Raw genomic sequence first — 144,179 nt, 5'->3', positions numbered from 1 at the left:
AGACAACTCACAGACCCTTTAATTTATTAAGTCATATATTTTTTTCATTACACAAATTGTAAATATTGAGATTTTTCTACCTAGAAATGCAAAAATATTGAGTTTTTTTACCTAGAAAAGCAAAAGTTTATTCAGTACCTGAAGCAAAAGGGTTAACATTGCAGACTCTGGTTATTAGAAAAGGTGTTGCAGGTTCCATTGCTATTAATTTCAAGGGGGATTGAACTCAAGGTAAGTGCTCAATTTTCATGGAACAGAAGAAGGGCCATGTTAGTCATTTAAGATAATAACATAAGATGGGGATAATTATTATCGGGGTATTTTTGGGGCCACATTAGACGAAAGTGAAAAAGACCACATAATGTTAAAATACACGTCTCCATTTCTTAGTGTGGGGGAGCAGAATCAGGGCCTTGTGGCACTTTGAAGATATGATAAAAAAAAAATAAAAAAAAAAATACCAAGATGTATAGTTTTGAGTGGTCTAACATTCTGCAGTATTTTATTTAAATTTGTTTTTAATTTCTTTTGTCATTAAAATGGAGGCAGGGGGCTGGTACAGATATCTAATATAATTATAAAAAGCATTTTAAAATACTGCAATTAATTAAAATAACATCTCTAAGCTGAATTAGGTGATATGTATGCATGATATGACATCAAGCAAACAATGACATAATTCTCAAATGCCAGACAAGGAACGTACCCAGCTCCCCATGTTTACATGAGCGTAAAGTTAATGGCTATGAGCTTCCTGTCTGATCAAACTCTGCTTTTTTTTTTACACTTTTTAAAGCATGGCAACACCAGTGGCCAACTGTACCAATATGTTGGTCGGGCTAGCTGTGCATGGGGTGTGAGGATAATCTACATGAGTTAGTGAGAAATCACTGTTGCATAAAGACATAGCAAAAACATCAGAAAAGGCTTCTGACAAGAAGGAGGTCTCAGCCAATCTCTCCTGATTGGCTGAGACCTCCTTCTCTCAGACTTCTCATTCTCTCATTCATTGAGGCTGCCCTGGAGCCGGGACTTAATGTTCCATTGCGGGACTGTCCTGGGCAATCAGACACATGTGGTCTCCCTAATGGAGGCCTCATGCACAAATGGACATATATGCTTCACCACTGCCACCTGATTCAGACCACATATCAATTTATTACTGTTACCTGTTTAAGGATGAACAAGATTGCCTCCAAAGCCTGTGATCCTTCGATGTATATCTGGCCTTGATACCTCCTATCTTTCTCGTCCTTCTTCTCCTCTAAACTCCCAAAGCATATTTGCTCACCCCATGGTGACTATACCTAAATCTGCAGTGGAATTAGAAATGCCAGCATAGGTGACAACAGAGGACTTGAAAAGACACAAGTTAAAATCATATAAAAAAGACAGTGAGCTAGAAAATTACCAAACTTGAAAAAGCTGCTAAAAACCCCAAAGGTGTCCACCTAGAAAATCCCTCACAAAAATAGAGGTCAGCACCAAATTAAACTATATTTATATCAATTTCTAGAACAATTATGATTACCTTGTCATTCAAAGATGTGGGTAATTTGTCACAGTGCAGTTGTTATCTGTATATTGTGTTAGACAATATTTTCTAATGTATAGAAGAAAGTATGTTTGGCTTCCTAAAAAAACATTATAGAGCTAGACATACTAAGTGGTCTCCATGTTGATGGAAGTTACATAGAAATATAACTTTCCAAGTGATCTCTGCGTTGGCTAAATATTTGGTTAGTACATTCATGTTGTTGTCATTGTATATCAGTTTGGAATGAGAGGCATTATGTTTAATGTGTGTTTACCTCTGAAACATGAACCTGCATTAGAAACTGATGCTAACAGGAATCAGGTTTTTCTTTTCGTAATAGCCTTGGCATTTTTTGTACACTGTATGTACCAAATGGAGTCTGTTTCCTAGCAACTACCTCAGCAAAAATTTTAAACTCTACTCTCTCAATTAAAAGAAAACAGATAAATGATAAGAATAGCAAAAATAACCCTCAATATTTGTACATCAAGGTTTGTCTGAAACTGAGATATCGTACATTAATGTTCTTGCACATTTAGACCTCTTTAAACATTTTAACAGAGCAGCTATCCTGATGTTAAAGTGATAAAGTACACTATATGGGCAAAATAGGACACCTGACCATTACACCAACAGGGACTTTTATGATATTGCATTCTAAACACATCGGCATTAATATAAGGTTGGCCCCCCTTTGCAGCTATAACGGTTCCCACTCTCCTGGGAAGGCTTTCCACATGATTTTGGGGTGTTTCTGTGGGAATATGTGCCCATTTATCTAGTAGAGCATTTGTGAGGTCAGACACTGATGGTGGACAAAAAGGACCGGCTTGCAACCTCCGTTCCAGTTTATCCCAAAGTTGGTCGTTGAGGTCAGTCACGTCCAGTCAAGTTTTTCCACATCAAACTCAATCAACCATGTCTTTATGGACCTTGCTTTGTGTACTGGGGAGCAGTCATGTTGAAATAGAAAAGGGTCTTCCTCAAACTGTTCCCACCTAAATTCAATAATTAAGAGGTATGTCCCAATACTTTTGTCCATATAGTGTATATGATTGCTGGAAATTATTTAATCCCAGCATAGTAATGAATACATCCCAAATACCCAGGTTTAGAAGAGGCAGTTCCTCTCCTCGTTGAGGCTAAAATCCCTCTGTTGTTTTTTCCACCCATGATGCCCTTTCAAGAAACTAAAGTTTTCTGAGTGTATCACAGTGTCCTAGAAGCTTGTGCATAGAAACAACATAAATGTGTTTATAAATTAAATTGTGTACATAATACATATTTTACTTAATTATATAAATACCCAACAATAGGACAAAAAGTCACTTAAAATCATTTGTTCTGTTTGTCTCAGATTCAATGTTTAGTTCTACCTTATTTGTAATTCAGTAGGCAGGGTTTAGCGTTAGGACCCACCGAATATTGGAGTACTTTGGCATAGTGGTGGGCTAAGCATACTATGGCCACATGATGTGACGGACTCTCCAATTGTTATCACATAGTCCTAGGCTAGTTCCTGTATTCATGTTTGTCTGTCTCTTATGTGCCTTTGCCCTCTATTCCCTGAATCATCTGAGGATTTCGGTTCCTCTCTCCCCTCCCCATGTCCCAGTTAAGATGTCCTATCCTTGCTTAAAGGAGAAGCGTCTGAGGATTTCGGCTCCTCACTCCATCCCCTGTGTTCCTTGCCTTGTTCCCTGTCCTTTGTTGTGCCCTGTATTGTCTTGTCTGGCTGTGTTCCTTGCTTTGTCCCCCTTGATTGCTATGTTTCTGCTATTACTCTGCTTAGCTTCCCTACTCCCAGCCTGCAGCATCCTGCACATTCGTCTGTAGAGCTATATCTCATGCCTGCTCCAGGGTGCCTGCAGGATATCGCTTTGTTTTGTTCAGGACAACATCCGTTGCTATGTCAGGGCCCTGGTGTGTGGCCGCTCAATCCTAGATGCCCACCCGGGAGAGTGCGGTCGCCCTGCACCAGGCCCTGTCCAACTCCGCTACTGCACAATAACTCCTGAACACCATCTTTGGGCACTCTGGGTCATTACAGTCATCTGTATAGACCCAGTCCCTGACAAAAACCGATACAATAGATAAAATAACCCAGATATATTACACTATAAAGGAAATATGGTATAGTGAAATATAAGGTATGGGGAAAGGGGAGAGGTAGTGCTGTAGATAGATATGGGGGTGCAGGTCACTGAATTTTCTCTGGGCAAGGGAGTAGCATGTGACCATTAAGACTAACTGGTGCTGGCCCCACCCCAGCCCACTCATTGTTTGTCCCTCCCATGAGCACAGTTAACCTACCCCTATCAATACCATACCCCCAGACAAGAGAGACCTCTGGGTAACCTACCTTGGTAAGTTCCCAGGTATACATATGAGTCCGGAGAGAACTGTATTATAAATATACTGCAAACGGTACACAGGAACACAGGTTCAATCGATTTGTTCTAATATATACCTCCAAAATGAAGAAGTCTCAGGCTGTGTATCTTTTTGAATGCCAGAGGTGATCAGAACATCATTTGCCAACGCAACAGAAAATGATCTCGCTTGGTTCAGGTGGAAATATCACCAGCTGCATCTGAACCTTTATCTCCACAAATTCCCTCTAACCATGATAAATTAGTTCAAATTCACAGACTCAACCAAAGAGAAAATCACACCAACATCAATAATTTGCTGATCCCCCCCCCCCTAAATTCTCCATTTCTGATGAGTGAAGAAGACTAGAGAAACCTTTTGCCCTTGAGACTTTAATATTATTTGTTAACATTTTTTATGATGCCAAATGGTCTGTGTTAGGATGGGTGTCGTTTCTTTAGCTGCAGAACCATATGGCAGAGCAAGTAATAAATAAAGTATTGTGATAGTTAATGAACCTAATTGCTGGCAATGGCTTTAATACCGGGGATGTGCTGCTGAGAATTTAGCACCGCATTAAACATGCGACAGAACTCCTCTGACTTCTGAGGCTTAATTTAAGTTCTATATTGCAAAGTAGAGAAAATAATTCTCAACCCTCCTGCTGGAGCAGCAACCTGCTGGTAGACTGTGATTATACGGAATTACTAAAATCTCAATCAATTTTATACACACTATTAACACTTGCTGTGCTGCCAATATTTTTTATTGCGTTGTACTGGTTATTGCTTGGATAATGTCATTAAAGTACTACAGAGTTATTTGTCAAAGTGCATATCCGAGGTGTTGAAGAAAAACAACACCAGGCTGACCCAAAATCTCTCTCTCCTCTTTGTGTGTGTGTGTATGTATGTATATATGTGTGTGTGTGTATATATATATATATATATATCCATGAAGAAAATAGACGCACTCGCAGGACTTCATATTAAAAAATGTTTATTCATTTTGTTCATATCTAAATATATATAGTATGTATTCATATATATAGTGGGTATATGATATATTTAGTATGTATTTTATATATATATATATATATATATATATATATATGTACACATACACATATTATATATATATATATTGGTTTTATGGGTAGCTTCAGTATGGTATTCTTGCAGGATTCAAGCATATGTTGTCTGTGTATAATAAGGCTAGTGCCGTGGCTCTTGTTGCCCTAACCAAGAGGATTTTGCCCCCACCCAAAAGAAGACAATTTTGTTTTAATATCTATGCAATTAAGTAAGTTTAAACAGGGTAGTTAATGTAGGGAGGTTCCTGGGCCAAGTGTCATTATGCAACATTATCACTGGTCAAGTAGTAATAGTTCATCAAATATGTCAGTTTTATGTACAAATGTGGACCATTAAACTCGGGGTTTAGTAAATTAACCCCTGACGGATGCCTCCCTGCCAAGTATTTTATCAGCAGACTGATACTAATTTAAGTTGCATGCAAAACTATTACTACATATACTACAGAATTTATCTTTTTTTTAAAAAACTGAATAAACTATTTCCTAACCACTTTGATGTAGATCATATTTTGTGATTTTATAAGACTCTGGCAAACATCGTTGTGTTTTGCTTAACTGTAAACTAACATTAGCTCATAGAAGATTTTATATTTACTACCCAAAAAAATTAACGCTTAGAAATAAATTAAAAAGTGTAAAAGGGATCTTTAACCAAAAACAAACAAAAATATTATTATATTTATTATTTGTCTCATTAAAAATAATATAACAGTTGGTCATTATGGGGTTAAATTGATTTGTTCCTTAGAAGATATATTTGGTATCACTGTGCAGCCCGGCGTGTTCATTTTCAGGCTGGTACATGGTTGGAGGATATAATTATAGGTGCCCGCTTTTGCATTTGTGATAACCAGCCATTTGGGCAGTCCCATTGGGAAATCATTGCTTCTACAAACTCATTTCTAGCACATCCATATTCTCTCGTCTGGCTGAGCTCTTGTCCATCTGTTTCAATGGCCCCATGCCCGCTCAGCAAGTCATTCACATCATTGCCCTGGGGCATCAATGCCACTTAACAATGGCTGTAGATAGCCAGCCTCATTTGCACTGCTAATGCCATGCCGTTTCCAAGAGGCAGGCCTGTCCGTGCCAAAACAGGCAGCTGGCACCGTGTGTTCTTTTCCTATGGAAACAACCATTCAACAGCCATAAACCTGCTCCCTATTTGTCGTCTGATTCCTTAATGAGCGTTTTACTCATGAAAAAGTACCTTACCAAGATGGATGGTTCCCCACTGTGACTATAATAGCTGTTCCAGTAAATATTTTTTAAGGGAAAGCTTCCAGGCTTACGACGGGGTGACTGGGTGCCTCAGCAAAATGGCTTTTGGCACCAACATCCATGCTGCAAATTGTGTTTGAACTAAAGACACTTAAAGGCACACATCCTTAAAGGGACAGTGTCACATATGGCCAGGGGGACAAAAGACAAATGCACGCTGAGAACACTGGTTGTAAAGATGATTATTTAAATTTTTATTTGCATATATTTAAATTTTTAAATAGTCGACTTTGAATAATGCAGAAGGGGAGAGGATTTTGCATGTGTTTTTAGATGTACTCACTCAAACATACTCCTATAGGTTATTTTCTTTATTTTTCTTTTAGAGGTTTCCTCGTTTATCATGAATACTTAAGAGTGACAAGAAGCGTGATATTCATTAAACTTTTTCAGAATCTCATTATTCCAAGATGTAACATTGGAAGTTTGCTACCAAGTTATATATATTGAATGGTGAGGTACGCTTGTTTTATTGATTTACAGAAATAAGGTAGAAACCTACAGTTGTTATAATTATTATTATAAGCACAAAATTCATAACAATGAGCTCCAAGCAAACACTTAACTTTACCAATACCTGGCTACCACAGGTATGGGGCAACCCTTTGAGATGTAAGGGGGGCGCTTCCCACCATTGTCACCGGCACCCAAACTTGAACCAAGCTCTCCCAGCAGCCACATGAAGCAGGAGGGGGAGAGCTTCTGGGCATTATAGTATTAATAAAGTTAATTTACTCATTTAACCCCCCCCCCCTTTAAAGCTTGTTGTATCACCATACTGACAAAAAAATACATCCCACATGCAAATTGGATAAGAATTGCCCAGCTTTCATACTATCATATAAAGTATGTAAACTGCATTGTCTTCTAGAACAGTTTTTATTTACAAAACACTGTAAACACACCGTGGGAACTTATTGTGAAAATACTCACCTCTACATAAATTCTGGGGTCCCTACTCAGTGGTAGAATAAAAATACTGTATGACCCCTTAAAGTTCCTGAAGTCCTTCAAATTACAAAAGTCCTGGAAGCCCAAAAACAGACTTTGTAATGTCCCAGAATGCCTATAAACAAACAAAAAAGTTAGTGTTGAAATGTTGTGGCTAAAAGAACACTCAGGTCATATCATTTTAGTGCATATGATACTGTAGCTGAATGTTCTCTTTAAATGATTTTCTCCTCCTTGCAAATCCATTGAGATTCTGTAACCCCCCCCCCCACACATGCATTTGCCTCTTCCCTTGCCCCCAGCCTTTTATCTTGCAGGAGCCAAACAGACCCTTCAAATGCCCCAACCTCACCACCTTCCACAGGCAGGTTCAGAATTCCAGGCGACAAAGTCAAATCGAGACAGAATCTGAACAATCAACAGGCTTGCTCTGTGGTCTTGGAACCCTTGTGGTGTGAACCCCTACAACCTGAGCACTTGTGACAAAAACTTAATTTAGGGCTTTAGTTGCACTGCCCTTCATTAAACTGCCAACGCACCCCTTTCTTAAGCTTTCGGGGGATCCTATTTCTCCAAAGCATTAGGTTTGGAAGGAACCATCACCCACAGCCACAACAATATATCCTTGTGGTCTCACTACATTCCCTAACTGCCGCAAAATGCCTAAACTGTTCATTTTATCACCATGCACGTCTGGGGATTTGAATGAGCAAAAGAGATTTGGTCTAGGGGCCTTGCTCTGCGGAGCCTTATGTTGCACCTCCTTCTCAGGCACCCTATATGCTGGAGGGGGCATAAGTTATCAGAACTATTGATCACCCTGGAATGGAGGGCAACAGCCGCCAGTTGTGTATTCGGTACATTTTCTGGAGCCATAGCCAACACCAAGGCCACATAAATTTCCGGTAAATCCAACCGTAAAGCCATTGGGATAAGAGCAGGAAGAGGCCAATGATGAAGGTAAAAAAGAACAGTTAAGCAGGAGATTCTAGAAGGAAGCCAATGTTGTATTGATGAAGCTGCTTGTGACTGCTTACAGGGGAGGGTATTGCGGCTAATAGGAGTGCCATCAACACACATTCCTTATTGGGGCTATATGACACCAGATTTTCCATTTAATTAATGTAAGCTTTCTGGGTTTGTAGGCCAGTGCTGAGAAACATGATAAGGCTTTGTAAATAAAAAACAAAATGGACACCTGGTGTCAAAAACCCTGGACTGGAATCAAAAAGAGCTTGTCAACCCATAACCAAACTCAACATCAAAATATCAGCTAAGCTCTAAGGTCTCTATTACTTTTATATATATCTCTAGACTGTAAGCTTGTTTGAGCAGGGCCCTCCTCACCTGTTGTCTCTACATCCTACTTGTTATGTCTTGTCTACCCATTGTACAGCGCTATGGAATTTGATGGCGCTATATAAAACAATACATAATAATATGGAGTGAAGGCTATAGAATGTCTTTTTGATCTCTCTCTCTCTCTCTATATATATATATATATATATATTATTCACCGTGGGAAATGTTGGTCACACTGGGTAGAGCATAAGGTGAAGGTACAATTAGAGTTCAGGTTATTCTAAGGAAGCTGTTATTGCTGTGTGTAGTGGAGGGCTGTTAATTTATGCCCCTTGAGATGGTGTAGATTAGGGTAGGAAGGAGGCTGATGATGATGTGCCAGTTGAGGGCAAAGAAGGCTGACAATTCTGTATGTGGTGGGGGGAGGGACTGGAACTGCCAAAAAGTAGCATGTGCAGCTGGGGAGCAGAAGAAGAGATCAGAGTGAGAGGTGAAGGAGAGACAGACAAAAGGAAGTAAAGAGATGTAAAGCAGCATGTAGAAAAGAAAAAGAGGCATACGAAAGAGGTGTGGTGAAGAGGCAATAGAAAGGGAAGAGAATGGTGGAGGGAGAATAGAGAGGGGGCAGAGAAAGTGGGGGGGGCAAGAGAGGGAAAGAGATGGAGAGAGAAAAAGGTCAAGAGAAAAAAAAGAGCTAGTGAGGGAAGCAAGAAGGGGAGTAGGAAAAGGGGAGGGACAGAAAGAGTGGGAGAGAGAGAAGAAAGAGAGGGAGAGGAGAGTGGTGAGAAAAAAGCAGAGCAGGAGAAAGAAGAAAGAGGAAGACAGAGAACAAAAAAGTCATTTTCATGATGAGCATATACACCGATAGTAAATAGTAAATAGTATGAGCCAGGAAAAGCAGTGTAACAAAAGGATTTTGCAATGACATGCTTAGTGTAACATGACTTGCTGACAGTGTGACACTGACTGTAACTGTGACACTGACTCGTGCCGCACTGGATGCAGAAGGCCTACCTATGACATCGCTACCAGACATTAAACGTTTTACTCAAGATATACCATATGCATCAACTGTTTGTGAAAAACAGCGTTCATCCCTTTTTATAGGCATAAACAGGTTAAATTTTATCCACAGGGCTCAGCCTAAAACTAAAACAGTTTGCTTTTCTTTCTGTAGGCAGGTGTGAATAATCGCTTACATTATCCTTCCTACTTCTCAGGGAAATATTTCCTACTGCAGAGTAAATCACTACACAGAAACACTACCTTACTTTTAAAACTCAAGGCAATTATTAAGTGCTGTGCTGAAATATGGGCCTTTGGATTTTTTTTTAGATATTTCCTAGGAGATTAATTCTAGGGGATGTTTCTTTGGCTTTTTGTTACAAATCTTCAATAAATCCTAACCCCTTTATTTCCATAAGAAGTGATGCTTTTAAACAACATATTGATGGCTAGATTTTTTAAAAAAAGAGCTAAAATATCAGAAAATATATCACTAACAACAGAATCATGGAACATCATTTTTCATAAAGCCTATTCCTGAATGTTCTATTAAAGTCCAGTAAGGCAGAGAGAAGCGTTTAGTAGCCCCGTTCAGTAGATCTGCACCTGAATGTCAATGCCAAAACGCTGTAGATTTTTTGCGGTAGGGGACATCATGGTCTATTTGAGTTTTGTGTTTGCATGACCTGAATCTTTTATCCTGCTGGCAATTTGTTCACTTGCTTAACATCCTAAATGTGTGGTGGGCGCATTTAACAAGTAGGAGAAGGCAAAAGTTATTTAAAGCAAATTGCCTGCTTGTACATGTTGAGGAGCACCTGAACCTCATTAATTAGACAGACTCAGCTGGTCCTGAACGGTGGAGACTCTTGCATCACAGATAGCTTTGGACGGCACTAAATATATTCTTAAACATATACAGCTCAACGAAATTAGAAACAATTAACAGTCATTTTGGGAGATTTATATAATTTCACCATTACCTAGTTTAAACAAACTTTAGGAATTTATCAGCAACACAGAAGACATGGAACCGGAGAAGACAAGCATGTTCCACAACTTACACATACATTTGCATATCATAAAATAAGACTGAGGCTTGAGTGGCAATCCTTTTTATTCTGCTTACCGGTAATTGTTATAAAGCGAAGTGCTCAGACTAAGCACCATAGTGGTCCCTTTAGCAAAGAAGCAGGGACATCTATTCTACCAAACCATGGGTGCTTCATGCTATTTATATTGGCTTTCGTAGCAGGTAAAGAAAATCTGAATTGTCACCTATAACTGAGATAAAAGCACCAGTCAGAACCCTGAAATAGAAGTAAAATAAGTCAGAGTAGAATAAGAACCAGCTGAGATATTGAGTCAGCTCCAGGTTGTGTGATCCTGAGAATCTTTAATTCCATCGTGAGTCCCTAAAACTGCTGAAAGGTTGCGTCTCCACTGGAGCCACTAAATACTCTACTTTTCAGAACTAGATAAATGTGTCAAATTATAAGTTTGGCACTGACAGGTTCTGCCTTAGTTCTATCTAAATAAATAGTGGAAACTTAAGGTGTGCTTTACAGACCATGAGATGGGGCACAACATCAAGAATTGCTTCATCTGAGCAAAATAAAGATGTTACTCATTTAAAATGGGACCAAACTTGACTTTCAAGACCCCACTGATATTGAGGATATTTCTTTCACCCAAAGCAAATATGTTTCAGAGTATTTGCATATCAGTTGATTGAATAATACATTATCACATTAGGCAAAGCAGAGGACAGTAGATCCGAGTTGGGAGGAATATTGAGTTTGCATTACTAAAAGATAACACTATTCATCACTACCTTAATTAGGGGAGACTGCTTCTGGGACTTTTCCTTCATGGGGAAAAAAGGTACGTTATTTCATTATTTCAATATTTTAAAATGTGTCAGAACTAACTTATAGCAAGTACCTCCAGACCAGCCTTTTTTTATATATAATTCTAAAACTTGGGAGTTATACTGGTAGGTCAGCAAACTATTAAAATGTCACTATTCAGAAATATTCCTTCATGTCCACCATAACTAAATGATCTTTAGTAAGAAACCAGACTTGTGGAGTTATGGCTTTAAACCAGTATTGAAAGTATTAGTGAAAAAATAACAGAAAGTGTAATGCATAACGCATACAATCCAGCTTTTCATGTGCAATTCCCAAGACTTGGAACCCATGTTAAAAATTGATCCTTTCATGAACTGGCTACTAAAATATTAAAAAAATACTCTCATTTTTACACACATTGTAATGTCGACTGGTGCTAACATTTTCATACCTACCAAAGAAACAGAATGTTTGGTGCATGAATATTGAAAAAAAGAGTTTACCTTTATAATTATGAGAATTGTTAAGTTAACTGCACCTCAGTTTGGAATTAATGGACCAGACATTTACAATTTGTTGGCTGACCATTATAATGAATTTATTTGGTTTATTATTTAAAAAAAGATGATTTTGTAGGTTTTACAAAAAAAGATACATTCATACCAAGCACACATTTTGAGCTCCTAGAAAATAAGAACATCAGAAGTAGAAGGAGGACTTTGGTCCAATGAATGCAATGTTTTATATGCTTTTATAAAGTCCAAACTGTCATGCAATACACTAGTGGTTATGTCCTATTTGTGTGATGCGGCAGAATGTGATGGTGCTATAGAAATCAATCAATAAATAATAATAATGACATCAGAAAAAGCTATCGAAAAAGCTTATATTCCTCTGTGAAATGCACCACTAAATAAATTGGTTAATTACACAAATAAGAAACTCAAAATCAGTTAATGTGCCCTCAAGGACTTAACAGAAAGCCGAAAAACGAATGCTGAAAGCTGGATTCCGCTACTTCAGCTTGATCTAGAGTTACTATAAATGCATGCATTGCAGAGCTCTTTTACTCATTAGACTTGGTGTTCTTCAAATAGCGCTTCATGTCAAAATAAAAGTGAAGAAAATAATATATTTGAAGAGCTATTGCTGTAAAGCTCACACCCTAACTACTAGGGTAATAACTTGACAACGTTTTATGTATGTAATGGAGGAAGAAAATGTGATAAACTTACATTAGAGGACTAGAGATAAATAGATGGGTAAATAGAGAATTGTAGATAGAGAACTAGAGATAGATAGAAAACTAGAGATAGATGGAGAACTAGAGATAGATAGACAGACCGACATATAGATGGAGAACTAGAGATAGATGGAGAACTAGAGATAGGTAGACAGACCGACATATAGATGGAGAACTAGAGATAGATGAAGAACTAGAGAAAGATAAAATAGATATAGATTAAGGATGAGAGATAAACAACCATAGATAGATAGATAGACAGATCGATCTTGCAAATATATAGTACGTTTAAACTACTAAATCTCCAATTCCTCAGTCTCTGGAGGCCTTTCAATAAATTGTTTAATATTCCTCAGGCACAGATGACTCTTCCAAAGGCAGAATTTACAGGCGTAACATGCTTCAAGGAGGACAGAAAAGCAAAACCCCTTTCGACGAACGAATCATCCTGATTGAAAGGCACAGAGAGGATTAAATGCTGTGTATAAATACACTTTACTATCACAGTAGGCTGTGCGCTAAGAGGAAGCGGCTGGAATATTTTTTTCTTTATGGTGATGCAGATCAAGTGAAAAGACAGAGAATAAATAAAAAGGAAAGATAATTATTTGATGGAGTTCGTTTCGGATGTGCCCCAGCAGGGAAGGGACTGGATGCTTAGTACTGCAGACTGCCAAAGCATTAAAAGAAGCTGTAAATTGTCACAAGAGAAAATTGAAGCCAGGAGATTGAAGAGATGCAGGCACTAGTCATGTTATTTCCATTTGACTACGCATTTTACTGATGTTTTTACATACTAAAGAAATCACTGCTGTGTGAAATGTAACGGTATTTTACAACGATATCCAAATTCTTTCTTTATGTGGTGACTGTATTGGTTCTGTGTAAAATAACTGGCCTATTTGTGAAGGTGTATAAACTACTGTAGGTTACAAAATCTAAAAAAGTCATAAATATGACAAAAAGCCAAGACAAAACTAGATTGGTGTTTGAGAGTCAAATGTTGGCTTCCTATGTTTCATGTTCATTGTGATTCCTGTGTACACCACCTCAACGAATTTCCTTCAAATCATTCCACTTATCGTCCACCTTCAAGTTTCTGTTTTGGTTTTAGACATGCACATGGATAATGCTAATTTGACCCAAGAACATATGGCCTTATAATGCTAGTGATACTTTTTTATGAGACTAACATAAAGTAAGATGTAAAGTAACATGAAATTTCAGAACCTCAGGGATCCATTTTTCACAGACACTCAGTCAGCTTATGTTTCACTTTCACACCCAATGTTTTAATAACATGGAAGTGTGTACTACCTGTGGCGTATTCCTAGTCGGCCTAGGGCGGCACTTTCAAGAGAGCAGTGGATCGCCCATCTGCCGCATAACTGGGGCAGATTGCCCTATTTGAGCTATTTGTTTACCTCATGTGTTGCTGCTCAAGGGGCCTTTTGGCGAGATCAGAGCTCTCTGTAACCAGCCCATGTACATTATGGAGTACTATGTCTAGCCAGCACAGCCTCTATAGCGAACTCACTTTGTGCCATGAATCCCTAAAATACAGCAAGCTTGGATATGACATCATATTCTGTCTGTCAGCACAAAGGACAGCAGAAATAAGTAGTGGGTGGAGGCTAGGACACTGCCCTCGGCAGCATCCACTGCCCTCGGCTGCATCCAGCCAAAATATGCCACTGGTTACTTACTAATACTTATGAGTTGCTGATGCACATTACTTGTATGAAAGCAAGCATTTTATAGGTTTGGCACAGTATTCCCCATTAACGAGTACCTCTATTTTGTTTTCGGAGGCTAAAGAAACAGGATTGTTACAAAGTAGGTATTGAAAACATATGTCATTCTTCACCATAAATTGTATAATTGTTGACCCAAAAAGAGTATCACAAACTTCTAAAAATTCTTTATACCGGCGGTGTAGTAATGGTAATAGTAATATATATGTACTTGCAGTTCCAGGTAAGTCCACAGGGGGATGTCTGGGATAAGATAAGGTACAAGTTATTTCAGGCCTTGATTAGCTATTGGAAGACCAATGCACTTTGGGTCTCACAGTTACATCATCCCCAATTGTGCAGCTGATCCACTGCAATAGTGTGCATACATCTGATGTATACACGTGGATGCATTGATACAGAGACTGGCCGCATGCAGATGATTTAATGGCCACTGGACTTAAAATACCTGGCCAGATTACTAGTCATCCCCAGTCTGTTCTTGGAATGAATGCTTTCTGACCTGCCATATTCCCGTCCCCTGGCCTAATAAATCTCATGGGCTCACTAAAGCGGGTCCTGCAGGTGCATGGCACCCATGTGTCTAGCGGGGTTGCATTACGTGACGTTGTGTTAGTAGGGCAACGTAGAGGGCAGCGAAGAGAGCACTCCATGTAAGGTAAGGGGGAGTATGTGTTGGTGTTTGGTGTTGCAGAGTGTGTGTATATGTATTTGTAAGTGTATAGTGTTAGTGAGTTTATGTGCATATGTATAAGTGTATGGTATTAGTATGTGAGAATATGGTGTTTGTGTGTTAATCTATGACATTAGAATATATTGTGTTAGCGTGTGTGTGATATCCATTAGCATAAGACTGTGTGTTTATGGTGTTGCTGCATATGTATGTGAGCATTCAGTGTTAGTGTGTGTGTATGTTACTATATGGTATATGTGTTATTGTATGGTGTTAGCATGAGCATCAGCATTTGGTGTTTAAGTAAGTGTATGTTAGTGTATGGTGTTGTGTCAGGGAATAATGTGAGAAAATGAGTGTGTGTATATGTAAGTGCATGGTGCTTGGGTGAGCATTTTTGTGTTAGTTCTAAGACCACTTAAGAAATACTGCGTTAAGCATGGGCGCACACCTAATAAATCTACCATACTAGGTTAAACCTATATTGACATGAATCATACCCATTCTTAATAAATTAATCCTGATATGCTTAACAATAATTACTGATTTTAGATTCCTGAAGCCTGTATTACAGATCAATATGTTTGTCAGTGTACTCGGAGTGAGTGATTTGGGAGTGCATTTGGGTTCTGCACCTATATTTATATTCTAAGTGCTGTGTTAAATAAGACTGTCTAACAGTTTGTAGCAACAAAGAATAAACCACAGATCTCGTGTAAAGTAAAACTGTGTGACATGTTTGTTTTGTGCAATGAAAGTCGCAATATAAGCACATCATATGCTTTTACAAAAAGTAGCAATCATCGTATCAATTATATAAGACATAAAAGATGTCATGTTTTAAGCGCCGGTGACTGAGTTCTTTGAGAAGAGTAGCCAGATTTTAGCATGGTCTATAATTTTAGCATGGAATATTTGAAAGGTTGGTGATAAACAGATTAAGTGATACCCAAGGACAATCTGCAATGCATTTCCTCAAAATGAATCTGTTTTATCAGCAACCTTTCAAATATTCCTAATATCGATATATTATAATATAATATCATAATTTTATGAACTAATTTTGGTCCAGTGGTAGTGGAGGTGGGATAAGACACTGTATGGAGATTATAGTAAACTTTTATGTTTATATATAATTACCATTGCTTTTGGACTAATTACCTTTTAGGTAAAGACGTACTCTCCTCATGAAATTGTGCATTGGGTTTCTTTCTTTTTCCTTCGGTTCCTTCTTGGTTTTTTTATTTGTCTTTGTTTTTCCCCTTTACAACTACTGGATAGCGTACCTGGTTAAAGTAAGTCCCGGGAGTCTAACGTTCTGTTTTCTGAGAATTCCATGTAGGAATCCTAGACTACATTAACATATAAAGCACATTCAATCCGGTCTTTATGTGCTGTAGCCACTTGTGTATTTCCTTATTCTTTCCACTTTGGTCATTTTCTTTCCTGACTGTATTGATACTATTAATATTCCGTAAATATTTTGACAGTAAAATTTTATTTAATTCCACAAAATAATAGATAGATAAATATTGTATGTGTATAGCTCTCACCATAGCCAACATCCAAAAAAAACCCCCATACTTTTAGTATCCTGTTTTTTTAATGCATTTCCATTTGTTTCAAACAAAATAAATAGAACTCTTTTCAACCAGGACAATCTACAAAACAGGTTTTTTATCCCTTGATCAGTAAGAATTTTGCTTGTGATCAATTAAAATTTGCCACCAGTGTTCAGGCAGTGATATTCTAAAAATCTGGTCTGTTGGTGGTTCTTTATAAAGCTTTCTATAATGCCCTTCTATAATTCCTCCTTTTCCCCATATAACCAGTTTTAATAGCTCCCCTTATTGTTCTGAATAATTGTTCTTTATATAAACAGCTCTGTATAAAAGCTCCATTTATCTGCTCCCATCACTGTTAATAGCCTACACTGCTGCTCCTTAAGTTAAAAATTCCCTATATTGTTATTTCTATGGCTGAACTGAACTTTTCTTTATATCTCCCCTGCTGCTCCATATAACCATTGCCTATTACACTCCATTCTCTTTAAAATAAATGATATATAACCATTAAATCAATATTCATATCACATATGCCAAAATGGATTTACATAGAAATAAAGCATTCATTTTGCTATTGCACCAAATAAGCAACAGGAATTATTTTAGATTTTTCTAAATGTCTCAGAACCTTAAATATCCACTTTCTTATAACTTAATGAAAGGAACTGGATATCAGCAGGTGCTCTTTAACCTTTCACCTTCTGGAATAACCAAACAAAAGTAATATAATGATACTTATAACGCATGTCATTCAGCTCAAAGAGTTTGACTAGTACAATGGGTCTTTTTAGACTTTTTGGCTAGAGCTTTGTAAGGATGTGTACTTTGAATTCAGTTTTTTCTTACAACTTCTTTCCAATATTGATTTTCCTGTCCTATTTTTTTTAAACATGTTTATACCTCACTAACTGTCATTGGCTCAGTTCAGCCTAACAGGTCTGCAGCATTAGCATCCTCATGAGACCAGACGGTATATTTAGGGAAACAAAAACAGTTCACAAAAAAAGAAAAGTTCAGGAAGATTCCCAATGTGATACTTTAGAACTTTTTAGAGTGAACCTTGATACACAACCAGGGGCGTAACTAGAAAACACAGGGCCCTGGTGTGAAAACTGCCCCTGGACCTTCCAACTTCACCAAGCAACATGTCCCACAGTGCCACATTTGCCCCCAAACAGCTTGTGAGTGACACACTTGCCCCAAGCAGCTTGCCTGTGCCACCTATGCTCCCACTTGCCTGGGCCCCCCCAACAGCTTATCTGTGCCATCATTGTCCCAAACAGTTTGTCTGTGCTTCTTTGCCTCTTGCTGCCCCTCCAGGATACACTCTGGCACACACATGAAAACACACCTTCACAAATTTACAAATGCTAACACACATACACATGCACCTAATCATACTCACTAACACGCATACACATTCATTCTAACATACACTCCCTCTCACACCACTCATGGTAACACACTCCATTTCACACTACTTACACATCTATGCTCTCACACATTTACACATATACATCTATGCTCACACACATACACATTCATGCTCTAACACACTTAAACATACACATTCATGTTCCCACACACTTACACATTCGTGCACACAAATACTTATCCATAGACATCCATGCTTACAAACACTTATACATAGACATCCATGCTCACATACATTTATACATTCATATTTATGCTCATATACATACAAATACATATCACCAGTTTGACATGTTGGTGGCGTTCCATTTGCACTTCCTGTGCCCTCTAGTGTTGCTTTTTGCTTAATTTGCCTTTTGTGTTTTACAGCATTGTCACAGGCTTCACTTTCTCTGTTAACATTATAGTGTATCACAATCAAATGATGAGGCAACCATTATTATTATTATTATTATTGAAATTGCTCTTGTTAGGTTCTTCAACGACATATCATATTTTTAAATTCTTCACCAGTTCCCCATTCATGGCTCCATGCTGTAGGTAGAGTGGAAGTGCATATTTATTTTAAATATAGCTTTGTCCTTCTAAATACTTATATATTAATTCTTATTATCTTCTTATATTGCCACAGTCAAGTGGCAGACTTTTTCAACAATTACCATGATATTTTTTATGATGAAAAGTTTGTCAATAGTAGTACTTATGTAGGGAGGGACATTTTTGGCATCCTTAAAAAGTGTTGCTCAGCAGATCAACAGTTGATTATTTTTGTTTTAATGGCAGAATTTAAAAACTGTATATTACATTTGGCCAGCACTGAGAAGCTCTGGAGCAGAGGAAATTAGAGTGTACCTCAAAATCATTATTAAGGGCAAAGGTCATCAGTGACCTACTCACTCTGAACATGATAGTGATGAGGGCAAGGAGCAGCTTTATCATTTTTGTCAATTTCTACAATGTGTTGGACATCCATCATTTGTCTTACTGCCTTGTTTTGTAGCCAGAATTAATAACAATGTATCAAAAGGTCAGTTTTGTTTAATAACAGTGATATTTAGTGACAGAAAATCAAGATATATAAAGGGCCAACCAGATTGAAAACTCCACCAGAGACAAACCAATGGTTGGTGTTAGAATATAGACTTGGCGACTTAGTAGCTCTTTTAGACTCCCACTGATCCATGACCCCCCACCTTAAAATGGAGACGTAGACTTGTGATGATAATTCTGTTAAATATACTGAATGGACTGAATTTCTTAATACATTCACACAGGGTTCTCTTTAAAACTTAAATCCAAACTAGTTTTCTAGAATGCATCCCTGGTTCTGTGTACTACAACTCCTTTGTAAGCCGTCTTACAGTGTTGCTGTGTGATACTTTTAATTGATGCACAAATAGGTTCTCTATGATTAACCTTTTTATAAAAAATTCACCTCATAACCAGTCATTGGTTTTATTTTGATTATATACCTGCAGAGGGAGCTATTGATTTCATGGAAATATTGATATTGTTTATTTAATCAATTGAAAATGATTGCAGGATCTTTAGAGCAACATTTAGTATAGAGAATGCTTTTAGCAATAGTAATTAAACTTGAGGCAGCATTTGCCTCCTTTGTGTTTCTGCTAAAGCAGCTCTCAATCAGGAATTCCTTCTTTAGTTTCCAACAGTTTTAGAGACACATCTATGTATTAAAGATTCACCGGATCAAATGTACAAATTCCCAGTACCCATGTAACAACTCCATACACCTCTGCATGGTACAGATAACATAGATAATGTAAATAATGCTGAAGTTTTAAAGAATAATATAGTAATGCGTTGACCATCCCCTTTAGTTTGATAAGAGTTATGATCCTTATGAGTTTAGGCCATTTATCATATAATGATGTGATATAAAAAGTGGTAACAGAGGGCAGTAGACAGCCAAATGTTACTTGTGGAAGGGTGGCAGTGTTTTGTATGTTGAGTTGCACATTGAGTTCATGCCCAACCAGGCTGGCCCTCGTTATAAACAGGGAAACTAGAAGCCTACTGAGGACACGCAGTTGGTCAGAGACACCGTCTTCCCGTCTTCCTTATCCTTATAAGTGTATAGGAAGGAGTGACAGAGACAGCTGGTCCCTGGTGAACCCTATGGCCAGCCCTGCCCAACATCACACTGCGTGCCAGTCCATGAAGCTTTGTCGTTGCTTGTAGTAGCATAAACTAATTACCTAAGACAACTCCTGCATATTGTAAACATACACTAGTATGTAGGATACCGCAGTCACATATTGTCCTGCACTGTGTCATTTTACAACACTCCTGTTGTCATATTAATGTCTGACATTTTACTGGTCCACGATTACATCCAACTCATCAATGGTTTAATAATAACAAATTAGTAGCCTAATGTCATGGAATTAGAGTTGAAAAGAACTCTAATTTAATAGCAATTGTGCACAAATTCCAAAAGCCTCAAGAGATACTATTTGTGGCAGAACTGACACAAGGTCACTTCAAGACTGTTCCGAGCTGTTGATGTGTCACATATGGTTATAATGACAATTATCCTGCATGAGCCAGGTCATGGACAGGTTAAAGGGTTAACTATATAGCCACAAGGCACTTTAAAACATGAAGAAGAAAAAACTTGTTCTCCCACCCAGTGTAGAACATCTGTTTATATACTGCTTAATACTCATTGGAGTCATTGAAAAATAAATAGCCTGTAACTTTGTTATGGGAAGTGGTGGACAGAATGAAAAACGTACATGCTTTATGGGTTGTTCTTGAAGTCTCCTTTCTGTCTTACCTGTGTTTGTAGTTGAGGTGAATATAAGAGACGTCTATGGAACCATCATCGGTAAATAGATTTCCTTCCTGACCTTTGCTCACCTAGAAGTTGACAATAGATAAGAAGCACTTAGCCCACCCAGTCTGACCAGTTTATTTCCTGGCTTGGCTATTCAATATTCAGATAATCTACTTATAGAAGGGTAGCTTCAAGACACCAACAGAATGCTTTTCAATCTTCTAACAGTACAAAACATTTGCTATAGACGTACGCAAAACAAGGAATGTCATTTATCAAGTTCACGTATTAGTTAAAATGATCTATATTTCATTTATTGAACAAGAATTGGTGACCTCTTCTAAACAGAAGTAATTCACATTAAGGAATTAATGAATTATTAGAAAAAAAATAGTCCATAAACTAGTTTTCTTACTGTTTGAAGATTGGGCCTAGGCTGATAATTGTTCGATAACATCAATAAACATCTTGCGTAATTTACAGTTTACCTTGGCAGTATTCTTTGGTAACTTTAATCCTACTGAGTTCAAAGTCCTGCATCTCTGAAAAATCTGTAGGACCTATTGACAATTCCACTTCAACAACATATAGCCAACACAATAACGTAGAACGTGTTTTTTGTTGCTATGACTGCATGGTTTCAACCTATCAGTATCCTGTTTTTGTGTCACATGACCGGGCTGTAATTAAAGATTACCCAAAAATATGAATTGGAAAATGTATATATTAATAAAGAGAATTACTTTGTGATTTAAATGATATAATGCACTAATATGGATTAGATTTCCTCTGCCCAGTTGACAAACTATGCTATCTTTGTGATAGATGGAACGTATATGCTGTACCATCCATGAACTGATGTGTTTTTTGATTACTGTATGCTGATGCATGCTTATCTTTGTAATATGTGTGAACAAATAAAGAGAAATATAAAAAAATCAATAACCCGGTCAAATTGTCTAGTTAAAAAACCAATGGCGTAAACATTTCCATAGCTAATGTGCTCTCAAGTTTAAATTGCTCGCCTCTTTTATAGAAAAAGAAAAAGTTGCCCTTGCAATAAAGTAGTGTCGCAGCTTGCAGACTCCTTGACATGCCATCATAATTTTACACGTACACACAGGCATGCGCTGCCTTTTCATGAGTGGGTGCACTTCTTTGATAAATGTACTCAAACATCTGTACATAAAACCTTTATGCGCACTAATATCTTATATCTCAGGCAGTTCCAAACGCCAAGGTCATCAAATATTTATACAGCATTCACTGGCTTCATTGTCATACGACATTTAGGGTAATTACATGGCAAAAAAGAGATGTTTATGCTACATCATTTCTCGCTTTTAGCCACATGAATATGAATACCACAAACACCAGCAGGACAACACAAATGACTTTCATAACACAAATCAACCATAATACCAATGTCCTAATAGACTATAAAAGATATAATATATAATATTAATGAAAACAGGAATTCACTCTGTAATGAGTAAGGATATCTATCTATCTATCTATCTATCTATCTATATACATTACTAAACTTCCAGCAAATTAGATTTCGAAATACACCCCAATTTAAGGAAAATGTTCGTATTTTGCTCTGCAAGTTACAGATATGATAACTATATATTCAAAATGTTTATGATTTCTGGGGGGGGGGCACCACATATCCTTCTGCAATCAAACTTGAAATTGTAATCAAAATGTTGCATCAGAACAATGTTCTCCTCCTTTCACCAATACATGGCGTTAAACTCCACTTAAGTAAAGATGGTTATTAAATCAACAGAGCTGTGGCTGCCATTGGGCCCGGAGTAGCTGCAACTTTTTAGCTGGTAAAAAGAGAACGCTCTGCATACGTAAACCAACAAAGCCATCAAAGTAGACCTGCGAGCTTCTCAAATGCCTGCAAACATACCTTTGAAACAAAAAAAGTATAATGTAATGAAAAAACTGGTGCTATACAAATAGTTGATGCAATAACTTGCAATGGGTTAAAAATAAATGCTGCTGTACACAGATCAGTATATACATGAACAAAGGAAACAATTGGTGAAGATTAAACAGTCCCTAACATAAAAGTTGAATATTTCTGAAACTCTTGCACACCTTGAAAATAAATATACATATAAATACAAAAATATATTTTGTTTCTGAATGCAAATTTACCAAGACATAAAAATCTAATTGGTGATGCGCATACTTCAACCAAAAGCTTATTTATTAAAAGGCTTTTCTGTTTCTTTAAATAAGTTAATGTAAATTTTAACGGTATTAACGGTACACAAAAGCTGCAACATTTAAAACTGGCTTCTGTTTATAAATCGCTGAATGAAATAATATTTACAGTAAAAGTTAAGGTGTAGCAATATGTATAATTTGTAGGAAAGATGAGCAAGAACGGATATGATAGAAATATTTAAATAATTAAATTGGTTACAATGGGTCGGAAGAATCAGCACATTTTAAGGGCATTTCCCCTTAAATTAGCTCCCCCACCATTTTTAGGTTCCCATAGTATTTTTATGTAGTACACTTAACTTATGTAATCTTAAAGTAAAATGCCAACAATGTATGTGTAAATAATTGTAGTAGAAGTTTGAAAATAGTAACAATTAGCGAGCCCCAAAAATGATACCTTTTTATATTTCCGTCTGTCCATACATTTTATGCACAATATATACACATAGGAGCAAATCAAATGTAAAATGAAACAAAGGTACATTTGCCTGTATCAAAAGACATGCTGAGTTTGACCTTTGTCACAGAGGAAATCCTGCCCTTTGACCCTAAGGTGAAATCCTAAGGGGGGGGGGCATTAGCCAAGAAAGGGTAGTGGGACTACAATGATGGCCTGTACTTCATTCTGGGGTAAAAAAATGAAAGCCAGGAGTTACTGTGCCTGCTGAGAAGCATTGTGTAAGTAAACACAACCAACGCATCTGTTAGAAGGAACTAAAATGCATGTAGGTTGGTAGCCAAGTTGCTGTTATTGTTCGGTTCCTTTGAAACTGTCTGCCATTACTTCAAAATCGGTACTTAAAAGAAATCTTTAGAATAAAGGATATAGCAATTAAATCTGTTGTTCCGTCCCGTTTGCCTGCTCTCAGATCTACCTAAAATGTTATTTACTATTAAATATAAAATGATATTATCTCCTTAGACATGTGTCTCCACCACTACTGCTTGAAGGCTTATTTTGGTCTCCACCAACCTTTTTGAACAAAAGCTTTGTCTACTACCCTTCAGTCTTTCAAGCATTGTACATTTTGTTTTCTGAGTTCAAGAAATGGATATTCATTACGAGTTATGTTATATTAGGATGTTTCATACTGTATTCTGTAATTGAGAATAAAATGTAAACTGAACAGGAATGGCTAAAAAAAACAACATTGTGTTATTTGGGTGCATGAAGAATGGTGGAATGTCTGTTGAATGAGACAGAAACACCATTGCACACCCTAAATATAAACTCTAAGGCAATTGCCAAGGGATGCTTGATGAAAAGACTAGCTTATTATATCTGCGGAATTTAAATCCAATAATTCCACTTTTCCCTATGAAAGATTTACCCCACAGGTACATCTGCCCAGCGTAAGAGATAAGTTACAGAGAGCAGGGGCTGATCTGAGTCCCAATATGGGTTTGGATTCGATGATCCATCTAAATCTAAGTATGAAGATCACTTGCTAATATCATCCCCGCAATTAAGCTATTCAAATACACAAACAATCTATATTAAGATTTACGTAAAGGGGCAATATATTAATAATTTCATGTTTTCAAGATTGTGGGGGAATCTTCTTATCACCATGGCCATGAGCACCTACTCATACTCACCTGATCTGCTGCTCCACTTGCATACGTGCCCAATGGCCAGTCCAGGGCTGTCTGTGGAGTTGTTTGTTCACGTCTGGCGCACGTACTCAAGTAACATAAAATATTTTACTGAATACAGACAATAATAATTAACAAATCAAAAGAATCAAAGAATTTACTAGGAACATTTCTTTTTTAATGGAAGTGTATACTATATTACTGTATTGTATATGGAATGCAGATGTACAGTATATGTAATTAAATGCTTGCCCGGGATATTTTAATTAATTTAATACAGTAAATGCTTTTATCTAAACCTGATAACAGTACACTATAACACAATACACCAAATAATTTGTATTACTACAACCCTAACACATCTGCTATACCGTAAAACCTCACAATGGACATAAAATAAGATTTCATACCTTGGTGCCTCGGACCTTCATAGTGTAATCGGGCTGGTAACCAAGATTGGTTCAGTTAAGCAGCGTTCCAACAGGTAGCCCGATTGCCTAACAGGGGGATTTGCTACCAGTTTTGCAGCAGAAGGCATGTCAACCCATGGACCTCCCAGCCTAGGCCTAGTTGACCTTGGCCATCAGCTGCACACATTACTGAAGGGACATTTGTTTACCAACAGATTAAGAAAGTTAGTGAATGTAGTGAGATTTGCAATTTTCCTTAATTAACCAAATTAAACTTGGTTAGCTGTCACTTGGTTAACTGTATCACTTCTACATGGGGTATGTTTTGCCAGAACGTTTATTGTTCAACCAAGGCAGATGTCTAGATGACACCAACAGCAGGTGAAATATGGGTGAACACTATACACTTATTACAGTACAGTATCGGTTTTGTGTAATACATTCTACAAACTCCACAATATACTATAATCAGTGATAGTCTTCTAATTTGCCAAAAATTGCCATTTTTCTCTCTTGACTTTCCATTGATGTTAAAGTTTATGCTCTTCTTAATGTATAGAGCTTTTTTGTTCGTGTCGTGATGTACTAAAGACACATCAAGGACATGACTCCCAGCAATGACTAGCACCCCTATCCTTACATACATCTATTATTATTAATATTATTATTATTATTAGGAATTGTTTTATATAGCGCCATCTAATTCCGTAGCGCTGTACAATGGGTAGACAGGACGTAACAAGTAGTATGTAACATAACAATTTCACTTGCAGGACTCGATAGATGATATTACCAGAATTAGGATAATGATAGAATACCAGTCCCTCATGGTAGTTTATTGGAGGATAACTATTCTATCACAAGGAATAAACACATCTCTGGTGATACTGAGTCGTGTTACACTTGTGACTGGGTTACTGCATTTCCATAATCCAATTATCAGCACTTCCTTTACTGATTCTGCATGCCAGGAAGTGACATCATACCTTGGTGCTCAATAGTATGAGCAACGTTCACTTATGCTGTAATGACATTTCAATTGTATGACTGTATATGATTGTACTTATTGTATACTGTAAAGCACTAAATACATCTGTTAGTGCTTTATAAATAGAAATATACTTAAACATACATAAACTTTACCTGAGCGAGGATTTCTGAATCTTGTTATGTTTGCAAAGACATTTGCATGAGATAGACCCCTAGGAGGACGGTGCCTGCTCATACAAAGTTAGACTGAAACTCGAGGGTCTGTTCATGATCTTCCATAAATTATTAGAGGAAGGCAGCAAAATGCTTGGAGGACATTTTAATATATGCCTCAGAGGCACCTAACCCTGCCACAAGCCTGTTCATGGACGCTTTTCCTGCTCAGTCACTGCAACTTCCTCTTAACCCAGAAGCCACCACCATGCGCCTACCATTACGACGATGGTGTGCTGCTGGACCATTTGCCCCAAGTTTAGAGGATGTCACTCAGGTCCAGACAAGTTGTTTGATGTGTCTAAATCAGTTACATCTCATAAACTGTACGATTTGGATTTCATACACTGAAAGTTCTCCGCTATTTTTTGTTTGGTGAGTGAAGGAACGCACTCTTGCGGTATAATAATGGTTGCTCAACTGAGACACCAATTTACAAAGTCCTGAGCTACTCCTTAGCTTTGCTATAGTGGTGATCAATAGACTTTATACTGTTTCCCGCGGGAGTGTTTAACTCTGTAATTGCTGTTACAAAGAACTTGGAAGTAATAAAATGCAAAGAAGAACCAGATTTTTTGATTGATTACTGGACTTGCATTAATTCACTTTTGTGAATATATTGTTATAGTATTCGGTGTTTACGCCGCGGCTTGAGGACTGCTTGTGTCGCTATATAGATGCAGTATCTTTCAGATCACCGCTGTAGATTATCCGATTTAAATTTGTCCCAGGTAATAGAACAGATTACAGTAACTCAATGGTCTCCTCACCCCTCCTTCCCTTTCCTTGAGTTAGCTAGTTTAATTAGTTTTTAGGGAATTCTTTTGTCTCAAGCTGATAACAGCACTCTGTAATCAACAAAGCCTTTTTCTAACACTTAGGGTGTTGTGAAATGCGATACAGTATTGTACAGTACAGCACACTAAACAATGCACACGTTTACACTGTAATAACCCCCGGGCTGAGAAAATGGAAAAAAGAAATCATGTAGGACTTGATAATGAGTTAAGGTACATATTATAGGTACAGCGGTAATATTTATATGATAGTGTCCTTTGCCCCCTCCTCACTGACTCATTGTAAGATCTTCTATTTATTTTTATTGTGTTCTTTATCATTAAAGCTTTTTGAACATTATTATTATTACTTTTATTATTATTATATTTTATTTATATAGCACCAACAATTTACACAGGGCTTCTTACAATTATTATTACCTTTTATTTATTAAGCGCCAACAAATTCCGCAGCGCTGTACAATTTAATTGGGGCAGTTAGCAGACATAAAAAAATATACATTGATACATACAGACACATCAAGAGATGAGAACCCTGCCCGGGAGCTGCCATCTTTCCTCATGGTACTTTTACACATGGTCCCTTTCAGGGCCCTGCTTGTGAGCTTACAATCTAAATACAATATATATATATATATTCAAAGGGTATTACGAAACTGGAATTGACAGACTAAGACAAACCAATAATTAGGTAAAGATGGTCCTGCTTGCAAGCTTACAATCTAGAGGGTGAGTTTAATTCATTTGTACTGGATGTAATCTATATGGGGTTATCCACACACTTTAATGCAGTAGTAAGGGTATGACATACTGTACTACTGACATAGATTTAATAAGGATTCCACATCTTGCATAGCTTTGTGTTATAGGATTGGGATGAAGCAGGTAGCTAACTGTAAGATTGTGTCGGTATATATCGTACGTAAAGAATACAAAATAATACAAAATAAAAGCATTCATGCAAGTAAATCTTAGGAAATGGATAGTGTTACAATAATCTGGTATTTACAAATAAGATTAAACAATGGTGAAATATATAAAGTACAAATAAAACGTGAATTCAGTAGGAACATTTATTCTATTGATGGCACATACAGTTTGACAAATAACAATTTCAAGTAAACAACAGAAAAAATCGTAAATGAATGAATGAGATGTTATGTTTAATGTTAATAAAGATAATCATATAACAATATATACTGTATAAAACAACTCCAAAACACCAAAACCCATAACCTTACCAGTGCTGTTGTACAGTAGAAACCAAAGCATTTCAGGTATTGTATGGTGTAAGGCATGGCGGCAAGGGGTAATTTGTCAGGGTGGTTGTTGTAGCGAGGGGGGGGGGGGTGCCTTTTTAAATCCAGTATCAACCTAGAGGCTCACCTTGTCACAGCCCGTCATGTTAATACCCAGGGTGTCCTCCATGCTACAAAAACAAAAAAGTACTTATCTTGCTTCAGGGCTTCCCTTGTTTAAGAACTACCCTACCTTAAATAAATACATTGGTATAATGAGTATACTGTATGTACTGGCATACCTGGCACTTAGAAGCATTTATTTAATACAACAGTGAAGGAATTCAATTTACTTTTGTAAATTTAAGTGTCATGTGCTTGTGTTTGGTGTTTCTTTCAGTGTTCAATGAAAATGTACCATGTTCTGCGTAAAAGTGATACCATTTAGTATCATAAATTAGTGATAATACTGTTCCAGTTAAGGATTCTAGCCCTTTTCTGATGAAATCTATGTCCTTACTAGAATCAACCCCAAAATGACAGGTTTGAAGTTACTCAGCACAACTCACCACCCTGTGGCCTCTGCAAGTATTGATGGTTATTCTTTCTTTTGATTTTCCTGTTATAACACAATACTGTCATTAAGCATGAAAGGATTTGAAGCACGTCCGCTTTAGGGGTGATTAGATGGACAGTAAGTACCACTGTATCTATAAATCACATCCATTGCCTCATCCTGACCCTTAGCCTTGAGCTCTCCAAAGTCACAATTCAGTGCTAAAGGAAAAGGGATCCGATCACTGTTTTGTACTCAAGTAAATAAGTAGACTGACCCTGTAGGCAGGATTAGGTAAAACGTGGGACACTTCTGAGTAGGGATACAAGATAGTGCAGTGTTTTTAAGTGCAGTGCATTCTTGGCTGAGCTAAGTTCACCCTTATGTGTTTGTAAGGTTCTAATTACACAATACATCCTAGTGGCCATATGTGGTATTTCAAGTAAAAAAACACAACAGGGCTTCTAGTAGTAGCACTAAAACTTTACAACAGATTGAAAGAGATCCTAAATATCATTATAACATACTGGGGAAACATAACAGATGTCTCACGCATTACGCAAGAGGCTTCCTTACTCATCAGCTCCAGAATTCAGAGGAAAGAATTCTTGAGGAAAGAATTTGGTTTTACGCTATATACGATATTCCTTTTTTGGGGTTATTTTTGTTATTGAAGGCTAAAATAATATAAGCACATCACCAATGTAAGTGCAGTCTACTCTCCATTGGACCATTTTTGTCACTACTGTAATTTCACTAATGTCCTTATCATGTTACCATTAGAAATGTTTGCCCTCTTGCATACAGCCAGAATCAGATTCACTGTACAGTTTGTTTTATTTATTTGCAGGCTGATTTGCATAGCATTGGCAGTGCATTAGTAACTCATTAGCGGTGTGTTAACTCATTAACAGCACTTATTCACAACACTGTCAATGGGAGGATTCTTTGTCAGTAGGAAAGAAAACCCTTTCACTGCTAGAATGAACACAAGAAACTCATCATTGACTTTCCAGAAATCTCACTGATTTAAATCTGTTTTATACCTAGCCAACCAAGCTCCCCTTGCAGGATAAACTCACTGAGGTGAGTCCTTCATAATGTAACTGATATTGGTCGATCGACATGGCAACTGTTTTGGAATTTACTTGCAATCTCCTATTTTAGTAAATACGTCACATTCTATCATCAGACAGATGAGCCACATGTGGCTACGGCCCTAGACATCACAATGCCCAGTTGCTACTCTTGTTAACGCCGCTGCCTCTTGTCATGTTAATCCTGAAATGACTAAAATGTAGGCCTCTACTTGTTGGCCAAAAACATTGTCCTCCACCATCTACAGTGGATATAAAAAGTCTACACACCCCTGTTAAAATGCCAGGTTCTTGTGATTTTAAAGAATGAGATAACTCATGTCAGAACTTTTTCCACCTTTCTATGTTTCTATGAGATGAACTGCAACTCCCCTTGAAAGTCAGGTTTCTGGTCTGGGAAGATTTTATTGACGCAAATTGCATTCAAATTAAAGACACAATCTAGATATTGTGGTTGGCTATACAGCTGGATACCAGGCCCTCAGAGACCTCTTTATTCTGAAGTTGTGGTATTTGGTACCCTACGCTACCCAGTCTATGCTCCCCGCATGCAACACATGGAGGAGAGCTCCGGGGGAGCCAGCCTGGGAAGTTCCCAAGTATCTGTACAACATACATTCGTACTTCCACCATAACATGTGCCATTGAGTGACCACATCATTAATTTTATCTAGGACACCTATACGTTTCACGTGTTGTAAAATGCTTCCCTGCAGCGTGTGGGATATTGTATGTCTAATCAAATGCTTCTGTGAGGTTTTACATTCCACATACTAGAGAGTAACAGGTAACGTGCTGGTAAGCAACAAGTGTAATGTATATTTGTCCTGTAAAAAATGTTTTTTGTGGTTACCTTACACGACACAAGTCTGCTTCAACAGGTCAGGAGAAAACATTCTAATGCTATAAAACAAGTATTTTCCCTTTTCTGCAGACAGTAGCAATAAGGTTATAGTGCATGGCTCCCTTAAAATCATTCATTTGTGCATCTTTTTATAAGTATCTACGGGTTAAAGAAGCCAACTGGACGCACTGGTTTTGGTTTCGGAAGCAGTTATTCTTGGGATTAACCGAGGACTTTTATAATTAAAATTGATCTAGTTATAAATGTGATTTGGGGTGATGCCAAGTTACTTCATGACCTTTTGATGTAATGTATATAATTGGTTAAGCCATTTAAATGAAAGGCAATTATTTTATTTGAACATTTAATTTACGTACTTACATTAGTATGGCTTCAAGGGCTGAAGAACGCTGTCATTCATTTATATTCACCAAAAAGTATGAGCTCTTTCAGGAAAGAAAGAAGGACAGAAGAATTTGGTTCCTAAAGCAGGACGCTCGGGAGGTACCTACTAGTTAGTAATCCAAGCCAATGCCCCCTCAGTGTATTTACTGACATAGTAGACACATGTTAAATATAACATTTGTGTAGGTAAATGGACACATTTCACCATGCCTGCTGTAAGCTATTAAAGGATTTGTTTTTCATAGACCCGCCAAAAACACCACATAGGTGCATGCTTTCACAATGATTGTAATTAGTAACCCATTGTTAAATGCCCTTTGCTGAGGCACAATGCATTTCCACTCCCACTGGCCAAACAAATCAAAGCAAAAGCAGAAGCCATTATAAAAGGAGACTCCTCGACGGCTGTAACTTTACACACCTCTATGGCTGCCCCTTTTCGAGGATTGCAGAACACCTTCCTTTTTTTTTTTTAAATGTTTCAAAGAAATAGGAAGTACCGACCTTCCTTCATACCTTGTGAAGTGTCTCCGAAGTAAGAGAGTAGGTGTGATACAATGTTTTTACAGTCTGATAATTGTTTGTTTTGAGCAATATTAAAGGAAGATAATAGTAAGATTCGCAAGAGATGCTCTAGATCGCAACTGTAAGGATGAAAACATCCATACCCATATTAAAAGGGCACTTCTAAGTGCATATTAAAGGGACGCTATCACAAGCTTGTTATCCTACATTGAGAGATAAATAATGCCTAGGTTAGTGGAGCATATGTGAGCTGCTGCAGGACTTTTGCCCCAAACATCATAGGAAACAAAGCCATAAAATGAGATGTGTGACGGGCATTGGTCACTTTATCAGTCGCATTTTTGTTTTCGTGAGTCCCGTTAAAAGATAACTGCTATATTCTCCCAATTCCTCACTGACCTACCCCTGGCAGCTTCCATTACACTGAATAAACCAAGTTTGTGCTGGGGGTCTGAATACACATACCCACAACTGGGACCAATCTGAGATCTCTTTGAACATCTCCTTTGGTTTATAGGTCCAACACCCAACTCAGTGTCACCCTTTCCATCACCTATGTTCTTATGTTAGTGGGTATGGTTAGTAGCTAGGGCCAGGGCTTTACTGAGTATTTTTATGTTAGGTTGTGGTCCATTGATACCTACTTATGTACCTGAGTAATGGAAAAATGGATTTTATTTACACAATTTATTAACACATTCATTGTTAACAGTTATCTACACATTACTGCACCATTTATTACTGTATAACACTGTAATATGATCATATCCATAAAACATGTAACCCTTGAAAAAGTAGGGGAACAGGGGGAAAAAATGGAGACAGGCAAATTTGGATCTCAAAGAGAAAGATGTACAATTATTAAGGAGTCGGTAGGCTAGATGTTTGCCCATATTGCTTCTAATATCTTCCAAGATAAGTGAGGAAAAATAAAATGCCACAAAAAAAACCTAGCTCTAAGAAAAAGTTGTATTACGGTCCCATATTTAACGCAGTGATAAAAAAATATTTATGCATGAAATAAGGTGCACAATATTATATTACATCAGAGTAATATAACCTATATATATATAATAAATATATAATAAAGAGATTGCTGTCTCAATTTGTATTGATTTTGGCCGTTTATCTTCAAAGGGGGCCCTTCGATCAGTGGGGGCCCTAAGCAGCTGCTTAATCTTCTTATATTCTAATGCCACCTCTGACTGCAAGACAATGAAAGAAATCACAATGCTGTACGCTGTCTTGAATGATGTTAGCATTTCAAGTGCTGTTATTTCCAACCATTTGCTGTTATTGCACTCAAGATAGCATTTGAGCAAAATAGTATTTTAGTAGAATGTATTCAAGGATAAATTAAGACTACAAGTAGGTACATAGCCCATAATTAACATTTTGTTTACGTGACATGCTCAGGGCTTTCTTCATTAACAAATCTATCTTATTTCTTTTTTGGGGGAGGAAGAAATTGAATTGCTGGCCAAGCTCCCATACTATACACTGTCTTCCAAGCTCCAATGAGTTAAATATCCCCTGCTTGCTATGAAAGAGTAGGATTATACAGTTCAGCCCAAGCACTCTGGTTTGGTAAATGAACTCTGACCTCCTCGAATGAATAAACAAAGAGGACCAAACAACAAGAGCTCATGATGGAAGATAAACCGTGCATGATTCCACCTTTTAATGATAGATTTCAGTAGTCTTTCAACTTAAAGATCTAGTGTTTAATAACCTGGCTGAGAGCGTAGGAGATAATATCTAGCTATACTAAGGTGAACATATAGGAAGGATGACACCTATTTTTTTCATAAGGTCTAGGGAAGCAACTGTTGGATTAAGAACACCTGATTTATAATTTCATTTGTATGTTTAGAACACATTTAGTTTTGCTATAAGTATAGGATCCAAAGGTGGTGTAGTTTTCATTTATGAAGTGAATGGCATTACCTTGGTAATTATAAGACGGTGTAGAGAATGGGTCAGAGATTGTTGGTAAATTTGGTAAAAAATCCCAAAGTGAGTTATTTTGGCATTGATCTAGTAGCATGGCCAAAGTTCCCATAAGGGGGCCCACGGAACAACCAACAAAAACATATACTGCATGGCTTATTGTTAACAAGGATGATCGCATCTGCTCAAATCATCTTCATGAGATATGTATACTATTTTAAACCACTATTGTCACATACCCTACTTGTATAACCACCCAAAATGCAACAACATACTTAAATACTAATGTTTTGTTTTAGAATTCTGCCTTAAATTTAATGCTACCTAAATAATGCACAAATGAATCCCCCAAAAGTCCATTATCTTAAAAAAAACACAAATCGACAAGTCTTTTCAATTGGGTTTAAGGCTGCAAAATGCTGTGTATTTGGTAAACATGTGAATATCAGGGCAATTCCAATGGTCAAGAAATACAAACAGCTTAGTTCAAAGACTACAGGGACATGGGATATGACTAATATTGTACCTTCTCTCTCTAAGTCACGGGAGATAAACTCCCTTTTGTGTGTGGGATTTAGAGCTGGAATGTTAGGCAGACCCTTCTGAGACCTGAGTCACAATGGCCTCTTAGAGTGCGGGATAGCTTAAGGCTATAAGCCACTAATTAGCTATATTGTTTTACAGTATACATCCTATACCGGAAGACTTCTGCAGAACACCCAAGGGACCAGGGAAGAAAAGGTTCATTTGGAGAAAAGTAAGTTAACACTGGACATCCAAGGTATTTGGTATATTAGGAATTGTTTTTTTTTTCCACTTTGCTTTTACTGTTCTTTTCAGGTAAAATTAAGACACTGTATAATTATTAATGATTATTATTAAAATGAAACCCTAAAGATAACAAATTTGTATAATACGAATAAAATAGTGGGAATATGACAAAATACCTAATGGAGTCAGATTAATCTATAAGAATATATATATATATATATATATATATATATATATATATATATATATATACACATACATACTATGACTCCTGACCATTACATCAACAGGGATTTTGCTGACGTTACATTCTAAATAAATATATATTAATATGAAGTTGGTCCCCCCTTTGCAGCTATAACCACTTCCACTCTTTTGGGAAGGCTTTCCACAAGATTTTGGAGTGTTTCTGTGGAAATGTGTGCCCACTCATCCAACCATGTCTTTATGGACCTTGCATTGTGCATTGCGGCACAGTCATGCTGGAATAGAAAAGGGTCTTGGTATGTCCCCTTCATTGTTTTAATCTTCATCTGTGCCTAGGCCAGAGACCCCTAAATATAACATGCACAAAAAGAAAAAGTGTTAATGTAAAAAAAAGGGGAGCCCTTCTCCACTATTATTTGGTAAGCCAGAAATACACAATAGTACAACAATCATGATTATTTAAACATTAAAATACTTAGATAAATTGGCTTGTGTTTATTATAAGGTATCAGAAGATAGGTTTAAAAATATATCAGCTATATTATAATAATATGCCAAAGAAATAAAAGAATCACTTAATGTTAATCTGTAACCAGGCTGAAAAACCTTTACATTTAATTTATATAAAAATAAAGTTTTTATATACGGATTCAAGTGTAAAAATTGTCAAAGTGTATCTATTTGCTAAATATAATCAATATGCTGCTATGTACAGATACTGAGCCAGACATTGACAGTGGTACAGCATAACTCCTATCACTACATACTGACCCAGACATTGATGGTTGTACAGCATCACTCCCATCACTGTTTACTGAGCCAGATGTTGACAGTGGTACGGCATCACTCCCATCGCTGTTTACTGAGCCAGATATTGATGGTGGTACAGCATCACTCCTATTATTATATAGCGAGCCAGACACAGATGGTTGTACAACATCACTCCTATCATTATATACAGTTGTGAAGAAAAAAGTACACCCTCTTTAAATTCTATGGTTTTACATAACAACAATCAGCTGTTCCTTAGCAGGTCCACAAATTAGGTACATACAACTTAAGATAAACAACAACACATGACATATTACATGGCCTCATGATTTATTTAACATAAATAAAGCCAAAACGGAGAAGCCATGTGTCAAAAACTAAGTACACCCTTACTGATGCCATAGGAATTAAGATGCTAAGTAGCAGACAGTTGCAGCAAATCAAATGCCCTTGATTAATTGATCATCAGTAAGTGTTTTGAAAATCAGCTATTTCATAATATTATGAAAAAAAGAATCACTTAATCTTAATCTGTAGCCAGGCCGAAAGGCCTTTACATTTCAATATATAAAAATAAAGCTTAGCATGCCAAGAGAATGCCTCCTGGCACATGGCAACACATTACTTTTTATTTTATTTTTGGTATAATTGGGCAGCATTCCATACATAAAGCAAACTGCACTCCAAGTAGTCTTCACATAAACTCATAATACATGGATCTGTAAATGTGTCACTACACTTTTTATTAACGTATATTGCAGGAATCATGCCCCTTTCATCTGAAGTAGTTAGGATTCTAAATGATCTAATTTCTATTTTAGATTGCCACGTGGAATTGCTCACTGAGGGACATTTCAGTAGCATGGTTTATCCTCCTAACCATATTTTAAATGACCCTAATTACCATTTAAATGCCTTGGACCATCCTAATACATTTCTAAGGAGTAATTAACTACAAGCAATAGCACAATCCAAATGTCAAACTGCTCTTAAGTTATTTGTAGCATAGGAACGTACATAACACATGTGCTGCGCTTTTAATTAGACAATGTAAGTACAGTAAGAAGCTAATTAGATTGCTTTGCCATCACTGTTAAATGTGACTGATTATCTAAGATAAAGTTAAATAAAAAAATATAACCTGCAAAGTATATCAAACGAACAAAAAGTTGGTATATAGGCAGAGAATAAAGAGAAAAGGCAACCATGAAAATTAGTAGAAAAGTATTGGGGGCATGAACAGACAGAGAACCCAGAGAAAGCACTAGGCCAGTAGACAGTATAAAAGAAGTAAGAAAAAAAGAGTTATGTTACTAGATAGCACAGAATAAACATAAAAGAGTGGATTGGTAGTTAAAAGACCCGACAGATTAATGGATGGTCTAATTTATTTTTATATTGGACATACATCTGTAGAAGGGCCTATCCACTGTCATCAGAATAATAAATCTACATGAAACTGTGCTATGAAATGGAAATCATCCCTCCCACAACATTAAAAAATAGAATAAAAGGGAAAAAAAAGGAAAAAATAGAAACAAGTGATGGGAGGGACGCAAATGTACCAGGGTACCATTAGTCCACCAAAAAGTAACTGAGCTGAGACCAACTTGTAAGCAAAAAAAACAAAAAAAAAAACAGTAAGGGCCGTTGTTTACAAAGTCTCGTCCAGTCCTTTCTTTCCAAGAAAATTGCGTAACATGTACAGAAATAGCAGCCAAAAAAAATAAAACTTGATAGCAGCAGAGAACAGAACGTTTCCTAAAGGACAGGAGCTGAGAAGCGTGCAGTTTGCTGGGAAAAAAATAGCTGTTATAAAGTAACTGTTTCATCACCGCTCTACAGAGCCCGCTCTATGGGCCCATAGACTCTTAAAAACATTATTTTAGGAACAAAAGATCTGAAGAGCGATGATAGATAGATAGATAGATAGATGGATAGATGGATGGATAGATAGATAGATGGATTCTGTATCCATCTTTATTAGCTGATTATATGTATGTATGCAAAGATAAATGATACATGCTGGGCCTCTCTTATTGGACAAGAGGTTGGGCAACAAAAAGTCTCTGGTGACAGCAGAAAGATGAATACTGTCAAGAGTAACCAGATAGAGCTGGTTGTCTTTTTTAACAGGCACCTTATTTGCGAATATATTAGTGTAGAAACCCCATATTTTCTACTTTAGCTCTGACATGATTTGAGGAAAAATGTCTGTTTTTGCCCACTGATACCAAGCCACACATGATGTTTCCTGAGACCACATGACATCTACGTCTCAAGGCTCATGGTGTATACCTCAGCTGAAACCCAGACACAGGAACGTTCTTGGACATCGGTACATGTTTTGCTCTGCTATAAAACCTGTCCTTCCCCTTTTACTAGTAATGATAAAAAAATTTATCTTGCAGGGTAAGAAGTCTATAATTTATTGTTACAATTTCACTTCCCAACAGCTTTACCAAGAAAAAGTTGGTCTACCGCATTCCATATTTCCCAGACTATGCAAACCTTCTCGTTGCAATTATGGATCTGTCCTAATGATATTAACCCTTGTGTAGAAGAGGGTGAAGTATTCAGTTAAAATCACAGACTTTTCTGCTCTTGAGCACTATGCAAGAACCTTGTGTGGGGTCTTTATTAGACAACTCATAGATTTTCAGTCATCGGGGGCTTGACACCAGCTGTGGATGTCTCAGTACATTTCGACATCTTCATCTATCCATCAATCATGTCTTGCCCAAAACAAGTGCACCAAAATATAATCGAGGTAAAACACATCCCTGGTTCTTAGTAAACTCAGATTGTATTCACTCATATCTCGATTGGTTTATCTCTACATGTTTACTTTATATATTACACTATATAGTATACTGATGTTAGTAGACATTGGCGTTTATTGGAGTTTACTAACAGTTTGTAAATACTGTCACCCTAAAAATATAACAGATCACTTTGGTTCCAGGACATTGTGCAAATCAGTAAAAAGCAAAGTGTTCTTTATCCCCTGGCACTTGTTGTTACACACCGTATCTGAGCTCCGGTTATTTCCTAATGAGGAAGCAGGACCCTTTTTTAATAACAGTAACATTGACATAGCACTGGCTGTTTAAAGGTGTGTGCCAGCTTACATCTAATACCTACTTGGCAGTCATAGAGGGCCAACAAATTAGGAAGGCAAAATAGAGTATGAATATCGGAGATTATAGACAGCACTTGGCACATCTAATAAGTATATATGTGCTTTTTAATACACCGCCGTAATAACTTAATATTGATAATGGTATTTAAAAAAAAAAACTTTTGCCTTATGAATATGGGCAGGGAATCTGGTTGATTGAAGAAGGATAGATGTGTTCCACGGGAACACCGGAGCACGGTCACTACAGCCCACTCTTCATAAAACCCATGTAAATATTGCGCTAAGAGTATATATCAGCAAAACGGAACTATGCCAGGGCTTGTATAACCTGGGTTAGGGTCAAGCCGAGCTTCGTGGCCCGTTAACGCATTAAAAGGGGGCTGCATAGAATAGGAGGTCCCATAATAAAAGCACACTAAGGACCCAGATATGCTATGAAACGGCTTAAAATCTACATGAAATTCTTGTTAATCTTGACACTTTTGTTAAAGTAATGTTCAAATGAGAGCAGTCAGAAACGCCTTAAAAGCTTAATAGTGGTTACAAGAATAAAACAAGTGGTTACAAGAAAAGATAGCAAATATACATAATATCCACAAAATAAAACCATCTAAATTAGGTAATACAGCCAATGATAACTTGGTAAAGCGACAAAACAACTGATCTGATTTCAGGTACCATCGGCTATTTTTAATACTGGTTTTCTAAATAAACCCGTGTAACAGTCAAGGTGTACTAACGGTCATTGATTTTTTATTTCAGTGTGTTTTCATGGTTTAACCCTCATGTCATCTTCACTGTTATTTTTATTTTCGTGATTCCAGGATCCATCTTCATAACAAACTTCCCCTATTCCAGCTTTACATTATTGTTTGTGTTTTTTTCAATAAGCATTCAAATATTCAGTGTCGTTACAGACAGGCAGGTTTGCATTATAGTTACAGACAGATATAAAAGAATTCTATTCATAACGGAATACAGCGCCGACTTTAATACAGGCTTTGCATGCCAACAGGGATAAAGTTGCCCGGACAGTAGTCATTGCATTGCTCCTTTACTCTTCTTGGGAGAAACTTGATAGAGGGGTTGAGATGGAAAAAGGGTTACAGAAAGCGTGCTTAGATGGGGGACTGAAGATGAGAGACGTAAGTGGTGATGAACAGAGATGGGGAAGTATGCTGAGATAAAGAGAGGATGGCAGTGGTGGACATGGAGAACGTTGGGGTTCCATGGTGGCATTTCGTCTTGCCAATTTATTAAGGCATCATGTAGAACCTTATTTCCATCATCCATAATTAATAAAACATGTTTAGCAGTGCAGGTTAGTGTCAGGGAGTTGTAATGTCATACTGCATGGTTAATGGAAAGAAACATCAGCTCTTCAGGTCTCGCAGGAAAACCTGGTCAGTGTCTTTCGCGTTCATAAGATACGTTTTATGAATTCACTGTACAGTACGCTTGCTGTACACACACATTGTATTGTAGCGTTCATGTATGAAAGCCTGTTTGGAGAAATGATGTCTTGATTGAAGCATAATTAAAATCTCTGGTATGTGGGAATCATCATCTGAGCAGCTGCAAAACATGTGAGTACATAATACAGAACCAAGCCATGGCTGATTTTCACAACTGGGCACTGTATTATTAAATCAGCGCTCGTCAGCGGGCACCAAAACCCTGGCATGTTGCCAAAATAGGTCGGCGTGTACTTTAGTTTTCTGCTATCATCTTCAGTTGTGTTCCAATGATGATGAAATAGACCCATAGTCTAAATTACAGCCTCTCTGAATCCCTGAATGGGTGGGATGTAGAAGATTCAAATGCAAATGACTTGTTTTCATGGTTCATGGTTTAGGGGCCCTTTAAATACCGCATAGAATGTACACATCACGTTTAACCCTAGAGTACCGGATGCACCGACAATATCTGTGTCGCACACTTGTATGTTTAAAACGTAAGAACTAGGCTTCTACTAATGAATAGTGATTAATACACATCGACACATAAGTAGAATGTGTATATACAAGATATATGTATCTATCTATATATATATATATAAACTTGGGACATGAGTGGATTTGCTCTGTAGTAACAAAGAGCATAATTGTGATGTTCCATATACCACAATTATACAATGACAAAGATTTGCAACAAATTCCAAATTGCCTGTTCTGTATCATACAATATACAGTCGTATTGTGTGAGTGCTGGCTTTTTGTTTTTTTTTAATATCTGCTTTCATTAACTCACTCATCAATTTCAGTGTCGGCCTGGAGCATCCTGCTTTTACTGCTCGCAATGATAAATGTTTATTTCTCCTTTGTAAACGCTAAAGGAAAAAAAAAAGCAGTTCATTTGAATGTGAAAGAGGCCTGTCAGGCTGCAAGTGAAAAACACAATATGCCGAGCGGCAAATTTGGGATGTGCCAGTTAATTCCACTGTGTGAGCCCAGCAGTAAATTCTTGAATTACAAATTACAGGATTAAAACATGTATTTGTGTCGTCTTTTCCATGGATACTCTGGATTTTATAAATAAACTTGTAATTATTTTTAAACAATATAACAAAATAAAAGCAATGTCCTATAGAACATATATATCTATATATCTATACATCTATAGTATTACTGCATTGCACACACGTTTCATTATAATCATACCTGGGAACTCTCTATATATCTATACATCTATAGTCATAGATGGATTAAAAGAATGTGTGTTAACAGTTACCCCATGGTATTGAAGATTTAGGTGTGTTACGTATTTGATCCTGGGAGATATTGGAAGGCAGTTCTCCTTCCGGTGACGTTCTAAATATTTCCAGTTTTAATCAGAAGACAACGCAAGTATAGGCGCGCATGTACATGTGTGGGAAAAGAATAAAAAATAATGATAGTGCAATAATGTTAAAGGAAAAAATGATAACATGTATGTGTAGTGGGTGCACTCACAAAAGAACAGGTGATCAAGGCTCTTCAGAATAATTTTTTTTTTCTTTATTTCTTCTTATTTCTAAAAATTAACATAAAAAGAGAAAGGGCCAATGGTGCAGTATTTTCCTGTGATTGTAATAGGAAAGTTAGATTGCACTTACAAAATTGTTGTTTGTATCAGGCACTTCGACTCAAAGTCCGGGATTTAAAAGCAAAAATCCAAAGGTAAATAGTCCTCGTGGGTAGTCCTCAACGCGTTTCGCCTCGCGGCTTCCTCAGAAGAGCAAAAGTTGTTTCAGCTTTTTATCAGCAATGAACTACCCACGAGGACTATTTACCTTTGGATTTTTGCTTTTAAATCCCGGACTTTGAGTCGAAGTGCCTGATACAAACAACAATTTTGTAAGTGCAATCTAACTTTCCTATTACAATCACAGGAAAATACTGCACCATTGGCCCTTTCTCTTTTTATGTTAATTTTTAGAAATAAGAAGAAATAAAGAAAATTTTTTTTATTCTGAAGAGCCTTGATCACCTGTACTTTTGTGAGTGCACCCGCTACACATACATGTTATCATTTTTTCCGTTAACATTATTGCACTATCATTATTTTTTATTCTTTTCCTACACATGTACGTGCGCGCCTATACTTGCGTGGTTTTCTGTTGAACACTGAGAGGAGTGTTGTTCTGGGCTGCTGCAGTACTGTGAGGAAGTACCTTTTTATTATTTCATTTCTCACGTTCACTATCTGGTGTTTATTTCTTTTTCCTTCTGGTGTTTAATCAGAAGACATGCAGGTTTGTTCACTCTCATACCAACAAACTGAGCAGGCTTCTTTTAATGATGATCAATAGTGAACAGCAGTATGTAAAGCTATTGCACATTTTCATACTCACTTTTCGGCTACTCAGTAACATTGTACCTCTTGTAAAATGTTGGGTAAATGAGGGTAAAATCGGCCTCCAGTAGATAAGAAGATGTTACATGTAATCAGCAACCTCCAGTCACTGTTAATATGAAGCCATTGATGGCCGTTGATGGGCTGATGGGCATCATGAAGTGTGCATTGAGAAGCGCAGGTTTCTCTGTTCACCTTGTGCTAAACTACCAGGGACTGATAAGAAATCCTTTCGCGTAGTTTTGGAGCCATGTGGTGTGTGAACATATTACTGCATTGCACACACGTGTCATTATAATCATACCTGGGAACTCTCTGGGTTTCACCCGGAGTCTCCAAGTGAAGTGCTGCTTTCACCTGGGTCTCCAAGTAACTCTGCACTTTCTCTGGCAGAGCTGTTACTCCAGCCCACTCCTGCCCATTTCTCCTCCTACACCTAGAGCTAGCCCCACCCTTGTCTGTGGTTAGTCCCACCCTATGACTAACCACACCCCCACATGCATAGCCCTGCCCATCACAAAACACTCCTTCAGAATTGCGAGAAGCAAAAAATAAACAAGCAATATGATGCAATCGCTTTGTAAGTGTCTGGTGATAAATAAATCAGAACCGGCAGATATCATTAGTGCCGGTTCAGGGCCTACGTATACCTTTCTAGGAGCTTGGAATGTTTGCTGGGTATGAGCATGCTCTGCAGATCTAAAAGTCACAATAATTTGCATAAAAACACCAGAAAATGTGTTTATAAATGAAATTCATAAAATACCTTATCCTTCTAGTAAAACCCTTACTCAAGTGATGTATTAGTTATCGCTTGTTTACAAAGTCCCATAAAAAGTGTTGACAAAGCCACGCCTCCTGGCCACGCCTTTAACCACACCCCTAAAACAAAAGTCCATTTGAAAAATTAGCTTTCTTTGTGAGCATGCAATACAGTGCTCTATTCAGAAATGAAGTTAGTGTTGACAAAAAACAGTTTTTTAATCTCATTTTTCTCCAATGTACTGCTGGAGATCTGGAGACGCCATTGTTGTGATTTTCTGGTGACTTTCATGCTCAGTCACCACACTGAGCTGATTCTTTATGGCAATGCTAACGAAGTCCATTCCTCCATAGACTTTCATTAGTTAAGGTGCCCGTGTGGGTGGTTAAGACTAAGCCATTCTGTTTTTTTACCACTAGCAGTATAATAATTATGCAAACACTGGAGATGTTTTAAAAAAAAACAATATTTTGGAAAATGTAACTTTAAATTTTTTTCCCTTTAATGAAAAACAAGAAGGAATCCCTTTTTGGGGGGGGGCTTCAACTAGAGGCTCCATTTTATTTTAGGCTAATACAAGTTTGTCCAGTTACCTTAATCTTGCCCAATATATACGTACTCAGTGTTGCCTAGAACAGCCACTGATAACTCGCCTATAAGCTTCACTGTTTATACTGTTACTGACTTGTCTTAACAGGACGAAACTCAGTTGTTATCCTACGATGTAGGATCAACACAACATTTAAAGGGACCCCTCAAGTAAACATGTTAAATACCCATCTTAATCAGGTCACAATGTTATTTGTAAGATCTCAATACATACGGGTACGGACCTGCAAATTTTGTTTTTTTTGTGTAATGGCATTTGCATTTCCTAGTTATTTTGCTAAAACAATTCATAGACTGAACTGTGAACGGATTGCGATGGGACCTATTTTCACCCGACAAAGCCCCTTAATAACAACTTCTTTGGTGTATTTATTACGAGACACATTGCTCAGCTGCTATGTCCCTAAAACTCGCATCTACCTTTAGTGTCATGGAGATTAAATGTATAAATTCTAAGAATCACTGTTTCTCTAATGTCTTCTAATTACATTTTTTGGACACATTCTCAGTTTTTAAGGCAACCTCAGTTTTTAATATTACCTACTGTATATTAACTACATTATGCGACCATGATTACATATACTTAATAAGATTAAATACAGATTAACATCCTTTCAAATAACCCATTTTTATTATAGTTTTTATATAGCGCCATCATGTTACGTAGCGCTGTACAATGGGTCCTGTAAATGTAACATATATATATATTAAGGTCTAACTCATTAGTATATATGTACACATATGTCTTTATAATAAGCTTGTGAGCATGGCCCCTTTACCTAAAGTATGAGTTTGTCTTATTCTGTCAGTTCTAGTATTGTCAGACCCTTTGAATGTATGGACTGTAAGAAGCGCCACGTCAATTGTTGGCGCTATATAAATAAAAGATAATAATAATAATAATATCCAATTTCTAGTAGCATTTGGTGGCAGTCTGTGACACTGCTATTTTTTTTCCATAAATGATCATTGAAACCACTAATAATTTTGTTTTCTACCCACATCACCTCTTCCGATTTCACACAGGAAACAATTTGTTTACAGTTTTGGCCGTGAAACATGGTCACAATGCCGCTACTGTTTAAAAACTTTTTGGACATTTTCTTTTCACCGTTAATAAACCCTTCTCCGGCTTTGTCTTCATTTAATTATCCAAATGAGGGAAAATAACACAGAAAAAATGCTATTTTGGTGCTCATATACAAAAAGAGCATCCAATCTGTTTATGTTTGACATATTCCCTTACAACTTAGTAATTAGAGATGTCAGACCGGGTCTAATTCCCTGCATTAGGGACCCCCATTAAAATCTGCACAATTCATCTGGACCTTATTTCTACGAAACCTATTGACATTAAATTTAAACCATGTGTATAATGTGTAAACAAATCATCTTTTAAATGTACACAGGTACAACTTGTCTTTGTGTGGCTGTGTGTAAAACAAATAGCTGTGCATGTATTTACAAAGGCTCAATGCTTATATATACATACACACACATACATGCATACATACACACACATACATACGTACACACACATATACACACATACATACATACACACACCTACATACACACACACCTACACACATACACACATACATACATACACACACACATACATATACACACACATACATACATACAATTTCTAACACAATAAGGAAGACATGATACAGCTCTACATAGCTAGACATGATGGTACATTTAAAACAATTGTTAGACACAACCTGTTTATTCTGCATCTCAGTGGGAGGTGGACTTTAACTCCCATTACACTTAGCCAGACTTAATCAGAGATTAATGAGGTTGCTATTTTATATACAAGACATGTATTTACTTTTTGAGTGTCAATGAAGATTCTTTGCTTAGATCTTGTGTAACACTTTGAATAATAAATGACATGGTGCACCTCATACACTGAAATACTTTCATTTGTTTTTAAAACTTTGGTGTACGACTTAAAAAATAATAATATATATATATAATATATATTATAATGTCATAATATAATTATATATATATATTATCATAAATTGTTGAAACCTTGGTGTAAGATTTGTTTTAATCTTGTTTCAGAATAAACTTATTTTAAGTACTTTAACCCTTTAAATGACAAATGAGATGGCACACTTTTTACGCTTAAAATATGCAAAAAATTTGGTTCTAAGACATCTAAAAAAAGAAAATATTTAGTATGTTTTAGAATGTATTTAACATTTTTTGAGGATTTACAAATGTTTGCCCAAACTACACTTTATCAGTTTATATTTACGTATAGCAGAGCCATCGTTACCTAATGTATACACTCCACTTAGTCTCTTAATTCTAGTTTTGTTGCACCCTTTGAATGTACGTACAGCAAGTGCTTACGTAAGTTGTTTTGTGCCATATAGATAAAATGTTTATATAAATATTATATATATATATATATATATATATATATATATATATATATATATATATATATATATATATAAACAAAATTGTACAGCCAAAACAAAACTGAATGATTCAAAACACAAAAACAGTAGCCCCGTTCATCATAATTTATTTTCCGGCACAAAAGCGTTGAACACATTGCAAAGCCGAGGGGTTAAATCCCTGTCAATACAATCCCTGAATAGAATCCTGTCCCAAACGCAGCGCTGCCCCTATTGTGCTGTACACAGCGAAGATGTGATCGGTATTAAAAGGTGCTGTGGGGGAGCACTTTTGAGCTCTACATCAATGCACCAACTTGAAAGATCAGCCTTGGAAATGTGTGGAATTCCTCTCCAAGTGGAATCCACTATAGAGAAGGGGGGGGGGGGCTTTTCTTTAAATCCCTAGAAAGTGTATAGGCAGTAGTAGGGTGGGAGAGAAGGGGGATGGGCGAGCACAGTGGATACAGCTTTAAGCCTTAACTGAATGCATTGGTTCTGCTTCATTGATTGTGAAAAGCCTTTTCCTCCATGTTTGTTGTTGGCAGGGAGCAGTATCCTTGAGCTGTCCAGCACTTAGGGAGCTGTGGCAGATATTCCAGCATGCTGAAGCGCTAAGCAGACACGTCCACCTGTATTGTAAAGGGGGTTGCTTTGTCATGGAGACACCTGCGGTCTTCCTCAAACACCTTAATGTTCACAGGAATGCAAATAAAAATGTGTTATGTGTTTTTAGAGCTTCTTCTGTTCTGTTTATTTGTTCAGAAAACAGTTCGGCGCTTTGAACACCAACAAAATAATCTAATGCTATATATATGATGGGAGGAATTATAGGCAGCTGCTGGCTACATGTTTCCAAACACATAGACCTGAGCCTGTGTGGCCACCGGCGACGTATCATATATATGGACTGATACAGCCCTTTTTATTTTTTAGGAAGTGAAGTAAAAATGGAGGAGCCATGACAATATCAAAAGTGATAAGTCCATTCTTTAAGTTAAACAATACACGAACATGAATAAAAACAAGTCCTTTAACAGTTTAAATGTTTTCTTTAACATTACATATTACATATTATATGTTTAGAGCAGCAGCCAAAACAAGGACATGCCGCTTTGTATTCGAAGAAACACGCCAGCCATCACATGCCCTTTTAATGTATATAATAGCTGAGAGGTTCCTTTAAATTTCCGTTGTGCCCCTTTTGCAGCTGCAAGGGGGATTCTAGAGTCCCTCTATATGCATTTGCTCCTCTCTCTGCCCCCGGCTATTTTCATGCAGGAGGTGAGTTCGGCCGCACACATCTCTATGCGTGTGATATACTTACCGCCATTCAGCTCCAGCTCTGGCTCAGCAAAAGCTGTACAAATTGTCAGGGCAAAGAGGAGGGGGTTGCTGCGGCGCTGCAGCTTCTACCTTAAGTAAGTGTTTTTGTTTATTCTTGTTTGCTTTGTAAGAAAACATACTAAAGTACTCACACTATACTTGTTGAATGGCCCACCTGTTTAATGCCGGAAGAAGGACCCGATTGTTATACACACAATACACATGCTATGGAAAATACACTTTGTTATGCACATCATTTCACACCTGATCACAACGTACATCAAGGCAGACTTTTACTTACATCAAACAGACATAATTTGTTTTTTTTTAAAGTTTAAGTTAAGGCTGCCTCGTGTTCACTTCGGTTTAAACAGCCGCATCAAACTACGGATGTATACGGACTCTATTCTATTTTAAGGGGAAGTGCCACTTTCACAACATTTAGCATAGCTAATTTTTTGAATGACCTTTAAACTACGTGATTTGTTTCCAAATCGGTGTAATTGCTCTAAAGATATATAGAAAATATTGAAAGGCTTCCTGGCTTTCTATGGGGCTTCTATGGAGGTAGTATGTGAACCCCAATAAGGGACTGTGTAAAAGGGCAGAATTTGCCCTGGATAATCTATTATGCAGCTAGCATGGCCCTAACTGCAGTGCCTTATATTTATAATGCATAATGAGGCCAGGGTGTTGATATAGTCACTACAGCTTTTAATTAACCAGCTCAACAGAAGAAGGGGCTTAATATATATATATATATATATATATATATATATATATATATATATATATATATATATATATATATATATATATATATATATAAACACATAGACATACATATATACATACTTACATACATGTACATACATATATACATACTTACATACATAGACATGCTGTAGGAATCACTCACGTTTGAATCCAGTACATCCTTGTTTTACTTGTCCCTGTGTAGTGGAGTAAATTCCCAGTACAGGCTTATTTGACAATTGTGAGGTGTTTTATCTTTTTGCTCCTTAAGAATGGTGTGAAGATACCTGTAGAATGCAAACCGAGACTGACAGGCTCCTGACACAGACACTTCCATTAGTATTCCTATAGTTTGTAAAGGTGCATTTTTGGGAAGCTTTAGACATAATCTGTCCAAGGATCCCTGTTCTTTCTTGCCCTTTTCATTAATTTCCTGTCATCTGCTCTTCAGTCTCTCATCTCCTTGCTCTTTGTCTCATTCTTCCAGAATTTTCAGACTTAAATCTTGGTTATTTTCAACTTAACCTCTCCCCTCACTCCTTCCTGCTGGCAATACAGCATTGTGCGATCTCAGTACAATAGTTTAGAGTAATTAGCAGCTTTTCTGTCATTAACGGTCAAAAAAGTTATATTATTATTTGTTGTTTTATCCAGCGCCATCATATTCCGTAGCGCTGCACAGTGGGTCTAGGGACAGAGGCATAGAGAACATTGCCACTTTTTTAAACGGTACTGCGACTGCAAAAGTGGTGGGGATTAATTGTGGCTCTTCCCCCACATTTCATGATTTTGTGTGCATACTGTACACGTTTTAGGCAAATGCCCTTTTTTTGTGCTATTGGATACCTTGGATGTTAGATGTCTACAGTCAATAAAAAAAACTTTTATCTTAATATGTAATGTAATGACATGTATGCCTTTACATACATTTAACATTCTATACCTCTTCATGATTGGCTGCTCATTCCATGTGTTTTTTTAATAGTAGGAAGGGGAGAAATCTGCTCAAAGTAATCCTAGGTGGAAATCTATTAAACCAATTTTTGAAAACTGCTGAACTGTTTGAGAAAAAAATACATTATTGTTTTAGGTTCAATTGTTGTGGATTTTTGTAACATGTTAATGTTGGCTTCGGTTGTGCTCCAGGATAAGATTAAATTTTATTACTGATGTCAAATTGTAAGCTCCCTCTGTAGACCTAAGCAGAACCTTCATCGACTATGGAGTAGATAAGCATCAAGTTATTGGGCTGTGTCTGGATTTATATATTTCTTAATTGTTTCTCCAATGGCAGGAAAACATAGGAGGCATCTTAGAACGGCTGTTTGTCAGAGCAGGTGAAACAAACATTCTGCTGAAAACTACTTCTCAGGAAAGGAAAGTATAAATATGGTCCAGAAAAAAATATATTTAATGTGATGGTATTTTAAAATACTACCTAATAATACTTTTAAAGAGAGACAATGCAGCCTTTAATGCACTTACAGTTGTGTGAAAAATAAATTACACTCTGAATTCTATGGTTTTACATATCGGGATATAACAATTATGTGTTCCTTAGCAGGTCTAAAAATTAGGTAAACACAACATCAGATGAACAACAACACATGATAAATTACAACGTGCCATGATTTTTTCAACAAAAATAAAGCCAAAATGGAGAAGCCATATGTGAAGTACACCTTATGATTCCATATCTTGAATCTAATTCAAAGAGGGTATACTTTCTTTTACACACAACTATAATGCATATGATATTTGCTGTACAGGTGATGTGTACGGCCAGACAAATCTCATATATACTAGACTTGTGCATATAGACCAAAAACGGCTCGGATACATTTTTAATTTCGTTTTTGGTCCATTCGTTTTCATACAACAAATTTTGTTCCCTGCCCTTTTGGTTTGGACGAAATTCAGAGTGCTTTTTCCATTGGGAAACTAAATTCATTTCATTCATTCACTCACTCTCTCTCTCTCAATGTCTCCCTGCTTTGTTCGTCAAACGCTTTTGTGTTCGCTTCTTCATTCTACTTTCTATTCTGATGATCCACTAAGTTACCCTGGCCTCCTGGAGCACTTTGGCATCAGGATAGTGCCTAAGCATACACCACAGGGGCAACCTTTTCCCCAGTTGCAGAAAGTTGTCCCCGTGGTGCGGGCCTAGGCTCTAGAGATTCTGCACTTCTCTTTCTCTGCAGATCCAACTGTATTATTCTGGGCTCCTCAAGCACTTCCGCATAATGCAGGAGCTTTGACCATGCGGACAACATCCAATCAGGCTCCACCCTTATGTGGAAGTACTCCAGGAGGCCAGGTTCACGCAGAGAATCACTGGTAGAAGCTGATCAAGGAGAAGAATGAAGAGGCAGAGAACACGAAGAAGAAGGAGAAGAAACGGACAACAACAAGAAAAAGAAGAGAAAGGTAGGGAGACATTGACAGAAAGCGAGAACGTGACAGAGGGTAACACAGTGACTAAAAAAAAAAAAATTAAATTCAAAGCTTTCTGCTTCGGTTACATTTTTTTTATTTATTGTTTTCAGATGTCCGTATGAATTAACATGTCAGATTTCACTAAAATTAAATTTCTACGAATCCAAATGCCAAGTCTATATATATATTTACATCGAGTCAGCCCCAGTCTGAAATATATTTACTTCCAGTCAGCTGGCTTGGCAAATTCTACAGAGTTCAATGGGAGAGCTTTCCTGCTGCTGATTCAAGCAGCCAATCAGTGCCAACAATTGTTGGACCACAGAGGAGGAGGGCAATTGCAGTGCTGCAGCTTCTATTTCAAGTAAGTGTGTGTTTTTTTAACAATTCTTTTTAAAGAACTCTTGGAATAGCTTACTATACATTCTTCTTTAGTGGGGATGTTATGGACAGTAAACTGCCAAATCGCTGTTAACTGACCTTATTTTATGGAAACAACAGAAAGCATATGTCAAGAATAACCATGAAGATATATGGTAGCCCAGAATTGTGAGATTTTTCTGTGGCTATTAGTAGCTTTGGATGAGCTTGTGGTTTCTGGAAATAAAGAAATGTATTTACGACATTAGGCTGAGCCTAGATGGGTACCAAACATTCTAATGATGTTAGTGAGCGTAATGGTTAGGCAGAAATTTAACAATAATTTGTTGGGTAGATGTCGCCGTACTAAGCAGCCATTTTATTAAACAAGAAAGTAAATTTAAAGGCCACTTGCATACTAAGATCCACAGATCAGTATCAGATACAACCGCCAGTTATCCTGGAAAATACAGTAGATCATGGGATCACCAACCATTAAATGTAACACCATTGCTCAAGGGTGGGTTGCTTTTTTGTATCGTCAACCATTCGCTGTTAGCCACGTTCACATATAATCAGATATCTGTTACTGGGATAACCCATTACATATCTTAACACAAGAAGGTAATGTAAATCAAGCCAGTCTACAAGGTTGGGGAAGAAATACTCAAATGATACATGATGACCAACATTGTCTGTAGTGACCGGACTATGGTAGAACTGTAACATTCATCAAAAAGCCTGAATTTAAACCAGCACTGGAAATCATATAGAACTTGATTATTACTTTTGTTTATCATCAGTTTTACATTATTCAGTGTTATATTTTTCAGCTTAGACATCAACGAAAGGTATAGTCAGAGCAATGCACACACAAGTGAGGAATGGGGGTTAGTCCTCCCAGGGCCGGCCCAAGGCAAAATGCCGCCTGGGGCGAATTTTAAAATGTATTCTGCGCTGTGTCGCACTCTGCCATGATGTCTTGTACATCTGAGGTTGTTGGTTTCCTTGTGTAGAGCAACTTTGCCTGACGTTTTGGGTCTAGACTGCTCATGTAGGTGGCTCAAGTCTGATGCTGATGAAGATTTTTCCTCTTGAGCTACAATTTGAGACTCGCCTGAGTCATGATTCACCAAAGGGCGGACTACTTAAGTGCTGTCCATCCTCGGCTGAGCTAGTCTCGCCTATTTATGTATGCAAATTTATCACAGCGCAGAAAACAAACCAATACTAAAAGGAAACACAACACTTTTAGAGGTAATTAAATGGCACTCAATTTTTAGGTATAATTTCTCTTTAAATTCCATAACGAGATGGGAAAGCAGTAGCCATTAGCGCTTAACATCAGTCCTTTATCTAGACGCTGATCAGCATTTCAAATCATGTAGCAGATTTCCACATTATAAGAACGCTTGGAATTAACTCTAGAACAATAGCCAGCAGGGTAAACAAGTATTTCACAGTCCTGATTTGAAGCGTAAAATATTATTTTAATGAGACTGTGACACATTTGCAGGTGATTATCAATCTGGATTTGCAAATTAGACAAATAAAAGAATTGACTGAATATTTTTTTTAGATGTCCTTTTGCAAATGACCCTGTTGAAAGCTCTTGCTGTAGTCGCATTGGCAGTGCGATGCCTGGGTTATTAATGATTACTCATTCAGACTTCATGGTGAGGCAGCAATAGGGTCATTTTATTAGAGGTACCCTGTCTGCAACTATCGTTCTAATTTCATTTTAAGCTCAAGTAATTGGGTTCCATAAAGAAAATATATTTTTTAATGGCGGGACCTACTATTTGTACCATTGAATGGATTTAACCAAAATATAATGCCATATGTATGCTGAGAAGACTAAATCATGCTTTTTCCAACTGCCCAGTGTAAAGTGATGCCCTATATGTACCCTTGGGGGTATGGAAAGTATACCTTTTCTTACCCCCAAGGGTCCCTTTTTAGTTTGTCACAATAAAACAGCAGAAATATTTTAACATATTATTCCCCTAAATGTCTCATTCAATTACAAAATAACCTTGGTTAATCCCTGCCTCCAACTACACCGCCTAACACAAAGCACAACTTTTTTGGCCATTGGAAATGTTGGGAGGCTTTTCTTAAATACTCAACTCTATGAGCTAGAAAGTCAGGCTATGGAGGCATAGATACATAATCTTAGACCGTTGGGATGCAAGATAGTTTTCAGTAGAGAATTGATACGAGAAAATAATCCTTGTCGAAAGATGTGAAGATTAGGAAATTAAGGCTCGTTAGATTGAGAAATAAAAAATAAATGTTGAAAATACTTACAGATGTCTGACGTTGCTAAATGGCATCATTCACTTTAAAAATATCCTTATGAATAGCTCCATTAAATGAGTTAAAAATGTTAACCTTTCACCCTTCAGCAATTCTCCCTGCAACCTTTACCTCTGAGGATGTGAAAAAACCATCTGCGTATTCTAACTAGGAATATAACTCTATTACACCGGCTGTTTGGGTAAATGGGTAAAGACACTAAGGGGTACACTGTTATCTGATATTATTTGGTGGAGATCTTCACCTTTTTTTGAGAGTCACTGAACTGCGCTGCTTACCTACATTAATCTATAGCATGTGGTCACTTATCCTTCTATAACATCTCACAAAAGGGCAAGTGACATGCTCTACAAAGCTTCTTTCTTCATCTTGCACCCTTCATTTATTTGCCCCAAGATCCCACCGCTAAACACTGATCCTAAGGGGGATTACCACATAGACATGTTGCTATCGTTAATAAACATTTTGGTCCTAGCGAGTGCCATTGTCCATTTATTTATTAAACAGCAATATACATAAGGTAGATTATTATATATGATCACTGGGCTTTATTATTTACTATTCAGGTGTGGTATACAACAGACAGAAATGTAAAGAGCGCCTTGCTCACAAGAGCTTACAATCTAAATGTGATTCATATATTTAAAACAAAAAATCACATATATTCAAAGCAGATCTGTCATATACTTTGCCATGATATATATCTATTTTTTTGGAAAGCATTCATAATTATTATTATTATAAAATAAAATACATACACATTAAAAACCCTCTGAAATAGGGTTGTGTTCAGGCACTTTGGTTACCCGCATTTTGCTTTTACGTTATTTAAACATTAAAATACCAAGCACAGTTTAACTTGTGTATAGAAGACAATCATATTCTGCAAAGATACTGTTAAAAAGTAATAATTACAAACAAGAAATCCAAACAATAACATCTATATGAATGGTGAAATAGTGTGAAGAAGCTGCAAGATCAGATCACGACTCTATATATCATGCAGCCTATGGAATCTGTAGTAACCCCTACGCCGTAATTCATTTTCTCCAGAGGCATTCAGCACAATGACATCAGTACTGGCAGCGTTTATGGCCTTAATAATGGAATATAATCAGAATTCCACTATAACTAAATATAGATTGTTCAACAAGTATTAATACTGGTATTGGTGATTTTTTTAAAATAAGTCACTAGTAAAATGGACTTTGATTTCCTTATAGAAATGACTTGTTGGTGTCTCTATGCATTGTGTGACCATCTATGAGCGACCCTACAGTCGTGAGCATTTATGTGCTTTATGGTGCTTTGTTTACGGAGGAATAGAGTGAATAGTCACACAAAAGCTGAACTATGGTCAAGGCGCACAGATGTAGTTAATTCTGCTAGCAACTGATGTATAGATTTAACTTGGAAAAATAATGGTGTCTAGTGAACGCAACAGCAGACGTGTATGTCAGTCACTAGCGTCATGGAATGATCTATGTATATGTATGAAAGGTGGAGGTAAAGTTATATATATCTATGTCTATAGGACCAATAATTAGGTCGGCATCTTACAGAATAGTAGAGTATCCAAAGGTCTGGATTGACTATATGAAACTTTTTTTATTTCTCCAAGACCGCAAACCCAATAACTGTCTTGAGGCATCGCTGTGTAAGTAAATAGGTCTCAAGCATGGACCGAGGGAACGGAAAACGCGCTCCCTTCCAAATTCAACACGGGGCTCCACCGGACCCAACAAGCTGATTAATGTCTCCATTGAATTGTCAAGAGTAAGGGCCATGTCTATACAGAGCTATTCTGGGGCAAAGTTCTAAATGTGAAGGGGTTACCATGGAAGCCAATGAAACATTGTTCCCGTGCGCCCTTCATCTACTATTTTGCAGGACAATAGTCCTATATTCATAAAACAGAGATCATTGGCTTATCCAGGATGTGAAGAAGACCTCTCTAGTGATAGGAATGCGTGGACAATCTGCTCTGATCCACGCAACCTGTGCAAAAACAATAAGAAAGAGACACTGAGAACAAACATGTTGAATTATTCTATTGTTATATTATTCTATTGTTATAAATAGGAAAATGAGCCTCACCATCAGCATGTCCTGTCTCTATAACCAAATCATTTGCTGATCTGCTCTCTTAACTGTGACATCGTGTCCTAGTGTGAACTCTTCTGATAAAGCCCAAGCAGAAACAAATATATATATTTCTATTCTCTGACCCAAAACTGCACTGAATGCCACTAAAAAATTGCAGAGACTTTATCTGCCTCTAATATCCAATTCATTCCATCACTAGCCCCATCCAGGATAGCAGGTAGAAGACTCAGCTGATCTCCCAAGCTGGTGAAGAACATCCGTCTGGTCCATCCAGCTACGAACATTAAAGGCCCCGTCCCATGTCCTTATGAGACCATTCACCGATTTCTCCCCCCCACCGATCCCCGTAAGAAACCTCACCCGGTCCCCCAATTTAAAAGGACTCGATTCTTGCCAGCACTAGACATGGCGGCGGAGCAGCCCCAGCATTGGATGGGAGGGGGGAGAGAGGCATGTGTTCCAGGCGCTGGGCTGACGTCACCGCTGTGTTGATTTGCTAACCTTAAAGGAGAGAGGAGTTAGTGAGCATGAGAGCGGGCACTGCGAACTGCCGGATCAGCCTGCTGCTTTAACAGCACATACATGCCTGCGGAGAGAGCCCCGGCAGAGGTGAGTGCATGCACGGAGCTGGCCCTTTAAAAAAGTCCCCTACCTGGGGGGATCGCTGCCGGACCCCCCAGTCTGAGATCTCTTATTGATGGGTGCAAATGCAAAAGGATGGGTACAGAGCTCGCAATCTCTAATTCTGTAACTGCCCGTGTACTCGGCGCTGTATCCACGGGGCATCACACCTAGAATTACATGCGGGAGCACTTTGTACAAACAGTGCAAGGGACCCGAAGAAGGCATTTAAAAGACCCGAAGAAAGTTGATGTACGTGTTGCATCCATCTGTGCGGACCGGGTGTAACGCTGCCAATCATACGGTCATCTCCCCGGTATCGCTACTTGTGATGCCAGGGCTGAATGCTTTCAATGGGTTTGTGGCACCGATCAGCCCGTCCCTTATTGTCTTAAGCCCAAGAAAACTTAACATTGCCCCCTGACTGTACGTATCGCGGAGGATTTAAAGGGCTCAGGACCCCCAGCGCAGACACATAATAGGAGTGGGGCTGACTTATCTCTCGCTGATCAGAAAGCCCCGGTTATAATAATCCGAGCAGGTGAATGGCATATTTACTTAAATCGGTTTAGCTCGCTGTCTGCCACATTCCATCATCTCATACATTCTACATCAATGTCACTTCTGTACTGTTATGTTCCGCATATCGGGCTTTCTGCGAGCTGTTGGACGGCGGTATTAGTAGTGTGGGGGGCAGTGAAATGTGGCATGCATAATCATGACTTGTTTATGTCTGTTAAATACAGAATTGGGGGTATTGGAAATATGTAGGGTATTAAAGGAAGAGGGGGGTAGTTAAGGAAAATGTGCTTAATTGCACTTCTAAGATTGTCTTGATTATCAGAAAATGAAGCCTGTACTGTATGTCATTTGAGCATTTATTGCATACACCCTGGTTTGTTAAACAGCTGAGGACTCCTTTTCCTTTTAACAATATATTATATATCTATTTTAATGTATTAACAATGTTCTTATGGTATATGCATATATATTACACGCAAGAAATATGCCAGGTGTATTAGTGCATTTGTGGTTGCATTTAAAGTGACATTATTATTATTGCTGTTTCTCATCTCATTTTCTTAAGAAAGTATAATATCAGATGTGTAAATTATCATAAAAATCCTTTTTTTTTCACTTATTTTTCCCGTTGGCTGTATCTGTACAAGTCCAGCACCAAAAGCAACATAGATTTATCATTGTGTCCTTCTGAATTCACTTACTATGCAAATTCTCATTCCCTATGATAGCCAGACAGCTCCGACAAGAGCCCATTCTGAACGTCTCTCTAGGTTCTATTCATCGTAATATCATCTTTACTTTTGGTGCAGCATACACTTCTGGCCATAAAGTGGTGCTGTATGTAGTTTGATTTCAGATTCTGTTGTGTCATTGATTAATTTTTCTATGTCGGTTTATGTTTTTTTGTTTTAGTTCTTTTAAAGCTTCTAGGTCTCTTTCCCCCCCCCCCCCCTCCACTTACTGGTCATCTAAGGGTTAATCTTTCTGCGATCTAATCCTTGCGTTATTTATCCGACTGCTATCATGGATTTTTCATAATTCAACATTGATAATTTTTTTTTCAAAACACTAGATCTGCCTGGGATTTTGAAAAGGGGGGAAAAAAAAAGCAGAATTCTTTGCAAAACGCACCGATAAGGGGCTTTTAATAGTTGACTAATTAACCCTTCCATCTCATCAAAAGCAGCTTTGTTCTGTCAATGGGTATCTTTCCAACCCCCCTCTTTTTTTTGCCAAAGAAAAACAAACAGAATTTAAAATGAAAAGATGAGCTGCTTTCCATAATGAAGAGATGTGTCCCGTGGCAGCTTGTACGTTTTACAGATTATAATTAATATCTATTCTAGAAACTTATTTATAGCACAAGACGGTATCTTAATAACTTTAAATTCTGTTTATTTTTTTGTTTTGTTTTTTTTTTACAGTTATTCACAACGTGTGTTTTTTGCTTAACAAGATCTTAACAGGTTTCCTGAAATGTTTGCTCCTCTGTAAAACTCAGCAGAATTTTGTTTTTTTGGGGATAAACTTAAACCGTAGACCCATATTTTAACGCATCATAAATTACGTGTAACACTTCTCCCCCCCCTTCTTTTGTGTCTTAAGCTGTTATTGTAGACAGCTCTCTTGTTTTTGTTTTACAATCAGTGATCAATTACCTTGTATTATCTTATATACTGATTGATAAGCAATGCAGGTGTTTGCTTAAGTTATGTCAAGGTATTTTAAAGTGCTAGAGGAAATATTTGCTTTTCGTTTTTTTTTTTCTTGGGTGACATCATAGCTAATAGCTAAAGTTTATTTGGGACTTTTTTTTTTCTTTCTTTCTTTAACTGATCTGTTTTTATCCCCCTGACCCTCACAATGTATAACTGCTTTCTACTTTACAACAGACAAAAACATTCCTGCTATTGCCCACACAATGAGACTAGCTGCTATTGTGGGGTCTGTTTTCTTAACCCTTTTATCTTGATTTATTAACTTTTTTTGTGTGTGTGTGTGCTCGGCTCCATGTCTTAAACATCATTTTAATGTTAACCATTGAATTATTTCTAAATAAATATATATTAATGATGGGCTCTTATTCTTGGTCCTCCCCTTATTTTTTCTTTTTCTTTCATTTAACGTATGGCTGATATTTCCTAGCGGTCTTCATGAAGATTGACCTGTAGGAATGTCGGTCAGCTTGGGAAACAAAGAATCATGGTCTATTATGATTAAACCAAGCAGGTTTCTGTGCAACTTATTTATCTCAGTTGCCCATACCTATCATTATTTTATGCATTGACTTATTCTTTTCTATGCTGTGTAATAACCAGAGTCAATCCAATTGATTATATAAATACATGTATATTACGTACCCCTGATAACATTCTCCCTTTAATTTATAATTAAGACAGGCTGTGGCGTCTTGTCCTCTAATGTAACATTGAATTTTACTCCAAGGACGTTCTTGTTCTGAATGGGCAGGCGGCTGGGATGCTGCTGCTTGCATGGATTACTCAGAAACAGTTGGTAAAGTAGACATGACCTTTGGGCAACGCAAAATATTTCTTAATGCATCCAAAACTGTAAAGGGGAAAATTAAATATTCTTAACACTCTGTAATTTGCCATAATTAATCATTTATTTATTATTTAATAATCTACAAGCTGACAGCGAATGCATCCATGTCTATAGTTTAGGAATTTAAAGTTTTGGTTAATTATTCCATCCCATGTATTGAAAATAAACTTTGCATGCACTAATTGTGCACAATTGGCATCACCTTGTGCCGGTGTTACCACAAAACCTTCTTTTACTTGGTCATTCAATATATATTTGACCTAAAAAAATATATATCTTGCTTGGAGTATTAACTTTTGGAGCAGAGTTATTATGGCTTCTGAATTGTTTTTTTTATTTTAAGTGGTGATGTAAATACTTTTTTGCATGACATAAGAGTTACAGTCCCTTCTCCCCCTCTTTGTATTGTAAGTGATATAGTCTTTGAATGCAATAGGCAGCTAACCCCATATAGTGAGACAGACTGCAGTTACAGTATAGCGTTGTGCTTCAGTGCCTTATAAATGCAATAAGGCATCAATGAATGCTGCACTATAAAGAGAAATGTTTGTTCTTAAACATCAGTTCACCGGGGGATCACATTATTTACTATGTGTGTATATATATATATATATATAATATGTGTATATATACCGGTATGTGCGTATATGTATATAAATACCCAACAATTAAAAGGCTCACAAGATCCAAGTTTACAGTAAGTAGTTCCCGAACCCAAAGATATATATTTTAAACTGTAAGTTACATTGTACTGTTGCACCTAAATTCTTCTAGTTTGTCTATAGTGCAGTTCATGGGTTTTCTACATCCGAGTGCCGATTCTTATTCCAGTCTTTAATTTAACCTCCTAAAAATATTAAACGAAATATAATACCTTCTAATACCAACGCTGTCTCCATCAACGATTACAATATTAAGTATTGCTACAAAGCATAACATAAATTCTGTGACTTTAATAAATCATACTGTGCAATACCTTCAGTTTTGCAGGGCATTGGTCCCCCCACCACCCAAAAATAATATTATATATATATATATCTCAGCATTTACATGTCAGATGGATGCTGGAACCCTTTTCCATCCATTTTGGATAATTTAGGGTTAATGTACAGGAGAACGTGCAGATGAGTAATACATAGATTTGCCTGACAACGCACAATTTGTAACCAAATGATGTTCCTGCTATATGTTTGTTATTAAGCGAGAATTTGTTTGCTGTGATACATAACACAATTAAAGCTGAGCTATATATATATATATAATCTCTATCTCTTTCATTCATAACTTGTATGTGGCAAAAGATCAGTTTTTAAAGTACATGTCATCATCCGAAGAGACAATATTTATTGTAACTTCCCTTACTTGCTTACTCTGCCACCTCTGCTTGGAGGCTTTTCCATGTATTTTGCCTAAAAACAAAACAGAAGGATCTCAACTGGAGATCAGTTTATGGTGGAAGTCCTATCTTGGTAACGGAAGTCATGTTCATATCGGTCATTTTAATGTCGCTTTGGTGTAATTAATACACTTAACAGAAATTGCATACAGGTTTAAGCACTAAATTCCTGGTCAGGCTTTATTATCTGTGTAAACAGCTTGAGTAAAGATGGCGTCTCCAATATATAAGATCCTGGCCGTGTATTTCTGGTTTGAAACGATCTGTTTAGGATATACTAGCAGCCCGTGGATAGCCCAGGGGTTAGTATTAATTATACGGTCCTATATGTAACCATTGATGTATGTTTCCTAAAGTAAGCTGCTAATTTAACAAGAAGCTTGGACCATTCTGCTGTAGAGACATTGTTTATGGAATATAAGTAGGTTTTACCTTCCTGAGAAGGTTGTGGATACATGGAACAGTTTCTTAGCAGAAGTGGTAGAGGCTAATACAGCGAATGTAAGACTTAATGTGCTGTCAAAGTCTGTGTGGCTGTTTTGGTTGTTATGGTAACTGCACCAGAATTGGCTTTTATACATTACCCTCCTATACGTTGACAGTAGCAGTAGATTTGGTATGCTGCCACTTGCCCCATTGGTTAAGTTTTTTTCTAATAATAAACGCAACCATGTCATATTTAACTAAAACCCAAACCGGTGACAATTCGCTGCTAATCTATAGAATCTAGCGCAGTATATCAACTCCGCGTTCAGCCCTGTCGCTGTCAGAGGGTTAAACAGATTCTGTTTCTGTTCAATTACAAGCCTACCCCGTGGCACTGACTTTATGGTCATACTTAGCCGTGTTTAATTAGCAGCTCTATTTAAAGGGACACCTTAGTATGTTTGAAGGGTTTGTGTATATCAATGTCATTGGGCAGTGTGTGTGTGTGTGTGTGTATGTATATATATATATATATATATATATATATCTCGGTATACATGCACAGGACCTCCTGGGTGCCTTTAAACTTGAAAATGTTCTATGCAATTGACAGATAAAATTTGCAAGTAAGAGATTAGAAGCTTTGAAAAGGGAAAGTTCTGATCTCAAAGTCATTACTTGCTTTAGATTTAATCACAAATCTTAATTGGCAGTCACTTGAAATTTGCATATCTAAATTGACCTTACTGTTTTTTTTTATTATTATTATTTTTTATTCTTGTGCCAAAAATGGTGTGCCCCCATGTCTAGTCTGCGAGTTCTGTTATCTGTAGGGCTCTTATATTTGTCACAAAATTCAACAAATCGGGGAAGTTTAATTGATTGCCAGATATCGATTATAAGCGGATCTGTTGCTTTTATGTCTTGATCCTACAGTTTACGTTAAATCAATAAAACTGTGTTTACTGATTAAAATAAGTAATATTTATGAGTTAAAACCCGCTTTTAGATGTGTATACACAGTGGGTATAGTACCTTAACTTTTTTTCTCTCAGTATCTGCATTATTATACCATATTATGCTAGTAATGGTGTAGGGGGTAGGAGAGAACCTCAGGACAGGAACTGATTAGATAATAAGACCGGCCAACAAGTCGTTTGTCACAAAAAAGCATCATGAACATTAATGACTATTTCATCCTACCATCTCATGTCATATTTTTTTTTAATGCTGGCTGAAGTCCATGCACACTAAAAGACTCCAAAAGAATGCTTCACAACCAGTATAAAATGCCATTGTTAACGTTTTGGTTTTTTTCCCTCTTCTGCGTCCACAGGTTGACTAGCTCCCAAGCTTGGCCAACCCTAAGGAGACCCAGACAGCCTAATGACTACACCCCAGGAGCATTATGGATTTTACTAATATGGGTATGATACAATTACAGAACCCCAACCACCCCACGGGCCTTCTGCTTAAAGCCAATCAAATGCGGCTGGCGGGGACCCTTTGTGATGTGGTCATAATGGTAGACACTCAAGAATTTCATGCCCACAGGACAATATTGGCTTGTACTAGCAAAATGTTTGAGATCCTTTTCCACCGAAGTAGCCAGCATTACACTTTGGACTTTCTGTCGCCAAAGACCTTTCAGCAGATTTTAGAGTATGCTTACACAGCTACGCTACAAGCGAAGGTTGAAGACTTGGATGACCTCTTGTATGCTGCAGAAATACTAGAAATTGAGTATTTAGAAGAGCAGTGCCTGAAGATATTGGAGACCATCCAAAGTTCTGAAGAGAATGATGGAGAGCTTTGCTCAGGTGACAAAGCCTTGGAAGATGAAGATGATAGAAAGGCAAGGTTTATCAAAAACATGTTAAACACAAAGCATTCCAGTGAAGAGAGTGGCTATGCCAGCATGGGAAACCAGAGCATGGTGGATCAGAGTCCATCAGTGTCCACATCATATGGACTTTCAAGCATGAGCCCAACCAAGACTGCTGTCGATAGCTTGATGACTATTGGCCAATCGTTACTTCAAGGAGCACTGCAACAGAATGCACTAGACTTGCACTCCACCACTAGGCACCAGAGTCTTTCAGAGGTGAAGACAGAAGTCATGCAGGTTGACGAGGTCACTAATCAAGACAGCCCAACGGCAGAGTCCAGTACCTCAGGTGGGGAAAAGTCTGAAGATAAGAGCAAGGAAAGCCCAGGAACACCTACACGAGGCAGTGTCATAACCAGTGCTCGAGATCTTAACTTAGGCCGTGATGAGAATGCTACTGACCAGCCACCTGAGTTGGGTCAAGGTTTCCATGTTGGACTTGAGCATGCAGTCGCCAATGCTGACAAGCAATTAAGCGTCTACTCCGTCCTCCCAAATCACAAGGGTGAACCTATGATCACTGTGCCAACTTCTATGGCATCCGCTCTTCACATGCAACCAACCCTAGCTGTGTCCATGGACTTTAGTGCATATGGAGGACTTCTCCCACAAGGCTTTATTCAGAGGGAGTTGTTCAACAAACTTGGTGAGATTGCAGCTGGCATGAAAAACGATGCCAGAAATCTCAATGAGCACTGCAGTGTTTGTGGAGCACATCTTCCGGACAATGATTCTGTGGAACATCACAGGTAAGAATTTTCTATTCTTAAATGTTGTTTTTTTTTTTATTTTTTTTTTATGAATGTGGTGCTGTTATATGAATACAATCATGAAATTGGAGAAGTACATTTTTTATTTTCAGTTTGTTGTGTTACAACAATATAGGCAAACTGCAGTGTTCTCTATAAAAATACTGCTCTGAAAAGGCACACTTTTGGGATAAAGATTCTTCAAAAACGACCCTTTTTAGTAGGTATCTGTGCACGGCTGTTGCTAGAGTAGGACCCCTGGGGAGAACAATGACCTATACATCATAACAGGAGCGATTTAGCTCAAATGCTATTTTTGTTTTCAAGATTTTGGAAGAACTATGAATGTGCTGTACCAGTCAGCAAAAAGTTACTTATCCACCCATTGCTATGTTCTTGGGTAAATAAAAAATGTAACTCCTCTGAATTTTATGGTTGGTTACAGGTGAGTAGCTTTTATAGCACTGAATCGGTACATTTCAGAATGTGTTTTTCCACAAGCATGTATTGTATGTGTAATTAAAGGCTGGTCATGCTACTTCAGCATAGTACAAACTGTATCCTAATGTCAGAGAGCTTTGATCTAACTTGCTCATCGTTTCAACAACAGGCGGAGAGAAGTGAGGACACAATGTACCCATTATTTATTTATTTTTATGAATGGCTGATAGGCACCAAAGTGAGTTAATCATCGCAGGTCTAGAGGCGGCAGAAGGGTACGGAGAGGTGAAATTAGGTGTGCCTTGCAATAGTAGTCTTGCCACACACGCTTGAGGTGTGGTGTGTACTTGTGTGTAACATTTTGTGCTCTCTGCAAACTCCTCCCTTTTACTACGTCTTCCAAAAAATGCAGTTCGGGAAACTAATAGGGTTGGCGTGATGAATGTCCGATCGCTGATACAATGTACCATGCTTTCATGCAAAGTCATTTCCAGAACGAGGAAGTGTAAGGCATCTGTCCATACCTGAAAACTTCTTTGTAAATCAGCAGTCACTAAGAACCTTTGAAACATTTTAACCCCTTTACGGTCACTCGATTTCGGTCTCGGGCCAAAGTGCAAATAAGAGCACAAGTTGGCAGGCACGATCAAAATTCACCCTGTAGAAAGCATGAAGGTGTTGCGTTTGTAACGAAATGCCTCACAGTGGGCATCGAAGCCTGGCTTCCAGAGCATGACCAACAGTAAGAATGACCGTAGCTTACATCTCGAGGGCGACATGAGATGCACATCAAAGAATGTCTATACAAATCAATAACATTTTGGATCTATGCGTTTGGTCGCAGTCTAGCTAACGCAACGCATAATGTGCCCCAAATTTGCTTGAGAGGAGCCCGTTAACCCATTGCATGCCAGAAACCTTCATTCTGTCTACATGAAGACACAAACTACTGGTATTTTTACGGGGGGGGGGGGGTAATTTAACATTTGCGTTTGAATGATGAGGTGGAATTAATTCAGTTTTGCATAGTTCACATCTTGTTCTTTTGGCAGAGAGAGATGATGAGTCTGTATTGCAGAGGAACCAGAAATTCCTACTGCTCATCTTCAAGCCCGCGTGATTTCATGTAACTCTCTTTGCCCATTACTCATATCCTACGGTTTCAGTATTCTTCATGTGGAATAAGTTTACTGACATGTACAGTAGAATAGTTTACTTCAACGACGGAAGGGCTTTATTTAGTCTGCAGTTAATATACATCCATTATATGAATAGGTCAGATATTTTTCAGTTATTTCGCACCTTGCAGCACCCATTCACAAGGCTCTCATAAGATAAAAATCTACGATACATGGAAAGCTATTTGTTGGTTAACTTTGTCCTAGATGGGCCTGGGAAGCTTGGCTGATTGTCATGGGTTATATATAACGCTCATGTTATGTGCCAGAACGTAAATTGACCAGTGTAAGTTCTGCCCCCAGCATCCTATATCAATGTCACATGATGTATGTGTTTTGTATATTAAAATGCTCGCTATATAGAGAGCCATCCATGTAGGATATATTTCCCTTCCTATGCTACTTTGAAAATATAACTTTTGGTTGGGTCTTCGAGAGATTTGGTGCAAATTAAAAGTATCTTCTATCTCTTTCTTCCGCCCACCTTTCCTACTCTTGTCTGTTTAATCAACAGTTGTGGTTTTTAACAGTTAACGTGCAGGGGTGAATAATGGTGTTATTTCCACCTAGAACATTTCTTTTATGTTCTCTTGCTTAAATCTGTTCTGTTCTTATAGTTGTGGTTGGTTTTTCAGATGAAGCTTCGTCTAGCTTTTTGCTAACTTGCTTTTTCCGATGCAAGCAGCAGAAGGTTAAGAGAAAGCGTATAATAGGAAGGCACATAACACCGTTCACTACCCATCCTATATAACGCTTATGGATTTCTGGCCGCAAGGCTGCAGCAAAAGTATATTCCCTCTTTGATGTCAGAAGGGTTCACTTATCCTCACATGGGCATTATGTCATCTATTTTTTTTTTTTTTAAACTTTGCTTTTAATGCAAATGTTCAAGGACATGCGGCCATTAAGTTTCAGGTTTTCAGGAATAAAAATATATATTTTATTTCATTGCAATTGTTAAGTCAAGAGAAGCTTGACTGTAGAAAACATCGGGAATTGGTTAAATCTGATACCTGTTGACTTCATGCTTTTCATTTATTCTTGTACTCATTTTTACCACGATTTCTTCCCTACCCTGTTTCAATCCAAGGTGTATTAGTGGAAAACTCTGCTTGTTCACGTAGCAGCTTGTGCTTCCTTACACCACGGAGTACCGGGCGCCTCCGCTCGAGCACGCGCAATCACAGATTGCATTTTCCACTTTTGGGGGTTCATATGAATCTATTGATGTTTCAGCCATGGCCTTGCCTTGGTGCTGATCCCATCAAACATTTATATACTGTCTTATTTTATTTTAAGTGTGTGTGTGTGTGTGTGTGCGTGCGTATGTATAAATTGGATAAAGAGGCAAAAAAGGTGATCGTTGTTGAGATTTCTGTAGGAAAAGCTAGTCTTCTGTCTTGTCTGGTGAACATAGATGAGGGTTTAATAATAATAATAATTTATGTATATACTGGAAATGCGTAAATTAAGCTTGATACGCAAATTCTGAACACTAGAGACTGTTATACTTCCTATTTCATAATTAGTATATTTCAAATCCATCCAAATATGTATTTGCATTTTAAAAATGTTGGTAGTTAATGTTCCCAAAACAGTTGGGTTGCGTAACGATGAACAAAAGACTCGATCCCATTGAACGGGGTTGACCTCTGAGAAAGGTGTCGTATAGACTGGTGTCGTATCATTTGAGAAACATTTGTTTGTGTCAGAACTTGGTTACCTCTGTCCTAAGCTAAAATTGGCACCTTCTAGGGTGGGTATCTGTAATTCCCAATCCTGGTATGAACCCTACGTGTGCTGGGCTACTAATTGTGATCCCAGAAAAGCTATGATGTTCTAAGCAAATACTTTCTGGAGACTCTAAGTCATTTCCCAAATGGCTTTCAAAAGTGAAATGGTCTTACTGGGAGAATAAAAGACCTAAATACTGTGCGATATGAACTTGTACGTTCAACTTGTGCACAAAGACGACATGAGTGTGTTGTACACAGGATGTAACACAATAACTTTTCTTAAAATTAGCATTGGTTTTTAAACTGAACTGTGGGTACTATATATAATATATAACATTTTAACACTCTTTTCATATTTGAGGCATATTCGCGGTCTATATATATATTCGCAGACTATTCTGCCTAGCCCAGGGTCCCTGATGACTTGTGGAAGCCTATTACCAATTTAAAAACTTGTCTCCTAGTCATTACATATTAGGCTCGGCTATCCAGAATCTCACTCGGCCTCATTTTTTATATGGTGTGATCGGCTAACTTAAGTAAATAGATTCTCTTGAAGTGGTCATCATTTTTGGCCATTTGAAATGCTGCAAGGTGTTAGTTTGGGAGTGGGGCTTTGTAAACATTTTACTTGTTATGGCAGATAAGGTTAAAAAAAAAAAAAAAAAAAATGGCTAAAATTACTTACCGGATTTATCTCTGAATCAAAAAAATGTAGCCACTGTTTATTTTTATTTTTTTATAACGTTTATATTTTTAGTTTATATTTTGCGGTTTTTGTGACACAAAGGCTCATGGGTAAGTAGCTACTCCTGTGAAACAAAATAATTTAATTAAAAAGTTGCAAATACACATTTTACATACAACCAAAGGGCACTTCAAACTTTTGCTTGGAGTGTCTCCTTAAGCATATAATTGTGTTACATTTACACAACCTATAACATAACTTGTGTGTCCGTATACACGTTAACCCCTACTGGGGTGGTGCAAAGGGGTTTGTTTAAGCGGGAAATGCTGATTAATGCCAGGAATGGCCAGGTTTTATTAGTGGCACCTGGTATCACAGTCTTGGTAATGGAAGCCAGCCCCCTGGCCTGAACTCGCTTTGAGAGAAATGTCCTGATTAGTTCTAAGCTTTTTTCCTCGGCCCTTGGCCTGGCTCAGGAAATGAAGGTTCCCCTCCCAGCTGACCTGTGCTGGGTAACCTTTGCCTGTGCCCTGTCAGAGGCTCCTGGGGTGTGGGGCTGAGCCTTCTGTACTGGAATGAAGCTGGAGGACTAATAGGCAGAGGTGACTTATTTATGGGCTGTTAGAAGGGGACTGTGGGGTTGGGGGTTAACTGGTTGCATCCCGTAGGTCTATTTGTGTGTGTTTAATAATAACACGAGCTGCATGTTTAGAATTATGGATGCGAGCGTGTGCTTATGAATGAGCAGACTAGATGGGCCAAATGGTTCTTATCTGACCTCAAATTCTGTGCTTTCCTTGCAAGCCCGTACAGTAAAATATAGCTATAGATAATTAGCTATTATTATTATTATTATCTTTTATTAATCACCAACAAATTACGCAGCTCTGTACTTGGTCAGTAAACACTCATAACAAATATACATTAATACACACAGACACATCGGGTGTTGAGGGCGCTGCCCGAGAGCTGCCATCTAGCCTTATAGTACTTTTATACAAAGTTCCTGGCTTTGAGTGCCCCGCTCCCGCTCCTGAACGTATTCCCTAATTTTGCAGTGTGTGTAAAGCTAAATTGCGTGTGTGTATGAATTTTTGTGTGCGTATGGTAAACAGAATTAATTATGAATGTCGATTTAACTGCTGTTTCTTTTTTGGGAGGGGGGGGGCTTGGTAACTATATTTTAATTGGTTTATCTGGCATTCTTCAATTTTTACCTATTTATTTAATTAAAGTCCTAGATGGGTTCCCTAAAGTATAATTAGTTCATGCTTTTGCATAGAGGTGTGCCGGAGGGGAGGTAGGGGGTGCGAGGACAAAGCAATTTCAGCTTCTTCTAACCACAGGGGTAAGTGTTGGTGTTTGGGGTTAAATTTAGTGGCAAGTAGATTACTTTAACTGTCTGTAATTGCTTCCAGATCTGACAGAAGGGTTGGCGGGGTCTGCTTGTGTGTGTGTGTGTGGATTAAAGTACCAGTGAACCTCTTCCTACACGCTCCATAGTTTATTCATTCTTTCCTCTGTTCCTGGATTCTATTATTCAGTCTACGCTGATATGCAATGTGTCTGTATTTTTTATTGATAACCCCTTAATATTATAATTGTGTTTCAGGAGCAATTCATTCCATAAAGTCAGTAAGTTTCTAGCTACTTACTGTTTGATGTACATTTGCTTCTAACCATACCCTCTTTCATTTTTGTTTTATAAATGGAGATATTCCAAGTTGACTTTCCAAGTGGGATAACAGAGACAGGACAGTAGGTTTATACAATAGATAACTGGAATGTAATTTTACCTGAAAAATAAAATTGGTGGCTTTGGGTGATGGTTTTCCTGGGTTTAAGGTTTTTGGGTCACAGATTTGACATGGTAGGAAGGCTGCCAAACTGAAAACTCCTAATAAAGGCCTCTATTCAACATAAGGCACCACTGAAAGTGGAGAGACGGACCTCTGCTGTGGGTCTCGTCACCTGACGACATCCTAACTTCTGCGTGGCTCATGTTAGTGAGTTCTGTTGATGAGATGTTATACAGTACCTGTATGATTGGTATGCGACTCTATATTTTAATCTTAAATTTAATTTTTGAGGCATATGTTCTGCCTATGGGTCAAAAGACAAGTCAGGTGGTTCCAGCTAACCAGAGTTAGACAATGTGTCCATAAACTGATGAGGGCTGTGGAAGCCTTTGCTTTTTATGGGGGATTTACTCCGAGGTCCACCACAACGCCTGAAAATGCTTACTCTTGTGACGAAAAGTCTTATGATCAAGTTACTCATAAATGAAATTCCATTTTATATCTTGATCCTTTCCTTAAAGTTTAGAAAGACCAGAGAAGAACATGGCAAGAACAATGACCCCCTTTTAGCTCTACACTTCAGTGCTGGTGTATAGCTGCTTGCTAGGCTTATTTCTGAAATCAGGTTCTAATCAGTTCAGCTGATAAGCTTGTGGTCTGTTTTATCTGTCAATCTACTTCATGTAGGTGGTTCAAACGACTGTTTCTCCATTAAACAAAGATAACAGTGGCTTATGGAGGGGAAGGCGCGATGGATAGAGGAAGCATTTTATTTTCATGTTAATAATAATAAAAAATAAAAAAAACCGGTAACTGAAAAGAATGTTTGAGGTTTTTGCTTCTTAACTATTTATTTTTCTCCAAAAGAATTACACATTTCTGTATTTTTATTTTTTATTTTTTGTGGTATTTTTTATGGCTCCTCAATGCATTTTCATAAAGCGAAAAAAAATGCTGCCGCCTTTTAACCTACAGATGTATTGGTATTTTTAAATGACTTTTTTTAGTTTGTTTTCCAGTAAAGAAAAGGTTAACCTTTTAAGGTACTAAGCAGGGTATGCAGCTAATTAGCAGGCCACTTTGTCATCACCCCTTGTATATCTTGGCCTCTGCAAAAACTTCCTGTGAGTGATATACAAGCCTTAATTATGTGACATGTTTACTGACACTTAAAGACAGATAGCAAGCTGGCTTTTAGCATTCTTTAATACAATTGTATCATTTTCTGTTAATATAGTTATCGCTGTCCCTTCAGACGCTGTAGCAATATGATAAATATTTATGCTTTAAATTTTCAGTGTCCGTTTCTTATTATCTAATGTAAAATTTAGCAACCAACCAACATACTCATTAACGAGGTAACATACAAGGTATATGGCTGCATTTATTATGGCTTATTCTATTATCTTTTATTGATATACCACCAACCGATCCCGCACTGCTGTAGCTTATACATGGATGTGACATTTTGGAACAAGATTGTGTGTGTGTGTGTGTGTGTTCACTTATCCTTAAATGACTACATGCATTTTTTATTTTATTTTTTATTTTGTTTTCTGCTCCAATGCAAGAAAACATGCATTCAAATTACTAAATGAGCTACTCTATTGTACTATCTAAAAAATTATATATATATATATCGCAAGTGATTTATTTTTTAATTGAAATTTGAACCTAATTGACCTTTCAGCACATAATCTATTATATATATATATATATATATATATATGTATGTGTATGTGTGTGTGTATAATCTATACATATATATATTAAATACATTTACTAGTTAGTTAAAATAAATTTACAAATTTATGTTATGTGTGCGTGTGTTTTTTTTTTGTTTGTTTTTTTTTAATTTTTTTTTATCCCCCCCCCCACAGGGATGAAGTCCCCCTTAAATACAGGTACATAGGAAGAATTTTTTTTTTTTTTATATGAATGACTTCATGTAAATTGACGATTCTCCAAGGATCTCTGGATTCTTAATGTCAATAAAAGAATTCAGTTGCCACATTGCAGTAAAGGTTAACGTATAAATCACCTACTTTAATATGTCAGGGCAGGTGTTCTCATCCTGAACCATCTGTGCAGAAAAATGGTTTACCGTTACCTGTCTAATTTCCGCTGTACTTAATCGTTTTGGCTAATAAATTTTAGTTTTGTTTCTCAAGATGTAATATTCGTCAAACCCCGCCAAAATATGTAGGTTAACGCACCAAAACAGCGTTATGTTTGGCAATATTTTCCTATTAATAAATGTAAAATGCCTACTTGTTAAGCGGCGCGTTTAACAGATACAGAAAACGTGTGGGTTTAATTTTTGCGATGTTGCCATGTACTAATTTAAGCCTTTTGACTCAACAAGCAATTTATAGTGTCAGAGAATGGAAACGTTCTGTAAGAAGCAACACTGGTGCAAAGTGCTGAGAACATTCCATTGGTTGCTATGGTGATTGCACTAAGTTTACTATTTATACATAACTCCCAACCTAATCACTTTTCTATGATGTCATATATTGTTTAGTATCATACTCCCCTTTGTCATTTTAATGCTATACCTTCTGTAAGGGGGTTTACAAGACAGGAATTATTTAAATGCTTCTGTCATGATATGTAGTTCATAGAAACTTATTTTTTTGTGATTGACCGTAAAGCTGCCAATCTGTGTGAAAATACCTAAAGAATTTAAGGCAGTCTAGATTAAGGTGCATGCTCCAGCAGCATATTAGTTTCTGTTTATTGGAAAACCTTTTTGTGTTTTGGTATACGTGTGTGTATCGTGATGTTCGTGCTACTCTATCCATCCTAGCCATTAAAAATGACCTATAACTGTACCTTTTGGAGGCATATACAGTATAATGTCCTTATATGCATGTCTCCTCCTAGAACACTTATAGCGCATTGGTGCTGCACCATTAGAGCTTCTGCTTTCCCAAGCGCATGTCCGTTGTACTCGCCAGCCGCCCGTTCCAGCTGTGGCATCTAACTTGGACCCAATTGTTGCCAGGAAAGCACCTGCATTGACATTAATGGTAGCGATTTCCAGATGCATGTTCTTTCCTGGCAGTGATTGGCTGCGTCAAGCAGCCAATAATAATGCAAAAGCAGGAATAAGGATGTGTCTGTTCTGCTGCTTCTCCTAAAAGTAAGCGATTTTATTTATTTACCCCAACATCTACATAATGCATATTAAACTACTTACCAGGCACTGATCGGGATGTGTGGAACTGTCCATTTTTAAGGTCAGTGGACAATAAATTACAGGCATGCAGTTGTCTGTTACTTGTGGCCCCACTCAACTCTATTCTATACTCAACTCAACTCTATAACTCTGTCGGCCGCCTATGCTTTTTCAACTCAAGCAGCATGTCAACTTTAGCCTGGCGTGTGTCAGATGTATCAACGATAAGTACGGACCTTGCCATACCCATATAGTATTGTGTGTGTGTGTGTTTATAGTATAGTCCTATAAACAAAAATACTCCGAAATTGCAGATTCCATTAAATTCTCGAACGCCACAACACTACAATACACACAGTCACAAAGCTCATTATACGGAATTGATTCATACCTGTGCTTTACAAGTTCCCCCACAGTCTAACGCTTCTCGATATAGCACGGTCTATCTTTACATGTGTAACACATCAAAATAGCTCGGCTGTATTAATGTTGCAGGCTTTTTGTTCTTAATGAGAGGAGGATGATTAATTAGCACGTGCATTCTAATCCGGTTCATTATAAATAATGTATGATTTGTAAGGGAATTTGCAGATTGCAAGTCGGAAAGTGCTGTTGCTAACCTGTAAATTAGGGTGACTTGAAATTTAACTAGTAGTTTAAGCCGGCTAAAAAATAAGAATTTGCCATAAATGACAATGTTCAATCGCAACAAACTTTATACCCCCCCCCCCCCAATCTTTTTGCTGATGTGATGCCCTCTCTTAGGATGGAGCTGGTTTTTCTGGTTTTACTTGTACAAAACCCAAGCTAATAGTTGTGGGTAACGAGATGTCACCCTGTGCCATGATTTATGTGCCTCTTCATTTACAGATCTACTCTTTGATATGACGTCACATTTTGTTCTCGGTTTTTGTACCTGTGGCTCCTTTATTATGAACCCATCCTGGTTAGGTTCTCCTCTACATTCCTACCTGGCTGGGTGGAGCAGGTGAAGTCTTTTGACACTGGGGAGATAAAAAATCTCAACTGCTTTCATTGACAAAGCATTACAAAAGGCCAACCACATTGAGTTTCTCCAGAAGGACAGACCAAGTTGGTTTTGCATTATACATAGTTCAGGTAGTAAGATGAGATGTCACACTTGGCATTCATGATGGGGATCAATGGCGAGATATATTGTCCATTTTTTAGGGCAGACCAGGTGCACTGAATGGTTCTTATCTACACTCAATTCACCTATGGTTTAAACCAACTTTTGCACGGCAGTTTTGAAGAACTAATATAACACTTATTAGAATTAAAGTTTTTATTGAGAATTGATCGAAGATCAAGTGTTTGGTTGCCAATCCTATGACTTCTTTCTCCTATGGCCAATCATCACATTGCTGAGAAGAACAATATTTCTTGTAATACTTTATGGAAATTTGCCAAGAACAAGGAAGTTTCTCCCCGCTTTGAACTGTGACGGGTTTAACCAAAATAACAAAAGTACAAGAAGATTCCTCTTGCATTTTCATACCATGTATTAGATTACTCCAAAATAATCATTACTTTACAATGATCCATAGACCATTTAGAACTTCCATCATTGGCAGGTCTTATTATATTTCGGGTGATGTGACCCAAGAGACTACTGCTTTGCTGGTTAGCTTTAGATTTCTTTTATCCTGTCTTAGCATAACCATTTATTACTAGTACCCATAACTGCCATCAACCGCCGGTCGGCGTTCACCAACAACGGTTTTGTTTGGTTTGTCCAATTCAAGTTTTTGTGGCATTATGTGGTGTAGAGAAGGCAACGCAGCGTTATTTTACTTATCTGCAGCCTAAGTACTCGTCTCTTCTCGAAACGCTTAACCTCCGCATTAGACGCCGGCCTCCAGACCTCCCCTCTTTCTATGTATAGTTGTGGGCAGAAAAGGAAACTTGCGAGCGCGTTTACAAAGAGCGCTGTAGGAAATGGTAAACTCAGTGAGACTGGGCTTGGTGTCGTGGACTATTTTTATATAGATTTCTTTAGCGGCTGAATGTCTTGTCATTTGGCTTATATTCTAAGGTGATGGGATTTTCTTCTTTCTATGTTCTCAGAAATACTAGATGTTTCTTTCCGTTTTCTTAGAAGCTATGATTGTGTTAGCGACACCTTACTCTACGCTGATGTGTGCATTGATGGCATGCGTCTGTTTCAATTTAAGAAATGAATCTATTCTATATACACGACATATAGCTTATTTGTCAATCCCTGTAATGACTCTGGGTTTAAAGCGAGGCTTCTGCTAACTACAGTTTAAGGGGGTTTTATATGCTAAGTGTGTGTTACATAAATATGTATTATAACAGAATTAAATGTTCAATTTGGGGCACTGAAATTTTAAAAAAAAAAAAAATGTAGGATTTGGGAAGCAAGGGATCTGAGCATCTGTGGTCAGATGGTTAAAGCAGCCAATCAGTGCCAGTGTTCTTTAGACCCCCCCCATGACTTTTGCAGAGTCAGCGCAAAGTATGACACGCACAAGAACATGTGTTTGGCCAAATGTATCTCCTGCTCTGAAAATATCTGGGGGTTGGGCACAGGGGCAAATGCTTATGGGGGGCATTCTGCAGAATCCCCGTGCATTTGCTAGCGAGAAATCAAGAAAATGTCAAGGATCCCTTTAAAGCCCCCTTAAGTTCAATTTCCTTACATTGCTTCTAAGTGTCGCCAGCATTGTTATGAATTGGTTGGGGGTGGTAAACCTGCTTGCTACAGTATTTTAGGAGGATAGTATTTCCTAAACAATGGCTATAGGGCAAGCAAAGCCCTAAACACCCCAGATCTATTATTTACTGTAGTTCTTTCATTGGTCCCGGTGAAAAGAGAAGCTGATGAGAAGGGTCTTGTGCAAAGGACACTGTGTTTGCTCATTCAGGCCATAGTAGGCCGGACTATGTACAATGCAGGGGAGGGGGCTTTGCACCGGACCAAAGGAGCTTATTGTAACTTTGTCAGGCTTGACTGAGGCTGGAAAGGGGCTAGTAAAGGGTTGGTGAGAATAGACTGACGTGGGGGCTGGGGTTGTTTATCTGGGCTCTTAGCTATTTCTCAGAGTTAATTAACTCATTCTCTGCTGATGTCTTAAAGCCACAGGTAGAAAGGCTTCTCTGGGAATTTGCGCTCGCTGGTGTATGACATCACTTACATCTCATATGCCAACATTTTCTGAAAGCAGCCAGTTCCTTATTCTATACTCTGTCCTGGGCACATTATCCAGGGTCAGGGCCCCCAGATGCTTACCTTGCCACCCATACACTAGGCGGGCGACCTGCCATGATCTTGTAAAAATTAAAATCATCCCCCACTTGTTTTGCCTCATTTTGATGGATACCTTGTTTACATTTTTTTATATATATATATATATATATATATATATATATATACACATCTCTCGCTAAATAGAAATGGGAAACGGTACATTTCAGCCTTCATTTGCATACGTGTACAGAGCCCTTTTTATTTTCTCTCGCTCTCCTGCTGAGAAGACTGACTGCTATGCTTTCACTTTCTGCCATCATCAGTGATTGTTGACTTGTTGGTGTTTATTATTATTATTATTATTAAACATGTAAACATATTCCACAGTACTGTAACTTAAGAAATAAAGGTTCTGTCTAGCTGTGATAGTTTGTCACGGCTTTCGGATCAATGGGAGATTCTAATCGCTGTACGATTATTCTTTTGCCTTTAGCAAAGCGAGTAGTAGTTTGATTAGCGGTATATATGTCTATGTCTATAAGCTCTGCTAGCAGTGATTGGGTGAAACATGACTCTAAACATGCAAATGGCAAAGATGCGTTTCTCATAAAATACAATGGCGTTATGATGTCCCCACCATGTGAAGTATATAGGAAAGGAAGGTGTCAAAAATGTGAAAATGTCCTCTGATTTACAAAAATCCTAAATATAGGATAATGTTGAGCCTTGAAGGCAATATAGGTGATCTTTCTGTAGTGATCCCAAGTAGATATCTGGAAAGTTTCTCAGTGCGGTAAAAAGGGAAGATCCAAAAGCAGCATATATATGAAAGCAGTGTATATAATATTATATATAATTTAATAGTAGTAAATACCTTACATGAGGATTTGCATAAGAAAGTGCAGCATCAAATCGACAATGATAAACAAGCCAGCAACGCGTTTCACCCGTCGGGGCGGGCTTCTTCTAGGCTAGACACCTATCAACTATTTTAGCACCCATATTGTACGATTTTGCTTTAGAATTTTTAATTTTACTCTTACAGGTAAAGCTTTTGTTACAAAATCTGGTTTTGGGTTATTATTAAGAACCTCATTAGTAAGAGATCTCACTTAAAATCAAACCTGAGAGCTCCTCTTGGCAGTTTTGCATGTACTTAATGGCCTCATTGGTCTACAGCTGTGACCACACATGATGACGATATGTATGGATATTTACCGCTCTCGTGTAATAGTATGTTTGTTTGAGCAGGGTCCCTCTTAGACAAATTTTGTCATGCGCTACTTTTACAGCGCTGCGGAATATGATGGCACTATATATATATATATATATATATATATATATATATATATATATATATATATATATATATGTATTGTATTGTATTGTGTGTAATGTTTGTGGGATGATTATATTCCTGAATTCGTGTCTCACCTGTAACTCTTTGTTCCTTTTTTTATTTTGGTATAACATATTCTGAACGATAACTCAGGCTGCTGACCTTCCTAGTGAACTGGCTACTATATGCGACTTATGCGTGTGGCTAAAAGTTGAGGCATTCCAAAGATGGCCACCATTCCCACCGGAAGGCTTATAGATTAGTAGATAGTAAACGCGTTTTGAATTGGATCCCCCTTCCCCTCTTCTTTGTTTCTTCAAATGATGTGATGCACAAATTGTAAGGTCCCTGTCTGCCCGTTGTACTGTGCTACAGAACACGATGGTGCTATATAAATCAATAACGGGTTTACAATGGGGGTCCATTTTTTTGAGCAGAAAAGTAGAAATTTTATTACGTTGAAGAAGTATTTAAATTTGTAAAATGTTATTGGCGTAATAATAAAAGGCTTGCATCAAATGATATAAACTGAAAAGTCTATATTCTGTTATGCACTTTGTATGATTATTGTTATTGCGGAGTATCCCCGTCCTCCGGGGCGTTTGTTCAGCGTAAACATATAAGCGCGATAATGAAATGGTTAAACTTTGATATTTTTGCACTGACTCTGCCTCCCCTCCCCCGCACGTGACGGTGCCTGTTGAGGAAGGGGTTAGTGGTGAAAGAAGGGGGAAGCGTGAGATAGGTATTGTGAGTATAGAAGTTGTCATTAGCCAATGACAAGTGACCCTCGATGAAAGCCGTTAGTCATGGTTTTCTTTGATGGCCTTTAAATTTGCCTGGGTTCATAATGCATCCTCTCTGAAAGACCCCACAGTCCGCTCCCACTGCTGCCGCAAAAATAAAAAGTTATCAACCCGACTGACGCCTCTTCATACCCTGCATTATTTACACTCTGGAACCGATTAGATCTCTTATCTAAAGTGTCTCTGAATAGTACACAACTGGAAAAGTTTTTTTTTTTTTTTTTTATTTATATATATATTATATTTTTTTTTTGTTATTTGTTGCAAAACATCACCGCAAACATTGGAAATATTAACTTTTTGGTTTGAAAATGAAGTGCCGAGAGTCGAAAAATGATTGTGTAAATGGGGGGAGTATTGGAACAGCCTCCCAGCAGAAGTGGTAGATGCTAATACTGTGGAGGAACTTAAACATGGACAGGGTGGGCATATATACGGCCGTCCTCGATCTAAGACGAGACGGAGGAGTGATTAAGGTCTTTTTTTACACGGGCTGATCGTTTGCACTAGATGCTGAAAAAGATGCCATAAATAAGTTATTTCTGTAGAGGATGTGAGCGGTTTTAATTTTTTTTTTTTTTTTTGCTGATTATACATATTCCGGTTCTTGCGAAACATTCACCTTCTTTAGATGAAAGCCCACCGTTCACGAGGGCCGTGGATGAGCGAATAAGAACGTGTAGTAGAATCCTGGAACAGGGGGCATCTAGGGAGGTGTGTAAACTTACAGCCCTTCCGCTTTTTATATGGGGTTTTGCCTTTGATTTGAATCGTCTTTCCTGGCCGCTCCGTTTATTGAGGCAATAACGTTTTTGAAGTGAGGAGAGGACAGACAGCAAGTTATAAAGAGTGTTACTGTAACTTGGCGATAGAACATTAACCCTCACTGGGGAAATGAGCCTTCTGACTGTCCGCAGGGACTCGGCAATAAATACTTCTCTTTGCCGCTCTAACTGACTTTCCGCTTGCATTTTAAGCAGTGGTTTGATGGCTTAAAATAATCAGGCTATCCCCCTTTATACAAAAGGCACATTTATTAAAATAAATGTCATACGCCAATTAAAGTGAATAAAATAAATGAAAGCCGCGCTCGGCTCCTGCGCTCCGTATGCTATAAGAAACATTAAGTAGGGGGTAATAAGGTTGTCCCAGCTAAAATAAAAATAAAAATTTCCACAATGGGGTGGCACTGTGCCACCGGGCTCCTTAAGCCAAGAAACGCTCTTTTAGCATCTTTTCCCTTAAGCTACTGCAGACCACGCACTTCGAGGTAAGCGATCGTTTTTGCACAACGCAAAGATGGCCATTATTTAATATATGATAGAAATGGCAACTGTTTGTATTTTCCGGGGTAAATGTAAAGGGTTATTGTTACTATGTTTCTTAATAGTGATTATTGCTGAGCCTGACGTTCAGGAACAATATTCTTATTTTTACTATCGCCATTTATTCTGTCTCCAGCTGTCGTGGACTACAATGCCCACAATCCCCAGTTAGCCTGCAGCCGTTAGCCAATGCTTTTCAGAAATCTGCGGAAAGTACAGAATAACGATGCTGCTAATAGAAAACAGAAAAGCCCTATTGAGGATTTTATAGTGTATTTTAAAACAAAAAACTGTTATAACAGACCTCCCATTAGGCAACCTTTGTGACAACATTGTGGAGATGGATGGCTTTAGAGATAACACATTTCTAAATACTGTATGAGCATCATTATCACGTGTGTGTATGTATGTGTGTGTGTGTATATATATATATATATATATATATGTGATAATGCGCACACACACACAATCTACTACAGTAACACTCAATCAGTAGTCGTTCTTAATGCAACATAACCGGTTGTTGAATATAAAAAGCCAAACTGATTAGAACAATAGGTCTAAAAAAACGTAGCAAGCTTTGTATTTACTAACAAAAGAAGCCATCAGTTACCTAGTGTCTTGAAAAGAGAGCAATCATCGCTGTGATGGTGGCATGTTAATTGGGGAATCGGGTTTCTTTTGGCCTGGAAATAAGGTGGTGTTTGGTATCTACATGTTGACTTGGGAGAGCATCCCTAAAACGTAAAAATATAATATACACACTCAATATTACGCACGACAAATATATTTTTGTTATAAAAAAAAATAAAAATAAAACATTGTGTTAAGACACAACACCTTTTTCGATGTTATGTTATTATGATTATTTAAAAAATAGACAATAAAATGTATTTACTGTAAATATAACACATGTAGAGTGATTGTAAGGTTTTGTAAACTTTCTGTAGTGTATGGTATAAGGGATGTGTAACAGGTCTTCTGGAAGACAAATGAGTACAGATTTCTTGGAGATGAGCAGATCGCATGTGGATGGTGAATGGGTTGGTGGCTGCAGCTGCGGCGGGGGTTAACGCAACTTTCTGGGCATGGTGCCAGCGTTGTCTCAGTGGGACCCCTGGCAGCTGGACTACCTCTTGCTGCGTGTTACAAGGATATTGGCACGTGCCGGGGCCAGCCTCCCTAGGAAGACCCACTTCCTCTCGCCCAGCTCGCTGACCAAGAGATGGATGTCCGAGTGCTTTGTAGTTAACTCTTTTTGCTGCAACAAAACCCCCAAAATTGAGACCCTAATTGAAAGCCATGTACTAAAGAAACCATCAGTATGTGTGATTATATATATATATATATATATATATATATATATATATATATATATATATATATATATATATGATGGCACTGCTTTTAATAAAATACAAAGAGCTTAGGAACGGAAAGATTAACCCCGGGTAGCGTGAGGTCACATAACTCGGCACTAACATTTCTCAAACTTCATTCAGAAAGCTTTTAAAAAATTAGTTGTGGGGGGAGGATTTAATATAAGGTAAGAAGGGGGGCACAGTTCAAACCTGGAGTTACGCGTTAAGTTATCTTGGGTTATGTGTACGATACCTGTAACACACTTTATTTATAATATATATATATATATATATATATATATATATATATATATATATAAATAAAACTACATTTGCAATGTTTTAAGACAGGAGAAGAAAATTATTCATAGCTTGTTGGATTTCTTTAAATAAGAGAAACGTAAGTAATTCAATTGTGTGATTTAATTTTCTTTTTTGTGTTTTTTTTTTTTTATTTAAATGGCTCCCTGCTTTAAAAAAAAAAAACCTAACAAACAAAAAAACCTCTTTTCTTAAATCTTTCTCGTGGCCATGTGTACAGAAGAATAAAGTCCAATGGATCTGGTAATAAAGCCTTATCTTGTTCTCGCCCCCCTTCTCCAATTTTAATACCCCTTTTAACAATCCACACTTGTCAGGTTGTAAATAGGTATCCTTGGCCTGTTTGTGCATTCTTCCAGCCAAGGATAAGCCTTACAATAAAGGCGGTGGGGAGAGGGGGTCCTGTTGACATGAGCCCTAGAGCCATTTAAACGGCACACAGGATGTTTTCACTGCTTATCAGCTCATTTTAAGGAACATGATGAGAGGTAACGCTGACCTTCCACCTCTGGCCAAATTCCATTCCATTCCATCTCCAAATGTTCTTCCTCTCTTAATAAAAGTGGCCAAGGTAACCCCTTTGTGAATAGGCATTCATTTTTGTTCTGTTTTGACGGCCAAATGGAGTATGTTTAAAGTAATCGGTTTCAGATAATTGTAATTGTATAGAATGTTTGCAGGATTTTTATATATAATGCCAGTAATTGAAGTTTAAAATATACCCGGTAGTTGATGTGTTCGCAGAACTTGCGCGTAATGCCATGTCTTGCTGTGCCGTCCGATGTTCCTGCTCAGATGGCTTCTCTCGCTCCTAGTTATTGCAGAGTTTAAGTATTTCGTCGATCGGTGGGATGTAGCGATAACGTTCATGCTCTCGCTGCCTTGTGGCCGCCAACACATAGAATTACAGGTCAATAATAACTAATGTGAATCTATAGCATATTATAATACATGCCCCCCCCCTCTGGTGTACATAGCAATGTCACGGTATAAATCTGCAGTTTAAAGCAGCATTAGGAGGAATATTAACCACTGTGCTCTGATCAGAAAACACTGATGTATGATACTTTATTTTTTTATTTAGTTGTTTTGTGTGTTTTATGTTGCTGCTGCCCTGTAACATGTTTATATTCACTGTGTATCTAATAGACATCTGTCTCTGTAGGAGTGAGACGTTGTGCTTGAGCACACGGCTAGCACCGCGGATGTGGAGTGTCCGTACTGTACGCGTGCATGAAGTTTATTACGCCTGCGATGGATCCGCTCGTAGGATCTATAAATATACTGTGAATATAGTGCGCTCGCTGAACGTTGTTCTTCCTTCCCCTTTTATATAATGATGTGATGTTTGGAGGTTTGCCAAGCACGAAGACCTTTGTTGCATTAGTGTTTTGTACCAATTCAGGCGAGCTGGGGGAAACCTGCATTTTAATAGCAGCAAAAGGTCAAACAAGGCTGCGGGAATTCCCTGCTACTCGCTCGCTACGTATCCGTGAAATATTTGTATATGTAACAGAACAAATGAGTATCGCAGCGGTTTGAAACAGACCCTTACAGGGATTCCACTTTTTATTTTAGTAAGAAGATCTGTTTTCTTTTTCTGTTTCCTTTTATTTACATAAAGGGAAAAATTGGGCTAAATATAAGAACACATTTTCTGATATGGAACTCTTAAGCAAATCGGAACAAGAACAATTTAAAGATATATTAATGATAAGTTTATACTTGTAACATTCACTTTATCACTCCCCCCCCCCCCACTAACTACAATTTTTATGTATTTTCGTTAAACCCGATTTTACCTTTTTGTAGCTGAAAGCATTATGCATTTAGAATTGAAGTTGGGTAAGAATGGGTTAAATTTGGTGTAAATTTGTGGTAATCCACTGTTTTTGAAAGTAACTAAATTAACCGGAAGTAGGCGGCCACAGGCACCATTGCTTCTGTCTTGTAAATCTAAAAGTTAGAATCTAAAACTGGAGGATCAAAGGTTTGGATGTAATGTAAGGAAGCGTTTACTTTACTGAGAGGGTGGTAGCTACGTGGACCGGCCTCCCGTTGCACCTGGTAGAGGCTGATACAGTGTGGAAATTTTAAATGTGCATGTTTTGGGCAAAATTTTATTTTGAATCTAAAACAGGACCAAGGACTCAGTGAGGTCTGAGTATTTACTCAAAGAAGAACAGGCAGACTAGATGGGCCGAACGGTTCTTATCTGCCATCAAATTCGACGTTCCGTACCATAATGCCATTCAGAAAAATGCTTCCGCAGGATACAAAGACCGACGTTTCACCCGAGGGCTTCTTGGTAGTTTATGCTCCAGCTGCAGGGGGCGCTCTTCTTATTCCGCAGGAAACGGTCCTGAAAGAAATGAAGACTTACAAAAAACTGGTAAAGGAGCAGCTTCTCCGGTAAATCATACATAGAAACGTAGAAGATGGCGGCAGATTAGAACCCTTCGGCCCATCTAGTCTACCCGTTGGCGTCTTGACTATTTCCACCCCCTTTTTCGCCTGTTTTACATCTTCATCCTTGCAACATCCAATACCGCTTATTATTTCTTGTCCTCTTCTTTGTTTGCTTACAAACTGGGCCCTGGTGAGATGTTTGTTCCGGTGATCGGTGCTTTCTCTGTCTCAGAAGGATGGCAAATTTCTTCCGCTACTGTTACCCAGGGTGTCATAAAGCGAGATTTGGACACAGACTGCATTGATATTCCTGTCTGTCCTCTTCGCTAATACAAATCTTCACAGGCCCAGCTAGGCAGCACGCTATGGCAGTTTTTCTTCGTTTAGCTTTTAATTGCATTCTTTCTCTTTTTATGGATAAAAGACTGTCCATTTAATTAACTCTAGAATGCAATTTCAAAACACTAATGCGTTTACACATGATAGCTTTTAAAATAAAAGTGGTTCTTAAAATCGCACATCAGGCTTTAGCACGGACGTGTGTTTGTTAACCTCCCTGACATACAGGGGACCAACAAAACGAAAAGCTTCGTCTGCGTTCAAAAAGATGCGCCAATGTATTTGGGGAAAAATAATCCCTATTTCATATGCCAAAAGGCCTTCAAAATATTTTGTAAATTTATTACATACAAATGTGTTTGTAAACTTGTTTTGGGGCTACTTTTTTTTAAATAACCAAGTTCTTGGGGGTTTTAGGCCTACTGTGTTTAAAGATTTACCTCCAATAGAGCAAATTGGCTTTTAACTGTGTTTATTTGCGTTCATTAAGAGTATAATTTAATAGCTCGCTAATTTGCAAGGCAACTCTTGACTTTCCTGGGGCGAGAGACATACTCATTTGCAGATCCCCGGGACCCTTGTCTGCTACAATGTTCAACGTGGCACTGTTAACTACCGTATTTGCTCGATTATAAGACGACCCCCCAAAATCTGAATATTAACTTAGAAAAAAAAAAAGAAAGCCTGAATATAAGACGACCCTAAAGGAAAAAAGTTTTACCAGTAAATGTTAATTCATGTAAACTATTTTTTTTAAATAAAAGCTATGATTGAGAAAAATATTTTTTTTGTTTTTATTTCCTTGTATTTTCCAACCTGTCCCCCAGTTACGCACATCTGCCTCCAGGCTTGCCACACCAATATGGCACTGTGGCCCATGATATGCCTTTTAACCGTCTATATGCCACTGTGCCCCATGGTATGCCTTTGGACCCCCTATGTGCCACTCTGCCTCCAGAAATGCCTTATACCCCTATATCCCATTCTGGCATTTAGGGGGTTAAAATGCATATTATGGGGCAGAGTGGCATATAGGGAGGTATAAGGCATTCCAGGAGGCAGAGTGGCATTAAGGGAGTTAAAAGGCATCGTATAGAGCACTCTGCCTCCAGAAATGCCTTATACCCCTATATGCCACTCTGGCATTTAGGGGGTTAAAAGGCATATTATGGGGCAGAGTGGCATATCCTGTCTCCCCCCCCCCCCCCACACACACACACTTACCGGTGCTTCCTGCTGTATTGCCGTTGGCAGCGGGGGTTGTCTGCGTCCGTCGCGGATACCTTCCCCGGCTGTCAGAGATCAGAGTTCCCCGCACCGGTGTGGGGAACTCTGATCTCTGACAATCGGGGAAGGTATCCACGACGGACGCAGACAACCCCCGCTGCTAGCCACACCTCCTTCCGGTTGCAGCGGACGTTGTCGCGTAGACATCAACCCGCTGCCCCGGCAATACAGCAATGTGTGTGTGTGGGGGGGAGACAGGAGGATCCAGGTCCCCTGCAGCGGTACGGGGGATCTGGATCTTAGTCTCATAATCAGACCTCTATTTGAGGTCTGATTAGAAGACGACCCCGATTAGAAGACGAGGGGTATTTTTCAGAGCATTTGCTCTGAAAAAAACCTTGTCTTATAATCGAGCAAATACGGTATATGCTTGTATAAGGGACGAGGCGCATTCCATATAGGATGCGTTACTTGCTGCAGAATTTGAAATCTCTAACTCTATAATTTCATAAATGTCGGCCCCTGGGGGCCACACTTGGTTAGTTTGTGTTTAGTTTATGTTCTTGAGTTTCCTTCAAAATGCCCCATCTTCTCATGCCCCAAGTCAGTGTGGGTGAACCTCTTGGCCTTTCAGGAAAGGCCCTAAGAAATATTTGGTACATTATCCATTGTGGACTATGAGTCCCTTGACGTTTTAGCCGGTCGACAAGAGAAAGTAGAGCACCCCAGCTGTCTTGCAGGGGGCTCTTACCTTTAGTTAAAATAGAAGAGCCCCCCTGACGTGGCCAAGTGCCCCTCCAAATGCATGTGCAGGAGAATAGGATAAAGGGACCTTACGACGTGAAGATTTAGGAACCACTGAAACTAATCTAAATTTCCTACTGAAGCTTAAAGAGCAAAAAAACTAATTAATTATACTTCCTGAGACGTTTTGCTTGGAAGTGTCAAGTTGAGGTCGGTTTTCTACTCACGCAGCCTTTACTATGTAAATTATCTTATAAAGAAGCCTGGGAATTAAACCTAAACCAACATATACTATCTGCCTGAACTGTAGGCAAAACAAGATCTCTTTAATTGGTCATCGACATGGAAGGACATCGTATCCACCCAAATCCTCTGCGAAGGACTAAACGTAGGGACGGCGATGCCCGGGAAATGTGCAGAACGCAGTAAAGTCCGCATCTCCAGTAGCCCTGGCTTTTAAGAGCAATGCGGATATTGATGTTTACCCGTCTTGGATGATCCTTCCTACGTGGCCTAGATTTTTGTCCCTCGTGTAAAAAGTGTTTGTTTCCCAAGTGAAACCAGTGACACCTGGGTAGGATCTGTTGCATAGCCTAGTTTTTTTTTTTTTTTTTCCCTTGCTTTCTTATTCTCAGAGCCAAATTCTAGTAAGTCAAGTCAGCAAGGTAGTCATTTCCTTTTTTTATGTTTATCTGCCGCAGACCAAAATGTCCGGAAACACTATTTTTCAGGTACTGAAACTTTAGGTTAGAAGTTTTAGGTTACGCCTGGTATGCATTAATGAGTTTCTTCAGAGCTGGCCACGCTAGATAATCTTTGTATCCCAGAGGAATGCTACCTTCACAATTTTGAATACGTCTATTTTTGAGATGCGGTGAACTTAATAACGTATGCCTCCGGTTAAATATAGTGTAGTACCGAAGCTAAAATGTTGAAGGTCTGGCCTGTGCATGTACTTGGATACCAAGTCCATTATTTTTCTCTGAGATTACTTCCTTCCGTGGATGAAAAGTTTCCATGGAGCCGGACACACTTTTTTGTTTATTGTTCGACACTGGTTGCATCTTCAAAGGTAAGGCCTGTTTTGTGCCATGGCAAACTTGGTAACTTCAGGAAAATGATTGAAAGAAGGCTCCATTGTCCTACAAAATTCTTCCAATCGGTCGCCATATATTCAGTAGACAAAACGATGGTTGTGCCATTTCTAAATGGACGGTTATTTTCTTCAGGTACTTAAGCACTGGTTGTGCCGGGAATACGGCTTAAGAACTAGGCTTTTATAAACCCAACCGCAGATTAGGTGGAACCCATCCAATGGTGCAGCTGAGCGTAAGGCCAGTTAGGATTCTACAAGTTGTAGAGTGCTACCTGTTGGTGTCTTTACATTGCCAGCCCATCATGACTTAATGTGTGATTTAGACAACGGGTAAAACCTGAATATTTCTTTTTTATTGATTTTAGAATGTATTTGTCATAATGAGCTCTTGGTAGGATTTTGTTACTACGATTTTTAATATCTGTTGGCGTGGAAACTCCTTTCTGATTGGGGCTAAAAAATACAAGTTTCATGTAAATTGGCAGAAAATGTTCCGGATCGCTAAATTCAGCTTGTGATTTTGTTGAGGACGAATTGGTGCAGACATATGTAGTACTTGTGCATAGGCAATGGCTTCCTCTGTTTGTTTTAGAGGGGGTCCTGGTTCAAAAGGAAGGCTGGGACACCATGCAGATGTTGAAAATTAGCTCGCATGATGTTGCGCTTCAGTGTAAAACCTCACTTTTCAGCTGTAATCCAGCACATGTAATTAGGGGGATGTTGCTGATAAAATTGTTTTTCTCTGCTGGTGCGTAAGCGAAAGGAGCTGGCTTAAACCAATAACCGTTAAGATGCCTCAATGAGATTTAATTGCGGTCTTGTTAACTGTTACAGATCTGAGACGGGGCTAAGAAGAATATAATAACATGATTTTTACATAACCGTAATTGTACTCTTAATTACAATTTATTATGAAAAAATAAACCCGTATTCGTACAAGGGGTCATTACTATGCCTTCATTTTAATGCAATACAGTACATATTATAACCTAAAAAGTAATTCATGTCACTAGGTGTTAAAGAGAAGAAATGATACTGACGTTTAAATGGTTTAGTCCATGACTGCTCTCTGTTTTTATAAACGTGTTTCTATGCAATTTTAATCGTTTACTTATAATGCATCTTTTTATATTAAGATGTGTCAATCGGAACAGAAAGCCGCTGACTTGGATAAAAAATCATTTTTGCACAGCTAACCTACATTGGTGCCGGCCCAAGAGCTCCTGGCCCCATAGGAAACCTGTGATTTTTACCGTATTCTTCTCCTCCGCCTACATATCCCACAAGGTGTTAAATTAAATGGTCTAGCACTGAAAAGTTAAATACAAATAAGAAAATTTTTCTGCGTTCTTAAGACTGACGTGGACTGTAGAAGTTATACTTTATATTTAAAGATGTGCGTTGCATTTATTTCTTGCTGGTCTTTTTGTTGTTTTTGTTTAAGGGTTTTTCGGTTATAGGGGTTTTTTTTGTAACTCGCCTTATAAAAGCCTTACCCCTAATGCATGAAATGAGCGAATGAGTGATATTAAGACATGTATAGTCACGTCACACAGATGTGTGTCAGATTTTTCAGTTTTGTTTTTGTTCTTCTCTTCAACATAACATTTTTTCATAATTTTTGACTAATACGCGCCTCATCAATTGACATTTTCCTAAAACAGCTACTGTTCGAGATACTAATGAACCAATTGATGGCATTGATGAAAATTCTAATGTGTTATGAGCGGAATATCGCCCAGACTGGAGGAGGTGAAAAAGGATTTTTGTTTTCAGTTGTGTCTAACGGGTACTGCTTGACAGAATCACAATTCTAACCATCCCACACACTAAAGGATTAATTATAGACGGAAGAATGGCCGCTGGGTGCAAGAGATGAGTTTTCTGGAAGGGGGAAATGTAACCGAGCTTTACAGATCTCCCCATCCAGGCAGAAAAAGAATACAAATGATTACAGTGCGCTAATAATTAGAATGCATGCTGTGTGCGGCACGTACAACTGCCCTTAATGTGCCTGGAGTGCTGCGGAGCTCACAAAAGTACCACTATTTATTATTATTATTTATTATTATTATTATTATTATTTTACATAAATGGCATGTAACGTTTTATTAGGTAGATTTCCTTAAAACCGAAAATGAGCGATATTGGTTTCTTTTTATGAAAAAGAACAATGTATTCTCCAATGCTTCAGCACGTTTGACACGTAGAAGAAGGAAGACGTGTGCGCCACCTCAAAGGACCCCAGTGCCACCCGGGTCTGAAATCCTTTTAAGTTGTAGTGGGAATTCTGTAGTGGGAATTCTGTAGTGCATTACAAGTTGCTGACATAGCCCTTACAAAAAAATTACTGCAGTTTTTCTGCAGTAATACTGCAGTTTTAAAAAAAAAAACGGCAATAGTGCACATTTACTGCAGTTTTACTGCATTTGTACTTCACTGTACTGCAGTTTTACTGCAGGATTACTGCATTTTTTTTTATATTGCAAACCTACAGTTGTGCTTCAATGTACCGCAGCTTTATTGCATTTGTACTTCCTTACAAAAATAACTGCAGTAAAACTGCAGTACAGTGAAGTACAAATGCAGTAAATGTGCAGTAAAAGTGCAGTATTGCAGTTTTTCATGTCCAAAAAACTGCAGTATTACTTCAGAAAAACGGCAGTAATTTTTTCGGAAGGGATTATTCTGCAGAAAGACTATGCTAGCCGTGTATAGTGGATAGTTAAATATCCCCCCCCCCCCCCCAATAATCATGGTCATTTCATTGCATTATGAAGACTGAAGACCTACCTAATGTCTTCTTGCAGGAATACCTGCTAGGGGTCATCCTACAAAGTAAATCTGGTGATATAGATATGTCAGTAAGTGTGTGTGTGTGTGTGTGTGTGTGTGTGTGTGTGTACGTACATTACCTGCATGACACATTTCATAAGTGGCCATACCTAACCATTTGCATTACTTGGGATTCCTTGCAAGCCAAGATAAAGCCATCACTTTGATTACCCCTACTTTTAATGCCTTTTTATTTTATACAATTTTCTCCTCCATTTAACTTTACAATTATCCATTTTTTTATTTACTTTTAGATTCCTCCCATATTTATTTCTGATCTCTGAAGTTTCTTATATCGTAAAAGAAGCACAGAACTTTTTAGATACGATGTATGTGCACAATGTCTGTGTTCAGTTATTTTTCCACTTTAATCCGTTAAACCGATCCCTTTAGTTTTGCTGTGGTCTTAGGTGGCATCTGACAGGTACATTATATCACGTTTAAGTCAACTTGGCAAGCTGTGGGAATCCAGCTGCCAGCTCCCTACCCTATAATTGCTTTCCCTTCCAGCTCGTATCTCTTACTCTCTCACCCCTATGTTTTCCATTCACTTTGCTATTTGCGGGGTAATGCAGTGTTTATTTTAGTTATTTTACTGTGTGATGTTCGGGTGCGTTTCTGCCAAGGTGACCTTGTTGTGCAGTAAATAAACTATGGACTATGGATGTGTAAATTCTGATAAAATCCCTACTCCCCGAGAATTGATTTTTCTTATTGATTTGTGGCAGCATGCTTGGGTGCGTGAAAATGCCCCTCCTCGACTGTAGACATCCAGGGCTGTATTTGTGACTTCTTATTTAGTCTCTTCTCAGAGTCGAGTAGTACACTTTCCAACAAATCATCTGTATAATAGGTTAGTTACCTGTCCCAAAAAGATTTTTTGGCACATTAATGAAATTTTTTTTTTCTGTACATAATTTTAATTAATAAGCTCTAACTACCATTAAAATAACCATTTAGTATTATTATTATTATTAATTTTTTTTTTTCCTTTTTATAAAACTATATATATATATATATATATATTAGTATAGTATAGAATAATAATAATATATTTTTTTTCTTTTCTATTTTGGCCAAATAGTAAAACTGTAAATGCTGGTTTGATATAGAAGTCATCGGTCAATAACATTATAACCTATAGAATCACAAGGTTCGAAAAAATCAGTGAACCTTTTCCATCTGTTTTTAAACCAACACAGAATGGCTTATGTATCCTACATGTTGTGTTTTTTTGTTTTTTTGTATGTGTGTGTCTGTGAACGGCTGTCAGTATAACCTTATATTTATAGGCAGATATAAATAAAAGGAGAAGGATTCTATAAAATGCGGTTATTGCTTCAGTACAAAGTTAGAAATGTTTGAGGTCTCAGTTACTTGGCTCACACACTGGGTAATGAATATTTTATAGGAAAGGAAATACTTACACTGTGAGCCTTTTTATAGTCTGGCCTCTCATAACACGGCTAACCTTCTAGCAGTGGATGGGAGAGATGACATGATGAAAATCCCGCATCTAGAATGTGGGTGAAAGGAGTGATCGTAGATACTACTCGGCTCTTAGATGATGTACCAACCATAGTGCTGGCAATGGCGTGGGCCATTATAGTTATTACATTCTTATTGTTCGAAGTAGTGCCGCACTACTTCTTGTAGGGTTGAAGCCCCCATACCTAGCATTAGACTCCATTCAATTGAGAAATTTCTCCCCAGTATCACTTTAAAAAGTCTAAATCGTTTGTTAAAAGCGGTTATATATTCTTAGGAGAGGCGCCGGTGGTTTTCTTTATGCCCTGGTGACCCTGGATCATACCACGTTGCATTTAAAAAGGCCAAAAAGGGACACTTTTTCATGTTACAGACAGAGGCGAGCTTTAACAAAATTGTATATGTGAAAGGAAGGCTTTTTATATAATTTCTGACGTTTTTAAGTTTGCTTTTTTAATACACATTATCGTGACTCTTAGGGCTATAGAACTCTGTATAGAACTCATACCAGCAAAAATCCGAAACTCTTCTAAAAGAAGGACATCAGGAGAGGAAAGAGGGGCGGTTAAATCTTTTGGGTCTCAAAGAGGGGCATTTGGAAGGTGTCCTGAAATGTAATGTGGTCATACGATGAATAGCAGATATTTGTCGTGTGAATAAAATTCCCGCTGTTATCAGTGGTACTTGGATGGAAAATAACCATTTTTTCATTTTTTTTTTTAAACTACAATTTGAAAAATGATGTTTTCTCACCCCATCAGGTGCACAATCACATGTTAGTTCCGTGTAAAACTAGACTGACTAGTAAGTCTTGCAGACCTGCAATGAACAGGTTAAACTCTAGCTTGCTTTTTGGCACTGTGACCGCCTGCAGACTCCCCTCCATCTAGTTAATTTGTGCTGCGTTAAGAGTTAAACTGTCCTGATTTATATTTCTCTCAATAGCCCCAGCCCTATAATCTGCTTTCATTTCAAACCGAGCTGTGATTTATAGGGTAGCCTGCTGCTTCTGCTTAGAAATGAGCTGTTAAACATATGCTATGTTTGACATAAATTTGGAATTTATCACTGTTGTCAAAAACTGCCTGTTGGACAAAGGTGCTTATTAAGGCAATAAATGACCTTAAATAGGTTTCTGTCAGACTTCCTAAGCACTGCGCTGGCTGTGTGCTGCACACAGAAAATTCCACTTAGTACTAGTTCAGATGGATCTAATGCATACGTCGCTTTGGCCAAGGAAATCCCCCCCTTCTATAGACTTCGGGGGCTTAATTCTTGTTGTTAATACTTTTTTTTAACCCTTTGAGTTCCCAGATGAGACAAGCGACCCCCTAGAACGCTTATATATTTTATAAAACATGTTGGATTCGTTTAAATTCAATAACGTTGATTTTTGAGATTTTGCAATCTAAATGAAAAGGATCTAGTAGTTAAGTTGTGAATAGTTTGGGGTTTTTAAACCATAACTTGTTAATAAAGCCTGGGTGTCACTTTAATATTTCTTAATTTATTCCAAAATGTTTCTGTTTGGTGCTTTTGTGCCACATGACAAATTTACCTGGTAAAACCTAAAAATGAACCAAAACCTGGGCCCTAGACCCTCTAAATGGCAGTCCATGCCAGTAAACATTTTGTGGTATATGGAAAAAGTGGGTACCCCAAAAAAGTGAAATTCGGAAAATCTAACATATAACATTTTTGAAATAGTAATTGTTTTTACCTGATTTTGTCGTTTTTTAAAAGACAATAACTGCCGCATCACGGAGTGGTCATAAGCCTCTCGGTGGATCAGTTGGCGTTCGCGGCTGAAAGCACCAGTGTCCGTTCTGGTGAGCAGCGCTAGTTTATCCTGCCAAGTTGGTTCAGAGAACCTAATTAAGGATGCATTTACATGCACGGGTATGCCAACATCCATGTGGGGTTCAGGTGCCCTGCAGAGTGTTTCACATAAGAACACTTTACAGGACAAATAGCAAGAAAAATGACATGAACTGCTTGATTAAATACTAACATCGCACCCTCCTTTAAAGTTGGTAAGGGTTAAAACCGAAAAAAAACACACCCTATTGGCTTACAAAAACACTTTTGCCCATAATGTTATTTCATAAATCTGTAAAGCTACGCTCGCTCCATACTTGGCAGGTGAGCGTGTAACAAGGTATTGATCAGCGCATTACCTCCTGACCTCCTGTCTACAGCGGCAGCATCTCACTTTGCATCTGACATGATCACCTTCATATACCAGCTAATCTGAACAGAGAACACGGGGCTGTCGGGGACCCGTTCACAACTTATCAAGATACGCATCAGATCACTCATGATGTAGATTCATTGCCACGTGGAGCTTAAAAAGATTTAAGAACCATTTTCTTTCCGGTTATACATATGCTTTAAGTTTTCATATTTGATTATTTCAAACAGTTATAATAATCTTAAAAAGGTGTATATAACAATATATTAATATATATATTTCATTGGCCTATGGGACTTGACAACGGCCTAGTAGGTGTTCAGGGTATTTTGCAAAGAAAAGTCTCTTGCCGTATTTTAGGGGGTAAAGGGTAGTGCTGAGAACTGGTATAAATAGTCTGCTGAGCGTTGATAAACCCCCCTGTCATGTTGTGTTTCTGGGTTGCCTGGCCTGGTAGTTTTTAAGCATTGTAACTCCCTGAGAGCTTGGGGTCTGTTTCTCATGGAGCCAAAAGCAAGACGATAACAAGCTGTTCCTTGACATTGTTACGCTAGATTCACCCCCTGCCCATCGTGAATAGGTTGCCTGTTTTTATACTGTTTGAGGGATATGCATTCTTTTGTCCACAGAACCATAAGGTTATGAAACCTTTTTAATGAGCCAGTAGAATTCTACTGTAGAACAACAATACAGTCAAAACCTCAGCTCCCTTTTTGTTGATGTATTCATTATATCTGAGAAAACATGCCTGTTGAAAATCTGTGACTCTAGTCACACCGGAGACCTATAAATCCAAACCATGATTTGGATTGATGCCATGTAATGCTGGGGACCTGTGACAAGTCTGCGACCTAAATGCGTGGACCATTTAAAGTCCAGGTTGTACGGATTGGGTAATTTCTGTGTTTACAGGCGTTTATTTACCTAATGCACCTGAGCAAAGTGTGTTGACCTTTTTTATGTGACTAATAAAACCAACAGAGACAGCAACATTTATCTATTATTAACCGATATCAAAACACCATGCTATCTTTTCAGATGACTGGAAACTTGTTTTGTTTGTTAAGTTAATAATCTGTTATTATAATTGTACCATTGAAATTTTTAATTGACAGCAAGTAAACACCTAAGCTTGATCAGAGCAGTTCCTGTAAGCCTTTGCTTTACTAATCCAAAGGGATAATATGACTGATTTATAGAATAAATGCTTGGTGGTCTACTGTGCCTAGGTCTCTTGTAGGCATCATCGCCTAACCCATGACTTTTGATTCCCAAGAAACAGGAGGATAGTCACAACCCCTCCAAATCATTCATTTACTGTCACATAATGGGGATAAAGACCAACATCAGTCTTTATCAAGCCTTCTTAACCTCAATATGTCACAATAAACTAATATTTGATGTAATTTCGAGCTGTTGTGATTGTCATCTTGCAGAACATTTCTGAAAACACACTGTGGTGGGGCCATTAGGATGCCTACATCTGTTGATTATACTCTAAGTCTCATTCTAGACCCAACAATACTTATGATTTCTTTTTTCTCTAATGAAAAAGGCTTTAAAGGAACTCTGAGAACATAGAGCATATAGAAGGTACTTTACGTTGCCGTAGCAGAACGTCAAACAAATGTGTAGCTCTTTGCCATTTTGCATGTAGTAATGTGTTAAATTGGGGAGAGAGCAATCTTTATTTTCTAACAATTAAAAATCCGTTTCCCTTGATATATACATTCGCTTGTAGCTCTCTATGCTTAGGTTCTCTTGAAAGTTTGTTTTCAAATCTCCTTTTCTATACTGCCCAGCGATCCTAAGACATCAATTAATGACAATGGAGGAATGATGTAAAAGGGCCTTTTTAGTGACTATAGAAAGAGTAGGAGGCACAAAATTTGAAGATGCCGTTTTGCCACCCTACAGGTGACTGGTGTGGCGTTTAATATAACCTTTTATGTTTTAAGCGCTCAGATCCCATAGCTTTCTCTTCTCTCTTTCTTTAATGCTCTCTCCCTTATTGTTTCTCACTCTGCTTGAATTTCTAAGGTGATTAATATATTTTAGAGAACTTTATTTATTTCTGCCCCCCACTGAAATGCCGAAGATCTTAATCCTTGCTTATTATTCACGGCCTCGCTGCCTTTCTAGATAAATCGGTCAAATCTGTCACTGTAATCTGCGAGTCTTATCAGTTAATTGAGACAAGTGGGTCTCACTGTCCTGATGTTTGTTTCTGTATACTTAATAGATAAAGTTCTTTGTCCTCTGGAAATACCCTTTATATTTATCCTGTATAAAGGCAAGTTTAGTGTTCAGCAATGTTAATTGAATGTTCCTCCCAGTATGTATTATAAACGCTAAGGATAATAAGGTATTTTGGCTGTTCGGGACAGTTTCTATTAAACAGCTCTTCTACCATAAGACACCTTTCAAACCTAGAAGACGCTGTACAGCTTGTAGACTTTCAATTATTCATGTTCTTGGATAGGAACCCAAGTTTCTGGGTTGACACCTTCGGTGATAAAGGACCAGAGATGTATTTCCTACAGAAGAACTTTATCGCCTTTCAGAAAGTGAAATGGATGATCTTTTAGGAAGTTGCAACTCGCAAACAAGGCCTCAAACTATTTTGTTATACTTGTAATGCTTTAACCCATTTTTTTTTTATCCACAAGGTATTTGACCCTGAAAAAAATATTTTGGCTTCAGGCATCTTGTTTTTGCCAAGACCTATTAATAGCCTGATTATTTAAGGATTTAAAGAAAAGGAGTAATATTAGAGGGAAGAAAGTATGTATTAATTATTAGAATGTTGGTGGTATACGCGAATCGACTTCTCTTTTACAAGCTTTAACAATAACATCTACTGAAAGTTGCGTTGAAGGACAGATTTATTTTTTATTTCCTTTTTTTTTATTTTTTTTTCGAAACCTTCGGAAGTTTTAGCAATGTCTGGCAGTGATGCAGGAATTTATATCACCAGTTGCCAGTATTTTCCCTTGAAGTAAAGTACATGATGTTTTGAAACACTGGGAGCCGTTTTTATTACTTTCTAACTTAAAAATGTTACTGCTTTAAAAGGATCGTTCTTGTAGTCAAATATCTTTTATTGTCATTATGTTTTCGCTTTTGATTATACCACCAACAATCTGGTTACTTTCTCAGCGGTGTGTGTGTGTATTTACAAAGATCTAATTCATTATCTTTTGTCTGGTTCATAGTACAACCGTGACCTACTTTCTACCAAGTGTTTTCTTTTAGAACTTAGTATTTTGGAATCGGTCAAAATGATTTTGAGTAATAAAATTTAGACATCTCATATGTGAAATAGGGGAAATTTGGGGAAAGTGTCAAATGTAACTTAAGGCTAATACTGTGGTGTCTCTTCTGTTGATCCTGCAGGAAGCTGCACAGTGGAATGAAGACGTATGGTTGCGAACTCTGCGGAAAGAGGTTCCTTGACAGTTTGAGACTTAGAATGCACTTGCTGGCTCATTCAGGTAAGTTTGATGTACCTACAGAGCAGATGCTGAGCACACAGTGTTATGCGTGTTTGACCGAGACTCTGTGTCACTCATAACTTTGTATCCATATCTGCAACCTGTCCACAGTTGTACTTTGTCAATATATGTCTGTCTGTTTGCCTAAACTACCACACCGGTCTCTACTGGGTGTCCATTCACAAAGGATAGAGTTGATCCAAGATGAGCCTCAAGGTTAAATATCGTAAAAGGTAAATCCCAACATCCTCGCGCCCTTCGGATCTCCGTCCGTTTAATGCTCGCATAGTTTTTCTTGAAGAAAAGTCAGTCCCGCAGGTGGGAGGGTATATGGTGCCGATCTCTACTTTTTTGTTTGTTTGAAAAGTGAGGCAGGGATAGGGCAACATTCTGCGCAAGGACACAGGTGTCTATTACAAGACTTGTGGAAGTCATCACTTAAACCTGTCGTTGCCTAACCCTAACAAGCAGGCTTTAGATATTAGATCTCCCAAACAGTGTAAAACCGGTCTATGGGTCTCCTCTTGTAAAGGGAGGCTCTCCAGGCACTGACAGGCTTTAAGTTAAAATTCACTTCCTGCGGCAGACTCCTTTTTTCATACTCGTTCTCTCATCATTTTTTTTATTTCTTTGTTACCCTGTATTATAGTCTTTCTCACACCTTGACCCTTTAGTGTGTATTTCCACTGCTTGTCTCCCTCTCCCTGTGTTTCTCTTTTGCTGTGGTCCTCTGTCTTCTGTCCATCTCTATATCTTTGTCCTCTCGTTCCTCTGTGTACTAGTCTCTTTACTGCTGTCTCTTTGTCTTGTCTGTGTGCGTCTCTCATCTCTCTCCCGCTGTCTCATCTCTCTATAAGCCTGCCCTGTCTTTCTCCTCCCTAATCTATTTATTTTTTTAGTTGGTGGTTTGGGTTTGTTATTGTGCTGCTGGCACGGTGCCCTCCCTGGGATCCTGCCAGAACTCTGGTACAGTATGTACAGTGCTGAGAGCCAAGTGTATCATCATGCACAATTACAGATACATGCTTTTTCTATTTTCCTCCTCGCTCTAATGTAACCCGGAGTTGGAGTAAAGAAACAACTCATCCGGAGCAATGTTTTTAAAGTGTCCATTCAAATAATCACTATGCGAGATGTGTGTGTGTGTGTGTGTATGCATGCATACTGGGGCCTGTGTATTATTATAGATCTTAAATAACTCAAGGCAATGTAGTTTTTATTTTTGTATAGGGGATATCTGCGTATGGTTTAGGTTTGATTGTTGCTTATATGGAGATAAAATAATCCAGTGTGTCAGAATTTGCCATTCTTATCTTTCCGTCCATCAGAGCCAAGTCTCTCCGTAGAACACTTTGCTGTTAGAAACCAACACACAGATACAAATGAGCATAGAAGGGCATTGGGCAAGTCCCCGGGACAAGACAGGCAAGGTGCTTCAAGTTACCGTATTTGCTCGATTATAAGACGACCCTGATTATAAGACGACCCCCCAAATCTTAATATTAATTTAGGAAAAAAAGAAAAAGCCTGAATATAAGACGACCCTATAGGAAAAAAGTTTTACCAGTAAATGTTAATTCATTTAAACACTTTTTTTAATAAAAGCTATGCTTGAGAAAAATATTTTGGTTTTATTTCCTTCTATTTTCCAACCTGTCCCCAGTTATGCACATCTGCCCCAGAAGTGCCTTATACCCCCTATATGCCACTGTGCCCCATGATATGCCTTTTAACCCTCTAAATGCCACAGTGCCCCATAATATGCCTTTTAACCCTATATGCCACTGTGCCCCATGATATGCCTTTTAACCCTATATGCCACTCTGGCACTTAGAGGGTTAAAAGGCATATTATGGGGAAGAGTGGCATATAGGGAGGTTTAAGGCATTTCAGGAGGCAGAGTGGCATTAAAGGGGTTAAAAGGCATTTCACAGAGCACTCTGCCTCCAGAAATGCCTCAAACCCACATTTAACACTCCCCCTCCCTCCTCCAAACTTACCGGTGCTTCTAAGTTGGGGGGGGCGCATAACACAGGAGGGTCCAGGTCCCCTGCATCTGAGCCCCAGGTGCTTAGTCCGGGCAGCATGTAGAGCTCCACGCGAATCGCGTAGAGCTCTAAGCACCGGGGACTCAGAAGCACCGGTACGTTGGAGGGGGCATAACACAGGAGGATGCAGGTCCCCTGCATCCTCCTGTGTTATGCCCCCCCCTCCAACTTACCGGTGCTTCTGAGTCCCCGGTGCTTAGTCCGGGCAGCGTGTAGAGCTCTACGCGATTGTATCGCGTAGAGCTCTACACGCAGCCCGGACTAAGCACCGGGGACTCAGAAGCACCGGTAAATTGGGGGGGGGGGGGATTAACACAGGAGGATCCAGGTCCTCTGCATCGCTGCGGGGGATCTGGATCTTAGTCTCATAATCAGACCTATTTGAGGTCTGATTATAAGACGACCCTGATTATAAGACGAGGGGTATTTTTCAGAGCATTTGCTCTGGAAAAAACCTCGTCTTATAATCGAGCAAATACGGTATTTACAATCAAGCAAAGGGAGTAGTCTGAGCTTATGTCTCTTGTTTGGATGGTTTTAAAAGAAATGGTTAACTAGACCATTGAAATGCTGGATGACTTTCCAGCTGCTCATGCGCAGGTTGCCTCTTTGCATCCAGAGTTTTGCGGAGTTCTTGTCCAGTTGTTATCTAGATCTACTTTATCGCGTGAAAAAGCCAATCCGTGCGCAGGGATGACAGCCGTCTCTACTTTTAAAAGCCACATTACTATTAAGAAGTAAACAAATTGAAGGAAGCTCTATCACCGCTTCCCTCGCCAGCCCTTACACTGAGTACACTGTGTTACTCTTCCTTGGCACCCGTCTGCCGCAGGCATAATGTCCCGATTGTCCGGTGTTGTTATACCACGGTGCTGGGTACATTGTATTTGCTCATGTTGGGTGCACAGACACTGCGAGTGTTGTGTTTTCCCGAACTAAATAAATCCCCCCCTACGCACCCTGTCCTACCCGGCTTTAACTCTTCTGCTCCTGTTTGGCTTAATATAGGAGAGACTTTCATTACCTGTCAGCAAAGAGAAGGGACGACGACTGTGCTTTATTCACCTGTGAGTCAATATGGAGGTCATAATGGATTTATATAAAACTTCTATGCTATGAGACGAACTTAAAATCGGCACCGTGGTAGTGGTTGGTGTGTGAGATGGGTTTGGCAACGCTTAACCTCTTCTTGTTGCCAGCTAAATTGTAAGCTCTTCAGTATAGCTATTACTCAAAGTATAAAACATCCAAAAATAGTTACCGGCACTCCAGGGACTTATTTAAATAATCACTCCAGAAACTGCAGTTTTCTAATCAACGTTTCAGTCTATTTATTAGACTTTCATCAGGACATTTTTTATTACTCAAAGTATTTAGTGTAAATGGTGCTCCTTTCCGAACACATTTTGTTACCATATACAATACATTACAAAGCAAAGCTGCTCGGTGTCATTTTTACGAGGATTCTCTGCAAACGTACTGAACGTGTGTTTCTATAATGACATGTTAGTGGGGGTGCTCGCCATTCGTACACCGCTCCAGGCCAAATCCTGGCCTCGGGCCGGCACCCCCAGCCTTTTCCCAGAGTGATGTCATGGGCGCGCTGGCAGGTCTGGATGTTCTGCCAGCATTCCACAGCGTTTATGATCACTCGCAGATGTGAATCCAAGAACACACTGTACCCAGAGCCGAAATTAATGCAGGCTTGAGTGCCGTCCAACCCTGATACAGAGGAGGGACACACACAGGGAGGAGGGGGTGACAGCGCAAACTATTTAATGCTGTTTATAAATTATACACAGTCTGATGAAAAATACATTCCCCCCCCCCTTCCCTTCCTCCTCCTTGCCCTGTATTATTTTATTCGTGCCCTGACAGCCCAAACGAGGCTCGGTGTGGTTTGAGCTCCTGTTCTGGCACGGATCTTGCAAGACATATTTTACAAAGTAATATGGCAGAGGGTTGGCCTAACCTGCGGAGAGGGTGGGTCGGGGTCCCTGCTTTTATTGCGTCTCTTTTTATGTCTGTTGCTGTGGTTTTATCATTTATTTAAACGCTCCTTCATACTCCTTGTTCTCTGTAGCTCTGTTTACGCCTTGACTTTTCATCTCTCTATTAACCTTGAATAGGGTACTACTTGGTACTGTAGAAGGTGTTTGTTCCCGTTCATTTAAATACATTGCAATGCCCACTACTTTTAGCCGTTACCTTGCCTTTCTATGAAAATCCAGAATGGAATTAGCACAGTCAATATAAACAGAAAACTGGTGTTCTTTTTAGTGTTCTTACCCCACCCCCCAAAAAAATGACAATAATATATGTATGTGTATGTATGTATGTATGTATGTATGTATATATGTATATCTTAAATGTCATTTTCCTGTTATCCTTTCTTGTTATTATGGCGCTAAAAAGTGCGTGAAAACCAGTGAGTTATGTTTTGGAGTGACTATTTGTTTCGTGAAGTTAAGTGACAAAGTCACCCAATTGCTTAACTCGTGTGTATCCCGACATGTTTCCATACTCTTGTATAGAGTCCGATCGTTCCTGGTCTGTGGATTCTTATAAAGAAATTAAGAATTTAAGCCGAGTCGTTGGAAGTGTGTGCTTGGGTACGTCTGATGCGCAATAAACAAATATCTCCGTTTTGGAGTAGACGTTTTTCGATGCGTGACAATCTCCCGCTCCTGGCAGCTAAGAGGTTAACGCATCAGTTGTCCCAGGTACTGCAAAAGCTTTCCCGCTACTAATGTTTATCGCATGCCCAACAGGCAGCTCGCCTTAAATCTCTGCGTTGTTGCTAAGTAGCGCCTCTTCGTGTCCCCCTCCTCCTCCCTCCCGTACTGTAATGGGCTTATTTTGTATTCCATACAGCTCTGGGTCTTATTTTTGTATGCAAGACAAAGTGTTTTGATGGCGGATGGAAGCAGCCTGTGTCTAGAGGCTGCTTGGAGTTTTTCTGCGATGTACAGTACACACTGTGCTTTCAGAGCAGAACACAGACTGCTCAATCCTGCATTGTTCCGTCTCTCTACACGGAGAACATCCAGCGGTTAGAGCGGCTTCTACGCTCAAATCGTACAGCACCGTTCTACGAGGCACGCGCGCGTTTTACACCGTGCCGTCTAATAGCTCCCAACTTAACATTTCTAAATTGCGGTTTAAATATTAAAACACAAAATTACTTTATTAGTCGAAATATGAAACGCTACTGGACAAAACTGCTAATAAGGTTTTATACGGAAGCTATAACAAAATAGCTTAATGAATAGGAGTTCATGGGGCTCGCTCTTGCTCTCATTGTTTTGTATCATGCAGGCAGCAAAACTGACCAGAATATAGATAAGATACAAATGATAGCAAATGTCTAAATATTTCGGTTGAACATTTAAAAATATATATTTTTAAATAATGATGATGGTGATTGACCGGACATAGACTGTAATGGCAGACGTTCAGTTCAGGGGGAAGCACAATGTTCTTTACCTTTCAGTCACTCATGGGCTGAATAAAAGCTAAAGGTTATCCTGGTTGCACCATTTGTTCTTCACCGTCAAGAAGACAACCCCGATGTTCTCCTTAAACGTATTGAGTATCTACGTGGCATTGGCTTATTAAAGTCATCCAAGCCCTGTAACGTGTTTTTTGTAGCCTGTTCCCATTTGAAGGATTCATCTGGAATCCCTAACCAACAGGGAGTAGATTTTCCAAAGTGTCTATTGAAGAAGATAGTTGTCTGCCAGGTATCTCCAGGACCCAAAGTACTCCGAGGCAGGAGGACAGTTTAATAGCAATAGTGAGAAAGGTTTGTGCCATGTCCAAAAGGCCAGAGGGAATGGTTGAGCTTTAAGCCCTACTCAAACATGCGCTGACCTGCCTAGTAATAGGTAATATATATATATGAAATGCAGCAGACTAAGTGGTTGCCATACCATCGTACAGATCTCCGTATCATCCACAAACTTAGTCTGGCCTGTGTGTTAAATACTGCATTGGCTTCAATGTGACTTTTACAGTGTAGTTATACAGCTATAGTTACTGGCATTATCCATTTTAACAGAAATAATGCTTTATTTTGTTGCCTAGAAGGGTAGGTGGCGTGGTAGACCCCTGAGCAGAGAATTAAAGGGTATTTCTCTACATAACGAAGAGTAGGTTGATGCATGCCAAGGGTATAACAAAGTCCCGGAGTCCTAAACAGTTGTGGAACCACAGCCAGCCCGTACCCCCTTATCCGACAGGATCCGGAGTGTCTTTCACTGGCCATGGGCATCATTGGGATTCAGAGTGATTCAGATCAACAGCTGGATCGCGTGGCGAAGAGGTCACAGTGGGTGCAGCATTGACTGGACCTTTTTTTGTATGTATTTGGATCTGCATGATCCCATGATCCATATAGTTACCCTACTACCCTCTCTACCTAATGTATCGGTTTGTCTTAGTCTGTCAATTCCAGACTTGTCATACACCCTGAATTTAGGTGTTGTCTAAAGCGCTGCGTAAATTGTTGGCGCTATACAAATAAAAGATAATAAAAATACCAGTGACTAATAAAATGTTATTCAAATAACTGCTGTTGAATAATTACAGTATCAATGTTAGCACAACATATGGACAAATGTAATGATCTGTTGCATTGTCTGTTCCGCTCCGCTGGGATGTGGTTAAGTAGTAGGTCCTTAGGTGAGCCGAGGGTGAGATTCACACAGGTGTCGATTTATTTGGGGTGTGTAGTAGAAATCTAGAGGTGTGGAAGCTGTGTTGCAAACCCCAAAGAACAAGATAAATTTAAAATTGTAATTGGCAGACTTCCACAGGCTTGCGGCTCTTTTAATGAGTCATAATAACTTCATTTAAAGCCAGCTGAGCAGAAAATAGATTGGAATGAAGCCGGGGGCCATTATGGATTTCTGTGTGTGTATCTGTCTCTGTGTAAGATGCAGTTGTGCAATCATTGTGTTTGTGGGTTTTGGTTTTTATTTTGCTTTTTTAAGACTTGAAATTCATGGATCAAAATAGAATATTATTATACCAAATTAAAGGAATGCGTTGGGATCAGGGACTTTAAATCAAAAGTGCGTTTGTTTTTATTTATTTTTTTAGCAAATGTACTTCAAATGTATTCACCATGTACATATTCATACAGTTTATATAAATATTCAAATACCTTAGTTTTTGAGTGGTATATGTTTGTGAAATATATACACTCTACTCAATGTATAGAACACATACATGCAATGTTTTACATGATAAAAGACACACACAATGGTACTCGTCCACCCACTACTCTAATTAAACCAACAATAAACATGACTGTGGGTGAAGTCCTATGTATGGATTCTGCGGCGCGGCCTACTGGCCACACGTGTTACTGCCGTTTGTGGAGGGGTTGGAGCAGCTTTAGGGGCAGGTTAGAGGTGACAGGCTTTGGGGGCTACATGTGCAGGTTAAAGGAACAGGCTCTTGTGGGGGGGTGCAGCTAGCATCAGGGGCAGGTTAGATGAACAGGCTCTGGGGGGCAGCTTCAGGTGCAGGTTAAAGGAACAAGCTGCGGGGGGGCAGGTGCAGGTTAATGGATCAGGCTCTGGGGGGCAGCTCAGGTGGACACTGTATTTATTTTGGTAGCTGTTGAAGCAAGAGTGTCTGTATTGGACATTTGCAAAAAGGTATTTAAGGCAGACTTACAGCTAAGAGATGGAACGGTACCATGAAAAAATATTTTTTATATTAAAATACTCTACACTAAAAGTCCAACGTTGTTCCTATAATTGTCATCTCCAAACTCATATTGAGGGATCAGGGTAAGTATTTTAGGATGTTGTCTGATGTCACCAGGCATTGGAGCTGCCAATAACTTATGTCACCTGATTGACACCCTATTCACGAAAAGAAAATGCATCCCTTTCCCAGTTAATACGGATTACGACCTCCCACAGCTGCTAACGGGCTGGCATGGCGTGGCAGGTTGGGACAATTTGTACCTGGTCTTTGGCTCCTGTCCCAGCAGTAAATCTCTCTGTTTAATATATTTAGGGATGTGTGTGACAGTGCATCATAAGGTTCACTCATAAATAGCCAGCGCTTGGCAGGACACCTCAGTCTGCCGCACTGTCCGAAATAAACACGTCCAACGTTTTAACTGCGTGACTGCCGGTTCTGTATCAAGCATCCTCATGCAGTTGCTGTTTCCTTGAAATTTAAGAGACGTAAACTGTTTTCTGATGAGCCCCAAAGGTTGTAAAATATAAATTTGGCATGTGTACAGAAAAAGTACATTTTGCTTCTTAATGCCCGTTTTCTATCGGTTAAATGATTCAATATCCCTTGAAATATCTCCTCCTGGTGACCCATTGTATAAGAGTCCGCAGAATCTTAATGCACATCTGGCAAGTGTTGTTGTAGGTTTCAAATGCCAGTCTTGATTTACATTTTTTCATTTTATATAAACGTTATTTGGATGTCTATATGTTTGATATCTTTTTCTTGAGACATCCTTATTTTAGCTTGTCCATATTTCCTTGGCCTAACCGACCAACCAAGACATGGTCTTTAATCATAAAGTACGCCATCTACTGAGTCTTTAGTCAAAACCGATACCGTTTATTGGGCCTGCACAGTCTCAATCTGTGTCTTCTTAGGTCCTAAAAGCTTGTGTAGCGTTTGCATCTTTTTCAATGTTGACTCTATAAGGGCTATCCACTTTGGCGTGTTTTTCTCTCGGACTAATATGTCAATATACATTTGTTTTATCAAGTGATCAAAGTAAACTAGTAGAATATATCTGCTAAATTCTTCTCAAAGAACCCCACTTTAGGGATGTGGATAAAGGCTTTGATATATTGTGGCACATTCTGTGGAACACTATGATAGATACATACCTAGAAAAAGAGGAACATCGGTGGGGGTGCGAACATGTCCCACCTAAACATGGGTGTCCCTCCTAAAGATGGGTGTCCCTCCTAAACATTGATGCACAAGTGTTTTTGCACTACCATGTCAACCCATGCATCTGTTTGAAACAACGATAGCCCAATTTTTTGCGTCGAAGAAATCAGAGACTTGTCTGCTAATATATGTTCTTTTCAAATAAAATAATACCCTTGCTAATTACCATAGAATAAAACACTTTTTGCTTAGAAAATAGGTGATCTGTGGCTTTTAAAATGTGGCAGGATTAAATCTCCAATCATCCTGAGCCAATAGGTTAACTGCTTTTTAGCTGCTGCCAACAATGAATTAAAGGCTGTTGTCTACAGATTGCGGCTGTATAGACTCTCTCGCTCTCTCGCTCTCTCGCTCTCTCTTCTAGTGGAGATCTCCTCCCCTGCTTGTGTTGTTGACAATGATATTAAACAAAAAAAAAAGGCGCAGGGAACACAAAGTACTCTAGCTATTTGAATTTGGCAAGCAGGGGCTGTTCCTGTCCTGATAAGGAGTACTGTAAATAAGACTGTACAAAGAGCCTGCCATAAAGCAAGCGATGTCTGTACTCATTGTCCTCCCAGCGCTGGAGTTTTTTTTCTTTTCATGTTTTTATTTATTTTTTATTATTTCAGAAGAAGTGTTTTGGAACATGATGTTCTTCCTCTTCAGAGCGATCATGCGGATCTTGTTAGCAAAATGACCGTGGCTTTAAAATAAAAAAATAAACACTGAAGAAGTTAAATTAAACAAGACTTAATGTCTAATATATTAATATGATGACATAGTATAAAAATGATAAGAATATATAAATGTAACAAAACATACATTCTTGGTGTCCTGGATTTCAAGGAACAGTCCCTTCTGGCTCTCAGTTTTACGTATGATGTGTATTCCTATCCCTACACGATATGTTCTCCAGATATTACACTGCGATCGTGTCAAATTCATAATATAAAGGAATCATGGTACATTATTAAATATAAACCCTTACTTAAATTAACTAAATAACTTGGTTAAAACTTACGTAAATAGCATATTACAATTTTTGGAAGGTTTTGGAGACTCTTCAACTTCATTCTGTGGGATGTGATAATTTAGTTATTTTATTAAAAATATATTTTTGTAGATACTATAGTAACATAGTAACATAGTTCATAAGGTTGAAAAAAGACCAAAGTCCATCAAGTTCAACCTATATACATATTGTGTCCCTACTGTGTTGATCCAGAGGAAGGCAAAAAACCCTTATGAAGCAGATGCCAATTGCCCCATACCAGGGGGAAAATTCCTTCCCGACTCCAAATATGGCAATCAGAATAAATCCCTGGATCAACGTTCTGTCCCTATTAATCTAATATCCATAACTTGTAATATTATTGCTTTCAAGAAACACGTCCAGGCTCCTTTTGACAAACATTTTTAAGATCTCATTTTGAGCCTTTTCATTTGCAGGACATGTGTCCCAAACAAGACAGATCTCTTGCAAAGAAATTCACAGTGCCAAATACCATGACTTTTTGATAGACCTGTGACTGTGGTACCTCAAACATAACCTCCTATGGTCCTTGGGCATTAAAAGGTTTTTTGGAATATCTTTTTTGGGCCAATAGGTCAGGCATATACATTAAGCCATAGTAGTAGTGTTTCCTCCAAATGTTAAATATGTTGTAGGTTCATGAATTGCCCCACAGGGTCTTAATGTGTTGGGGATGCTAGACGTCATGAGCAGGGGTAGAGGGCCGGTGGACCTTGTGCAGCTTCTTCAGTGTGTAGACAGCTGTTTGATTTTGAGACTCTGTTCTAAGACTCATCACGCTCTCAAACTTTGGCATTGCAGTAAGTTAAACTTGTAAGTTTCTACCAGATTAAAATGTTATATTTATGGTACTAAATCTTTAAATTGACAAAGTAGGTAATTTTGGCTTTTATTATTTACTGCTAATGTCTTCCAAGTTCCGTTACGCAAAGCCTTATTTTTTTACGTCGTCTTATACCGAAATAAAAATCTCTATCCCTGTAAAGGAAACGCTTAAGGGGTAACCCTAAGTAAAAAATAGTTCCTGTCTCAGCATTCTTTTAGTTAAGGGTCTGGAATCTGATATTTATTTTTGCTAATGTGATTTTTACTATTTACTAAAGTTAAGTTTTATGGGAATTGATTTTTGGGACACGTGTTTTGTTCTTGACTAACCTCTACTTTTGTCGCCATGACCTCTTGGCAAGTACGCCCTTGCGTTGGCCAGTATGTGGTCATTTCAGTGATTAGTGAGATAAAGCAAAATCTTTTTTTAGAACAAAGTATTTTTAGGCTGCAGGTAAAATTCCTTTGACATGCTGGAGGTTTATTAGTCTCTTCACCAAACCATAATCCTTTGCCTTTAATTGTCTTTTTTGTTTAATAACATTTCTCGTTTATTTCCCTCCTAGCCGGATCCAAGGCGTATACATGTGAGCAGTGTGGAGCTCAGTTTTCTAAAGAAGATGCCTATGAAGCTCATCGGAGGACGCATACAGGTGTGTACAAACGTTCCTTCACTAAACATGGCTTTGATATACATGTGCATCCCTAGTCATCCCCTGGAACATACAACCCTTTGCTGGTTAACCCCCGGCTTACACTTGTTCAAAGGAGTTTGGGGCACAGATCAATTGCGCCCTCGCTGTCCCAGCACAGTGGCGCATAGTACCTGCATTTGCTTTTTGTGATCAAAGGAAATCAAAGGTCAAACTGAAACATCCTGCATAACCCAGATCCTAATTGGATGACATGAAATACAAAGCTGATGTTCCCACTCTGTACAAAGGCATTTCCGTCAATGAACAGCAATCCATGGGTTAAACAAAAGCTAACTCTAGCTGGGCATTAAGATAATCTAAAATAAGCAATTGTCTAGATGCTATACATTTGAGTGATTTGGCCGTGGCCCTGTCAATTTTGCCCCTGTAATATTTTGACAATATACAGTATACCGAATAAAAATTAGACGTGTTATTTGGCTGGTATGTATTTGCAGCCGAGTTTTGTGGAACTATAAAAGAGATGTCCACAAATTTCCCGTCCTTCGAGAGTCTCTGCCCTTGACCTTGGCATACAACTGTCTGATTTTAGAAGCTTGTGGTTTCACTAGGAGCCAGCTGCCTGCCAAAGACACCTCCTAGACAGCCCAAAATAGGTCACAACGGGTCACAGTGACAAGACTCCAACCACTGTATTGGATGCTCACCTATATGTAAACACGCTATTTATTTTGGTCACTGAATTACGTGGCTTCTTTTGTTTATAATGTTACATTCTACACAACTGTCCTTGTGCTATATTTTTTTTAATATATTTTTTTATATAATTTTTATCACGGACACTGTAGTCAACGCAGTTATGATTTTCCTAGTGGTGCATCTAACCAGAAGTCTAGCAGTCCAGCTAGATTGGACTAAAACCTGTAGGTTGGCTAAACATCATGAGAGTTGTACTGCGCAGTTCATTAAACTGTCGAGGGTTGCTTATTGCTATTCTTCTTCTGTGCAGATCATACAAAAAAAAATGTATATCCATACAATATATACTTACTGCATTGTACCTGGCAGTCCTTCAATCTCTAGACTAACTTGATGACAATGATATCATATGTAAATTTCGAGCTTTTTAAGCAGGATCCTCCTCACTTTTTGCTCCGTAACTCTAAATTATGTGACGGGCTACTGGTTACGTCTTATTTAACCAATGTACAGCGTTGCAGAATGTGATGGCCCCATTTAAATCAATAAATGACATGTTAAAACATATTATAATGTTAAATATTTCATGTCAAACCTCTACAGGTAATGTAGGAATGTGATATGTAATCACTCCTAGATTATTTGGACAAATGTTACCTTGAACATCAACCTACCTTGTATTACTTGGTGGGCATCAGTAGCCCAAAAGCTAGAAACTTAAGTATATAGATTATATAGAATACAGTTCAAATTTTTGTCCGGAAAGCACTTCCTGAAAGCACGTAAAACTTGTATTGTATACATTGAAATTATTTTAAAGAGCTCAACTAAACTTTTATAAGAAGCAGACACCAAACAAACATCTCTCTTCGTGTGACAGTCCATGCCTTGAGTGTAGGCGGTGTATGCTCTGTGCACAAATAAAAATGATGATGTAATACTTTTTGGTGCATCCAAGTTACTTTGTTTATGAAGCTAGTGTCTAAGCACCCAAGAGCTCATCAGCGAGACTAGGCAAAAAAATTGACAGAGGAGGAGCTCCATCCAAAATAACCTGTAACACAATGTCCTTTAAATGAAAGCGCAATGGCGTTCCGAGGATTAACCCCTGTCCTTTTGTGTACCAGAGACGATAATAAAGAGTGTTATCCATTGTGGTAGAGTATACCATATTGATTGGGTAAAATAGGTGACGGTGGTAGACTGTAGTTTAAATACCGCTTTGTGATGTTTCCGTAATGCTCCCAACCACTAACCTAGACATTCTTACCGTGACAATGCTGTTGGTTAGGGATTAGCAAGAGGGCAGATTTGACCTTTAAACTCTTACCAACAAAAGCCTTATGATTATGGAGTCAGCAGTCTTTGTACTGTGTCCGCTAGGAAAAGCTTTGTTAGCCCCCTTCCTCCAAAGGAAGATGAAAGTGTCTTGCATTTTATAATTCAGCACAGTAGATTACAGTGTGAATTGATTATCACCTTCCCTGCCAACGAGATGTTCCTCTGACACACTGTACATACATGCAATATGTCCTATAATTAAATACATTGGACACAAGAACTTTAAGGACTTGTCTTTAAGGATATCCTATGTTATGAATCTGTAAACCCACCGGACACTATTGCAAATTAGGTACAAAAATATCTAACAAAGCTATTCTACTTTGAAAAAATGATCCTAGGTGGCAGTGTGTCTTTTTTTGCACAGGATTACAAAAGAGACCAATTTTAGCTTAAGGACTGATTTATAAAATCTTTGTCCAGTCACAGAGTTGGCTCTTGGTCTGACCTAACGACCTTTTCCCTTGTACATCGAGGGCTTGATCAGCAGCCAACACAAACGTCCCTTCGTCTCCTTACCCTCCTATTTTATTAGTAAAAGGACATATAATAGCCAAAAGTAACAATGTACACATCTTCAAAAGTAAAATACTACATTGGGTGCATCATCCAGCCAAAAATAAAGTGCTGCAAATTTACAAAAATGTTTTATTATACGCATGGTTAAACAGGAACAATATTATTTTTCTACATTTCTCATACATGCTATACTCCCCACCAGCCAGCTCCAGCGGTGGCTTGCTCAAGAGTTCCAGGGGTTCTAACAAAGAGTCTGTTGAGTCTGTATGGGACACTAAATCGTCCTTTTTAATGTTCTGACATGTATACATTTTCATTATTATGGCTGAGCAAGTGACCATGTGGTGAGCTGGACCACAACTAACTCAATATTTGTCTTTGTATAAATTAGAAGGCCAACGGTGCAACAGAGACCGAGTAGATTATGTATGAATAGTGATTCTGGAGCAATCTATGAAATGTAGGTATGTCTCAATCAAAGGAAAGTTCTGTCTTATCACTCCATTCCATTGGTTGCTTTTGTAATATGACCAACAAACAATGGAATTACAGGAAACATGCTTTTTTTGGAAAAAACTTTGTGGCATATAACTTTAGATCAGAAAGACTGCAAATTCAAAAGGTATGTATTTTATTGTCCCTTAAGTGTAGGCTTCAATTGGAGACATGTTTTTATTTCTGAATAATGTCAATTTTAGTTTTTCTGCATAATGTTTTTATGTTTCCAGAAATGCAAACCTCGTGTTTTGGAGCATAATGTCATAAAATGACTGTTATGTTCTCTTGCATCAGTATTAACTTTATTAAGAAAGATAAAGATAAAATACTGTGTAACAAACTGGCATCCCATGGGAATCTTAACGTTAATATGAAACATGAAAGCCATTCATTAATTTTAATGTAACGTCACAAAATGTTTCCCAAAATTTGACCAGTTGGTCCAGTCCAGTTCAACTGGTTGTTCTATGAAGTTGCAGTTTAAATCTCAGGCCTATTTCATCTGTACCAAAAGTTTTTTTTTAATTTTTTTATTTCCCCCATTCAAAAGGACCGGTACCCCAAGGGACACTGTCCCTTTTAACCTAGGAAGCAGCAGGGAAGGTGTTAACCTTGTTTGGTACAGTTAGTTGCAGGGTCTTCTGCCGCCAAAGGCTTTAATGTTTCGCTGTCACTTGCTTCATTCAGATGTCCGTGGGGACGCCCCAAGTGTGATTGTTAGTGGCGGCCCCTATTGTCGCTATCCATTGGGGATGCAGACAATGGACATGAGAAAAAAAACCAGAATGAACCTTGCCATGTCCCTGCTTGAAAAGACTTGGGACGGAGAGGTCAGGGTGAAGGGGGTGTGACAAATATGGCCTCTTATTCACAGAGGACATTTCTTTGTGCTCACGCTGGCCAGATGGCCTCTGGAATAAATTTAGCCTAGTCTAACACTAGAAGATGGGGGGTGGGTTCCAAACAAGTGTTATTACATCTTTCTAAGGAAGTATGGGGAGCCGTCCTTCTCCCTGTTATTTATCTCTCTATTATAAAATCACAGCTACAACAACGCCAACAGGGAGCTGCAGCTTTGTTCTCCCAATTTAACAATCAATGTACTTTGAGAAAAAGCGAGGGTGAAAGTGGACAAACATTAGAGGAACAGGTCCTAATTTAGGTTGCTAGAGTAAAATTTGTATTGCATGTCTCTGTGTAATCGCTAGAGCCACAATTTATGCACACAGCATTAACAGGAAGGTTTTGTGAAGAAGGATGAGGCGTCTGCAAGCAATGAATACAATATAGAGAATGCCTAACAATCTAATAAAGGCTGATAAGTTGGGGGGGGATAGAAGTCGCCACCATAGAGTAACGGTAGCTTACACTGGTGGTAAGTGACTGAAGGATAGTCTAGGCCTTTTCTACAAACTATAATAATATAATTTTCAGTAATTATGTCACATGCCCACTTTGTTAATGTTTCCCTATGAAATGATCACTGATTAATAGTATTGTTGTTGAATCGTTCCAGTATCATATAACCTATTTGCTGGATGCAGCAGAGAACAATTTTTCTTCTGTGCCTTCCTGCTTCTCTTCCAGTGCGAAGACGGGCGGAAGGGTATGACATCATAACTAGGCGCCTCTAGGCTGACGAGAATGATTTGCCCCTTCTTTAGGTCATCCAACGTCCCTGAACTAACTCGTGGTAGAGGGTTTACAATGACATAGGTTGGTCCAGCACCCTGGGTTTAACAATATATGTAGTTTGGAAGTCTGGCCCTTTTTGCAGAAGTGGTGCAATATTAGTCAGCCTGGCTAAGCATGCTCAGCTAGCCAATAGTGGTCAAGTATTGTGTGGGGTAAGAAAGTTCTCCACATGCCTAAAATGTGCTGGCTTTTTTTTTTCCTTTTTATTTGTCTCCTTTTTTTCTTCTTTTAGTTTTTCTCAGTTCCAAATCAGGAGGCTTCCGCTTCTTGCTTCCTCCACTTAACCAAGTGTATTTTATTACAACCTTTATCATACATTGAAAAGATCACCGTACTGGCATTGCATACCAACATTTAATAATGTACAAGTAGCCTCTTTTAGTTAAATATTCTATTCCCGTAAGAAGCTAGTTCACGGCCACCAAAACGCTGCTAAATATTTTCCATTGATTTTCAATACTTATGCAATGAAATGCTGGAAAGCTCTTCTGAGACACAGTGGATCATAGGATGGCTTCAGGTTGCAGCGTAATCTTTGACTGACACCAGTCTTTCAGGAGACGTTCAGTTGTGTTGGTTCTCCATAATTTCCTCAATCCACAACTTGTACTCTCCGTGTCAATGGTGAATATTGTCAGTTTTAATGTTGTTGTCCATTTGCCTCCTTCCTTGTAATATTGCTACGGAATCTGCTGGTAAAATAAATGAAGTTGAATAATATTACGTGACAGATGTTCTTTAGTAGTGCTGAATGATTCAATTGGAAATTTAGCTACGTAGAGATAAGCTTTACCTATACTTAGCAGGTAGTGATTTCACAAAACATTATACTCAAGTGTTACCGAATACTAAAGTATCGATGGATAACAATCAGTTTTAATCTGAGTTCTGAAGGTTGTATTTAGAGCGAAAGTGGCTATTAATACTATCTGGCTATTTAGTTTTTTTGACTAACATTAATTCTGACATCTAGATTATACATACATTTAAGCATGATCTGTTTATCCCATGTCTGTTAAAGCAACATGCAAGATAATGCCCTTCCATATGTCTGCTGACATACGTTTTATTTGTTCCATTCGGTACGTTTAGTTTGATAGAGGAGGAGGAGGGCGTTTTTTTTTTTATTTATTTATAAGAAAAAGAAGGTTCTCTACAGAAGTCAATCTTCCCCCTCCCAAACACTCCCACCCCTCTTCCCTCTTTGGTATGAATCTGCTGTATCTCATTCCAAACACTAATTCCAGTTTAATTGCCACTGGCCCTGAAGCCTCTTCAATAGGAGCTAACAAATGGTTTGCAGCCCGCACAGCTCCGTCAGGCTGCATTTTAAACGAGGCTCCGTCCGTCCGGCTCGCATGCCAATGAGCTAGCAGAGGAACGCTATGTTTACTAATTACCTGTTCTGACTTCACACCACAGACTTCTCGCCGGCTAGCACATCCCAACTACATCTCACTGGAGCGGCTAGGAAAATAAGAGTCGCACATAAGCTTCATTTCCTCATACCCTTTGGAGATACCTTAAAGACTTCTGTGTAACGTGCGTTATTATTGTTGTTTTGGGATACATTGACATACTTATCAATAAATCATCTGCAGGCCCATTCTGTCATCTTATAAGATGTGAGCGAAAAGATTGTTGAATGTAACATTATTTCTATAAAGGGTAGTGTTTTAACAAATCTAGACTGTCCTGTTTATTTCTTTTTTTTATATTTACATTTGCTCTATTATCCTTTTCTTCTGTCCTTCAGCCTTGTCCTTTCATCTGGTACAGTTTCTATTCATTACTTGCCCCTTTCCCAGATTCTTACTCGCCATTGGAGCTTGGTGTAAATGATAGCTAACGCCAATCCTTGTGGAAGCCATACCTTTCAATGTAGACACTTATTTACAAAAAAGTACAGATCTGAATCATCTCATGAAAGGAGACTCCAGTTTAGCTTTCTTAGGACCTACTGGCACTGAGAGTTATGGGCTACTTAACTAGGGCATAAACACAATAAAAGTCAACAATTTACTGAAACAGTTACACTAATGAGAACCATGACTTGTCCTAATTCTTTTTTTGACTAGTTGTGCCAGTTTGGTAGGGAGGATTAAAAATGGGCACCTTAAAGTGTTGGGTGTAAGTAAGAGCTGGGTGAAAATGAGAAGTTTCACATGGTTTACAGAACTGCAGCCTCTTCCACAATGGCATCTCTCAGAATGAATTGAGTTCTAAAGGACCCCCCAGTGGTGTATTTGTTTAGGTTGCTCCCTATCTTGAGAAGATACTTGCTGAGGAGCAGGACATGGCATTGTGTCCCAGAACCCCACCTCAGAAGGGCAACAGAGGCTGTCCTGCCTAAGCACATATCTCCATATGCAGTTAGGCCAGTTACCCTTCAGCCCGAATGCTGGACTGTCTGCATTGTTAATGTGCTAAGGAGCCTGTTGGGGTACCCGGAACGCCATTGGGCCCAGCCACAACAACTCCAGCCTGCACATTTCTTACAATTGCTAGCCAAAACCACACAACAGCAGCCAATGACTTACCCTGTTAGTAAGACGCTATGATATGCGTACCACACGTTGTGTAGCGGGCCACTTTTTTTTACCATAAGTGTATATAATTTCTAGAGTTCTCCCTATTCTCATTGTTCGCAGGTCCTTTGATATTCTAATTAAGGTTTTGCTGTCCTTTCGTGTGGCCGTGCGGCCTATTGTTCGGCGTACAGTACAGCCCTCGCGCACACGCACTATTTTGGTTACCGTGGAAATGAATAGCAGTCAGTAACTCCGAGTCGTTCCTTTTTGCAACCTCCGTAAAATGTCCTTTAATGCTTCTTAATTTGTAATCTTCTTCTGAAAGAGAGAAAAAGCCATTAAAATGTCAGTTCCATGAATAAGCCCTGTGTGTGTGTGTGTTTATTTTTATTTATTGAATCCTAATTTTTAAGGATTTTTTTTGTCTATCTAAAAAGCAGCAAAAAAAAAAACAACACACCAGCTGAATAGCCAATTCTAAAAAGAGGCAATTCTGGATAATTTCTCCGTGAATAGTTCAAGACGAACATTAATTGTCAACATGAACCCCCCTCTGATAATGTAATTTTTATCTTGTAAATCGTTTTGAGAGCAGCAATTAATTGCATCAGAAAATAGTATATTTAGCATACAACTAGCGCAATTATGTTTCCTTCACAATGTGGAATAAAGTAACTGTTGGAAGGAAAATAAATGTTTTGTTTTTCATTTTAAATTTTGAATTGGCCTCCCACATTAATCTTATTGTGTTGTTTTTGAAGGTCTCCTTGAGGAAAGTTAAATGAATGTGTGTGTTTTATGGCCACTGTCTTTTTTTTATTTTTTTTTTACACTGTTTTTTATTAAATATTTAATTTGAGGTCCCCTAAGCCTCTCTGTGCTTTGCAGAGTGTTTCTATGTGAAAAATCGTTGTTCTTTCTCTGTAGGTTATTATACTTTCAGCATCAGGTTTATTTGCCAGTGGCACATACAGGTCTTTACTGGACCCAATCCTAAATGCAGCCGCTAGTCAAACGTGTTTAACAACATATATTTTTTTGGCTTTTGTTATCTCAGAATATGTGAATTATGTTACAGCGCCTGCATGTTTGAGAAATGAGATGTAAATATTTGGCACGGAAGGTCTCAGTCGGCGCAGATGCCATAGGCCTTTAGAAATATATAATACAGAAATAGAGATTTTTGATGTCTCAGAAATTGCCATATTTTTATTACTGGCCAATATCCTTATCGGCCAAAACACCAGCATGTAAGAGTTAAGCATATACTGTATGTCTCGTTTATGTCTTGACACCTCAAGTTTATTTTTTTTTTCCTTTGGCTTGATTCTCGACTTTTTCTCGTGCATATTTTATAATGCAAACTCTCCTTAAATTTTGGATGTTTATGTAGGGCTTTAAATATGGCCTACCCACTCGAATTTTCATGATCTTACCCACTCATACTAAGGGATGTAGTAATGTTCATCTGAAACAAATCCTATTCTCATCGTTCTTACTTGTTACCACCGTTGCTATGTATTGGTTTGTCACACACATTTACCATGAATGCCACGTTCTCGCCCAAGTATCCATTCTACAATAACTTCTAACACAAGCGCTCGCCACCTTTTCAAACAAAAGCTCCATGATTCCTTTCATATTTTCCACGTTTCTTGTTCCTTCTTTCCCTGATCTTTGCTTTGTACACTATAGAGCTCGAGACATTGAACCTTCATAGTGATTATGTATAGGCCTGGGCCTGAGTATTTATTTCTTCCTATCTGAAACACAACACTTCAGCTTTAGCCATTTCTCTGAAAATGTGTTTGGTTTAATAGTTGCTTTATTTTCCCTGGGATCATCATGAGAATTCAAAATGCTATTTATGTAGTGTTAATACCTTGACTGCCTTGGCTATTTAACAGATTTTAATGACATGTATTGTGTTTTTCCATAATAAATTCTTTTATGCTTAGGTACATACTGAATTTCATGCTTTATTCTCCTTTCATCTACTTTAATGAAGGCATATTCTTTATTCGGATTTAAAATGCTTCAAGCCAAAAAAATCAATTTTTTTGTAATGTGTTTTGGAGTAAATAGGGGTAAGTCAGAAAAAAAGAAACGACGAGAAATGGTAGATAAATACTACTAATTTATATTAGCTGCACAAAAGTTATAAATGTAACTACGTTTAGCACCTTTAGAATACTTGCTCTGAATCATTGAATTGTGTTCATTTTTTTAAAGGATTTATGGTGTGGTTGGTATGGCAAATGTGTCATCACCAGCACTTGGACTTCTTAACAGTATTCCAAGGTTGTACAAAGTTTCTCAGAATAAATAAAATATTTGTTTTCAGACAAGATTTCCGCTTCGCAGTGGAATTACTTATGTTTCGTATTTTTTTTTTACAGGCTCTGATATGGCTGTGTTCTGCCTTCTGTGTGGGAAGCGCTTCCAGACGCAGACCGCTCTCCAACAACACATGGAGGTCCATGCAGGTGTGAGGAGCTACATCTGCAGCGAGTGCAACAGGACCTTTCCCAGCCACACAGCGCTCAAACGCCACCTTCGCTCACATACAGGTAAACCCCAAGCTATTTCAGTACCACGGACAGGGGTTATAACGTTCTAAGCTAATTCTAGAATGTGCCTCAAAATCAACGCAAGCTTACCCTAAGTTTATAACCTTGTTCTTATGATTATTGTCATTTCTTTGCTTTAAAATATTTGATCTATATTATATTTTGCATATTGTGGTATATTATGTTTAACTAAAATATGCAGTACATGTAATCATACTGTGACAGTTTGCTTTCTTTACTTAGAACATTTGTAGATAATGTTACAATGTCACATGTTCTCTTTGGAAGCTTGTATCGAAAGGGGGCGACAGAGATCATCAATGCAGGCAGAGTTGTATTTAATGTTGGGCAAAAAGGTAGCAGCTGCCCAAGACTCAACCGTTTTGGAGGTCCACCCAAATTGACTTTGGATTTGTCGAAGCAGTTAGTAGGGGAAGCAAAGGTTGAGATGGAGATGAGAAAAGGAAGGTATGATAGGAAAAGTACGGGAAAACCAAGGCTTGCTGTTAACTGTGGGGACACAAGCAGATAGTCCTGTCAAGGGTCCCATCAACTTTAAAGATGGCTGTAAATTCCTATAGCCCAATGGGAAAAGGAAACCCCCTGTAACTCGGAGGAGCTTCACATCCGTTGGACAGAATTACGTCTGTTTTGGGGCCATCTGTCTGAGCTAGCAGATTTACAAAAGTAGATGAGGTGATCTATGTGTAGAGGAAGGGACTCTGGACTCCCCAACTTTTCTTTGTCTACACCTCTCATCATGATCAAGCGTTCTCTTAATAGATTAGAATACTAGGAGATTTAGCTCGAGCACAGAGTGTAGACTGCCGAAGGCAGGTGGGGATTTTAAAGAGACAATTCAAATGTGGGAAGGAGTGTACATACTTAAGATGGGTTGTCTAATTTGAAAAGTCACTGAGCCTAAAAGTTCCTACTATAGTTAAATCCCCATGACCCAGAGACCATCCTATCTTAACTGACGAGAGGCATATGTTTTCATTTTAGAACTTCTGTAAGTCATTTTCCCTTCTTTCTGTTAAATCACACACAGTAGTTCCTACTGTAGATAAAACGTATTGGAAAGTCTTATCCACCGGGGCTTTTTTTTTTTTGTTTTTAATTTTTTTTTAAGAAAAGCCCTGTGCTGTAATACTATTATTTTTGTTTTAATAAAAAATACATACATAAAACGGAGACCTAACAGAGCTAGAAGTTATCCACAGACAGTAGTGCTTACTATCTCACTGACCAGTACCTGACACATTGTGTGATGATCCTAAGAAGGTGTAATAGATAGACAATTGATGGCACCGCTGTCCCCTCCTTGTCTTGTGCTGCAGAACGGCGCGTGCTTGCATTAATAATGCAGGAGGTGTCTTCAGCATGCGTGCCCAGTCTGTGTGCTTAACATCGGCAGCTGTGTTTGATAGCAAAGCCACAGTCGGCCTCCTGGCATTGATTTAGAAGGACTCTTCACGTACCACTCGCTCAGCAGTGCAGCCGAGACCAGACAGGGAGGCAGATTGATACAGGACTCGGATTCCACTATGGGGTCGCGTTCGGTTTGCGCTTGTATCCTAAAAAACGCCAGATAACTTTGGTAACCGTGAGCTGAAACTTTGCATCTGTAGGCTGCATCGGCACCGGCTTCATTACAGATCATGATTAATAAAACCCACTGGTAAAAAGGCTGCTATCCCCTAGAAAATCTTTAGTACATTTCACCAAAAAAATGGCAGGTAGAATCACTTTCTACTTCTTAATTTATTACCTTTTTGTATTAGATGGATACTTAGTGTGAATAACCTCTTCTTTCGATTTATTATTTCGTGTGTCATTTTACCCTTTAGTGTACCAAAGAAAATTTGATTGGCATTCTGAATATCATTCTCCCCACAGCAGCTCATCAGTCCACATTTGGGATCGTGTGTGTGTGTGTGTGTGTTTATGTATATGTTGTGGACTTTGTGAATGAGCTTGTAAGTGTGATTGCTCTTATCGTCTCCTACCATTCTGTACAATAATTCTTTACGTGTATTAAGCAAATAATTATCAAAGCTAATCTTTTATATAAATCTTGGTGATAAAAATTAAAGGTTTGACTGGTTTAGTCGGATGTACCCTGGCAGGAATTCCCAGATGGCACTTTTTATACTGGACCACAACAATTTTATTCCAAGCTAGATTTTTCATATATGTTCCGTTTAGGGGGGGGTAACCAAATTGCTCCCCTTAGAGTCTGTGAACAAAACCTTGCCATGTAGGAGTGAATTAAATATATTCTTATACTTTGATCACCGCCATAACTTTGCTTCAGTTTTATTTAAAGTATAGTAGAAAAGAGTTAATGGCGCAGCTCGTGAGGCACACATTTGTGGATAAATCTGTCATTAACCGCTTCCTTTAAGGGGCAGAGGATAAATTTGCTACATTTGTTAACCTTAACTTATTAACCTTGCGTGTTTTTTAAAAAGTTGGGTAGATAATTTCAGCCTTCCCCGGCCTATCTTTGGTGTCTCCAGGATGGAAGGTACCTAAGATTTTTTTTTATTTTTAAATAAAATGTTTATAGTTAGAAGCTGGAAATAAAGAGCGTAATAAAAGAATACAAGCAGGCCGTGCACACATGCAACCAGAAGGACAATTTATGCAGAGGCACAGTCGCGGCCTGACATCAGGATAATGAAAAAACGTAGGTCATTGCGGATGACTTAAAGTCTCCGGGAGTCGGGGAAAATGTATGAAGCGGAGAGAACATTACACGCTTGGCAGGCCGGCCGAGGAAAAAATACAGGCGGCCCCGTTCCCCGGCCGTAAACGTAAGAGCCTCCGATCTGCAGCCGGCAGAAAATTGCAATTACAGTGACAAGTGGAATCAGTAATATTTTAAATATTCATGAGCTAGGGCTGCGGTGATCAATCTGGTTTTATTGTCCTTGCACTGCCTTCTGACATAAATAAGGAGCCACGGGCCCGTCACTCTCTTTATTATATTTTCTGTCTTCAGACTTGGCTGACTGCTGAAAGGGATCTATGCCATTTAAATTGGGTGTGTAAGATATATCATACGTGTGCGTATGCATATATATTTACCTAAATGCAGGTTAGACATGTTTGTATACGAATGTATTTGTTCCTGTGCCAGGTGTTTTTTTTGGGGGGGGGTTGGTTTTTTGGGGTGTTTTTTTTTGCTCTTTAGAAAAGGGAAAATATACAAATTATCCCACGATTGATTTTAGCTGATGTAGCTGTACATTTTTATGTAAAGTAATACATGGTTTTCCGTGGCTGCAAATGAACAGATGACATGTTTATATTTTGTGTGACAGTAAAAACTTTTGTGTATAAAAAAAAAAAATCTTTTTCTCACGCTATTTTTTTCTCACTGGTGTACAGCTATTCTACAGATGCTTTAAATCGCACATAATGGATGTTTATTTTCTCTTCTTAAATTACCGGCCACGGAACTTTGTGTGCTCTCCTTAACTTGTGTTGATGATAATTTAGCAGTTAAACCATCTAATGTCGTTTACTTTGCCATGGATAATTGGACATTGTGCTGTTGCTTGTAGGTGGATCTAATTGCCGACTGGCACATATTTAAGAAAAGTTTTCAATCAAAGTTAAATAAATGCATCACTGCGTAATACACTGTGAATTGTTATAAACATCAAAATGGTTTAGACTGACATTTAGTGCACGTTGGCTTCCTTGGAAGTTGATACCTCTAAATTATCATTGCCAACATAGGTAACAATGTAACATTACCTAAGTTTTTAAGACCGCAGAGGCCTGTCCTATTCAGATGGAAAACAGAGGGACATCTGAGCCCCCCAAAGTATATGTGTGTATATACACCCCCCCAAAACCCTTGTCAATAATTTTACATCTTTTTCCATGTTGGCACAGTAAAAGGTATCGAGTTCCACTGAAATTGTCTCTTGGACTACTATGGCTGTACTTTACTTATGTCTATCTGGATACGCTTCTTACAGGTGACCACCCGTACGAGTGTGAGTTCTGTGGCAGCTGTTTCCGGGACGAGAGTACATTGAAGGGCCATAAGCGCATCCATACAGGAGAGAAGCCCTATGAGTGTAACGGCTGTGGGAAAAAATTCAGTCTCAAACACCAGCTGGAAACACATTATAGAGTTCACACAGGTAATTATAATAAAGTCTTCCAAGAACCTTTGTTTAAGAAAAAATTAGCACATAATCATGATGGATGACGCCGGTCATCTGCTTGTAACCAGATTTTCTATGGAAAGCTTCTGTGCCTCCTTGCAAATTAAAGTTATTTGCCTTTGCCAACATAATTTAGATTAGAATCACTACTTTTATTTATATTGTTTCACTATTGTTTTTTACTGTTTATTCTACTGGCTATTAGAGTATGTGAGCTGAATTTGCATAGACATATAAATGTAATATGTAAAAAGGCAAATCAAGATAAAATCATAGGATTTAGCATCATCAAATAACTATAACACCCATCCAACCTACCTATTATTCCTAATGTTGTGCAACTTCAGACTTTAACTGGTCCTTGGAATTGTCTTATGTTAGGCATACTATTTTACCTATTCCTTCTGTATTAATCTTAACCAGTATATCGAAGGTTACTTCACGTATCCAGCAGACTGTCAGTGAAGTGATACTTTCTTACATTAAATCTATTTCAATAACTTCTAGTTCAGGGGTGATTGTCCCAATTTTCAGAGGACAGTTCCAAAGGTGAGAATTTTATGTCCAGCTACTATTTGTCTCTCCAAGTTTCCACTAATGTCGGCATAGAAATTCCAACTAGACTATTTTTTCTTTGAATATCGCTCAAACGTACATATGTAATAAGTTAAGTAACGTATTCAGTGCTTACAAACGATTCTGCCTCACCAATGTATCCATTCAGCTTAGACTAGCAAAGGTTGGCAGCCAAATCTAGGTTCATTGTGTTCTTACATTAAAAATGTCTATGGATTTTACATAAACCTGGTCATCCAAAACTTTCTAGAGCCAGATGTTAAGTATCAACATAATTAACATTGACCCAGCATTATTAAACTTGGTTACATACATTTCTCATCTCATATGACTGGACATCCATGACCACTAAATGATATAATGTATGTATGTATTACACTAATATTGTGACACAATGGTTATAAAAACTTGGTGACTTCCAAGAACAGCCCCGTTTTCCTCAGTGGCCTTTTACATTTTGATACTTGTGTTTTTCAGGTGAAAAGCCTTTTGAGTGCAAGCTTTGCCATCAGCGCTCCCGAGATTATTCTGCCATGATTAAGCATCTCCGGACCCACAATGGGGCCTCCCCGTATCAATGTACCATCTGTCTGGAGTACTGCCCCAGCCTATCTGCCATGCAGAAGCACATGAAAAGTCACAAGCCAGAAGACATCCCTGCTGATTGGAGAATTGAGAAGACCTACCTATACTTGTGTTATGTGTAATGGTTTCTCTTTGGATAAACCAAAATAGCGGATGGGGTTAAGTCAAAGGTTATGTTTTGCAAGGGCAAGCAATACAGAGAGTCTAAAGACCCACTGACAAGCAAAAAATCAAACACATCCACTGTGTTCAGTCAATAGTATGGAAATATCCGACATAAAGGTGGACAGTGGAGCATGGGTTTTGAAGAGTTTCTAGCCTTTTTTGTTGGTCTTCAAATGAGACCTCAAGACAGGCTATAGGACCACTTGCTTCTTAAACATGTCATTTTATCACTAAAATCACTGTCAGGAAAATAATAGCTACATCTTTTGCCAAATTCATTTATTTACATCCTACGATGTTAATGGTTGTCCAGATTGTTAGACGCTAGGGACCATTCTGATGTCCATTTATTACAAAGAGGGAAAAAAAGTGATGTGGCAAGACTTATCTTTCCAAAAGGGTTTGTAAATAACAGTTATGAAATTGGATGGGGGGGGAAATACATTAGGAGTGTATCCATTAAAGGATTAATGTTGGCCCTGATGCATATTAATAATATCCTTGAATTTCTCAAATTTGTTACAATGTCTCAAGGAAAAATTGAGAGGTGTAGTGAAATTTACACGTTTCGAGTTCAGACGCCGTTCATTTCAGCAGATGACCAGTGAACTTGATTGTTAACAACAATACTGGCAATAAGTTGGATCTTGTAGCACTGAATATGGTTGAAGCCTCATGATTGCAATTTTAGGTTTTTCGATTTCCTCAAAATTCAAGGTGAACATTTGAGTTACATAGATAACGCTTGTTGATTCTGCAGCCCAACGCATGATGGAAAGCCAGTCGCTCCTGCCGATGTGACGACGAAGAATTTGACTCTGAGCACTTTGCAAAAGTATTTTTGAAAAAATGCATCCACTTCCAATTGTAAAGCCGAAATGCACCAGTTAAGGGGGCCCTCGGTTTGGCAAACTTAGGGCTGATGACAGTTTTGCTTTGTAAGGCTATGGCAGCACTGATACATGGTATGTGACCATATCTCGGTCTTTACATTTTGCCAAACTTAATGCACAGATCACACTGGCGAACTTCAGTCTGTCTTGTGCACGGATGTGTTTGGTTAGTTTGCTTACATCTCTATGATAATAATAAGTAATCCCAGCATTCTCATATGGTGAAAGTACATTTTCCCAAAGTCCAAGAACACAGTAGGGGGGCTGCTTCTTTGTATACATTTTTCATTATTTCTGTTGACGTTGTGTTTAGCAAATCTGTACTTGAATTTTTTTTTCTTGTTTTTTTTTTTTTTGAGCAACCTCATTAGCATGTATGCCGCTGCCTAATAAGATGCCCAATTTTTTTTTTCTTCATTTGAGACACATTGTTGGAGAAAGAATGTGCCAAATAGAGAATGGGCTTGGTTAGACATTATGTGTCTATATATTATATTTTGTATGTATATATATTTTTTTTTTTGTACCAAACATGGTATTCAGTTTTGAGTTGACATGGCCTTTTGCGTTATGCATGGGCTGTTTTTGTTCATGAAAGCTACCTCTTAATCTATTTGCTGCCATAGGGACCGACGATATTTTGCAGGGCCTTTTGGATGCAAATGGTTGATTTTTTTTTATTTTTTTTTTAAGTTCGGTTTAATTTTTTTGAAAAAACACGGTTATGTGTTAATTTTGTGTTACGCTTAATGATATTTTCATCTCATATTTTACTTGCTACATTGTTTCTTTTCTGTAACTAAGCTGCGTTTATATTGAAATATAAGAGGCTTAGGAGATAAGTATTCGTAGGTAGTCTTGATCGGGATGACAAAACATTTTAACCTTAACTATAATATGACTAAGGGTCATAGAATGTTGGAAAGAAAGGGTTAAGATGCTGTTTGTGTAGTTGCCAACTTTATCCCCAGAAACAAGATACTGAGAAATATATGTGGATAAAATTGGTTCCCAAAATTAGTGGGTTTTTTCCTATTTTTGTTTTTTAGTTTTTTGTTGCTCTGACGGGATACGGAGGACAAGTGAAGGATATTTGGTTTAAACTTGAAACTCTGAATATATATGTTTTGGTTGTTTTTTTGTTTTGTTTTTTTCCCCTTGATTTTTGTTTTGATTCATAATGTGAAAGCGATGAAGTATTAATTCTCTTTGCCCATTCAGACTTGTGCATTAAGCCCATCTTAACAAAAAAGAAAAATGTGTGATGAATGAGAACACATGAAATGAAAGATTTTTTTCTTTAAAACAGTCCACCCCTCTCCTTAAGGGGTCATCTCTGAATTTTCTCTTCTCTCTCAAGTTTAATAAGACATCATCAACTATTGGAGGGTATGGGGCGGGGGATATTCACAAAGTTGTGATATTTTTGTAATATTTGTTAGTCTTTTTGTCAGTTTGGCCTATATATATATTTTTTTTGTAATGTGAACAGGACTCTGTGTGTGTGTGTATATACACGAAAGGTAATCTCGTAACCTGCGTGTGAATTTGTAACAAAAATCATACAGTATTGTGCTTAATCGGAGACTGCTTATGGCTGGCATAAGGGTAAGGACATTGAATATGGCTTGGTGTAGCCCTGAAAAATCTAAGCAATTGTTTAATTTTTTTTTTTTATCCATAGAAATTTTGATATTTTCTTTTTATTCGGGTTTTCATTGTATTCTACAATGGCCTTTGATTATGTGAGCAAATTGTAAAAAGTACGGATAGCTCTAAATACTTTTTAAGGTGTAAGTAAGAATAAAAGCTCATGTTATTTTTCTATGCTAAAACCTATAGCACTCTAACACAAACCCCTCTTAGCCACCAACCTAATTTAAACCGTCATACCCCTGTGCCATGCCTATTCCACATCGTTGGGTAAAAAGGCTTCTTGATTCTCTGTGCCTGACTTTTTATTAAAAAAAAAATAATAATGTAAAAACCATTAAAAAATAAATAAATACAGGAAAACTGTCCGGCTACAAAAGTATGTATAAAATACAGCTGCAGTTTCTCACACTTGTTCAGATTGTAATAGAGCAGCATGCTTTGGATATAGGATCAGGGATGGCTATGCCAGCTGGAGTTACCAAAATCGCGTTTGATGAGGGACTTGGATCCTACAATATTCCATCATCTGGCCACACCATATGGCAGGAAAGTTAACAGTATGCCCGGGACATGTATACATTAACATACTCATAATAGGTAGCATATAGGAGGTCTGGAACATGAAGAAACAATATATTTATTTTCAATCCGAGCTCGAAATTTTGCTCTTTAACCTTTTATTTGTTACACCTTTTAACAATGTAGCTTTCTAAAAAGCTGTGTAGCTATACAAAATATTTTTAGCGCTTACCCTACTTGATTTCATGCTACAATAAAACCCAGATGTTCCAGACGCATTTAAAAAGAACACTTCCAAGTTGCTCTTCTCTGGGCATTGAATAAATGTGTAGTAAGTACATGAAAAAATTAGCACTCACCCAGAAAAGTATTGAATAATCTGTGTGTCCGTCCCTTTCAATATATTCAGGGCACACTGAAGCTAGACGATAGTTTGACTATATTAAATCATCAAGTTAAAGGTGTCAATCACACCTGGGAAATATTGCGTTGCAACTTTATTGAAAGTCAGATACACTTTAAATGGAGTTTAAAATGAATCACTTTAGATCTTTGGCTTAATTAAACTAATTTTGAATGCAGTGTTAGCATGTAAAGTTTAACTTTTAATTTTCTTGGCCTGGATTTTGGAGAGAAGCTTAAGAAATTTGCTGACAGTTTGGATGGCAAAAAAAATAATCGATAAAATTCCATTTTGCATCAGTGGCTCTAAATCTTGGATAAATTAGCCTGTTGCCCTTGAACCATTTGAAAGGCAGAGCAGAAACTGGACATCTATAAAGAAGAACCATATTTGGCATTCATTCAATGGCAATGACCAATTTATGGCCTTGGAATTGTTAAGTCATTTTTAAAGCATCCCATTAAATTGAAGCTTGGAGATAAAACCGATCACCAGATTTAGTAACTTCCCTGGGGTGGTCCTCCGCGGCAGTCTTTTGGTCTCCCTGTAGGGAATGGTGGATCTGTCAATTCTATTCCAACTTGCTGCACCCTATGTTGTGGCTAGAACTGTCCTTCCAAACCATTTCCACCACCCTCGCAGCTCCCATACCAGTTCCACACCAGCATACCTCTAGGAACTTTCCTAGTTGGCCAAGCACTCAACCAGTAAAGTCTTCTCATTGACTCGAATCTCCTTACCGGTAGAGCCATCCTTGGGCACAATCCAAAGCAGTCAGTCTGTTCCATCGTCCTTGTTGTATTTCTCATGTAGTGTTATGCATGTACTCTGTAAGAGACCTGGTTAAACAGCATAATATTCTGTCGATTTGTAAGTGTACAAATATTGTAGCATTATGGACCAACTGCCCGAAGGGACCTAGCAAACTACTTTGCTATATATTTTACCAATCTTGCTCCTTTACCCAGATTCCTTTTTGTCTTTCTTTTTGTTCTCCCAAGGTTTCTTTAAGCTACATGTCGTAACAGCACAAGTGCCAGTCACAAATGTCAAAACAAAAGGCAAAATAAAAAAAATGAAGACCTTTAATAATAATGGTAAACATAATAAAATAGGATTATAGTTTTATGAATGGTTGTTAACTTCTTCTTTGCCGGTGGGCTGGCAGTGTTTTGCCAAACCCTGCGGCAAGAAAGGGGTTACATGTTAAGTCTACCTCAGCACCCTCTACCTGTGTTTAAAGGGTGCCCACTGGTTACATTGCCTAAATTACTTTATTTTCTTTTCATTTTTGTTCTTTCTATGTTCCTTATATATTTACTTCCTGTTTTATATAAAGCAGTGGCTTTCTTCCAGGGACATAAAACTCATTTACCAGGCAAAGTCCTGGATTCCACACATTTTGAAAATGTAACCTTGTATTGGATCATGCCTGATTTAAGAAAGCATCTACTCTTAACAAAAAGAAATGTCTGGACAGAGGTGGACCTGTTATGTTGTATATGTATGTATATCCATGCAGTACAACCTTATTCAAACATGAGATAAAACATAAGGTTTTAACATGATTACTATTTTATTGACTCCAATAACAAATCCAAAATGCTTAACTTTACCTATAGACCTAACTAAGCAAATTCAATTATTACAAATAGTTTTTAAAGTAACTTAAACGTAATTGAGCCCTGCTTTTGAGGAGAAAACTCTATTGTGCATCAAATATGTCCTCTGATGAGCCACTGCTTTAAATAATATATTTTTGCTTTTATTAACCAATCTATTTGCAATAGAGCTTCCCTTTTTTTCTGTCCTGGAACAGATGCAGTAATCTCAAGAGGGCATAGCTACACTTATAACTCTCTCTCTCTCTCTCTGTGCCACTTTCTCTCTCCATTCTGTGTAGAAAAGCATTTCCTCGTAACTACCGTGTTTCTCATTCTTACTATTTCTTGTTGTTGTTTTGATTTGTATTTTTTTTCCTTTTGGTGGAGAAAAAAAATTTGAATAAAATGCTGCAGGATTTTTTTTCTCTCTACATTGTCACTAAGTGAAGTTTGTGCCTTGTATAGCAAAGAAAATATTTTTTACATCCTACTAACGGTAAAATAAATTTTTTTGTAGTGAACATTTTTTGTATTTTTATTTATAAGTCTCATAAAAAAAACAAAAAATAGCAATGTTCGGTTGTATACCTTAAATCTGCAGTTAGAATAAAGTTAATTCCATTGTCACTTTGATTGTACTTTTTTAATTTGTGTCTTAAACAAGCAACATGTTTGTGTGTTTAATTCAGTGTGATGTGTATGTTTGAATGTATGTGTTTGAGGGTCTAGTCTGATCTGTTTTATTTTTTATATATATATATTAAAACTCCAGCCCTGACCAATAGCCATATGTGAAATGGCAAGTCTTAGCAGCTGAAGTTAACAAGTTTACCTGCGTATCTTAATGCTTTTTTCAGTTTTTTGAAAGTACTTGTACCAGTACATATTCCCTAATGCCTCCTTAAAATAAAATATCTTTCCTTTACGTGTTAGCTCTTTGGACTAAATGATTGTATGAATGGGTGCAGTATATTACATACTATATATGTATGGTAGTTTTCCTTACACACACAACTTGTTTTCTATAAGCTTCATTTTCATTTTATGATTGTACGTTGTTTTTATATAATTTAGACTGAAAAATTTTATATTTTAAGGAAAGACCCACTTTAAAGAGATTCATTACAACAAATAGTGCTTCATTAAACCTCTAACCTGTTTTAAAAATAAACTAATTTTTGATCAGGCAACAATTACAAATAAGCAAAGCATACACAATTACAGTATTCTCTAAAATTCTGCTTAATTATATAGCACATTCAGTGACAATCCTTATGGTGGAAAAAGTGATGGATTCTCTTTGATCTAGCCAACACACAAATATATATTATAGACAAAAATAATGAAAATCAATATAAAAACAGGGTAGAGCACTAGAAGGATGAAGTGAAAAGTGATTTGACAGGGCAAATATGCTCATAAACACAATAAGAATTGAGCAATGAATAATAAATAGAACTAGACTGTTTTCTCAAACACTAACTTATAGGTGTAAAAGCACAAGGAGGCATAAATAGCATTAAAAAACCTCAATTAATTGCTGAGTAGAAAATGAACTGTTTTGACATATGGGATGGGAACATGCTTTCCACTTAGAAGCTGGTTATACCTATCTCCAGTTAACCTGGAATAGAGCATACTAAGCTTTACACCTGATGAAGGAAAGTCTATCTTCCTTCACGGAACTTCCACTTTTATATTGATCCAAAAGAATTGCCACCATGTGGCAGTAGCAGGCTATAAGGCTATTTTCCTTGGGCAGGAGCTGATGAATCGGGTAACTAGAATACAAGCAGAGTATCTGAAGGTTGGGAAGTGTATTAATCCAGAACATTGCCTGGTCGGTGTCAATTGCCAGTAATGTCACGTGTAATGGCCATGGCAGGAAAAACCCCAACCTAAACGTTATAACAATTTAAAGATCTAACCTGGAAGACTTAAATGATGCATGCAGGAATTCTTTGGAATGGCTGCCAAGAAAGACTAAACACCATTTAACTGCTCGAGTGTCAACTGATGACATCCCTGGCTTGGCTTCTAGGAGCTGACCGATGTGGATAATCTAAATGAAAAGGTCATTACTGTGGCCATTTAATGATCTGTGGGCCACAATGCATAAGAAGTAAGCCTGCTACCTCTGGTCATGATCACCCCCATGGTCTGGTTCTGGTCACCCCCATGGAGATCCACTGGCACAGGGTGTTCTGAATGTATCAACAGTAACAGCTGTGTGAATGTCATCCAACATTCTGGACAGATGTACAAAAATGTGATTTCCAGATAACATGAAGGGGCGGTGGTCTTACAGCGGCAAGAAAAAGTAAGTGAACCCTTTGGAGTGACCTGGTTTTCTGTGTTAACTTCAGAAAATGTAGTCTGGTCTACAAAGTGTAGACAAACACAATGTGCTTAAGATAACACACAAAGAATGATAACCGTTAATGTCTTTATTGAACGCACCCATTAAACATTCACAGTGCTGGCAGAAAAAGTAAGTGAACCCTTGGATTTCATAACTGGTCGAACCTCCTTTGCCAGCAATAACCTGCACAACATTCAGGAGGAATTTTAGAACGTTCTTCCTTACAGAGCTGCTTAAGCTCAGCCATATTCCTGGGATGTCTGTGAACGGATCTGCTGAGGTCATTCCACAGAATCTCTTGACGGGTTAAGGTCTGGGCTGTGACTGGGTCGCTCCAAAAGGCGGATTTAATTTTTCGGAAACTATTCTGTAGTTGGATGTAGTATGTACTTTTTTGGTCAGGGGCTTAGCTATAGAGTCTTTTTCAGTCTTGTGATTAAAACACATGTTCCTGTCACTCATGTTTCACTTATACCTAATGTGAATGTATAGTTAAGACAAGTTTATACATAAATTGCCCCTGTATGTAGGACTAGGAATGAGAGCTGATGGAGACAATAGCAGATAACTCACGGGTGAGGACTCTATGTGGCTGTAGTCCAACAGGAAGCCCTTCCACGAGAATGCTGGATACCAGAAGTCCTCCTGTAGTGAGTCTGCAGGGTGCAGGACCCGCACACAAAAGGCTGCTGGTTTAAATACACTTCCCTGAGGATGTCCACACCTAGTTGTCTACATAGAAATTAGTTGTCATTAGGTCAAAAGCATAGCCTGGAGCAGGGTCCTTACACTGTATAATACATGTTAATTCCCGAACCAAGCTAGAAAATGTGCTGCCTTTCTCAAAAGAGAACATAAAGAATGCCAAAGATAATGGCGTTGCACTTGTGTATGTGCAAGTGTTGTTGAGCTTAATTCCTCATGTTTATTTCATCAATTATTATTTATATTTTAAGGCCAGGCTATTTACTACATCATATCCAAAGTAAAGATAGAACATTATTTTCTGTCTAAAATCTCACAGTAAAACGTCTCCAATTATTTTTTCATTTCACTTGAAGCAGACATTGTTCCTATAAATCTGTACATAAAAACAAAAGGATGGTGTTTACGCTCATCCATCTATTTCTGCACTATTGCCGGCTCTTTTAATGTGCCATATCCCAAAGCACAGTCACATCCAGACAATACCTTAGGGAGATGCTAAATGTGTGTCTCAAGCATGAAATATAAGACCCAGAATGGCTTCAGCAGATGGGGTGCTGGCGACGTTTGGTTTAGCAGAAGGTGGATGGAGCACCATTTTTAACTAACGCTACTGTCCTGCATGAGATAAAATATTGGTCTTCTATTGAAGGAGAATTGCTAACCGATGAAATGTCACAGATGTTTTAAAGTCCAGCTAAGAATTTAACTCAAGAATTGTTAAGAGCTTGCTTAAAAGACATCTGAAGGAAATATTTCAATATTTTCTAAATTGTCCATAAAGACTACAATTAATGTCAACAGAATGAATAAATGAAAAAGCACTTTTTTCTATAGGTTCCTGTTTGCTTATTAATACCTAATTCATTCCATTGCCTATTGATAGCCCAATAAGCAATGTAGATTTGATATCCATTCATGGTTATAATTGAGAGATGTTTTTTAATCAAATATAGTCATATCTATCCATGGTCTCCCCACTCCAAGAGTTAAAGGTCCTTACGAGCCACTCTATTGGTTATTCGTACGGACCTTTAACTCTTGGAGCAGCCAAGTTGCAGCACCGAGGTTTTAAAAGTCTGTACGAGCGACTCTATTGGTCGCCAGCAGGGGGCTTGTCTGCTATCAACCAATGAAGTGTACTTGCAGGAAGACGAACATAAAGTGTTGGCTGGCTCCCAAGTCTAATTAAAAATGCTCCAAATTAGGAGTAATAAGCCCATAATTGAGAAGAAATATAGTATATTAATACTAATATTAAAAAGCGCAAGAGTTAAATGTAGACATTACTGTATTTAGAAAGATTAAAAATAGAAATAGGTTTGAAACATGAACATTTTTTATTATTCATCAAGAACATGCACTGGCAGCCCCAACAAGCGTCAATGGAAGATGAGGGTCTTTAGACTTGTTCCTTCTAGATCGGAACTCATTAGCATTATCAGGTAGGGTGAACGCTCCTGAGACCAAGATCAGAGTCTTTCACCAAAAAAGTGGGAAAGATACTGCCACTGGGATGAGCATGAAAGCAAAAAAGAGTTTGGAGGTCTAGGAAGGTCATAGTTGGGGGGATGACCTGGTAATGTTTGAAAGGCTTTTGTTATGGAGTCCAGGGGCTTGTATCTGTGCTTGCTCTCTGACCCAGATATAATCTTCTGGATGGGAAGGGGTCGCCTCACAGAGAAGTTTTCAAAGCAAAACAAAGCTTTTGTGGCCTCCATTATGCTGTTTTTAGAACGCATGGGATGACGAGGGGGTTGGGCACGGCATGAAGTTTGATTTTGATTTTTTTTTTTCTTGGTTACCCCAAAGGTTACACAATAACAACACTCTGGGAAACTTTTTCCTGTTTTGTTTGAAGCAGCAATATTTATTCATTTCACTGGCATTTATATAATCTGCTTTTGAAAATTGACATTGCAGGAAATGTCGTGTGTCCAAACCATTTGAATCAGGCAGCCGCAAAACATTAGATTTATGGGTGGTGCCCCATTAATTCACAAACTACTGTGAAAAGTTTTTATGCCCTTCACGTTTACAATATTGCAGGGAAGGAAGTCTTATCTGATATCTTTTCTTTTTTTTAATTTTAATATGAATAATTCCAAAAGTCACTTTTTAATGGAAAAAGGGAAGTCTCAGGGTCTCCCACAAATCTGTCACTAGCCTATAGAAAAAACCCCAAAAATCACTGTTTCAAATATACTTCATCCATCCAGTGACCAGAGTGTTTTTAAAAAGATCCACTTAGATTGAAGTGGATAATTATCTCGTAGAACTTAGACTGCATAAATGTTACGTTTACCACTTAGAGCATTGTCACACCCGCTTCATTTTAACTGGTTTTTTTTTTAACTAAGAAGAAGGGGCAGATTTTAATGTATTTTGTGTTATTTTTAACATGTAACAGTTTTATATATTCTTAATACATAAGGAAATATAGAAAATCTACCATAAATACTCACAGTGGTGTGTGTGTGTATATATATTTATATATATATATACACACACCGATCATCCATAACATTATGACCACCTGCATAATATTGTGTAGGTCCCCCTTTTGATGCCAAAACAGCCCTGACCCGTCGAGGCATGGACTCCGCTAGATCAATGAAGGTGTGAATGCATCCTGGTGCCATGTGTTCTCCAGGTAAGCGACTCACACCCAGCCATCCACATGATGTAAAAGAAAATGTGTTTCATCAGACCAGGCCACCTTCTTCCATTGCTCCATGGTCCAGTTCTCATGCTCACGTGCCCATTGTATGCCCTTTCGGCAGTGGACAGGGGTCAGCATGGACACCGACTGGTCTGCGGCTACTCAGCCCCATACGCAACAAACTGCGGTGCACTGTGTGTTCTGACTCCTTTCTATCAGAACCAGCATTACGTTTTACAGCAATTTGATCTACAGCTCGTCTGCTGGATTTGCCCCCCCCCCACGTACATCAATAAGCCTTGGCTTTCCATGACCCTGTCGTCGCTCCACCGATTTTCCATCTTTAGACCACTTTTGATAGGTACTGACCACTGAAGGCCCCCCTACAAGAGCTGCAGTTTTGGAGATGCTCTAGCCATTACATTTTTCCTGCTTCTAACGCACCAACTTCGAGGACAAAATGTTTAGTTGTTTTCACTGACAGTGGCCATGATAACAAGATTATCAGTGTTACTTACTTCACCTGCCAGTGGTCAAAATGTTATGGCTCATCAGTGTGTGTGTGTGTGTGTGTATATATATATATATATATATATATATATATATATATATAAATAACACTGTTTAGCCCACCACTGTGTCAAAGTACTATTTAATTACAGCTATATTGCTTACAAAGGAGCTGAATCAATGGGACCGCCCTGGATTTTAACCTAAATGAGACTCTCAAGCAATTCAAAGCCCTCTCTGGACACCATAAATGGGGCATCTGTGTGGCAGGAGGGGCTGCTATATACTCCTCTAGGTAAACTATAAGCTGTTTTAAAGATTGTCACATAAATCTAACTATAGTAAAACTACAATAAGCTCGCCTTCACAAAAAAATGACATCCTGACCCTTAGCATTCTAGGCACCCCTGTGATGTCATCATGACATCATCAGAGCATTTCCTATAGTTACAAGAAATCCCTGGAGTCTACACCTGAGGGGATCTCTAATCATGTTGTCATGTATCCTTTGTCTTTAAAGGTTTAGCTGAAAGGTGACAACCCTACAGTCAGCCTTATGAGGTTCTTCAGACCTCAGGCTCAACTAGTACTTGAGCAAAGTCCTGGTAACTAGTGGGATGTAACCCAAGATGATAACATTACTCCCCAAAACATTGTAAAATTACCACCACCTTAATTTTGGAAATACGTTTTAGGATTTGTTTTCCAAAGCCTTTAATTGTATGTAGTTGAAACATCTGGGTACGTCTTTATTTATTTAACTTTGGCTTCCTTGCTCCAAAAATCCATTGCACCCTGCAGAAATCTGGCACGCAAAGCATGTGACTGTTCCACAATACTGCTTAAAAGCCTTTAATATCTTTTGATACACTGGTTTCTACATTCTTTTGTATCCATGCTGATGAAAAATCAAGTATTGTTTACTAACGTGGGGATTTTGTGTCCATTTCTTTCTGACAGGAGAAGAGAAAATACAATTTTAGCAAAGAAAACTCTAATGGAAAAGAGCTGAAGTCATGGGAAATGGCCCACCGGGAATCTCATGGCGATGTGACAATAAGTTTAGAGGGTAGACATGGAGTCGTGAGGAAACCAGGTAGAAAAATTGAAAGTTGAAAGGCTAGTAAAATGTCAAATATGTTTCTTAACAGCATATAGATTGTGGGGGAACAGCCTCCTTCACTGCTATAAATTAACATAGATTTTGGGTTCTCAATGACAGGTTTTCAGAGTTCCCCATGTGGTCACAAGAGGTGCCTTGAGTAAGAGTCAGGCAGTTCCTTATGAAACATTTCCACCATGAATGGATCTATTATATGCTCTATCCTACAAAAGACAGCAAGATGGCATCTGTTTTTACACTCAGGACAATAAATCAATGGAAAGCACCAGCTAGGGAAGCAGTATGTCGGTGGCGACCACAGACCAAGTGGATGCTCTCACGAATAACAGGAAAATGTTGCTTGTGTTTAAAAAAGGCATAATTCACCTAGCTAGAGGCCAAGGAATGAATGACAGGGTGCACTGGGTATCCCCTTCTGGCAGGCCTTGATTTAAGGCTTGGCCAACATATGTGGGAGATGCCCCAGATGGGGAGATGTAGGTTGGTGGGATTAGACGGTATAAAAGTGGCTTTGCACATGGGTTCACCAACTACTGGGGGCTTGGAGATTGGTTTGCTATTGGGTTGTTATTCCTGGGCTAGCCTTTTTAGATGATACTGCTCAATGTAGAATTCTAGCAATAACCAACATATGAAGTCAAGTCGCCCCGAAACAGACCTGAGTTTTCTGTTTTGGAAATAATGTTTTTTAATGTATTTGGGTTTTATCATCGTGTTTTACTGCAGCTATGCCTTCACTGTCTTGGACAGATGGCGGCAGAGGAGGACCAGACACACCTACCTTATCTGTCCAGCCACCACGCTGCGCTCAGGTGAAATGCACTGCTGGGTGGCCACGTAAGAGATGTGATTGAGGTCTGTGCTGCACAAACACAGAACTCAATGTTATGGCTTACGGAGGCGGACACGGGGAATCACAGGACCCTCGCAACTGGACCATGATCCTCATTATCCCATGAAGAGGACAGTGGGGGTGTTTACTGGGACAGTGCCTGAAAGTCAGTACTGTCTCACAAAAAACTGAACTGTTGGAACTAATGTAATATTGAGGCAATGCGGCTGCCGGGGCTCATATTTATCCCCAGTCTATTCCTGATATTGACGCCAATTGGGTAAACGCCTGCTGGCTAAAGTGCCAGGGCAGATGTTAATCCCCAGTCTGGCACTGCTATACGTATAATACTAGAGTGCCTGCTATTCCAATGATCTTACAATCTCCTTTTTTTTTTTTTTTTTTTTTTTTTTTAAAGATCGCTAAAGTGGTTCAACTGATCTATGACAATGTGCTCTCATATATATAAGAACGAGAGAGCCCGGGAATGTTTTAATTTCTTAATCTTGTCATCCCCCCCCCAGGGAATCTGAGGAAGTGGCTCTTCCATTCGGAGTGAACTTGTTCATTTAAACCTGAGTATGGAGCACTTTGAACCCCTGCTGTGTTAATTATCCTGTAGTTCCGCTTGATTGCAGTACACTAAGTTTAAGGCTTCCGTTATTTATTTACTGACTACATTAATCGGCGGGCCTCCCTTGTGCTCGTTTTTCTTACAGACTCACTGTGTAATGTCTTTTGTAAAAAAAAGAGACTTTTAACCCCTGTGAAGATCAGGCAATGTCAAACGTGCCAAGGCCTATAGACTGAAATTCTCATCATCCTTTTGCCTTTCTGCACTATTCATGAAGTTGATTGCTTGCCGGATAAGCAAAATTGGCTTTGTGGTAAGCAGTGACGGAGATCCCTTTCCCTTTTCGCTTGTGTTACATTTCAAACAATCACCGTAGCAGACGATGGGATGTTCTTGCTCATTAGCTCTGATGTTTAGCGCAGAGCTCCTGGTTTTCTTTGATAAATATGGTCTGAATTAGTTAAAATGTTCTCACTGATGGTGAAACACCAGTACATTGGGCTTTTAGTGTTCGTGGCTTAGATGTACTGCAAATAATATCTCACCAAGAGACAGCTGCATGGGATGGCCTTCCAGCGGACGTCTATACAGCGAGGGAATTTTGATAGATATCCTGATTATATGGACCAGGTCATAGACTAAGCAATTTTTGAGATCTTACATGAAAATGGATGGACGGGATACGTCAGACGACCCTCACTGGTGTTTCTGATCTTAGCTCCCAATTTATTACATCGCGGCTGTAGCACTTTAGAGAGGCAGTGTACAGACCAGGGACAAACAAAATAAATCTGCTCATGATGTATGTGTTTTGTGGTGAATAGAGTGTATCTTGGGTATAAATATAGTCCTAAATGTAACTTTTTAAACTCAAACACCGGTTTTTCCAAATACTACATTTTCTATAAGCAATGTATTAACATTATATGTATACAGTGGGAAGAGGTATTGCAACTTCCTGTTGTCAGTAATTACCCCTCCCCCATCATGTTATCTCCGCTATTGTTATTAATTTGTTCAGGCAGCATTTGTAAAAGCTCATGAGGAGTTAGTTATGCTGACAGTGATCTCTACTTCCATGATTTGACCATTTTATTATTGGATCAGCCATTGGATTATTGGCTGATTGGGACTATTAGGCTCATTTAGTATGCATTTCTCCTTTAAGTGTTTGAGAGCTATAATGCACACCCTTATCCACAATATTTTAGGTCGCCAAATTGTGTTGAGGGGTTAACAAAAGCTGGGGAGGGGTGGTGGCAGAAGTTGGCACAATCAGAATCAGAAGAACCACATTAAACTAAGCGTAGATAGACCATGTACGGCTGCAATGGCAGTCTGTCCTTCTACAGCACAGACAGCCCTCGATTTTCTAGCCCGAATGACCCATTGACCCATAATCGCCACTGGGACAGGGGGACAGTGCCGAAACATGGGGACTAACCAGCAAAAACTGTGAGTGTCTGGAGGAAGGCGCACCTTCAAGGAGGACCCAACCATATAGTAGATTGTGCGTCACGAGCCACATTTATCAGTCAGAATGTAAAACCATTGAAAGCATAAAGTTGGAGATATCTTCAATAACATTGGTTTACGTAGTGAACATTTTTTTGTAAATATCACTTTTCCCCACCTTTTAACCCAAGGGCTACATTTTAGTCCTCCTGCTTTGCCAACAGAACACCCCATGTCACAAGGATGAAAAACTACAACTTTGTATGGATAAAAATACGCATAGCACTCCTTTTTCACCCCAGTGGTTCCCTCCTACAGAGCATGGCGTTATATTAAAACGCTTCATATTAAGTGGCACTAATTAAACTGTGATGAGCGCAGTATAATTAAGCTTCCTCCAGATTACGGTCTGATTCGGAATCATCCTTGCTTTGGGATGGTCCACGTCAGCAGATTGGGTTCTTCTCAAAGCTGTCTAATTGTAGGTCTGGCGTTCATTCAGCTTGTGTAGCTTGCCTGGCATGAGTTGGCAAAGGGGGAGACAGTTAAAGTGGCATGTGTGAGTTAAGTGGCTTCTGCTATCATACTGTGTGGTTCTTATTTCACCCACAGCCCCTCAAAATAAACATGACGAGCTGCTGAATAATGCTGACTGAGTGACAGTATAGATCAAATCTTTCATGAATCCATCACGAAAAGGGTAACGGCGGGCGATACCGAAGGGGAAGTCTGGGCTGCTGCTCCTTTATTATATTCTTAGCTTTAATAAGACACATGTAAAGAATAAACTACAACCAACGGTATCGCCCTGAAACAAAATATAGGAGCACTGATTGTGTTGTGTACCCTAAAGCATCAAATGGCCAAGAAGGGACAATGTTTTAAGGGGCATGTGTAGGTGCAGGGGTTTATATAAGTCTGGGACCGATTGATATTTATGTAATTACGACTTTTAGGTGAATAATAAATCTTAGTAATATAATTTAATTGTGAGAACACGATACATTTGTACACAGCAAATATTCTGAGCGTGGAGGAAACGAGATAATGGGATTTGTGTACCGAAGTGGGACACTTGGGAGGTATTTGAGTTTGGTGATATAAGGCAAGAGGTCCAGTGCGTCAGATCGTGTCATTTGCTGCTTTAATGTTTTTGGTTGTGGTTGTCAAAGGCCTAGGATGGCTACCGGTCACATAATATGTATACATTGGGGCCCTGCCGACACGTTTGTTTCATCGCAGAGCTGATGAGCGTTTAGTGGCTGTGCCAATTTCTTTTGCATTCCAGCCTTGGCGTCCCCGTCGCCTGTACCGGGATATGAGGGGTGAGGGGGTATGTGTCTGTGTATTAGGCGGAGGTGAGGGGGTATATGTCTGTGTATTAGGCGGAGGTGAGGGGTATACATCTGTGTATTAGGCAGAGGTGAGCGCTTTGTGTCTGTGTATTAGGCGGAGGTGAGGGGTATGCGTCTGTGTATTAGGGGGAGGTGAGGGGTATGTGTCTGTGTATTAGGCGGAGGTGAGGGGTATGTGTCTGTGTATTAGGCGGGGGTGAGAGGTATGTGTCTGTGTATTAGGCGGAAGGTGAGGGGTATGCCTCTGTGTATTAGGCAGAGGTGAGCGATTTGTGTCTGTGTATTAGGCGGAGGTGAGGGGTATGCGTCTGTGTGTTAGGCGGAGGTGAGGGGGTATGTGTCTGTGTATTAGGCAGAGGTGAGCGCTTTGTGTCTGTGTATTAGGCGGAGGTGAGGGGTATGCGTCTGTGTATTAGGCGGAGGTGAGCGCTTTGTGTCTGTGTATTAGGCGGAGGTGAGGGGTATGCGTCTGTGTGTTAGGCGGAGGTGAGGGGTATGCGTCTGTGTATTAGGCAGAGGTGAGCGCTTTGTGTCTGTGTATTAGGCGGAGGTGAGAGGTTTGTGCCTGAGAGATGTCTGTGTGTTAGAGGAAAATGTATATCAGATGGGGATTGAGTTGTGGCTGATGTCAGTAGGAGCGTCGCTTGCATTACATCCCTCCCTCCCAGACGGATACTTGTTGAAGGACCTGTTGGGCATATTGATTTCTGGGAGATGTGATATGCGAGGAGAAGATTTTATTGGTAGAGCTGAACCTCCCAAGGGAAGCTTTAATCGCAGGGAAAAGGGAGTGTGCTCCTGACACCTAGTGGCCAACATTGATACTGCACTTCTTTCTAAATCATGGTTCTGGCCGGGGAAGCATTTAACCGAGTCCCTTTTTTGCTTTGCTTTATTGCTTTTGAAAATGTAAATGCTCTATTTTGCATAGCTCTTAATATTTAAAATGGTTAAAGAGCGATACTTCTCTCTAGGAAGCAAGTTGGAAGGGCGTTTAAATGCTTGGTGGATGTGAATCTGTCACAGTATTCTACAGAAGTCTAGAAGTCAGAGAGATTGATAGAAACAATAGGAAATGTGCTTAAAAATTAAACTGTGTGAATAATATATACTCTTCTATAGTCAATTATATACATGTCTATCAATAGATATAAACCCCCATCTAAAGCGAAAATTTTGAGAGGTGAGTAACTGGGTATATAGTTTTGAACTGGAAATTACATAAATCCATTTATAAACAATATATATATATATATATATATATATATATATATATACACACACACATATATACTGTATATATTTAAAAAAAAATGATTTTACAATATTATTTTTAATACACACCAACTGTTTTGAGACTGACATTTTCTCCCAAACCTCTGTATATGCACAACACCTATAGCACATGTATATGTATAAAAATTCAATATCAACATACAATACTGTGCTTACAAAGTCAAGTGGAAACTATTTTGCCACAAATTGTGCATATAAAAACTGTAACCTGAAGAACATCTAATAATTACTAATGTTTCAAACTTAATACAGGTAACAAGAAAATAACCCAAAACACAAAACAGGCTTCATTTTTAAAATAATTAATGAAATAGAATGTTTTGGGGTTTATGGCAGGTAAGAACCATTCCTCCCATCTGGTCTGCCCATTTCTTCCTGATGTGAGGATATTAATCACTCCTTGGTCTTGTCTTAGAGTCAGGATAGCTTTATACCCATCTCATGCATGTTTTAATGGTAGTAGCCTCTATTACTTCTGTTGGACGTCTGCTTCATATTGCTTCAAGGAAAAAAGCAAGAAAAAAAAACACAGGCAGACTAGATGGGTCAAATAGATCTTATCTACATCCTACATCCAAATTTTCTACCTTTTTTTCTTTGATGGTTTTAAGGAGAAAGAAAGAACATTCAAGAAGGAAGCTCCACTGAGGCTTAGGACTGTGTTAAAAGAACACTTAACTTTTATACCTGAGATTGAGAACTAAACTTTTATATATATATAATATATATATATATATAAAACTAGAGATCATGGAGGATAGAGTCTCGGGGTAAGATTATAAAATACATGTGAAATGACAGTTGTAGGAGAACCAGCATTTTTTCCTACTTTAGTAAGAATTTATACTGTACCTACTAAAATATTAAACCCAAGATGGATAATGGAAGAGAAGTGAATGATCGTATGGTCTCTTAGATTCCCTGTGATTTTGTTTCAGATTTCTGCGTTGTGTTGAGGATTTTGGGGATGGGGTTGATCATCTTAACTTCCTGATTTCACTGGAATCCACTGGGTTTGGACTTTCATAAAGCATGACATCTCAGGGAGTTTGTGTTAGTGAAAACACGCCATGGTGTCGATGCAAGAACATCTAATAAAAGAAACTCTCCTCTTATCACACAGCACCAAGGCTCTGCCGTGTAGCGTGTTCGCAGAACCAGACACCACTCCATCATACTACGGTGGGCGACTGGTGCCTTCTTTAAGGAACAGATACGTTCAGGTGATGCTGCGGGTCACGTGAGGTTGCACTCGTATATGAATTTCAAATATGTAAAGGTCCAGCTCCCCCTTACGAGTTGTTTGATTGTCTTCTTGCACGTCTGAGTTGCTTGTGCTGATTTTGAGCCGTCTTTAGGTTCTATTTGCTTGCAGTCTGGCCATTGACCTTCTGCTCTACATCCGACCTGTCTTCTTCTTGTTCTCTGGTGCGTCACTATGGATTATTCAGCGCCAGTCACTGGGTTCCTCTGCCAGTATATGACAATTTTTACTGCAGAAAATGGAATGGCCTCTCTGTATGGAGTGCCATGCCTCTTCCTCATATTCAAGAACTGGCTTGAGAGCCTCCGTCCTTTACTGTTTCAAGACAGACTACACAGGTGACAGACAAAATAATTTTTATTTTGCGAATTGCGAATTACTCAGTAAATAAAGCAAGCTAATAACACGCATCGAAAAGCTGTAGATATTAATCCCACTTGCTTTGGATAGACCTAATGGTAAATGTCACCTAGTTACATGTTTTATATACGTTAATATAGCGACTCCAGAACAGGACGGCGCCGATCAATCTGAATATTGGCTTTATCCAGTAAGGCGTTTGATGTTACATGAACGTAACCGATTGGAGAGGTTGTTAATTGCCCATTGTGCTGATCAGCTCTGTAACTCAATTGATTTAACAGGGATCAATGAGCTGATTTACTGTCTTACTAACTCCTGGTCTGGACACCTCATCAATAGATGGTTACTTAGGGACGATCGGCACATAAAGTGTGGAACAGATGTTAAACATCACCTCTCCATACCTGCTTAGAAACACGAACCCTTTCTGTGTCAGAATAGAGCGGGGCATATGTTTTTTTTTCTTATAAAACACTAATTAAAACTTAATCTGGTTGCCATTAAAGAATATAAAGGTACAATTTGTTATTCGATCAAGAACTTTGAATGTTTTCGGTAAAATGCTTATAAAAGCATAGAGTCAGATTTGAATAATGGCTGATAAGGTGCTATGCTTCTGTAAATAATTTTAAAATTAGAAGTTTATTTCAAATTATAAAATTATTTTAATATAATATTTTTTCATGTTTTCACTGAAAACAAATGAATACTGTGGAAAAAGGGATACTTTTTTAAGCTATTGAGGCACAATATCACAGAAGGTGTTTTTACACTTGTTACATTTTGTTAAATTCCC

General features: G+C 38.3%; 1 protein-coding gene across 2 annotated transcripts; it reads left to right on the top strand.

The window, feature by feature from the left end:
* Positions 1-62,493: 62,493 nt before the first annotated feature.
* On the top strand, positions 62,494-123,764 carry LOC149297974 (zinc finger and BTB domain-containing protein 16-like). 2 transcript variants are annotated; one of them, XM_089487947.1, is made up of 6 exons: positions 62,494-63,722; positions 96,855-96,952; positions 108,352-108,438; positions 118,124-118,294; positions 122,290-122,457; positions 123,535-123,764. In XM_089487947.1, the coding sequence occupies exons 1-6, from the start codon at positions 62,494-62,496 to the stop codon at positions 123,762-123,764; spliced, it is 1,983 nt and encodes a 660-aa protein (XP_089344073.1). The 2 variants fall into 2 exon arrangements, with proteins under 2 accessions (XP_089344073.1, XP_089344074.1); XM_089487948.1 differs by lacking the exon at positions 108,352-108,438.
* The last annotated feature ends 20,415 nt before the right edge of the window (positions 123,765-144,179 follow it).

This window comes from Sceloporus occidentalis, unplaced genomic scaffold (assembly GCF_023333645.1).
Source record: "Sceloporus occidentalis isolate IW3139 unplaced genomic scaffold, rSceOcc1.0.p SCAF_35, whole genome shotgun sequence".
NCBI lineage: Eukaryota > Metazoa > Chordata > Lepidosauria > Squamata > Phrynosomatidae > Sceloporus > Sceloporus occidentalis.
Note: the sequence above shows the minus strand (reverse complement) of the source record. Positions and strands in the feature narration are given on the sequence as shown.

Excerpts from the sequence above, each read along its gene's own strand:
- LOC149297974 (XM_089487947.1), top strand. The coding sequence starts at position 62,494 with ATGGATTTTACTAATATGGGTATGATACAATTACAGAACCCCAACCAC. Across the intron at positions 96,953-108,351 it reads GCACTTGCTGGCTCATTCAG|CCGGATCCAAGGCGTATACA; the intron begins GTAAGTTTGATG and ends TTTCCCTCCTAG. Across the intron at positions 108,439-118,123 it reads TCATCGGAGGACGCATACAG|GCTCTGATATGGCTGTGTTC; the intron begins GTGTGTACAAAC and ends TTTTTTTTACAG.